General features: G+C 41.5%; 1 protein-coding gene and 1 long non-coding RNA gene across 4 annotated transcripts; one reads left to right on the top strand and one right to left on the bottom strand.

Moving 5' to 3' along the window:
- Nucleotides 1-24,482: 24,482 nt before the first annotated feature.
- On the bottom strand, nucleotides 24,483-115,010 carry KLF7 (KLF transcription factor 7). Of its 3 annotated transcripts, none has more exons than XM_059168255.1 (4): nucleotides 114,432-115,010; nucleotides 71,399-71,827; nucleotides 37,946-38,069; nucleotides 24,483-30,809 (listed from the first exon to the last, which is right to left on the bottom strand). In XM_059168255.1, exons 1-4 carry the CDS (start codon nucleotides 114,531-114,533, stop codon nucleotides 30,772-30,774), a joined length of 693 nt encoding a protein of 230 aa, XP_059024238.1. In that variant the 5' UTR covers nucleotides 114,534-115,010; the 3' UTR covers nucleotides 24,483-30,771. The 3 variants fall into 3 exon arrangements, with proteins under 3 accessions (XP_059024238.1, XP_059024235.1, XP_059024236.1); XM_059168252.1 differs by having other exon boundaries at nucleotides 71,194-71,827; nucleotides 114,432-115,009; XM_059168253.1 differs by having other exon boundaries at nucleotides 71,197-71,827; nucleotides 114,432-115,007.
- LOC131827524 (uncharacterized) lies at nucleotides 73,617-80,023 on the top strand. Its single transcript, XR_009352044.1, has 2 exons — nucleotides 73,617-73,669; nucleotides 78,659-80,023. It is a non-coding gene; the product is annotated as an uncharacterized LOC131827524 (long non-coding RNA).
- Nucleotides 115,011-144,179: the final 29,169 nt, after the last annotated feature.

Here is a 144,179-nt window from a genome sequence, read left to right as displayed (position 1 = left end):
AAAGAGCCAAATTAGCCAAACATTTTACCTTTGGGACTGAATGATAAAAATCACAGCCCTGTTTCAGCTCTCTGAATCATTTCAATAGCACTGGAAGCATGTGGAGAAACGCCACAGGAGAGGGGCTAGGAGGAGAAGGGTTAAGGCTCTCACCCTGTATTAGAACTTGATTTATTGCAGGGATCAAGTTCGTGTTCCTCTCAGGGTCTGGTTTTGAGTAAAAGCAATGAAAACCTGCCAAGTCTGAAGTCCAAGATGGTCACGCAGCCTATGAACATGCTACATTGGCCTCTGGGAAATAGGCGCTGGTGGGAACCTGCAAGCCCACAAGCTTCTTGTGGAGTGGACAAAACATCTCTGGTCTTTCCGCCCAAGGGTATGTCAAGAAATAAGGGCGGTCAATTTTCTATGATTTGAGGCTGCTTACCCAGTTTGTGATTGGTAAAATTTTCATTTTCCTGTTCTCCCCGCCTAGCTACTTGCTTCAATACTCCTTCCAAAGAGGCAGGCAATGGGAAAAGACTGAGTACACTAGCAGATTGGTCAATGTGATTGCTTGCTTCTAAGCAACACGGGGATTGTTTCTTCAGCTGTCCTCCCCACCTTTCCTTCCTTCCTTCCTCCTTCCTTTCTTCCCCCTTTCTTCCTCTGAATGCACAAACATTTTTTGAATATCAAAAGATCAGGATAACCCTTCCATAAAATCTACTTTAGATCTCACTATCTAACAGACAGCAGATGTTTTTTAAATTTTTTTTTAATTTTATTTATTTGACAGACAGAGATCACAAGCAGGCAGAGAGACAGACAGAGAGAGGGAGGGAGAAGCAGGCTCCCCGCTGAGCAGAGAGCCCGATGCGGGGCTTGATCCCAGGACCCTGGGATCATGACCTGAGCTGAAGGCAGAGGGTTTAACCCACTGAGCCACCCAGGCGCCCCCAGACAGCAGATTGTTAATGTAACTGTGTGAAGGGGAGAAAAAGGATGATTCTTGCTTACCTTCTTGCCCAAATTGGTACATGGTACACGGTACATGGGTGTTAGTGCTTGAGTGGCTGCATACACACAACATCTTTTTACACCCCAAGCCAACAACTGCCACAATGATTTAACACTGCAGTCAGAAAAGCTATTGAGAATGCAGCTTTTATGAAAGGGGGACACTTTTATATAAATACAAAGATGATGTGAAATGAAAAATGCAAACAAATCCAGAGATACTTCCCATAAAAGATAAGTGTCTGCTATTTTCATTATTATTAAAAAGAAACAGACTCACAGCAGATGGAGTAAGCTGAAGGAACATGCATGTGGATTGAAAAACAAAGGAAAAGGGGAATAAATGATATCTTAACATTGGGATGTTCGCCTCAGCGGCAATTATCACTGGCATATTCTGCCCTGACAAAGGGAGACAGGAGTCGCATAAAAGGGCATTTTCATTTCTACTTCGTGGAGTTTGTGAATAACTGGCTTCCCAGGTGACAATTACTCTGCATCCCCAAACACTTCCCTACCCCCTTTGACCCCTCACAGCCCAAACACTTAAGACATAATGACCCAATGGGTCCTCCGGTGTTCTTCTTTCTTTGAATTGCAAGACTGGCCTTGATGGACCTTGAGTTTGAAGGATAAAAATAGGAAAAGAAGGGCTACCTCTAAGACAAAAATCTCCTTTTCAGCATCGGGTGGACCTCCAACATCAGCTGAAATGAAAACATATTCCCCTGCTCTATGAGCCTGCCAACAAAAGACCCAGACAAAGGGCCACGTGCTATCTTGAGCCACTTCAGACCCGCTGTGGAGTCCGATGGTCATCATTTCAATGTTCCTGAGGCGAGAAGGAGCTCTAGGAAAGTGCTGGTATGCTGGCTTCAGACTCTTCTTGGAAATACTGCCTCTACAGTGGCTTCACCTAAACATATCTCCCCAGAAGCGCCAGAAATTCCATGAAGATTGGCTTGTAGCCCTGGGGTAAACTGACGGGCAATATTTGCAACTTGGAGCATCCTAAGGAGATATGATTTCAGAGAGACTAGGCTAAACATTTCTCCTTCCCCCAAAGAACTCTTTCTCCCTTTTAGGATTCCAACACTGTAGGGGTAGTTGTCATTAGTGACAAACGCCCTAATGTGGATTATTTCAAATTACATTCCTAAAAGCACATTTTTGTGAAATAATATGCAAGGCTCACTTTTCAAAGATGCTAGCAATCTCTTGGGGGAAAGATTGGGGATGAATATAAAGGTTAGAAAAAGTATAGAACAGTGTATTCGTGCTAACTGAATTACATAAATATGAAATTTCACAATCAGGGTAGGGGTAAATCAGAAAATTTCAGAGAGGAGGTAGGACTCAAGCTGGAAGGCAGATAAAATAGAAGTGGAAAAATGCAGTAATCATCCTACTTTTCTCAGTGTTCACCATTTGGAGACTTTTCTTTGAGAGAATGGTATTGACTGAATTAAGACTTTGGAAAAATTAACATGAAATGTACTCTTTTGGCTCATGTTACTAGGGTCTGCCCTTAGGTTCTCACAAGTTGTCCTGCCCTCTATGCTGCCCTCCTCCTGTATATTCTATAAAGTGCAGCAGAGGAGGGATCTAAAACTCTAATTGGATCATAATGTGGCTTCATTAGCGAAAAACCTTCACGACTCTGTTGGTTTTAGGAGAAAATCCAAACCCGCACACACAGTTTACAAGGCCATGCTCACACCTCCATCCCTTAGTTCTCACCTTTCCAGCATTGAATTTTAGCCATGCTCTTTCTCTTCTCAGTTAAGAGCAATAACCCCTACTCCACCTTCCTCCCTACCCCCAGGAAACCTAGTTAACTCCTACACAATCTCTAGGCTTCAACCTAAAGATTATTTCTCTGGGAAACCCAATTTGACCCTTTCCCTTCCCTCCTCCCCCAACTTGGTCCCTTTTAACTGCACTACATGTCAGCACTTTTCTGAATCCTGTCTCCACACTGGTGACAAATTAGCCATCGTTTCTGTTCTTGGTGGAACATCCATTCTGGTGGGAGAAGACATGAAACCAAAAAATAAACCCCCAAATATACATGATCATTTCAGATGCTGTTAAGGACCGTGATGAAATAAAACAAGATGGTGGGCCAGAGACAAATATGAGCAATGGGGGGGGGGGCGGAGGGTCAGTGAGTAGGGCACAGTATGTCTTGCTTCAGTGGAGTGGTCAAGGGAGTTGGGGCCCCTCCAACTGTTTCCCTTGAACCTTGCACTTCCATATCACAGGTACTAATTGGCTAACATGTGAAGAGCCATTTATTCATCTATATTACTTACGAGATTGTAAATGTAGGGGCAAGGTCTATTCATTTCCTCATTCTCCCCTAATTACTTAACATGGTGTATAATAAATATTTGTTGAATACATGAGAGATTGGAAGGGGAAAGACTTGAGGTAAATCATTAGAGTCACCCAGTTAGTTTATAAGGGCCTGAGGTAAGATTATGGTTCTGAGGACAAAAAAGAGAGGCTGGATGTGTTCAGCAGCATTATAGAGGAAATATTAACAGGAGTTCAGGACTAACTGGACAAGGGAAGGCAGTCAGAAGAAGAAGACATAAGGGATACACCTCCTGCAAGGCTTTGGAATCAGGTTATAAGAAGAATAGGAGACAGCTAACTACTCACTAAAACCCATCTCCTTCTGGGCTCATGGCTAGATAAACCTACCCAGCCTCCTTGGCAACTAGGCCACGTGACCAAGTTCTAGCCAAGGGAATGTGAACAAAATGATGCATGCCACTTCCAGAGTTGGCCAATGTAGACTTCTCATCCAGATCTTTTCACTGGCCTTCCTCATCTTGCCATCTGTGTGTCAGCCCCTGAGAATTCCTTGGAAGCCATGCACTGAAGGTGGCAAAGCCTCTATCTGCTTGAGTCCTGAATGACTGAACAGAGCCCACTCTTCCTCCCTCTCTGCCCATCTTGGGGTGGGGGGGTGGGTATGTTTCTACCTTGATCTTGCTAGATCAAGAAATGGTCTTAGATTAAAAAAAAAAAATTAATAGAAATACGTAAGTTAGAAGAAAAAGATGGTTTGGGTTTGATGTGAAGAAAATGGATAGATTTGATTTTAGGAATGTGGAGTGTCAAGTTTCAGAAAAGTTTCAGTTGAAGATGTCTCAAATGATGCCAGAAAGAGATTTGACCTCAGGAGGATCCTTCAGGCTGCATAGCTGTGAGCTCACTGCCATCACTCTCTTATTCTTGTTTCTTTCGGAGGCTCTTATTTGTATATTTAGTCTTACCTCATCTGCTCTGTGTGTTTCTTAATCACTAAGTCATAAGATTGTGTCCAATGTCATGGGCTTGGACCCTCAATGGTCCTCGAGCATCCTAAACAGAGATGATAATTATGTGAAAGCCAATACACTGGCTGGAAGTGTAGGAAACAACTGTATATCACACTTGTAATATGATTAAGGCGACTATTCTGGAAAATAGTCTGCTTCTCTTGAATTGTAAACTCTCAGAGACCTGGATTCCTGGGATAGAAAAGAAAATCAGTCCTCTGCCCCTTGCATGGAGCCCGAAACATAGTAAGAGCTCAGCAGACGTTAGCTGTTCATCATTAACCACTCTCCTCTGGGGGGCGGGGTAAAATAGTCAGCCTAGAGCATTATGACCAACATTCTACCGAGGGGCCATTGATCATTACAGCTAAAGCCCAGGATTTTCATGGTAGGACTTTCACTGTTGGGGGAGGGAGGAAGTGGAGGCAGAACAACTGTGGGCCTGGGCTCCCTGCTAATGAAGAGGGTCAAATTTATACTTTAATCATTTCACCAAATGAGATGGTATCTTCAGTGGCAGAGTTCCTCCGACAGGACTGAAAGAAGCTATTCATCATACAACCTCAAACTTGTGTTCCATTTTTGGATCAGACTGCCTATGGTTCCCTAAGAATAACTATTTTTCATAAATCTTTAATTATCTTGTGAGATTAAATTGCAATGCAATCCTATATTAAGTGTTATTAGGTTAAATGTAAACACAAATTATGGGTTCAAAATATGCTATTTGAACAATTTTTAAGCTTCACTTGATTTTTCTATTACAGAGAAGCCCCCAAAAGTCAAATATGAGTCTGATAATTCCTAGCTAGAAATTCCCTTAGTGATTTTTAACCAGAGGAACATATCTAAATCACCAGCGGTATTTCTTGAAAAACAATGCCACCTCACTCCCCAAGAGTTTGCTTCAAGTGGTTTGGATATGTCCAGTCCTGCCTCTATTCCGAAACTCTCTGGTATTCTGACCTACAGTTCTGATTAAGATCCACTGATGGAGCCCAGTTGTCTCCCTTGACTCCCCGTCCAGGGCTCCTCCCACGGGTTCACAGCCTTCATGTCATTTACAAACATATGTCCTGACCTAGAGGTCCTGGGGCAGGTGTGTTTGCCCTCTTTCAATATTAGCAAGTGAGTCGTTTGTTTCTTGCAATTCTTATTAAATCAGCGCCCTGAAGCAGGACACGATGTGGTACCTCTTAAAAGCCATGGGTATCTGGCTTCAGAAACAATGAAAGAAAAGAGCTCCCCCTCCCCCTTTTACTCTCATGAAATTTGGTTTGGGAGACATATGTCCCTAAACTTGAATTACTGATTAACTAAGAAGCTTGCTTTATGAATGGGACTTTAGTCCCTATGCCACTGGGCATGGAAATGTGCATTTTCACTTTCCTAGCATAGCAGCTTGAGTCCCATGCTCTTAGGATCCTGGAACTCTGTATCTTGCCCTTGAGGCACCCCTCCTGAAGAGGGGCTGAATTCAAATGGTTTGGCTCCTCCCTTCAGGACACACAGATACTGGGACAGCTGGCCTCTGGTGCTCCAGGAAAAGACTGAGCATTTGTCGATGTGCCTTAGCCTCCTGGGGGACGGTAGGGGACACAGATGCTGCCTAGAAAAGGATTGACCATGTGTCATCTCTGTGCTTCCCGAGGGTCATGGCACATTAACATTGGTCTTAGTGTCTCGCAGAGGAACAGAGCATTCTGTCTCCAGATTTCATTCAAATTCTGGACTTCATATCTGCACATTTGACACTAAATCATATCCCATCTCATGAAATCGATTATCTTATCTTCTGTTGTTCTATAACTTTATATGAATGTATCTCATCTCCCCTATTAGACTGTAGGTTCTTTGGGCAGGAAACTGTAAGCTGTTCATCTTTGTGTCCCCACAGCCTAGGGCACAGTGTGGGTTCACTGATTTCAGATCAAATGAACAGAAGAGCTCAGGAAAGTAGCCTCAGTATAATTCCTAGTTCCCGGTATTATTAACATGAAGTCACATCCAAATTTGTGATCCTTAGGCCTTGTCCCTAATTGGCATAAGATGAAAAGTAATCAAGCTGATCACTGAAAATACCCCTGCTGTTAAGGGTGGCTCTCTGCAGCTAAGTAGATTGGGCCTTTGTCTGTTACTGGGAAATCATCTGTGGACATCACCATTTTGAGTTCCTGAAGTTTTTAAAATATTAGGCACACCAAGAAGAAAAATAAGAGTGACAGTGGGTGGCAAATGAGGTGCACAGTTTGGATTCTTCTTAGTTGAGGTCCAGGCGAGGTTTCGGTAGATGATATATCAATACTGAGGAAGTGAGCGCTTGGAGACACAATCGCTGAGAGTGTAAATCAGTATCACCTGGTGTAAACAGGATTCACACTCTTACTTAATCCACCAATCCTGCTTCCAGGAATTCACCTAGAGGAAGTAATATGACAAGTGGATAGAGATAGACATCAAGTTCACAGAAATTGGAAAATATTGGTAACAATACAAATGTCTACTCATGAAAGATTTGTTGAGTAATTTATGATATGGCTATAATAATGCAATATTCTGGAGCCATCAAAAGGTTAAAGTAATTTTTTAATACCCTCTTTCATCATTTATAAACTGCCCTTTTAATATTTAGCACGTCTGAAATTAGGGTATGTCTTAACGTCTACAGAGCCTGCCGATTATAATCTGCAGCTTTTTTTTTTTTTTTTTTTTTGCAGATATATAACCTTACAAGTGTCTTTCATTCGTGGAAGCATGACATATTGACATGGAAATATGGCCATGATACCTGAAATTTAAAAAGAATCCTACAGAACACTGCATAGAGAAGATCCTACCATGTTATATACATGTTGATTTCTGGAAACATGCATCAAATTCCTGATAATGATAATTGGATAGGGTTATAAGATTATCTGGATAGGTTTTAACTTTCTCTCTTTTTTTTTTTTTTTGGAAAAATTTACAATATTTCTGTGTTATTAGGAAAAAGTAAAGATATTTTCAAATGAAGCAGTTGCTTTGTTTTTTTTTCCTTTTAACACACTCTGAGGACATTACTCTAATTGAGACGCTCAGGACTTGTTCCCACAAAGGAGCCTGGTAGAGCAAATGTGGCCTTTCTCTCCAGCCTCAGTCAACAAGTTGGTCATGGCCACAAGTTCATGGTTCTTAGCTTTCGATGACACCATCCAGATAGCTTCCTGTGGAAACAACTCGCATGGATGAGCTCCTATTTGGCCAGATTCTGTTTAGCCGACTGGCTCGGAAACCACACTTTCTTATGATGAAGGAAGGGAAGAGACTGTCAGGGAACCTGCTTGGCAAGGAGAGGACAGAGAAGAAAAAAGTGAGGAGAGGAGCTGCCTGTCCTGATAATGGAAAATAAGGGACAAAGGAGAAAAAACAAACAAACCAAAAAAACAAAAAACAAAACAAGGCATTTAGAACCTGTCTTCCACTTGTCTTCTTCTTACCTGACAGCGATCTACACTTGCCAGAAGTGTGGCCATCAGCGTAATACCTCCACCAGGACTGCAGGATTGAACAGAAACTGCTCAAAAGGAGGACTCAGAACTCAAGAGGGATCACTGAAAATAATCAGGGCTTTTTCATTTTTTTAACATTTAATTGTATTACATTACTTAAACCACCACCGTAATTAGATGATAACCAGAATCATTTAAATTTATTTGATGTGTGATTTTTAAATTCTTCAGCATTGCGTTAAGTATGTTATTATCAGTGAAATTAGCATCCTCACCACTTTTGCTCTCAATAACTTTCAGCTGCTATTATCTGGAATTTTAGTAGCATCTCATCAGTAAAGGCTCATTGTGGCTGTCCCGTCTGTTCCATTAATAATTTCTTAATTAAACGAGATGACAGCTGTCCCTCCTTGTCCTCACTACCTTGTCACTCTCTTTCTTTCCAAAGAAATTTTTTTCCCCTGGTCTTTCTCATTTTTGCTCCTTATTTTTCTCCCCCCACAGACAGCTCCTGGTGTCGTTCACAAATGGATCTGGAATTTCTTCTCTGATCCTCACCCCGCCCACCCCCATCTGTTCCCTCTCTGTCTTCTTGATTTCAGTTCCATATTCATTTCTCTGCTTCAAAAGCTTTTCTCACTTCTTGCCATCCCCTATCTCTGGTCCTTTACTGTTGTCTTGGATTTCTTTTCTGCTGAGCTCTCATTTTTGCCGGAAACAATTCAATCATGATACCTTCCTTTCCTGTCCCTTCCTCTCCGTATTTCGCCTTATGTTCTAAATATCCAGTAACGGAAACACAGCCCTTACGCAAAGAGACAGACCTAGTGTCGGCTTCAACAAGGAACCCCCTGATGACCGCACGACTCTCAGCTTCACAAAAACAATCCCACTGCAGCCATCTGTGTGCTTTTTTCAATTCCAGAAAGTTTCTCCCTGGCGATTTTTTCTTAATGAAAAATGGGGAACACGAACTGTGGAATAAGTAGTCTAGTTAATATCAAAATATAACTTCTGGGAGAATGTGTTTCGAAAGTAGCTCATCTTCCAGAATTGTCTTTTCCTGGAGACTCTATTGTCGTCCGTTTGAAGTCTTCCCTCTTGTTGATAAATTAATCAACTATGAACTTTAAAAAAAATAGATTAAGGATTATCTTCAACTCAAGAATAAGAAAAGTGACTCAGGATTCAGCCCTTATTTTATTCAAATTGGCTTATCTATTTCCGAATTGTGTATGGAGAATCACAGAGAGAACTAAAACAGACCTCGCTTGATAGGTGAGGGCCCTGGGAAAGAAGAGCTTTTGGCTTTGTCCTGTTCAATACCCACTAGCACATATGGCTATTTAAATTTAAATTAACGCAAATTAAAAAAATTAAATGTGGCATTCCTTTATCATATCATTCCTTTATCATATTCCTTTATCACCACATTTCAAGGGCTCACGAGCTGCCGTGGCCGTGGGTCATCATACAGGACAGTACAGATCCTCATTTTCATGTCAACAGCAAGCTCTATTGACAGCACTGGTTTCGACTATATGAGGCAGAGGTTTAAGAGTCTGGGACTCAAGTCTTCTTTGAAGCTGAAGACCCCAGTGCTCTATAATAAAATTTATTTTGTAATGTTGCCTTATAGTGTAAGACCCGGGAGGTCATGTACAAAGGGAAAATGAATTAAATATAATTTCATATAGTTGATCGCTCATGAAGAGATGCTTTTCAGCTTACAAAGCATTTTCACATTTGAAACTCACAACAGTCCTGTAGGATAGAAAAGACAGGTGTTTACATCGTTGCTTCCCAAAAGGGGGAAACAGCTTTTCAGGGAAATGAGGACTTGTCCAAAGTCCACAAAGTCTCCTGCTCCAAACCCCTTGATCTTTTCATCCTGTTGCAGAGCACAAGGAGAATGGATGCTATTTAAAAAAAAAAAAAAAAAAAAAATCACGTGTAGTAAGAACATTCTAGAAGCCAGGTACTGTGCCAAGTGTTTATGTGCGTTATCTCATGTAAGCTCAGCCTGACCTTTAGTCACCCCCGCCCCCCGCCTTGAAAATCTACTACGTTTCCACACTTACAGGGTGGAAAGTGGCATGGCGATGGCCTAGACAGGAGAGAAGGACGGAGCTGAAGGTGGTTTTAGGGGAGGTAGAGAGAAAGCAAGATGCCTGCGGAATATTTTAGAGAGCAAGTTCACTGGATTCACTGATAGAGAGGGGAACAAAGCTGAGGAGCCAAGGCGTCAGGTTTTTCACAGGAGCAAGGAGATGGGTGCCGGTGCCCTTTACTGAGGCAGAGTGCTTGTGTAACAGTGTAAATCGGGTACGGGGACCCCTCTGTTTAAATTCCCCAGGGAGTCCCCACAGCCCTTAGAGCAAAGCCCCAGTCCCTGAGCGTGGCCCCCAGAGCAGTTCGTGTCCTCCGTTTCCAGCCTCTGTCCTGCCTCCCACCACCTTTGCTTCTTCAGCTCTGGCCCCACCCAGAGCCTCCTCTCTTTTCTTGGAGCTCTGCAATCCTATCCTCTCCCTCAGCTTGGCGCTGGCCTCCTCTGCTCTTCCTTAGCTCTACAGCATGTGAATGCTCACTCTACTCTCCCCAGGTCTTCGTTCAAATGTCACCTCCTTAGAGAAACCTCTTCTTACCACTCCGTCTAAAGTCATACGCAAGGCCGCTCGGAGTCCACATCACCCTCTACTTCCTTCATAGTGCTGCATCGCATTTTTAATTACTTCATTTACTTATTTCTTCTCATGGTAATTGCCTAGGAACCCTGTCACCCATGTTTTCTGAAATACCTTCCTGAACCTTGAGCAGTGCTGGGCTCCTGGTAGGTCCTCAATAAATTTGGAAGTAAGTTCCATTATTATTTCCATTTTACAGCTAAGGAGGTAGAAGCTTAGACAATAATTCCCTGATCGTTTCACATGTAGGAGGTGGTACAGCCTCAAACTGATCCAAATTACATCTGCCACTAAGGTTCTTAATTAGAGATTTATGTTGTGCCTTTGTTTTTTAAAGTCCCTGAGTTGGATGGTTTGTTTATTCACTCATCAAACATTTATTGAACATTTACACATTAAGTGCCAGGAGCAACAGGCCACTTTGAGCAAATACTGATTCTTCAAAAGTGTGTCTTCATGTTGCTTAAAATCAAGCAGGCAATTCTTTGGTGAAGTGAAAAATCATCACCAGTTCATTTTATGTTTTTTATTTGATTTTTTTACATCTACAGGTACTGATGATAACAAAAGAATCATAGGAATAAGTCCGTTCTTTTTTTTTTTTTTTAAGATTTTTATTTATTTGGCAGAATACAAGCAGAGAGAGGGGAAGGCAGAGGGAGAGGGAGAAGCAAACTCCCTGCTGAGCAAGGAGCCTGACTCGGGACTCAATCCCAGGACTCCGGGATCATGAGCTGAGCAGAAGGCAGATGGCCAACCGACTTGAGCCACCCAGCCGCCCCAGGAATAAGCTAGTTCTTGAGAGGTTATTTCTTTATCCCACTCCTCCAACCCTCCAGCTGAGAAGAAATCTTTTCTTTCAGATAATCTTCTGGAATGAAGGTTTCGCGAGATATTTTAATAACTGACCAAAACAAAATATACATTGCTTATTTGGTATTATTCAAGTGGCTCATCACAATAGACTGAATCATTAGTGACATGCATAAGATCCCTTATGCTGACACTCAAGGAAAGCCCAAAGAGGGGCAGAGGGAACCCTGCGTTGGGACCTAAAAACCAAAGTCTAGACATAGTTCTTCTCCTGAACTACACTTAGCTGAGTCACCGTCCTCTAATAATTTCTCTTCATCAATAAAAGGGAGTGGGAAATGTATGTCCTGTCTACATGATGTCAAAATTGTGTGAATCCAGTGAAAAAGTTTGTGTAAAGTGCTCTAATAAGGTGCACCTTGGTGGTGCAGTCTGGGAAGCGGCCAACTCTTGGCTTCAGCGCAATTTGTGATCTCAGGGTCATGTGATGGAGCCTCAAGTCAGGCTTGGCACTAAATGCGGAGTGGGCTTGGGACTCTCTCTCCCTCTCCAGCCCTCCCTCTCCCCACCACGTGCTCTCTCTCTTTCTCTCTCAAAGATAAATAAACATATCTTTTTAAAAAAATGTTCTAAGAAACCAAAAGTTCTTTACAATGTCCTTTCTCTCATTCCAGGATGTCTCCTGCTCCGTAGAGGATGGGGATGGTGAGTGGGTCATAGGTACAAGGGGACACAGAGTTCTGTTCCCCTCTACAGCCTCATCTTTCACTCTTCCATGTCTTGATTCTGCACCACTGAGCCTGTAGACATGCAGTTCCCTCTGCCTGGAGTGTCCTTTCCCTATTGATGATTTTTTTTTGGGGGGGGGGTCGTATTTCAAGGCTCGGCTAGAACCTTACTTTCCCTGTTCCTGATATCTTCTTAGGCAGAATCATTGCTCCTTCTGTATTTTTTAGAGTGATCTGATATATTTCTTTTATTGAACTCCTGAAATTATAGTGTCATTATCTGTTTATAGCAAATGACATTGGGAGTCTCATGAGAGTTAGGATTGTCCATCCTTCACAGGATTGTCTTCTCCACACCCTTCCTCTACTAATAGCTCATTTCTACCTTTGTCCACATGGTGATCATAGGACCCACCATGCTGATCCAGTGTAACATCACCCCTTGTCCCACTGGCTGGTTAGGAGCAAGTACTTGACCAAAGCCGAGTATCCCAACCCAAAGGGCAGAGTCATTTGGCCTAAGGTAAGCTTCTGGTCCAATTTGCAAACTGGACTGAGAAAAGGAGCCCAGTCTCTCTTGGTTTTAAAGCAATAAACTCCAGAGTTATTGGCAGCCATGTTATCTGACATGAGCACAAAAGAAGTGGAAGTGTTTAGAAAGAGAAGAATGAAATAAATGAGCTGAGAGGAATAGAGCTGAGATGGAGGGTCCTGAGCTCTGGAATCCCCCAATTCTAGTTTTTCTAGAAGTCATGTCCTGCATCTAGGGCTTCCACAAATGTATTCCAAGATCCCTATCGTGAATTGTACCCCTCATAATGAATTATTTATAATGAACTCCCCCTTGTGCATAGACCACTTCAAGTTGAATTTCTGTCACCGACAAAGATAAATAATTAAACATAAAAATACAATTCTAATTAATATATTTGCCTAGACATCTTCAAATCCTCAACATAGAACATAGTCCTTAGCTTATTGTAGTCATCAGATAAGATAATAAATTAATTAATCCTTATCCCAATCCCTGTGTCATATACTTTTCACAATACTAAATAAAAATCTTATAAATGACTGAACCAATAATGCAGTTGTGGTTTTACCTTTTAAATAAGGACTAGTTACTCTCATAAAAATATAACAAAATTGATTGTTTTGAACCAACTTCCACAATAGAATAACATCTATGAAATGAACTGAACCTCTGGGCATTGCATCACAGTAGGTAACACTGAGCTTCAGGAAGCTCTGATCGGCCCAGAATAGATGGGGAAGACAATTAAGAGTGATGTGATCACCTCAGCTCTACTGCTTAGCCCATTTGTGACTCTGGGCAAGTCACCCAACCTCCCTGGGTTTCAGTTTCCTCATTCAAAAGACAAAGAAAGGGTAGAGAGTTAGGCTTACACAATATCTATCTTCTTGAATGCACAAGTGTATTGTGAATATTAAATGAGATAATGTTAAAAGCTATGGACAAGCTATTAAAACAATAACCAAAAGAGGTATAACCTCTGTTATTATCCTATTATGTCACTAGTGAATACTTGGATAAGTCATGTTTCTTCATGTTGTACCTATGGAGAGCTGCCATTAAAGGTCTAAATAATCAAGTCAAACCAACCAGTCCTACAAGCCTATCACAGTTTCCTACTCTGAGCACTGCCACCTGTGATTGGCTGGTGAAAACCACTATAAAGTTCCTTTTAAAGAGAGGTGGGGCATGTGGAGAATATCTTAGCATATTTTTCTGTGACTCTCTTTGGTGCTTCTTGCCTTTTGAAAGTTTCCTTTCTTTTCCTCACCACTCACTGAGTGCTCCTTCCCAAGACAGAAGCCTTTTACAATAAAAATGGTAAGTTAGACTTGCTTGACATCTTATTTTGAAGGAAATCCAAATCATTTATCAAACAAATATTGTCCCCATTTAGGGGCTGAAGAAACTAGCCCTGTGTGATGAGACTCTTGGAAAGTCACTGCTGGTAAGTGACAAAACCACAGGGAAAGTGCCGAATCTTCTCTCATATCATCTGGGGCCCATTAACAAAGGCCCTGTTCTTTCTGTACAAAAATAACCAATGCAGGAACATCTCAAAATCCTTTCCTGCCATCATGATGGAAATGAGTGGGCACTTAATCACTGCCCCCCTCTGTGCCGAGTTTCCTGACCCTTCTTCCTCCTGGTACTCTCTAAGAATTGCAGGAAATTGGACCTCTCATATGGAAAAAATAACACTTAGCAAAGAAAATGGCAAACACTTACACCGGGGTAGAGTTTTCTGAGAACACGCTGATTGGCTTTTTGGGGCTGAAGTCTCTTGAGAAAGCAAAAGACTGAACTTGGAAAACACTCAACCCCCCTAGCTACTGCCACCCCCCAGACTCTCTGGCAATTTCAAAGTTAAGGAGAATGTGATCCAAGGCAAGGTGGGGGAGCCACAACACGTGGGTGGCTATGAGAGAGGAGAGAAAAGAGAGAGACTGCGTGCCGTGACTGGAGCTCCTCTCATGGTCTTTCTTCCCTGACCCCAAAGCAGAGGCTGCCAGTCCAAGATTTGGCGTGAGTGTAAGCAACGTGTCCAGTTTCTCAAAGACTATGATTAGATTCAGATCCAGGAAACTGTCCCCTGAAATGTTTAAGCTTACCATTAGTGATGATGAGAGCCAGCACTTAACGGAGCCTATGGCCTGTGCTAGAGATGTAGCATATATCAGTCGCATTGTTTCCATGTTTTTAATATGTAACATGTAGCATGCAGCAGGTACATGAGCATGTAACAGGTGCCAGTCCCATCATGTCCATGTAACAACTCACATCATTCTTAAAACCATCTTCCAGTTGTTAACAGAGGCTCAGACGGTCAACATGGGGGACCATCCGTAATTGATGTCTCATTCTGTTTCACAATGCTTTGATATTTATCTTTGGACATAAAGGCTTCCAATAGTCTTAGGACTTATTTCAAACCCAGAAAGGAAGCTCTGTTAGAAAGATCTGACACAGAAGGAGATGGAAAAGTGGACCAACTTCTCTATGCAGCCATGTCCGTGTTTTTCCGTAGTGCCTAAATGTTAGGCTTTCTAAGGGTTTCACGGAGAGAAGGAAGGCTGCATTCCCCATGTGGCAGAAAAGGAAGCCAGGCATCATTAGTGCTTGCAGAGCTGTCTCGCACAACATAGCATTAAACCTGAAAGGAAGGTTTGCCTCAGAAATCCAGCGATGTCGATGGTCATGGTTTTCCTTAGTGTGTTAAATTGAGTGTAGGGAGTGTAGGGATCATAGCTGTTGCCATCTGCAAACCCAGAGCCTTGTGCAGAGATTACCTAGCAATAAAGCATTCTCGATAAATTTTTGTTTAAGAAATGAAAAGAAAGAATGAAAAGAGGATCCATTCTCTGGGACCATTCTACATGGTTTTTCTATAATTTCTGTATCAAATGTTTCTTGAAATCATCACAGAATTGAAGAATAAGAAAGGACTTACTGATTCATCTAATCTAGTCTCTTTATTTTTTAGGAAAAGAAAAAGAGGTCCAGAAAGTCTAAATGATTTATTTGCCTCGGGTCGCACAGCCCACCAGAGGCCTAGTTAGAGAACTGGGAAAATGTTTTCTGACGCCTCCTCCACTCTTCTTTCTGTGTGCACGGCCTCACACATGAATAGGGAAACTCATCTTTGTCTTTAGTAGAATTTTGTGTTTTTCCCCACTGTTGCAGCTTTTCTCTTGGTTCTTCTGGTGCTTTGATTTTTTTTCCCTCTCTCTCTCTCTCTCTTCATTCCTCAATCTTCTTAAAGGAGATGTAGCAGAAATGTGAATGAGGAGGAATTGGAGCTTCTGGTAAAGTGAGTGGGTCAATGCAAGTTTGGGAGTATATTATAAATTAAAAACATAAAAAAACAGGACTATTTGCAAGGCTGGGTTGGATATTCTGAGACACTTGACAAATGAAGAGGTAGACCCTTGTGCAGTACCCTGAAGAAGTACACCAGACAGACATGCTAGTCTGTTCCTTCTTGCCTGTGGCCACTCACAGCTTTGGAAAGGTAGACACTATGTGCCTTGCCTCTTTGCCCCACTTCCCCTTGCAATAGCTCACAGCCAGTGATGAGCCCTAGACCTGAACTTGGCCATTTACATTTTTCCTCATGGGAAATTAGAATTGGGGCCCAGAGACCATCTGTTCCTGTGGGTAGCCAGGTGACAGGTCCTGTAGAGGCTGGGATGAAGGAACTTATTGGGGGCAGCTAGTGGGGAAGGAATGCAGGACCATATGCACTGGTTGAAGCAGCAAAGAAAACTCGTTCGCGGAAGGACGACAGAGCATAACAGAAATAAAATATGGAGGTGGGGATGGGAAGCCCGATGACTCTCAAATTCCCTCAGGGACAACTGACCCACAGTGAGTTGTCATGAAATTCCCCTGCAGCTTTTTATGAATCTTTTTATCTTGATACAATTGTAGTAAATTTTGTTCTTTGCAAAGAGGGGTTGACTTCTGAGCTAGAAGAACTGGGAGAGCAAAAGGGCAGGTGAACGAGTGCTGGACAGGGAAGAGCACTTTGAGAATGAGGGGAAGCAAAAGAGCCTCCAGAAACAGGGAAGGGGATCAGGGGGTCAGGGAAGACCAGTGCCTGGTACAGCCGAGGGGCGCTGGGTGAAGATGGCCGCCTTCCAGATCCCCCATTGACTCCGTGCCCAGCCTGCCTCATTTTCCATCCCCAAGAGCCAATCAGCTGCTCATCGCCGCTGCGCAGGGGGAGCATCAGAGGGATTTAATAATGGTTGGCAAATGTCAAATTACATTGAATCTAAACCAAATTCCAGACATTTAGGGCTGCATAGTCATTAACAACCAATTAGTGAACTCGCTTTTCAGTCAAAGCATTTTTTATACCCTTTCCTTTCCATGACAAGGAAACACATGCTTTGGCGGCTGAGCAATGCATCCCTCCTTGAGCTTACTCAGAGAGGGAACAATCTAGTCCCTGTTCTCTTGTGGTTTTCAGTTCCTCGCTTGTTCCCAAAAGCACTTTCAGGAGTGGAAGGAAACGTTACGTGGTGTTTGTGCATCCCATCCTGCAAAGATGAGGAATGAAGAGAAAGAGAAATGGGTCATTTTTCTCTCTTTCTTGGGAATCATGAAGTAATAAAAGGTAAAGAGGATGCGGAGAATCATCTAAAACCTTTTCTCTAGTTGGAAGCAAGGGATTCTGGATGCTGTACATTGAAGAATGATGCATACCAATTACACAGGGGGGCATTAGGTGAACTCATTTCACCTCTAATGGCCCATGTTCTGATGCAGCGGGATTACATTCCAGCAACAGAGTCATAAACATTTACCACAAAACCAGACGACGCTCTATTGATTGCTGAGTATCTGCTTCATCCTTCCCTTTCCAAATGAGCTCAGATTTATGGCAATTCCCTTCCTGTTCCCAGAGCCAACTACCTCATCTCTGGGGTGCTACGGGTCAGAGGAAGGAGATAAGCAGGAAGCTGTGTCCATATTTTCAAGGAGAGTTTTTGCAATCATTTTGAAAATTCCCTTTTCCTCCTAGTTTTCCCTGTTAGGTCTTCCACTGGCCTATTTTTAGAATAACTTTCTCAGAATATAGAAAAACCCATATTCTCCAACTGTGACATGAATTTCTTCTTCTAGTTCAGTTGATAAAACCTGGATGTAAAACTGGGCTTAGCTCAAGGGCTGTGAGACAGCAGAGTCCTCTGGGGTCCTCAAGCTTTTAATCCCAGATGACTTCTGTTTAAAAGATGAATGTCAATGGCATCAAGGGGCGGTATTAAAGGAGGTAAAGTTTTAAAAAACAAAAAGAGCTTGACACAGAGAGGGTGTTGGTGTCTCAGAAACCAAGGATGGGGGCCAGATTTTGATCTTATAACCTGAGGGGGTGAATCATTTGGGCCTGGTAATAGGCTGGCATTCCTATGCTTAGGTTAGGACTCTCCTAGAGATCATCTCAGCACAGGTCATGAGCTGTCAAGGCCAGATAAGAAGATCGAATCAAAACCAGCCAAGAGGAACCTGCCAATCCCCAAAGAGTTACAGCCAGAGTTGTTTTCTAAGAAAATTCCCAGAGAAAGTCTGTTTCAACACACATTCATGAGAGGGTCCCTGGGACTTTAGCTGATCAGCTACATTGTTAGAGGTCCCCCAGTAGTAACTGGTGGGAGGGCAATTTGCCTGTGTCAGACCCTAAACCAATGAGGTCTGATGAACATACTCTGAGCAAATCATAAGTACATATGAAAATCCATATTTTTGAAGAATTAAAACCAGAAAACACTTACATAAAATTATAAATGTTGCCTTGCTTTACATGTAAGTGTTCCACAGACTCTGAGGTATTCTGAAAAGGACCCTGAGAGAACATGTTAAAATGTGGATGTCTAGGTCCTACGCCCCCAAAAATCCAATTCAGGTTTGGGATGAGACTCAGAAAATTGCATTTTTGAAAAGAACCTTTGATAATTCTGAGGTGGGTGGCCATTGGTTCACACTCTGAAAAACACCACACACAGTTGGCTTCTGTATGCATTTAAACAGAAGTCAATTTCTCAATTTCTATTTGGAGGACAATGATGTTGCAAAAACCAACCACGCCCTCCATGATGTGATGGACAAGACTGTGAGCTAAGAGAGAATATTTACATTTGGTATTTTACAATCCCGACTCTGAGATTTGCTTTATTATTATATCATGATGGTTTACGTTTACGTGTCTTTGTAGAAATGTGCAAATGGGTATGCCTGTGGCGGACACGACTTGTACAGCACGCATATCCTGAGTGACTGACCCACTGCCTGGACATCACAGTGTTGAGCAAATGAAGACGTGTTGGAATCCTCCATGTCATCCTGCAGTTTTCTAACCATACCTAGAGAAACCAGGAGAACGATCCAAACCATTCTCTTAGTAGCACCATTTAAGTGATGCTGAAAAATATACACCCTTCAACTGGGACACAGTGATGCTATAAAGATAAAGAGGAAGCGGGGAGGAGGAACAAGGGGCACCTGGAAAGATGAGGCCAGGTCACTGGGACAACGCTGGAGAGGGAGAACGAATATAGGATTTTCTGAAGACACCAGGAGGGAGAGAGGACCGAGAAAGAAAAGAGAATAAATGGGAACAAAAATGAAAAAAAAAAAAAAAGAAAGAAAGAGAAGGTTGGGAACAGAAAGGTATTAAAAGTTCCCAGAGCCAAAGACAAGATTCAAATTATAGACAGTCATTAATATTGTCCTTTTTATGATATACATTAGGGTGTGATTAGTTATTTCTAAGCAGGGATGGAAAATGATTTTGTTAAAGATTTGACACGAGTGACTCCTTTAAGGTTTCGGGTGGCATATCTGTATCTTTGTTTCTGTGAGTTCTCCAGAGCATATAAATAAGATCAGGGTGTTTATTTCTTATAGCCTGGATCTTTTGACTGGCGATCCCATAATTCCAGGTCATGTACTTCTCAGAACCATCTGCAAACTTAACCCAAAGAAGAGAGTTGTGGAGCTGCAGAAAATACATCGGCTTGCTCGTCTTTCATATTCTTTACAGTCCATCAGTGATGATCCTTTAAACATTACCCCAGAGACTCAAGCACATTCCCATTTTTATGAAGGGAACTTGAATTTTCTACTCACAAGACCACCACCCAGGAAGCTGGTGCTTCAAGAGGAGAACCCAGCCCAGCAGCCGGGGGTCCATCATTGTCATTATTATCAAACCAGAGGCCACCCATTTGCTGGTAGCTGTTTCCTGTGATAAGCTCTACAGACCAGTTTCCTGTAAACTCTTATTTTGATCCTACAGCAGACTTTGCCGGCAACAAAATATTGCTTCAGTCCCTTTATGAGGTCATTTGACTGTCCTGTGGTGTTTTGTGGAGATGTCAAAGAGCTGCCCACCTGGCTGCTTACTGCGTTCTACCTCCAGTTCCCAGAGTTAGCTACCTGCTTCTACATTTTTTTCCTATCTGTAATCCCCCTACCTCTCATCTGCTTTGCACTTGAAGTTTTTTCTAGTAAAAGGAGAAAATAAACTCATGCACATTAAGGTACACACAATGGATAAGGCAAAAAGTGTTACTTCTTTCTGGCTTCTTGTAGTTTAAAAACAGGAAAGCTACAAGGCAAAAAATAAATATTTAGGAGTAGATTATCAAGTGTCTGGAAGATAGCTGGAAGAATAATTTGGGGACTGCAGTGTGTGTGTGTGTGTGTGTGTGTGTGTGTGTGTGTCTGTGCATGTGCGCATGCATGCGCACACATGTACCGATGGTGGCCTGGGGATTCCAAGAAACATACCATGAAGGTGAGCACATTTTTGAAATCATATTTTATAGCACAGACATTTGTTTCTAGGCACTGACTATTGATTGGGGGGACGGGGCACAAGGAATAGGTGATTTCCTTGATACAGTCAATGCCTAACGTCCTGGCCTCCATTCCCTGGATAATGGCATGAATTGGCCCTGAGCCCATCCACTGAGAGTGCTTTTCCCTGAGGGAAGATGGGTGTTCTGAGGATGGGAAAAACATGGCAGAGAATGCTTGCTCACTTCACTCACGGTCACATTATCTGCTTCCTCCTAAGAGACCTCTGGGTCCTTAAGTAACTTCCCAGTCATCAAATCAGTCTTTATTAAATTTTCACATGCACTTAGTTTTAGATTCAATTTGAAATGTGCTCCAAGGAGCATCATATGGACTAAATAATTAGCTAAAGAGAAATGGAACAGAATAGATTTTAGACTATGGCACAGAACAGTGTCTCTACTACCACCAGTAGTCATTGTCTTTTAATGTGACACAATGAGGAACATTTTTATCTTGAGTTATACATTTATTTTCATTTGTATTGAAAGCGAAAATAGTCGAATCAGTGCTTTCAGGTATATTTTTGCTTAGGAGAAACTAAAACAGTAAGTTTAAAGCAGTATTTAAGTTTTCAAACTTAAGTTTAAAAGTTTAAAACAGTATTTAAGGTTTCAAAGAGTAAGTTGATTTAAAATATATATATTAAGGAAGTAATAGTGCAAAGGCATCCCAAGAATCCTGAATGTCATACTCAAGTGACAAAAATTTAAGAAATTTTGAGAAATGCTGCCAATATTAGTAGAGCATTATTGCATATCAACAATCCTGGGTTGACCTTTGTTCTGCAAAGATGTGCTAGACAGCCTTGGGCAAGTTGCAACCTCTCTGAGCCACAGTTTACTCAAGTACAACAGTATTTTTGAAAGACATCTCTAACTTCCCTGCGAACTCTGTGCATGATGATTTATCCATATTAAGGGTTATGTTCTGTAAATAATGGTGAGGAAATGGGGAAATAAAGTCAATGTGGTCAATGGTGATGGCATGGCTAGACACAAATAAACATAAAGTTAGCTCCTGGGTTATCCAAAAGCAGTGAGTTATATAGTTGAGTCCACTGGACTGAGAGGGCACCTAGAAGCCAGCTTTGCCATTTACTCTGCTCCCTAAGCCTTCACAAAGTCATGTGCCCTCTTGAGCCCTGAGTTCTGTATTTGTGAGGACAAAGGGTCAGGTGGTGAATGATACCTATTCCATGACTATGCAGTCTTATTGGCCCAAATGCAGTGATTGTGAAGTGAAAATTCTATACAAACCTAAACCTTGTTCTACCTCCTTTCTGTAAATGTCGTAGTTGTCGATATTTCGTTATTTTAGAATAGTATGGTGGTATGTATAACTATATTGTGATCAGACAGGACTGTTTAAAAAGTAAAAGGTTAAGGGGCACCTGGGTGGTTCAGTCAGTTAATCATCCAACTCTTGATCTCAGCTCAGGTCTTGATCTCAGGGTTGTGAGTTCAAGACCTGCTTCAGGCTCCACGCTGGGCATGGAGCCTATATTAAAAAAAAAAAAAAAAAAGTAATAGGTTAAGTTCAAGACAGTCAATGCTGATCATTTATAATAGCTCAGATAAAATGTTTAATGTTGGAGAAGGAATCATGAATTGGCTCATCATGGAACCCCAGAAAACCATCACCTAGTAGTCACCTCGAAATTTTGCTTCTCCTCTTCTAACTCTAAAATCAGAGTGCAAGATAAGCTAGATATGCTCAATTATTTATCAACTTCACGGAGCTCTGCTTTTTCTGAGTTTCCTCTTCATTAGCTCTGAGTACCCTCAACTGGATATGCAACCTCAGACTACAACTGTCACAAGGTTTATGCACTTCACACCCCTAGGATAGCCAGTCTACACTTTCAGATGACAGCCTGAATTGGGATTCTAGTTATTTTTGCCCTTACTAAGTTACCAAGCTTGTTTCTCTGATCTGCTAGTTGACAAGGAGGTACATATTGCTAGAAGTTGACCCAAAGAGCACTTAACTTCTAATAGGGAGGGCACAGCAGAGAAGGTAGAGGCACTGAGTGTAAAGTGTGCAGTCATTTAGTGTGAGGTCAGTCATCCCAAAGCCTGGAGTCCTCCCTGAACTTATATCGCATTGCAGAAATGGATGCTCAAAGAGGTTGTAAAGTGGGTAGTGTATTTTTAGACATACTTTAAGCAAAAGTTAAGTCTCTAAATGTGGAAGCTTCAGTTGTCTAGAATAACCCCTTATGTAAAGCATCTCATTTCCTTATATGAAGTGACTGGACTTACTACCCTCCCCTCATTCCAGCACAGGGCTGGTTGTCCTCCACTTAAAATGTCCAATTTGCTATCCTCTTGTAAGTCAGCTCATTATTACAGAATAATAACCCTTGTTCTTTCTTTTAAGATTTATTTATTTATTTTAGAGAGAGAGGGAGAGAGAGAGTGCACAAGTGGGGGCAGGGGCAGAGGGAGAGGGAGAATCCTCAAGCAGACTCCCCCCCCCCCCCCCCCTGAGCATGGAGCCCAACATGGAGCTAGATCCCAGGGCCCTGCCTTCATGACCTGAGCTGAAATCAAGAGCCGGTCACTCATACCAATTGAGCCACCCAGGCGCCCCATAATGCTTGTTCTAATACTGCAAAGCTATCTTATCCTTCCTCCTGCAAAGAAATTTCTAGGCTAATGACCTTGGCTATGAGAATTAAGTTACTCATCTAGTTATGGAGTATCTGTATGACCAAGCACCAGGGGACTGGCCTGTGGACTCTGGGCCAGCACTCTTCTCCTGGATCCCCGAGTTTCTCTTCAGTCAACCTTAGGTTGCCCTGTTGCCCGGTTCACTTGTTGGCTCGGGAGATGTGGCAGCTGGTATTTACAATTTTCAAAAATTTCCTGGCCCCTGCAGCACCTACTGTTCCTTGTAGCTTAAGTTTTATTAGGGTGAGGACACAATCGCTCAGCACCCCTTCCACACCCACTGCAACCGGCCTTACACCTGCTTTCCTGTTCAGAGACTGGGACATCTCGGTGCCAAGGTAGTAAGTTCGGTCACTGCCACCAGAGGGTTTTTTGTGTGTGTGTGTGAAAATTTAAGGAAGAGTTTCTTGTCAGATTCATTTGATGAGGGAACTCAAGTTACTCACCATTGTATCAGTTTCCAAATCCGAAGCGTGAGAAGAAAAGCTTGAGGAGTGCGGTGTCCCCGGGAAGTGAAAGAGGTGTTTAGTGTTGTTTCCAGTTACCGACACCACTTCTCCTGGGGAATCGCCCTGCAAGGGATGCTGGGATAATAACATCAGTTAGGTTCTCGACCTTTCTCCTTACTTCGATGTTCTTGCCTGGAGGTTGTGCGTGGAAGAGAAGATTTTAGTGAGTGTCCTTCTCTGGGTCTGAGCACTTCCCCTAAGGCTTTCAACTGCCTCTTTTCCTGTTTGAGGCTGCTTATTTTTGCATCCACCTTTCTGCCCTCCATGGGGCTACTGAGGAAGTTCTCCACCTCTGGTCAGCCTTCTCTTCCTCACTTTGTTCCCAGCCATCTCCTGCACGCAGACTCCCTCCTCCCCTCACCTCACCTATGCCCCCCAGGCCTTGACCCTTCTTCCCTCCTCCACAGATGGCTTCCAGTTATCCTTTCTAAACATGCTCCTATTGAACACTGTCCCAGAACAAACTTGCCCCGTCTCTCACCAAATAAACTGCTTTCAATAAGCCTCTCCTAACCCATGAAACAAACAACATCCCATAATCCACCTCATTCTAAAATATTGCTTTCATAACCTGCAACCATTTGCTCCCCTCCCCTCAAAGAAATGAACTGTCTTCACAGTTCCATCTTATTTGGGCATTGAGCTACCTCAGTGAAACCATAAAACACACACACACATGACTGACAACCTCCGCAACCAAGAAAAATGACCCAATATAATCCGGTCTTCCCTTTCTCTCTCTGAGAATGAAAACTCTCATGGGGTATATAAGGACCCATTTGCGTCTCTTTGAGGATTTTCTTCTTCCCGACAAAATAAGCTATGGAGAAATACAGGAAGGCATTCCAAGGCCAAACACATTCTACTGTTTATTACACATATTACATTCTTAAATAAAAATGCGTCACATAACATTTTTTGCATAGATATCTTACAATATACCAATTTAAAAAAGAATTATGAAACAGACCAGTAACAAAAATAAATTTTTTCTTCATTAATAATTTTGTAACATTAACATACCACCATCATATAATACAAATAATAGTTTTAAATCTTAAGACTTTTGTACAGCAAAAAAACTTGACAAAGTAATATATTTATATATATATATAAAAAGCTTAAAAAAAATAAAATGTCAAAAAAAGGCGTAACCGAGGGCTATAAGACTGGGTACTTCTGTGATATATTATAAATACCAGAGAAGGCCTGAGAGAATGTGACCGGGGGAGGTGGGGGAGGGGAGGGGGCTGGGAGGGGGTCTCTCCGAACACACTTGTTAGACACATCTGGCAAAAAGAAAATGTATAGTGCAAAAACAAATTTCTTCAAGCAACTGTTAAGAGGATAACAGAGACTGGAAAGCAAAGTCGTGGAGACTAGGGAGTTGTGTGGTGGGAGTGGGGACAGGGTGATGAGAGAGAAGGGTTTTGGTGGGGGCGGGGCGGAGATTTATGGAAAGGAAGGGGAGGCTGCAAAAACATTAAACATTTATTTTTGCCTCTGTGTTAGCAAGGAGATCTTGGCCATAATAGGTGTATTTTTCCTCCCTGGAATGAAGCAGAAGTGAAAGATAAGGAAGTTAAACCAAGTCTGGGTTTAGATAGGAAATGCATGCTGGAAAAGAAAAATAAAACAAAAGGGTTGAGAACCAGCCAATGAGCCCCAAAGCCTTTCAGGACCTAGATTTGCAGAAATCATTCCGCCTCCAGTCCAAAGGCCTAGGATTCAAATGTCCCCACACCCCCCCTCCGCCCCTCCCCTCCATGTGGAACTCCCAGTGTGGTTTCAATATACTGGCATTATAAGCATCCATCCCCCCCAAAAGATATTAGGCACTGGTGGCTACTCCTCTTAAACGTCAGTAGCCTGTTTTCCTTCTGCGAAGGTACAATAGGTACATCTGCCCACGTCTCCAGGCGTGTGCACACATACCACCCTCATTATTCTGACGTGGGGTCCATTTTATGGCAGTAGACAGAAGCTGGAGTCAAAGCAATTTACGATTCCAAAGCTTACAGTGGAAAAAAATTGTATAAACAGTCCCCAACAAAGAACGTTATCACCCTTCCCTCACGACCGCTGAGAGGGAGCCCTGTTTGAAAAGAGTATCTGGTTTGGGATATGAGTGCAGTGACGGCCTAGGAGTTCGCTCTGCCATTTTGGATACCTGTTTCCCGAGGACTTACAAACGCAAATGCAAAACACCTGAAGAATACAGTACTCTATCGGAAGGGCGCGCAGAAGAAAGTGAATTGCAGCTTTACTTTCCCCCCTTTTCCGGGATCTATGAGGAACCAGCAGAGGGGACTGAAGAGTGTTAAAAACAAGAGAAAACCCTGAAGCCTCAGGCCATGGGTCACGGGATCTCACACTGACAAGCAGTTTTCGTTTCCTTGGACACATTTTGGTTGTTCCATGTCAAGTATTCCCAAAGATCCTCACTGAGGAAAGTAGGCCATCAAAGAGGCATTGATGTACCCTCAGGCCAGCCCCTCTGGTTTCCAAACTGAGATATCACCATGTTTACCGAAATGCAACCCAGACTCAGAATTCGAACTCCCTCCTCCTGCCCCTACCCCACGCTTGGCAGGTGGCCACTTCCGGAAGAGGCCAGGGAAAGCTTCCACAAGTACATTTCAAACAGGTTCTACTTCGCAAATTTTCACTTTGGCAAAGACCCGGGTGCAAAATTATGGCCAGAAATGCCGGCCCTCGTAAGATCTTTTTTTTTTTTTTTTTTAAAAGGAAAGAAACGATGAACCTGATTTTTGCAGTTAACTGTGTTGCACCTCTCCGACTTTCCCTACCTTCTTCCTTCTCCTAAAACCAACTCATGCAAAAGAGAAGACAAAAGCACTTTGCACCGAATTTTACATTTTACAAAGCGACTTCCACGGAGGAAACCATTTTGAACCAATGAAACTGATCACTAGATGTTGCCATCCTTGCCAGTGGAGTTCGTTTCCTTTGACTTCTTTGACTTTCTGATGACTTTGCCATTGAATTCAGGCATGGGGGCTACGGGCCCGGGCTGGAATGTTCTGAATGCACTCAGTGAGCTGCCCTGAAAGTCCCATCATTTCCCCCTTTGATGCAAATGCACATGGCTAATCTGGAAGCTTATCCCCAACTACAGTCCTTAAAAAATCTTCTCTGGCTTCTAGATTCAAAGAAGATTTTTTAAAAAATAGGAATCAGTTCTGCTAATCGTGCGTGAGGTTGACTATCTTTTTACCCTGTTATAATCAGGCGACCTAAGATGTATAAAGGGCACAAGGGGCACAGGAGGGGAGGAGAAGGGGGGACTTGAAGAGCTTTGCAAGGGAAAGCACGCAGAGAGAAGGAAATGGTCAGCATGAAGTTCATCTTGGGGTTTCCTATATTTTTATAAAATGCAGCTTTGTCACGGAATCTGAACATTTCTTTTTCTGGACACAGGACTCGTCACCACCAGGCTTTAATCTGGGCCAATTAACCATGAGTGGGGCAGGAGGCCAGTAGCTAGGAGAAGCATTATAATTTCATGTTTCCACGTCTTTGACTTACAGCCATGTGGCAGGAGAAAGAAGCACAACTTGAAATAAAGAAAATTGTCAATGGCTTAGAAACATGCTTTCTCTATACAGCAAACTCTGAACCCTGGATCAAATGTGCTTGAGAGAACCACCACACGAAACACCACGCCAGGTTTTTCCTTCCAAATTTGGGATCCCCAGGAATGTCAAGAGGTAACGATTTAAATGAGAAAGCAACGGTTTAGTGTGTTTTAAACGTCCAGTAAAGCACTGTTTTAAATAACCTGTCCTCCTGGGAGCCAAGTATCATCCGACGGTTATTTCTTGGAGAGCCTTTTCACTCTCGCAGGCTCTTGCCAACCACCTCTGCCATTTCAGAGATGATGGACATTTTATCGCAAATCCACTTCCAAAATGATTGGTGCTACCCTCGCTTTTATGGATAAGTAATCGTTCACAGGTGTCAATCAGGCTAGAGAAGAACAGTTTCAAAGCCATAAACTTAGCACCCACCAAATTGCAGGCCAATTCTCACAGTCCACAAGTGACTCTGAAGCAAGCAAGCCCCACCATCATGGTTCAGCGCGCCCCGCTCTGAGGAAGGTCAGGAGCACAGTACAAAGGACCTCACTGATACAAAAGAGAGAGGAATCACTGAACATTTCAGACACTGATGAGGACCAAAGGGCCTTTGTTCTGCCACATTCAAATGAGAACTTTTCAAGACCACAGATGACAACAGGGAGCAAACAAGCAATGATTACTCTTTTGCATTCTTTTTGTTGTTTTTTTTTTTAAACTTTCTTTTTAATAGAGCCTTGCATTGGTCAGTTCAAAAATTAAATTCAGTATTATAAACCCTTAATAATAGCATTTCGAGAGGCAAGAGCAGCTCCAGCTGGGGAGAGAACGTTTGTAAATCATGGCAGCCACGGCTAATGCCATCACTGGTACGTGCGCGCATTCATGCCGGAGGCTGCTACAGAAAGGGAAATCAACGAACCAACAAAATCTGGGGTGTCTAAAGTTTCATCTAGTGCACTGACTGGAGGTGCTACAGTTTAATACAGCTGAGGTTTAAGGTCCCTCACACATCCTCCATCCAGAAAGGATGTACCACACATTCAAATATAATCCCATGATACGCCCTGATGGACTGGCCACAAAACGCACTCAAACGCAGTAGAGAACTACGAGATTGTCAGCAAGCAGTGCTCCAGAAAATGTTTCTAAGTCATGTCTAGTTTTAAATCTTTGGAATAAAACTGATTTTTTTTTTTTTAAATACCCTCCAACTAACATATACAGAATTGCCTCCAGCAAATGGGCAGATTAATATGTGTGTGTGTTTTAGGGTGGTTTTTCTTTTTGTTTTGTTGTTGTTGTTGCTGTTGTTGGTTTTTGTTCTTGTTGTTGTTGTTGTTGCTGTTGTTGTTGCTGTTGTTTTGTTTTTTGGTCTACATTGCAAAAGGGGAAAAGAGAAAGAAAACTTTAAGGGCCGGACCTCAGAATGCCCAGGTGTCCCATCGGTAGCTACCGTGTTTGTGATCAGGAGGCTCCTTTACCCTTTGATGGGCACTTGTCAACATTTCAGGGAAATCAAAGGTTGCAGAGAGCTGAGAAACCAAATGCCAAGGATCTTGAAGGTTGCTGTCATACATGTATTTGTGTTTCTTATATTATTATTTCCTTTTAAAGACTTCAGTTTTGCATCCCAAATAGGTATGGGGTGGCATTTTAACAGTCAATGAGTCAAACAGTCAAAGGAGGGCAGAAGGGGAGCCAGCTGGTAGGAAGGAGCAGCAACCATGTGCGGACCAAATGCCATTTTTTGTTTTTTAGACGTGTCTTGAAGGGATGGTCCCAGAATATACAAAATATACAATCTGTCCTAATAACCACCCCGCTTGCTTGCATAGGCCATTTAATGGTCCTAAAGGCAGTCTTTGGAGTTGAGGCCAGTGCCAGCTAGCTAAGAATGCGGGTAGAGAAGACACCGATATTGGATGTGTGTGGGATGGAAAGTGAGGAATGTGAACCCCCTCGGAGTCAGCTTGCAGAGTAAATGGGAGGCCTCTGTTGATCCTGGGTGCTCTAGGTCACAGGTCATGATGGGTCTAGCCAAAAAGAATTAGAAACGTGTCTCTCCTTTCAGACCACGAGAGAAACTTCTCAACCCTTTCCTTAAATGTCCACCCTTCATTCCCACAATGGCATTTTGAATTGTGTGTTTTAACAAGTGGGGGCGCATGAGCTCAGTGGGCATGAGAGAGGAAGAAGACAGGATGATGTTTTCTGAAGCCACTAGACTCGGGAGGCATCCTCCATTTTCCCCACTCCTGGAAAGAGTGATATTTTTGGCTTTTTGTCAGGTCATAACCCAGAGTTAGGTTAAATATGCAGCTGCCCTTTGAGACTAGCGACATCTATGCTGAAACTGGTTATAGGGTAGCAATGACTCACAGCACGGGTTGATCACTATGCGCTGAGGTCATGATGCCTCAAGGGGGATGACAGAACTGTGATGTCCCATCTGATTGGCTGCTTCGAGAGCTGGACATCCAGGTGCCGAGAGAGTCCTGGAGAGGTTTAGTCCATGGAGAAAAGATAAAACATTTAAGCTTCCAAATAAGCTTTTCAAGTTTTCGTTAGCAAAAACAGAGAGATTAAAAAGAAAAAATCTAGCACTGGCAATAAGGTGAGGCTCAAGGGATATACTGTGATTTATCATCAAGGACTTTATTCTCTTGGCCACTTTGCAGTCATGCTAGAAGTTTCCAGAATCCCTAGTGCATATGGTGTGCAAGAGTCAAAAAGTAAGAAAAGAAAACTCCTCCCTTGAGAGTGAAGTCTAGAGAAATGCAGGCCAGAAAGGTGTAAGGTGTTATTCCAGAGTCTGCCGCCGCTAAGGCCGTTGGTATCGACTCGAAAGATCTCAATAGTACTAAGAAGAACCAAAACCGATCAACAGTTCTGTGAGGAAGTCGGACGCACGGAATAGTAGGACTTTTCACACACAAAGGACAAATAAACCAAGAGTTAATTTTGGCTACCAAACTGCAATTTGGTTTTCTAGGTCATTTTCCCCCAACTATTTAAAAAGAAACATTAGTGCTACACATATGCAACTTTACGACGTTGTATTCTCCTATCAAGTTGCACTGAGAAGCAAGTTAAATAAGCCCCTCTTACTGCTGTCCACCTGCAGAGACGTCACATCCATTTTCTTTGATTTCCATTGGCAACAGCGGGAAATAATTCCAATAGTGCTGAAGTAAGCAGCCAGTCTGCCTTGCTGAGTTCACCTGGTTTCCTCCTTCTTCGTCTTCTACCATCTGGCAAGGGCAAGGCATAAAGAATAGACGTATATATTTTAAATATAGCTGAGTGCATGACAGTGCGTGTGTGTGGGTCTATGTGAGTGCATGTGTGTGTGTGTGTGTGCGTGTCTGTGTGTGTGTGTCTGCGTGTGTGTGTGTGTGTACACAGAGGTTTATGAGTGAGAACTTTCTTCTGCGAGGCAATGGATCCCCGCCTGAAGTCCAGCCCCCGGCCTCACGGCATTTCCTTCAGACAACGGCCGACGCCATGGCAACTCTGGCCTTTAGGGGTTTTAGATATGTCTCTTCATATGGAGGGCAAGATGGTCAGACCTGGAAAAACACCTAGGAAATATAAACAACAACAAGGATATAAGAGGTGTCCAGGCAACAAACTCAACTTCCAGAACCCCTTAGAAAATGATTAACCCTACCTCAAAGAAAGGCAGTACATATGTACTGAGAAACTAGGCACTGTTTGGGGAAGGTGAGCTCAAGGTCAGACTGCGTGGATTCAAGCCCCAGCTCTTCCAATCCTTGTGTGACCCTGAGTATATTGACCTCTCTGTGCCTTCATTCCTCCTCAGTAAAATGGGGACAATCACTCACCTCATAGACTGGTTCTGAGGATTAAATGAGATGATCTACATAATGTGTTTAGAATATTGCCTGTCACATGGTAAATGTCAGTGAATGTTAACTATTATCATAGTGGTCATTACTAAAGAAGAACCTAATACTTGGGACGTGCTTCAGGAACACAGGACATGCCCGTATACCGGAAGAATGGTAGAAAATGATGAAATTGTTTCATCCAATGGTGCCTTCAGGTCTCTTTTATGCCAAGTCAAGAAAAAGAACGGAGAAGTGAGCTCAACTTTATTGAGAATAAGATAACATGCAGGCAAGCGCTAGGCATTTCCCCAACATGACCTAGTACCATTCTTGGCAACCTTCCATGCTGAGTGTTCACCCTTCACACTTGTGTGTACGCGTGGTAATGAAGCTGAGGCGAGGGTCACGTAGCTTGTTAGTGGAAGATTTGGGATTAAAACCCAGTCAGATATGCAAGCCCCTCTTTCGAATGCCCACCCTTTCAAACACCCAGTTTTCTTGATCCCTGGAGGCCAACACTGAGTGCCTTCCTCAGCCTCAGAGCAAAGGTAGTGGTTATCTTCACTCCTCCCCCTTTCCTTTGGCAGCAGAAACTTGATCTTCTCTTGGGTAGCTGTGCTTCTGTGCTCCCAGTTGTATGGGGCTGACCCTCCTCCTAAGGCTAAAGCTATGGCCATGGTGGTCATTAAGCGACAGTCATGTGAGCCATCAAGGTTCATGAGAGCCAGTCCTGGAACACTTGCTGAAACTATTCAAAAAGAGAAGCTCTTTTCCCACTGGGGCTGCTGTGCTATTAAGACTGAAGGCTAAAGCTGCTGGTGTCCATATGGCCATGTGGGAAAGAGCCTGCTTGAGAATGAAGTCAACAGAGAAAAATGGGCAGTAAGATAGAAAGAGAGAGAAAGAGGCTTGATGACAACATCTGAGACCCTAGATCCAGCCAAACCTAAAGACCAATCTAATTTTGGTCTCGTTAGTCAGTTGAGCTAATAAATACCCTTCAAAGCTAACACCAGCCTGAGTCAAGTTTCTGCATCTGTATAATTAATGGAGTGGGCATTTCCACATCCCTGCAGCTTACAGTCTAAGGCTCTGGCTACAATCACAGTAAAATCAGCACACGAGACAGCAATCATTCCTAACTCTGAGTGTGTGCTCTCCCTCTGGGTTCTTCTCTTGAAACTGGCCAACTATTACCTGTGAAGATATTCCCAGACTCTCCCAAGGCCCAAGACATGCTCACAGTCCAGTTTCTCGTTAGGATGTCAGCAAGCTGCCCTGTTCATGTTAGAAGATTTCCTGTTCCATGCAGGATTTCCCCATGTTTGTTCTCTTAAAACAAACAAAAAACCCACCCTATCTTGTGACCCCTACATTCTCCACCCACTCTGTGTTGATTTTTTAAATAGGCACATGTACAGGATAGAACCCCAAGGAAATGAACTAACAGAACCAAGGCAAAATGAGAAACACATAAGAATGGGAAGGTACAGTAGGAAATAATGTAATCTAATAATATTAAATAATTATAATTCTAATTATTACCCACTTATTTCAGGCCCTAATTTAATATAAGCAAGATATTTGGATAATCCCTTAGAATGCCATCAAAAGGGGATTTAATTTATCCTAAAACAGTGACAAATATTCTTTAACAATAAGTGCTTGATGTCACTAGTATGCAGAAGAGCAATACAGCCTTTAGGGAATTCAGCCATTAACTCCCCTGACCTCTCCGGTCCTGAGGGCACATCAGTATTGCCCACTGCCCGTTCTCTTTCTTCCCTCCCTCCCTCTCCGTCTCCTTGCTGCCCTCCCTTCTTCCTTCCTTCATCCAAACAGCCCAGAGAAAGATGATCTAAGTTGGGAAGTTCTTTTTGTAGGCATTTCCTTTTTAAAGTTAACATCCTTAACAAGAACTCTATAAAGATGCCATTCTTATCTCTTCTACCAGCTAAGATAGTCATTAAAAAGAGGCAGAGCCAAAATCTGAACTTAAGCACTGTGACCCCAGAGCCCATGTTCTAGCCACATGTACTCTATAGACTGAGAAGGGAGACTGAGCTGTCAATTTCAGGAGATTATCGCAAGCAGAATAATGGGTTCCCCCCAACTTAATGTCTACACCTAATCCCCGGAAACTGTACATATGTTAGGTTACATGGCAAAGGAGAATTAGGGCTGTGGATGAAATTAATTTGCTAATCAGGAGATTATTCCTGATTATCTGGGTTGGGTCAATGTCATTTAGAATATCTTTAAAAATGGAAGAGGGAATTCAAAGAGAACACAGAGAGCAGCATAGGAGGACTCAACAGCTTGGATGATGGAGGGATGGGGTGAGCAGGCAAGAGATATAGGCCACCTCCGGAAGCCTCCGGAAGCTGGAAAAGATGAGGAAATGGGTTTTCCCTAGAGCTTCTAGAAAAGAGAACACATCCCTGCCAATAACTTAACTGTAGTCCAGAGTGACCTTCTAACCTATAGGTTACCTATAAGAAGGTACTTAGAAGATAAATCATTTGTAAAGTTAAATAAAGATGATACTAAATTTGTGGTGATTTTTAATGGCAGCAACTAGAAAATGAATCCAGAAGTCAGTATGGTTGGGCCTGAGCTGTGAACACCTGTGAGAAAGTAACAAAGCAGGCGCCAGGAATCCTGCCTCTCTGAGGGAGGAAGAGAGGGATTGCAGATGGTAGTGGGGAAGGACAGGCTTTGGCCTGGGGTCCAAACCTCTTTCCTTTCCTTTCTATGTCCTGGAAACCTAAGGGAAATAGCACTCTTGATACAGAATTTCATCTGCAGACACCTTTCGGTGACCAATGCATTCCAGCCTTCTATTCTGCCTTTCCCAATTGCCCACCGTGTGCTGGGCATCTAGCAATATATGTACAAGCATCTATATTTATGCTTTGAGATCTTGCAGGAAAAAAGAAAAGTTAAAAACAACAACAACAAGTATTTAACATGGTATGAAATCTAATCGCATTCCTCCTGAATCGAACCAGCATTGTTATTTCTTCAAATTCTCATACATATATGGTGCTTAGAATTTCGACTAGGTCCCTCACCATGGGGGTTTTATTTAAATTCAATATACCAGCAAGATACGTAGCCATGATTAATTTATACTTATTAATTTACATGTACTGAGCTCCACATAGGAATAGTAAAGGTAACAGATAAACTCACATCTAGAAATGTGGAATCAAATGATTCTAAGGGTAATACAGCCCCAGAGAGTATTTATGACTATGTAGTAGTCAGATGACCTTAAATTAGAAGGTCCTTAATGATTGAAATTTGTTCATTACAGAGAACTAGGCAAACCACTATTGTCACTTCCCTTGACTTCTGAAAAAGGCACAATTAAGTCACGTGGGCATTAAGCCAACAGCAACCCTCCAGGGCACCACCTATAAGTGGGTTGACTCAAAGATCAAAATGTGTCCTCTCAGCAGCCCAACATCTTGAAGGTACTACCCTGATAAGCAGTCTCCCTAAATGGCAACTTCGCTGAGTTGGCAGAACAATGGCCCGTGTATCACCACCAGTAGAAACAGCCCTGTGGACCACCACCACCAACCCCATGCTGTATGGGCTGGGAAACAAGCCTCATCCTTCCAGCAGCTGGTCAGACCTTGGGCTATATGGTTGAATCTGATGGCGAGGAAGTGGCAGAGTCTCACTGTTTTCTCCCCCAACCAAAACCTGAAGCAAGAGATCACAAAACCCAATGTGCTCAGAGGCTGGGCCACAAAGTAAATGAGTACAGTGGGTCAAGGACTGTCAGAGTCTATCTTTTTTTTTTTTTTCCCCCTTTTTATTTATTTATTTATTTAACTAACATATAATGTATTATTAGCCCCAGGGGTACAGGTGTGTGAACTGCCAGGTTTACACTTCACAGCACTCACCATAGCACATACCTTCAGAAACGAAGAAATATTCCTCTTCTGTAAGAGGACACAACTGGGCAAGCGTGATGATACATGGCAATGGATGGTCTGGCTTCATATTAAGGAGACCACACGGAGTGGTGGGAACGGTGAAAAATTACTGATCACATGGCCATCACAAAGGGAGAGTGATTACTATTTAGCTTCAGAAAATTATGGCCACATGGGAATGTAAGCCCAGTATTACCAGATCTTCTGATTTTTTTTCAGACAAAGCCAGAGATACAGACATTTTTGTGGCATCTAGTAATTTTAAATATAAGTAAAGCAAACAAATAAAGAAAAACTCTTTTATTTTCTTTTTCAGTCTACACCATAGGCAAAATAAAAGTATAAATTGACTTGGTACATGCTTTAAAGATAGTAAGTCCCACTCCCAGCTTAGCCTCTAGAGTGGTCTGATTTCTCGAATTATAAGAAGAGGGAGGTTTCTTGGGCTTATACACACTGTATCACCTACAGGATTTAGAGTCCTGCTAAGGGCTACAGATGCCCTCTTTTCTGAAGGTAAAAGTCCTCTAAGGAATGCCAGCTCCCAGTCACGCCAGGCTTTCCTTTCATCTGCTTTGGGACCACTCCAATTCCCCACGCCACCTCCCGGACCTGCTCTATTCTTAGCACAGTCACTGCAGTTGAAACGTAAGGTGCTGCTGGTCGTGAGACACTAATGAAGATCCAACCCCTTTTTCTGACAGTGTTGAAAATGCACTTACTCTTGGCCAAAGCCCACAGGACTTTGACTCACATCCCCCCCCCCCAAATCACAATCTCCCCCAAATACCATGTCTTAGAATTTGTACCATTTGCTCAGCAAATTTCTAGCTCTGGGAACTATAGAATTTGGTGAAGAAAAATAAAGCAAAAGGCTAACCAAATTACCATCTCTGACAAGTCCTTCCCAGAAATACCCAGTTGGCTTGAAATAGGTCTCCATACAAATCATACAAATGGTCAGATTTAATCCTAGTACATCAACTGCTGGACAGTTGTAAACTCCTCAATAAGGCAGTTGATCTGCAGAGAGGAAGACGAACTCTGGCAATTTCCCAATAAGAATTCTTTGTCCATTTCTAAGGATGAATGTAGTCCATAACACACACTCTCCACACAATAGCCTTATCACCCTTCAGGGATGGGTGACTTTTGTGTATGCCTACTACTGCTATACTTCGCCAATTCACAGGGGATTCATCTTCATCCCAGTTGACATAATGCTCTTCTTCAAAGAACTGTGGGCAAAGAGTTACCCTCTATTCAGCTTCTTTATTAGTGGCTGGGGCTAAAGAGAAATGAACTTGAGGTGGCAACCGAGGAAAGATGTCAAATAAGGAGAAATATTACCCAGAAGCAAAACAGCCACTGATTCACATCAATTCAGGGGGCCTTACAGGTAGAAATTAAAAAACAAAAAAACAAAAAACAGGTTGTGATCTTGGGGAGCAGAGGAGAGAGCTCCAAGGGAATGAGAGACAATAGCTTCCTAACGTGGACTTCCTCAGCTCTGGGGCGGGAGGTTATCTCTGGACTCCAGGAGGCGTGGGAGCTTTATTTAGTTCTTAAAGAATGAAGATAAGAGGAAAATAGCCTCTTCAGGAAGCAGGAAAAAAAGGAGGAAAAACATGAATGTTCCTTCATAAGCATCTTAAAGGAGCACCAAGCCAACTGGCCACCCATGAGATCTGGCCACTATTGCTCTACACACACACACACACACACACACACACACGCATGCACCCAGGATAGAGGAAGGCCTAGTGCAGGGAGATTTGGCCACTATTGCTCTAAACACACACACACACACACACACACACACACACACACACACACCCAGGACAGAGGAAGGCCTAGTGCAGGGAGTGGCCGGCGCAGGGACTGGGAGGCAGGATGGGAAAGCCATCCCATTTCCTCCCACGGAGAGCCAGGCCTCTATGGACATCCTGCACACCCCTCCTGCCATCCTGCAAGCTGGGGAACCCTGAGGCTTTCAGGGCTTTTATCGTATTAGAAGCATTTTTCTCATCATAACTGAGACCTTTAGTATTGCATTAAAAAGATGGTTAATTTTCTTAAGCTTCCTTTTAAACACAGAAATAGGATTAGAAGGATAACATGCTCAGATGCAAGCCCATTATTTGATTATGTCTAAACCTAATCCTGCCTTCACCTTGGCCTGCAGAGTCTCCATTTTGGGGTTTATTGGTTGATAATGCCAGGGCTGTCAGATACTATTACTTGTGTAGTATCTGTTGCTACGTGCTCTTTCTTCCACTATCAAATGCTGAAGGTTGGAAATTGAATTATAGGATAAGTTCTCAAAGGCTCGCCATCTTTTAGACCTTTGTACTTACTTTCAAAGGAAAAAGAATGATTCAGGCCCCCAAAGAATGGGTACCCTCTCCAGTAAATTCATTTCTAATAACACTCTGGAGGAAAGCCTTATGAGTAACCTTCTTTCTGTTAAGCAGGCTTTCTACTCTTTCACGTTATTAAGAATCAGGAAAAATGGTATTGATGTTAATAAAAAGATCAGAAGAAACAGCTACAGGTGACCACTCTCTGTCCTATTACTTTTCCTATTGTAGTAAAATCATCTGTCACATCATCTCCTCGAGGGTAGAACTGTGTCTTATTGCCACTGAGTGGCTCACATGATTCCTGACCCAATGCCGGTGTTCAGTAAATACTTGTGTGCCTGATCCAACAATTCATATCATCTCTGGATTATATGCAAGAAGGCACCCTTACCTCATGGGTTTTCTCTGGAGAACGAAAAGGCATGCGCGGTCCTGAGTGTCTGAGGCAGAGGCTTGGGATAGGCCCGGGAGCTCACAGACAGCCCCCACCCCCCCCCAACCCACCTCACCTTCTCCCCTCCCCATCCCAGCAGCTTCTGTGTTTCTTTACCTGTCGCAGTGGTTGCATTTAAAGGGCTTTGCACCTGTGTGTTTCCTGTAGTGCCTCGTGAGCTCGTCACTTCGTGCAAAACGCCATTCACACCCTTCCCAGGAGCACTTATAAGGCTTCTCACCTGCAAGAAGAGACAGAACGACCATGATCAACAAAGGGAACAAAAGGGCCCCACGCCTGATCTGGTTCTGCCACCTATCCATCGTCTGGGAAAGAGGCGGTATAAATCATTCGTGAAAGACTACATTTCCCAGTACAGCCGGTCCCATTTTCTTTAGGCTCCTGGTATTCTGTTGTTGCTGTGACTGCTGTTGTTTTAACCTTCAGAAGTGGTTTCACAGGATCCTCTAACCTGGAGCTGTCACTTCGGTTCCCAGAGTCAGAGCATTTCCTTCAACGGGTGAGGGATCAATTTTTATTTATTTTCTATTCCCTGGAGCACTTTGACCCCCACTGTCCAAGCAGAAAGGAAATGTGCTATTTTCATCGGAACCACAAATGCTTCTAATTCTATTTTTCCCCAGAACCTACAGTAATTTACCATTTCAGCCTTTTTTAGCCTTCTCTCTCCTACCACAGACTGGAGCCAGGGAGCTGACAGCTCAGGTCTCCCAGAACCACTGTTCTTCCAGTAAATGCGAGTGGATGGACAGTCTGGAGAGAGGGCTACGACTCAGGAGTAAAACAAAAATCACCTGAGATTCCTGGCCTTTATGTAAAAAGCAGTCACAAAGTCCTATTTAAGAAGCCCCTAACTTAACGGCTGCAGACCAGTCATATTAGAGAGAGAGAAACAGAGGATTATAAAATATTTTTAAAGCCAACTTGTAAAGCAAGGTTTTAGCCACAGTGAAGCTGCTTGTAAGTACGAAATTCAAGCTCTTGTGCTCAAGTGACCTTTTTGCACAGTAAATCCAGACGGACGGGGATGTGAGAGAAAGTACACGATTTTTCCTTAGACCTTTTCCTTTGACCCATCAACGTCTGTCACCAAACATGGCAAATATTTACCATTCCAACTGTATGGTGGGCTGGTTCTGATTAAGAAGAAAAAGAATCCTAAAAACCCCACGAGATCGTGAGAGTTACTGAGCCTTCATAACTGAGAGGCAGGTTAGCGCAGTGGTCGTGAGCTCTGAAGACCTCCGTCTGGGACCCAGCTTTTTGGTGCTGCCCTTAACTGTCTAACCCCGGGCAAGTTAACAAACCTGTCTGTGTCTCTGTTCTTCTAGAGATAATACCAGTACATAACTCAAAGTGTTCGGAGAGCGTAACTTAATATCCACAGGTATTACATATCAATCAGAACGCTGGCTGGCTCACTTAAGATTCACATCCCTGGTAAATGCTATAAATTGCCAAACCCCAAATTCCAGGGCACACAGGTGTCCAAGTAGTGCTACGGCTGCCCCATTATTGCTCTATTTTTAATAGCCAGACCTTCATGAGGCAGGGCTTAAGGAGACACTGCACAGGTACTATACTTGACCCACTTTCTTCTTTCCACCTTTTTCCTTCCCTTTAAACCTGACTACAAAGTGCTCACAATTCTTTATTTGTATCACCTAGAATTGAACCAAACATGATTGAAAATTTTATTTCATTAAATCGATGCCCTAGTGAGCCACTGCTCTATAAGGCCCATAGAGAAGAGGAATGAGAAATACAGGTATTGCTTTTAAAAGGAACCAAGGGGACAGGAAGGAGGGCTAGAAGCACAGGAGGAAATCCATTCAGTTTTGGAAACCAGGAAAAAAAAAAAAAAAGAATCACTGAGCAGTGTTAAAAGTTCACCTTCTGGATCCTTAAAGCCAAAATTTTAGAAAATTACACGTGCTGAAGAGAAGTAGCAGAAGGGGGGTTGTCAAATCAACTTTGGAGTTAACACGCCTGGGATCGCAATTCATTAAGAGTTCATTACAGAATCGGCCTCAGTGTCCTTCTCTGTTAAATGGGGCTGAGCGTCTCGTGTTTGCTGTGAGGTTTAAATATGTTGTTATGTAGAGGACACATATCCTGAGCCAGATACAAGGTAAATATTCTATTAATTTCAAGTTCTCTTCTTCCCACGTATACCTATATTCTCAGAAGCTGTCTAAAGGTTGTCCCCCCAAACTTCTGGAGCTCAGGCTCCCGACAGCTGAGTCTGGAATCACTCTGGGCAACCTAAATATTAAAATAACAGTGTTCTTAAGTTTTAAGTATTTTCTCAGTATACTGATGGAGAATGTGCCAGAAAAACCCAGTGCTCTTTCAATCTGCTCTGAAGGAAGGGGTTGCAGAGACCCCAGTCGGAGAGACGTGTGCCCTCCCTGAGAGGTGTGTTGGCAACATTTACTTAAAGTGATTGATTGCCCAACAGGCTCCATTACTTCAAGGAAATCTGGCACAAACAAACAAACAAACAAAAAAGGAGAATGAGGCACTTTAGAAATTCACAATACCTTCCAACACCCTGAGGTTTTCAAAGGCAAGTCACACTGGAGGTTCCTGGAACCTGGGGGACCCAACACACCTCAAATGCAACAAGGCATCTGGAAAACCCACGACATTCTACAGCAACAAGCAGAGACATCTAGTCCCCAGAATCAATCCCACAATCGAACTAATCCGTCCATCACATGCAACCACATTTTGAAGGACAGAGGAAGGACAAAGAGAAAATGGAGGTTCAAGAGGATGTCTTCCGGTATTTTTGAAAAATTATTATTTCAAACTGTTTGGTTTTCCCCTTGGTGAATTTTAAAAAAAATAGTTTTGTTTTGTTTTGTTTTGACAATTAATATTAAGGATTTATTTGCTTCCCAGAAAATCATGTGGACTCACTTATGGAACAAACCAATTACCTATCCCGTGGCTATTTCAGTATCCCTTTTGCCAGGGTATAGACAGAGACTACAGATAGTTTGACTTGGCTTTGAGTTGTATCACCTAACATTGTTTCCTGCTAGCAGAAGCAGCTCCTTTGGTGCCCTGATAGTTTACCAAGATATATTATGGTGCTTCATCAAGCTCTTTTCCAGTGTCTGATTCATTTACCTATAAATTGCCATTTCTGCAAAAACTCACTAATATGACCTTAAAATAACCAGGAACGAACTTGACCACATGAAGGAGCAGTACCTGATGCAGGCAGAGTGCAGAAATCAGAGGAGCAAGAAAATATATAGAAAAATTGGGACGAAGACTTCATATTTAGGGCTCAGAAATGGTAGCGTTAGGTTGGCCTCATTTCCAGGTTCCATGTCTGCTTCTGTAAACCAGTGTCTACTTCAAAGGCAGCAGTGAAAATCCTCTGGCAGTAGTTTGCATGGCCAAGATCACGCCTCACTAGACACCAGCACCCACTGCTTGGGGGCAGAACCACCTATATCCACAGTTTTCCTCTGAACAGCCTACCTAAAGATTTCTGTGTATGTCATAAAGAGCTTGGGTTTCTCTCTTTATAGAAGAATAGCCTTCTTTCTAAAAGAAGGGAAGAAGGGACTAGAAAGGGGACAGAGGGAGGGAGGGAAAGAGGAAGAAAGGGAGGAGGGCAGTCGGTTGTAACTGGAGCAAACTTCATGCAAAATCAGCTTATTTCCTTCAGTCTGCCCTCTCTTCCACCCTGCTTCTCTCCTTGCTCCGCTCCAGGCACTATAACTGGGTAGAAAACAGAAAATGGCTTACCCTTGCCCAATGCTGTACTGTATGGCACCTGGGATAATGCCTGCCTTTCAGCTTATGGCAACTCAGTAATGATCAGAAATGTTTAGGAGAGATCTGTAGGAGACAGGCAGATGGGATAGAGGCTTAAGACATCAGGATGCAAGTCTGGAAGGCGGAGGAAGGCGGGCACGGCACAAACCGGATGGACGGGTAGCATGCTAGTGCCTGCATAGTTCACGGGGCCAGAAATGCAGACCCTGTCAGAAACCCCCTGAACTGCAAGGGGAATATCAAAATCACTTTTGCTATCTGGAAATTAACCCCAGGAGATGTGTGTCCCTCAGAGGTGATAGTAGGTCTAATCAGGTGTAAATACATTTATAGCCATCCGAGGGTTCTTAAGGAGAGCTAAGGATGCTTGAGAAACAGGACTTGACATTTAGCAAGGTTGAATCATGGCAAGAATTCATGCTCTCCCACAGAATGGCCTCTGAAATGGAATGCGGGCTAAACCAGAATGGCATTTTTTTTAGTTTCTTCCAGAGTAACTCTCTCTACATCACGATCATTAAATCTGATTGGCCAAAATGCACACAAATACCTTTGAACATGCACCTCCAATAAAAAAAGATTTATTCATGAATTGTATAAATGTACTGATGTCCTAATATGTTAGGATATTATAAAATATGCTCTCAATACAGAAATTAAGAGGAATGAGAGTAAATTAAATACAAATAGAAGGTTTACATTTTTTTTTTCCTACACTCAAAAAGACTGTGTTGTACACCCTACTTTAGAGACTGCTGCCCCATAGGATAAATAGAAACAGCTTGGCTCCAAGCCCACTGGTCTTGGTGCTTCCAGACTTGGTCCCCACTGTCCATTCTCCCTAAAGCAGTACGAGGAATCCTTTGAAAATATAATCTGTGCAGGTGGGTCCTTCATGGGGGACTTTAGTCTCTATACTTCCATATGATTGGTTTTTCTGACATCCCCTGGGTTCTATTTTGTGCATTTGAAATAATTCTACAAAGCGTTCCACAGACCTCACCATTCTGCCAGAGAAGTTCATGACCCAAACAAGGTTAGGAAGAAATTACAGTGTGAGTGTTGCCGTGGCTTCCTGTCATTCTCAGAATTCAAGTCAAAAGCCTATGCAGCCCTGCGGTATAGAGTCAATACGATCTGGCCCCTTTCTCATCTTATCTCCTACTCCTGTCTCAGGGCCTTTTCACTTACTAACCCCTCTGCCTGGAATCCTTGCTCCCTCACCTCGTTCAGGTCCCTGCTAGAGAGCCCTGCCCCCACCCATCCCCCATGGGGGGGGTGATTCTGTCACCTTCCCCACACCACTTTTTTTTTTTTTTTTTTTTTTTGACAGAGAGAGATCAGAAGTAGGTGGAGAGGCAGAGAGAGAGAGAGAGGAGGAAGAAGGCTCCCCACCAAACAGAGAGCCCGATGTGGGACTCGATCCCAGGACCCTGGGATCATGACCTGAGCCGAAGGCAGAGGCTTCAACCCACTGAGCCACCCAGGCGCCCCACCACTTAATCACTTTGAAATTAGACAGCATGTTGTTTGCATTATTGTCTGCTTCCCCCACCAGAACATAAGTTTTCTGCAGGCATCTGTTTTGTTCACTGTGATACCAGCACTAAAGCAGGGCCTGGCTCAGTCCTGTAGAATACAGTGAGTGAATAAAGCATCCTGGTTTGCAACAAAGAACCAAGTGACACAGAGGGCAGGGCAGCCTGTGTGATTTCAGCCCCTGGCTTTCTATGTATTGAAATGGCTTACAAGTAGAAAATGTTTATCTGCTGGCCAATCCTCTACTCCAGGGAATGAAGTATGGAACTACGATGGATTAAATATTTCTTCACCATCAAAGGGCACTTCAACTTCTTTTCGATCTGCCCAAGCCTAAAGAAAGGCATATCCTGAAAATCTTCCCGTAATATTCAGCTCACATCTGGGACCACAGTCTCCTGAGCAACATCCCCTCTGGGAAACCAAGTGCGTCATTTTATGGAACTCATTTGTAAAGGTTCTCGCTGAATATGTGTTTGGGAAAGCATGAGTGATACGTCAAATGTACCGCACCATAAATTTGGCTTTAAGATATAGATTGTGGAATAAAATATGAATGTGAAAAAATCGTGCATTCCAGGTCTAAAAGTCCTTTGAAAATAAACATCATTAATGCAAATCTTCTGCATTCATTTCCTGATCTGCCAATTTTCAAGTTTCTAATCCAATTCCTAGAGAGACTAATACCTTGACCTGTCCAGATTTCTGTTAAAATTAGTTTTATCTATTGCTTTTTACTTTTTAAAAAATGTTACTAGATTTCTGTTATCTGGGTATGTCAAGGACCTGGTCTCTTTTAGGATTGGGATTAGGAACCTGAAATTTGTCAGATCAGGAAATGAAAAAATAAAATGGAAAGAAGGAAGAATACTTCATAATGAGTTTGTGTTGCCTCTGAGTACATCTAGAGGAAATCAGCAAAGACCCAGCGATTGCTCTCACATCACACTCAGCAGCACTAGAGAATTTAAGCCACCTGGGGAATAAAGACACTGAGAGAAAATGTCACTAAGCTTTCTTAACGCTGGAAAAAGAGTAAGCAGTAAACATCACTCCACAGCTTGGCAATCCCTTCTCAGGGTATAGCAGTTGCAAGTAAAAAATACCCTAAATTATTAACTCTGCTTTGGAAAGCTGGCTCAGGGTTCCTCCCGGATTCCAGCTGAATCTTCACGATTTTCTTTTTTACACGGTATTTTAGATGAGGTGATTGTTGGAAAAGGAGACAAAGGCTTTCTATTCCAGAGCTTCAAGAGCATTTACAATAACTACATAAATCAAAATGTGTACTCATTTATTTACGTTCCATGTTGATTTTTTCATTCAATCATTACTCGCTCACCCAAAAGTTCCAAGGTGCTGGGACCCCTGAGTGGCTGAATTTGCATAAAGCAGCAGTCACTGCACTAAGCACACACTTCCTCTCTTTTCTTTTATTCATAAAACAACTAATAAAACAATAACCAGCCTAGATCAGGTTAAATCTTTACAGTCTGGGTCACCACCTTAAAGTGGTGGTTTAAAATGTATAACCCAAAAGTTAAACCATACCCTCAATAAGGGATAGTTCCTACTTCAGAATATGGAGAGGGGCAGGAAATAATTTTGACATAATCCCACAACTACTGACATCTGTGGTGTCTAGGACAGTAGCCACTTGCCACATGTGGCTATGACCACTTGAAATGTGGCTATGACCACTTGAAATGTGGCTAAGGTGACCAAAGAACTGAACTTCTAATTAATTTTAATTAAAATTAAAACTGAAGCATTATAAAGAACATTTTATACTCTTGTTTTGATAGGACTACATTTAACTTTAACCACTGAAAATTTAGCATATGGATTTAAATATGCTGTAAGTACATAAAACACACTGGATTTCAAAGACTTGGTTTCAGAAAAGAATGTGAGATAGATCTCATTATTTTTTTCATATTGGCTTTATGTTAAAATGATCATAGCCCAGATATATTGGTTTAGGTAAAATATTATTATTAAAATTAATTTTATCTATTCTTTTTCACTTTTTAAACAATGTGGCTACTAGAAAATTTTAAATTACATATACAACTTGCTTTCTATTTTAGACAGCACTGTTTTAAAATATATTTTCTATATGGAAATGCCACCATCACCTTGAGCATAAACTTTCTCCCCCGCCCAGCCCAAAAACTTGTTATCACCTTGCCTTCCAGATCCCCAAACTCTGATATGCAGCTCTCCAAAACACCTCATCTGGTTCCATGGCTGAGGAGGCAGAGTCAAATACATAGACTTCATCACTGATGACGAAAATACAGCCTCTTCAGTGTCAAGTTGGATTCAGTCTACACTAATTGTTGGCTCAAGTCCCTACCATGCGATAACACTGCTCAAGATTAAAGCTAAAAGCAAAGAGTCTCTGTAGTAGAGGAGTTCCCCGGTAGGGGATGCCAATGAGTGCATACCAACTACACAAGGCCCATGTGTTTAATAAAGGCACGTGCATGACATGTAGAGGAGGAATTCCCCAAGACTTTGTAGGAACACTAGGATTGCCAGCCCTATGCTTTGATGAAACTTGAATCGTTACTCTATTGGAGAAAAATGGACTCATTATCAAAAAAAGGAATCGTCATTGAAAGCTAGATTCTTCTAGTTCCGCCTTTGCTGCCCAATAGCAGTGTGGCCTTGCAAAGTCAGTAAACTTCTCCTTAGGCCTTACTGTTCTTAACTGTGTGCGGAAGGAATAGAAAAAAGTCTGTCCTACTTCCCTCCTCGTTATGATGATTCAATGGAATCTCGTAAATGGAAGTGACCAAACTCATGAAAGGTGCCATCATGATGACGGTGATATCAGAAGAGGGTATGCAGGCATGCAGAGGCCAGAGAAGGCTAACGGCACAGAGATCGTGCAGCAGGACAAGGGCACAAGGGCTTCTCCGCGAGACTTAAAGAGCCCAAGTGTCACTTCTCAAATCTACCTTACTTTGCGATGCACAGCCAGGAAATACACAAGATTAAACAAATCTTTGGGTGCCAGCTTCCATTTTTAATGAGTGTTCACTTCTACCAAAAGGTTTCTTTGGAAGTGAGGTGTTAGATTCTTGGTGAATTGGTTTGAAATGCTGGAGGAAGACTGGGTTGGTCATAAAAACCTGCAACTACCCCAGAAGCTGGAATTAAGTATAGCTGTTGGCAACTGGAGCTCTTTTCGTGTGCAACCACTGGTCCCAATGCATATTTCAGAAACCACAGCATGTTTCTACCAGGCCACGGGATCTCATACTATTCTCAAAGTCAAACTGAATCTTTATTTAATTAAAAATGTCAGTGTTCTAATATTTTTAGTGGGCTGGGTGAGGTATAACCCATACCATCCCCCCCAAAAAAACAAAACAAAATACCCCAAGTCTTAGGGGTATTTATTGTAATTCTCAAAAGACTGTAAACTCCCTTAAAAATGTAGACTTCAACACTCATACCTAAAGTGATATGTTCTCAAGCTGTGAAACAGGTAAGCATGACCACGTAGGGAAACTACCTACTGTTCTGGCACTGAGGTTAATTTATTTTTTTCTGTTTCTTTCTTTCTTTCTTTTTTTGCATTTTTTCTTATGCTGGTTTTATCCTTTTTGTCTTTACTGTTGCTATTCAAGATTAATATTTTTTTGAATTTTTAAAGAAAATTTTATTTATTTATTTATTTGGAGCAAGCACAAATGTGCATGCATGCATAACAGGGGAGGGACAGAGGGAGAGGGAAAGAGAGAATCGCAAGCAGGCTCCTCGCCCAGCACAGAGCCCAATGCGGGGCTTAATCCAATGACCCTGAGATCATGACCTGAACTGAAACCAAGAGCTGGACACTCAACTAACTGAGCTACCCAGGCGCCCCTCAAGATTAATGTTTCAAAATCATTTTTATCATCTTTTTCAGAGATCACTCCACAGAAGGTTTAATGTCAATTTGGAAACTTCAGTGTATTTTGGTGATGACCAAAGCTATGATAAAGTCAAATCTAGATATAAACTAAATTTGAAGAAAAAAGTTTTTAAAACTTTCATCTTTTTTCCTGTCAAGATGACAACGACGATACCATGTAAATTTGTTGCAAACAAATTTATAGGACACTTCTTTCACTTAGTAGTAAAGATATTATTCCCACAATTCAATTTGATGTATTTAGATAGGAACTTGATTATTTCAAAATATGAATTTTAAACTTATGGCCAATCTTTGGTCTTTTGCATTCAAATATAAAGACAGCCATACTGCAGAGGATGTATGCAGGCACAGGCTATGACTACCACAATGACCAACTATTAATCTTTGAATCACTTTTATAAATTAAATTTTAAGAATTAAGAGAAAGACATGTTACCTTATCTCCACACATGTTCCAAACTTAGTTAATATCAGAAGTTATCAACAAGTCACGCAGAAAGTGACATCTCTAATGCAGGCCAGCACCCCTCAGTGGTAAACCAACCCAGAACAAGAACCCTTTCCCAAAGATCCAATTCACTGCAGAGGTTGGCAACTCAGGTGTATGACTTTGAGTGTGTATCACAAGAAACAGATTCTTCTGCATGGTGGGTAGTAGTATAAGGAAAAGAACAAATGTGCAGCACACAGCTTTGAGGGAAGATGGGCTTACCTGCTACCTCCTAGAGAGGACTGGAGGGGGGCCTGAGGGCAGTGTGAGAGGACTGGTACCTGAGAGTCATGGAAACAGTGGGTGAATGGAGGGGAGGCTGAAACAAACCTCACCAGACCCAGGGTCCAGAACCCATGGGTGTCATCAGTTGAACATATCACAGTAGTAGATGATGCCTAATCTATTGTCCTAGGCATACTGAACTTTTCACTAACTAAAAATGAGAAAATATAAATCATTTACAATGAGGATGAAAGTTAACTTTTTGCTACATGTTTGATAAATGTGAAAAGAGATGCATCAGTGGTATAGAAAACCCATGGGAGTGGATAATCCAAAAACCATCACAGATATGATTTTGGAAGCTATCAAATGATTGGCTTCAGCATCCTGAATGTGTTCTGATTAGGCTAAAGCTAATATTAGTTGTTATTCCCTGATTATATAAATGCAGACGGTGGAGAAAAAGTGAACCAAGCACATGATTATTTTATAGGCAATTTGCCCTAAAATTAAAAAGCAAAAGAGAAGGAGGAGGAGGAGGAGGAGGAGGAAGAAGACGAAGAAGAAGAAGAAGAAGAAGAAGAAGAAGAAGAAGAAGAAGAAGAAGAAGAAGAAGAAGAAGAAGAAGAAGAAAGAAGAAGGGAAAAAAGAGAAAGAAAGAAAAAAGGAAAGAAAGAAAGAAAGGGAGGGAGGGAAAAAGTAACTTTATCAATCCCCAAGAAGCCCAAATTGGATAATTTACACAGAGATGATAAAGAGATGGGCTCTCCCCTGGACCAGCTACTATTCAAGTTGAGTAGATATGGATCTAATTCTCTAGAGATTTTCAGAGGCAAATATTAAATCAGCCAAGCTTTAAACATCAATTTGTCTGCATAACTCTCTTCCAAGATGATCAAACACTGTTTTTCAGAGACTGAATTTCCTCATTAGCTAAAGCAATCCAAATATGTACCTTACCCGATGATGAAGTCTAAGAAAAGGGTAACTCAGAAGGGAAACTTAGGTGTCACAAATAATAACCTAAGACAGTTGCTCTTCACATACCACTGCCTATGCACTTAAAAACAGATGTCCACAAAACCATCTCACTTATTTTTCTACCCTAATCTACCTTACATAAACCCCTCGCTCTCCAGCATCCTCACGGAGCCCCCATACCCTGTCCCACTTTCTCGAATGTCCTCTACTAGAATGTATCCATCTACCACATGTCACCCCAGCCTAGTGTTTCTCCTCCTTAGAAATCTACAGTCTTGTCAGAGTTTACAGTCTTTGGCGACTTATTTACTTATTTACTTTGTGAGATATTTAATTTCTTATGCCTTGAGCCCTTGCCCGGCTTGCCCCACCACAACACAAGAAGTGCTTTTAACACCAGGACGCTTAAAAGCACCAATTCAACAACTGTGATTAAGAACCCAGTGTGTGTCCAGGCACAGGGCTAGATGATTCTCATTTGCTTCTTTGTCATCAACCACAATGTCTAGCACAGGCTTAGGCACGTCATATGTATTCCACGTGACACTCACTAATTAGCAGATTGGTGATCAATCAAAAATTAACAGTACAGAAAGCTTTGTGACTACTTTGTCTTCCAGATTCAAAAGCCCTAGCATGCATTATCTCTGAAATACCTCATCTCTGTCCATGGGTGAGCAGGCAAAGTCAAAAGTCTAGACTTCTGGTCTCATTCACTCATGGTGAAAATACAGCCTCTTTAATGTGACAAGCAGAGTCAATCTACATTAATTATTAGTCTAATACGTACTGAGCAACAAGAGTGCCGGAGATAAAGGCTAAAAGCAAAGGATCTCTGCGTCAGAGCAGTTCCCAGGCAGGGAAGCCCCATGCGTGCATATAAACAGCATGAGGCCACAGCACGTGCAAAGACCCAGAGATGAGAGACAGTGGTTTGTTAGAGCTGAGGTAAAGGATGAGTGTATAAGGAGGTATTTCAAGAACGGCTGGAGAGGTTGTAAGAGCCATTACCCTATGGAGCCTCCATGACAAGTTATTCTCCCCAGGACACTGATTGCCTTGAGGTCAGAACCCATGCTTCTGCATATTTATATCCTCAGGGCCTAGTCCAGTGTGCGGTACTAGTACTTTAAAAAGCATATCCCCTGGGAAGTGATTCTAGACCAACTCTGATAGAGTTGGGTGCTGCTTCCTCTCTGTTCCTATAACTTCCTTTAGAAGAGTCTTATCATACTGCTTGAGTCACTTTTTACATGCTGTAGCCTCACAAAACCCAATGGTCCCTTCAGGAGCAGAAACCAGGTTTATTCACTCTAGTATTTCCAAGACTCAGGATGCTGAAGTCATGTCAAAGATCCCTGATGAACTTAACTAAATGAACACACACATACATGACGAGCTCTTCTCAAACCTTCTTTCAACACTGTAACCTAGATCCTCCTACATCCTCTTTTTGCTGCTCCAGAATATGCATAATTAGGGAGAAAACACAATGATTGAAGCCACCCATGGAATCTACATTAACACTCACACTCAGACACACACACACACACACACACACACACACACACACGACATCCCCCCCAAATCTGCAAACATTTCAGCACAAACATATTGACACCCACATATATAGAAACGCCCCTACACAATCTGTCAGCTGTATACCTCTAACCTTAAACAGCCTTAATTTTGTCTGTGCTAAACTCACAGCTACAGAATACTTTCTCCTTATTCTTCTACTTAATTTTCATCCTGGGACAAAAGTGTCAAGGCAATGTGACTTTTTACTTTGTTGAGGGAAAACATGCAAAGGATATTAAGATATGGTTATTTTGATCCTATAAGCTTGCTTTCCCAAGTTATTAATTCCCCATGCACTTCATATTATTCCAGTAATGCACTATTCTCATAAAATGCAAAATGTAAATTATGCTTCCATTCAGAACTTCTGGCATTCCACAGGAACCTGGTTTTCATGCAGTTATTTTGATTTTGCACTGTGCCACAAATGATACTAAAATTTTTCCTTTGCCATGTTATACATTTAGAATTTCAGAACTCAAGTGTTTCATGTTCAAATGTCTGCATTGCAGGCTAAAAAGAAATTATTCTTAAGATGAAGAGCATAGTGCAACTGCCAGTTGACTTTATATATGCATTTGCCCTTTTTCTGTAAGAGAACCCCCCAATTTTAGTTGGGCTCATTGCCACCCAAAATTAAGACTATTTCCCAGCTCCTTTGCAGTAGTGTGTTAACATATGACTAAGTTCTGGCTGACGAGATGTGAGTGGAAGTGACAAGTGCAATTTCAAGCTGTACTTTAAAAGATTGGGACATCCTCTCCCCTTCCCACTTTCAAAATAGCTGCATGAAAAGTAGGTTCCTGGAAAGTGGGCTTGGTGGCAGCCATCTTGAATTGTGTGGACACGGGCACTTCCTGAAGGACAGAGCCCCTAAGGACTGGGGACAAACAGGACAGAAGGAGTCTGAGCTTCTGACAACTTCCCAGAGCACTGCTGTCTGAGATTCTGGATTTTTACGTGAAACAGAAAAAAAAAATCTTATATATTTTTAAAGCCTCTGCGAGCTTGCATCTCTGTTACAAACAGCTTCATCTATGCTATTAATAATTCAAAGGGTAACAGAAACTGATGAATGAAAATGATACATGCCTAAATGGCCCACACTTACAGTATAAGCATTATTTCACATCTCAGTCACACTTTTTTTTTTTTTTTTTAAACCCAGGAAGGTTACCAGAGCTTCTGTAAATGGTGTCCTGTGTGTGCAAGTACAGTTTAGCTGAACATATACACAGGACTCACAATCAGGACAGCTGGGCTCTAATCCCAATTCTTTCTACTTACTTTGTGATTTTAGGAAAGTTACATACTCTCTGAGTCTCACCTTCCTTCCTGCAAAGTGGGCCTAACCCCCTCTTGGATGTTGGCCTTTCAGGACTATTGTGAAGTCTGAAGAAAAATGATTATCTGTGCAAGGGTTTTGTATAGTGTAAAGCACTTACAGGCAAGGTGGTTATTAAAATATTCCAAACAAAAATCCTCCCCTTTATGCAAGGTGGCTCATATCAACACCTAGTGGCTGGACATACTTTCCCCATGAATAAAGGGCCTGCAGTTACTGTTTTTAGCTAAATGGTTAAAGATCAGTGCTATGGTCTTAGGAGCAAACTGCCTTTCATTTAACTCAATACCCCCAGCCCCATGTCTTTGATTAGAAAGCCAAAGAGTTTAGACCAAACAGTACAAACCCAACACCGCATATAGAAAGGAAGCCCAAAGCCTGTGTACCAATAAAACATGGTGTATATCTCACCATGCCTCCTATACCAGGCACTGAAATATGTTTGGCTTTTCCTACTGGCAGACTCAAACCATGATGAGATGTCTATATTTTCCTTCCTCACAGATATATACATAGAGTACAAAACTAAGTGTGAGAGAAAGACAAAATATTATACACAAATGGGATAATAAATGTATCTTTTCAGAGAAAGCACTCTGAATGACCATCCTGAACCAAAGACTGTGCACCCAACCATCTATTCTCAATTAATGGTAGTGTTTTACAAATCCTGGGATAATATTTAGTGAGCTCTCCTTACGTCCTGGGCACTATAGGCACCCAAGGTCTTTATGTACATTCTTTCCTTTTAATCCTCTCAATAGCTCTGTGAGACACAAGCTAGTATCTTCCCCATTTTACAGAAGAGAAAACTGAGGGTCAGAGAAATAAAGCCACTCACCAAGTTCTCCAGCTCACAAGTGGTACAGTCAAGATTTAAACAGCTTTGCCTTCAGTCCACTACCTTATTCTGACTCTTACTGAAATGCCAACAATTAAAATAGAATAAATGTTTACATTCCCTTTGGAAATATTTTCTGATAAAGCAAATCTTTCAACTGGAAAGGATGTCAGAAATATTTAGATGTACCCCTACAGTAGCTGTTCCAACTTTTTGAAAGTGGATAAGTAAATAAGTAATCTATTGTGACAAGAAGCCAGGAGTGTGAACTACAACTCAGGCCCACTCCCCTAGGCCCATCCTCAGTTCACAGAACAGTGCCCCTTGCTACGGAACCTGGATGTGGGATACGCAGTCAATTTCCCTCAGAAAATACCACATACCAACTCTACCAGTGTTTTCTCCATTTAACTCCCCCTACTTTCTCAAAGAACATCTGTTTAGCCTGACATACCCCTAGATAAACCAAAAATGGAACCCCCGCCAGGCCAATAGTTAAGCAAGGGCTTCATTCTTAACCCATACCTAGGAGTGCCTGAGAGCCCTGCAGAGTAGAAGCATAAAATGAAGATGGCCCGTTGTTGGGATATTACCTCCAACCCCTTAGCAGAGGTGAGTTTGTCTGCCCCTGTGCCACATCCTCTCCCACGCCTAGCCCAGTTGCCTGGCACAGAGGATCTGCAGTGTGTGTCGTGCAGGGACAAAAGTCACACTAGGGCTGGAGAACCAAGCAGGGCCTCAAGATGTGCTTTAAGACCACAAGGCTTAAACATGTGCTCGGTCCAGGAGTGCCTGGGTAGCTCAGTCAGCTAAGCATCTGACCCTTAATTTCAGCTCAGGTCTTGATCTTAGGGTAGTGAGACTGAGCCCCATGTCGGGCTCTGTGCTGGGCATGGAGACTTCTTGGGATTCTCTCTGTCCCTCTCCCTCTGTACCTCCCCAACCTGCTCTTGAGCATGCTCTCTTTCTCTCTCCTTCTAAAAAAAAAAAAAAAAAAGATGTGCGTGGTCCAATCTGGTTGCCACCAGCTGGAGGTGGCTCTTGAGCCCTTGACACTTAACATATGAGCAAACTGAATTGACATGTACTTTAAATGTAAAATACACACTGAATTTCAAAGACTTAGTATGAAAAAAAAGAATGTAAAATTGGCCATTAACAATTGTTTATACTGACTGGGTATTGAAATGGTAAGGTTGGATATATTGAGTTAAAGTCTAGGATTAAAGTAATTAATTAGCACAGCTAGTTAATAAATTAATAATGAATAAACTAATGAAAATCTTAAAAGTTGCCAGAAAACTTATATGTAAGCATACACATGGCTTGCATTACATATTTCTATTGGACAGTGATCATGTAAGACACATTTAAGAATTTGGACTTTATCCTAAGAACAATGGTGGCCATTGTGAACCGTTAAGCTGAGGCATAATGCGATCGGACGTGACTTCTCAAAATATCACCCTGGCTACAAAATGGAGAATGGGTTGCAGAGGGAAATGAGTCAAGGAGGCTCTACACAGGCTGGGTGACATAAGATGGCGGCCAAACTTGATGGCGTTGTCTCTAGCAGCAGAGATGGAGAGAAGTGGACTAATAGAAAGTAGTGCCAACAAGACAAGGATATTGACTGCATAAGGGGGAAAGGAAAGGGTACAGATCAGGGATGTCCCCGGGTTTCTACGGTGAAGACTGGGTGGCCATTCAGCTTCCACACCCTAATAAGCACGCATTGGGTAACAGTGGCCCATCAAGTTACCCTGGGACGGCAGCAGGCTGTCTGCATGAAGCTCCCTTGCAAGGGGCAGGAGTCAGGGATGCTCTGGGGGGCTCTGGAACCAGCGCATGCTGCTCCAAAGTGCTTCCCTTCTGAAGAGCTCCCAGAACAAGTAACTCGAGATTTTGCCAAGACAACGCATACTTTGGAAAGCTGCTGGAAATGCTGAGGGCCCCTGCTGCTGAGACCAAGAAGTAAGCTAAAAGCCCAACAACTGGGACAGGCTACAGTGGAAGCAGGGTGGGGTCTTTGCTCCACAGGCCTCTTCCTGGCTTCCTTCCTAGGAAATTCCAGGAGACTGCAGCAGGGGAATGGGCTCTGGAGGCAGACCGGCTTCAGAAGTCAGGTCAGCGCCTGGCAAGCCGGGTACCCCTGGGCTCTTCCCGGTTGACATCTCCTCCTCCTTGGAAAAAGGTTGACATCTCCTTGGAAAAAGCCCCGCCTACCTTGGGAGGGTTCAGGACAAGGACACAGGTAGGGCACCAGCACCCTTGCCCCAAACCAGACCTGGGACCACGTGACCTTCCTCCTCGCTGGCTGCAGTACCCTCCCCCCCCGCCCACAGAAAGGGGTGACAGGTGCATCGGGACCTTCCAACCTTAAGCCAGCTCACCTCTCAGAGGCGAAAGCACAATAAAACTGCAGGAGAGCTGGGCAGGCTGGTTCACTGTTCATCGCACCAAGAACCAACCACCACGTCACACGGCGGGGACATAAGAGGCATGCTACTTTCAGGGCAAGCGTTATCATGAATAATTAAAGCAAAGCTCTGCTTATCAAACTAAATGAACAAAGGATGCCACTGACACATCAGCCACTTTTTGTTGTTGTTGTTTCAGGAGGCCCTTTATTCTCAGTTACTGCTGCTTCTAATTTGATCATCTTCAGAGGCCTCCCTATCAATTTGGGTAAATTAGCACGCTTCTCCTCCGTATGGAGCTGCGGCCGTAAATCACAAATATGAGCGTGTGTAAAGTTATACAGCATGGGCCCAGTGTAATAATAAACACATTTATATTTTATAACTGCTGTTTTCTTCACATTTGAGCTGTCTCACTGCCTGGGCCCCGGGGGCTCGCAAGCTCTCCCCCACATGCCCTGTGCACCACAGTCTTGCTTTGTGTGCAGGTTTCCTGCCCCCTCGGCTCAGCCCCCTCTCTACCAAATGCCAACCGGCTCTTCTTTGTGTCACAGCACTGGGTAAAGTGATCATACCCGCTCAGGGCACTCTGTGCGGCACAGCAGAGACACAAATGAGCAGGTGACCTTTCAAACCATGTCAAAATGGGCTCTTGACCCAGAGACCTCAAAACTTCAGTGGCCTCACGGTCTAAATCAGCCAGCTGAAAAGACCTATGTTTGCACAATGTGATTGTGTTTACACAAAGATTTAACGCCTCAATAGAGCAAAAGCTGTTCAGTTAATTTTAATTATTGCTTTATTCTTCCCACAACAGAGTAAAAAAAAAATTTTTTTTAAATGGTTAACAGTGAGCTGATGGTAACTGATCTCATAAGCTTTGTGCATATGGTCTTTCCAGCTGGAGCAATGCCAGTAGTGGGAAGAAAGTATGCAAGGTTTCCTTAGCCGAAAGGATACTTTCCAATACCTGCCTTTGCTTATTAAACACTCTTTGTGGAGAAGATGGACACCAAAGACGACGACAAAACAGGCTGGAGACCTGAGTGTGGTGAGAGGAAGGCACACAGAGGGGTTAAGGAAGCCTTCCGCATCAGCAGCAGCAAACTTCGCAACCAAAAGGCAACAATATCAAAGGGGGATGGCGGCCCTGCCCCCTCTAACGATTTAGGATGGTTATTTCTTTAGCAGGTAGAATAAATAAAAGAGAAAAGTAAATTTGAAAATACAAGGATATATAAGAACACAGGATCAGAGGGAAAAAATAAATATCTAAAGGCAAACAACCCTAAAAAAGTAGAGGCCACAGGGGTCATATGTGCCTTTCCTTCCACCTTCCAGGGATCTGTCTTTCAGTGTTAAAAAACCTTCTCTTTCTGCAGATCTCTGGAAGACAATGGAAGTGCCCGTTGCCTGGAGGTTCCTATAGATCCTTGTGACAATGTTAGAAAAATCGCTCTTCTCCCTCACTGTGTGCTTTTGTGAACACAGAGGACAGACTCTTACACACAGCAGCAGAATCTAAACCTGAGTTTAGGGTCTTTGACCATTAGGGGATTTATAATTCCTTTATGGAGCAAGTATTTTTCTCCATAATATATTTAATATCCTCCAAAAAGTGGGGCGAAAAAGGGATAAGACACGATTATCTTTAACCCTACATTTATCATACAAATAAAAGTAAAAGCACAAATTGTTTGTTCACACTCCACCCCCCAGCGAAGCTCTGAGATAGCCGAGACAGCAATGGGCAACTTGTACACCAAGATTCATCCATTCATAGCTTCTTCCACCTTCCTGAAGGCACCTTCATTTGGATTTTCCAGTATAGTAATAAACGAGGAGTTTTAAGGTACATTCTTTTAAGGGGTCAGGGTGAAGCTTCTGCTAATGACATCTTTCCACAAATTTTCTACAATATGCAAATACACTGGTATTAAGGTATTACTTCAAGAATCAATCCCTTGCATATGTTTGCATCTTTGAAATGAGCTTTCTTTCTTAAAATGGAAAAAAGAAAAAACCAACTAAGATCAAGGATTTCTAAGTTCAATCAAAATAGACAGGATATAGGAGTATACAATATTCCTATGCATTATATGATTCCCTTTTCTTAGCTCTTCTGAACTTGCTGTCATATTGGACAACTAAGAAAATAACTCATGTGTTACTTAGGATATGTGTGCAATAAGTAGAATGACAAATATTAGACCATTTATTTTGCTGAACTATAACAATATACCTAAATTCATTTATATCCTATTTTAACTCAGGCACACTTGCCAAAAAAAAAAAAAAAAAAAAAAAAAAAAAAAGGTTTCTAAAGGAAAAACACCGTAAGGTTGGCTCTACAGCGCAGCAGAGAAACCCGTGAAAGATCATCCTCTGAGCCTCCACTTCCTCGTCTATAAAATGGGGACAATGAGAATATTTACACCACAGGTGAGTGACGGTGAACTGACACGCGGTATGTGAAAGCACTTAGTAAACTATAAAGACTAATGCAAGTGATATTAGGGCCCATTTACTTGGGCAAAGCAATAACATGGAGGCAGCCACTCCCAGTCTGGTACCCAATTGCCTTCTCATTCCCAAGGCCAATCTGAGTGGGAATGCCTCAGCCTACCCTTTCTTTAGCCCATCTGCTCTGGGGAGTGGTCTCAGTAACAACTGCCTCTTCAGGTCATCAAGCTAAATACTCCTAATTCCCTACTGGGCCTAAAACTGAGGTCCCATAACAACTGTGATCCAAAACATGGCACTTACCATGACCCCAGGAGGCCAGCTCGCTAATCGCAATCCCTCCAAGAGGCAAGGGATAAGCTAATCTGTGTGAAAGACACAGATGTCACGTACTCCCTCCAGCCACATCCACATGTATGAGAGGAATAATGTCAGCAGTATTATCTCCAAACAGCAAGGACAATGCCGTACAATTATAATAGCATATTGTCCATTGTATGTGGGGGTGACACGTCTGACAATGTTATTTTCTATGCATGTGAATGTAGCTGAAAGGGTCAATGCATAATTCACATCTCCTGACAAAATGTAAGCATAAAGTATGTATCCATTAGATAATGCCATTTAAATCTCTTTAACTTCGATAGAACCTTTCTCCCTGAGAACTCAGAAGGCTTCTCAGTACTTTCTGTCTGGTTTTGGTGTAAACCGGAATCATGAACGGTAGGAAACCCAGGAGCCCATCTGAATGCAATGCCGTCTTCCTAATCAAAGTTCTCTTTTCTGACTGAAAACACTTATTTCTGCACTAACAGTCAACTTTCTTTCTGGTAACAAGGAAACAATCGTTGTTAATTCAGGGAGGTTGCTATACGTCCGAGGACAGGTAGAAGATGATTGTTAGCGCCCGGTCGGCTAAGCCCACTTGTCCAAAGCTGCCCTCCCACACACCGACCTGGCAGCTCATGTGACTCAAATCCCTGCCTCAGCAAAATCTCAAATTATTACAGGTCAGGAGCCTTCTGCAAAGTCGGGGGGGGGGGGATGTTTCTTGTGAAGAGTTCCAATCACAAATGTGAAATTTAGAAAGCTAAGCATCTAGCAGAGGTTGAGAGATGCCCCTCATGTCATAAGCGGGGAGGACTAGCACATCTAAGTCCTGACAAAAATAATACATTATACAATAGTTATACCTAGTCAACATTTAAAAGATCATAAAAGGGAACCAACACCTGGTGGGTGGTCTTAAAAGGATGAGGAAATATTTTGCACGTGGTTCAGAGGAACACAAAGACAAGCAAAGGACAGCGAAGGTGATGTGAAGCCAGGGTTTCCCAACCTTGGCACCACTGATGTTCAGGGTGTGATGATTCTTGGTGGGGGGTGTCCCATGCACTAGAGGAAATTCAGCAGCATCCCTGACTTCCATTTACCAGATGCCAAGAGAAGCAGCCCCTTCCAAGATGGGCAACCAAAACTATCTCCAGACATTGCCAAACATCCCCTGGGGGGAAAAATCAGCCCAAGTTGAGAATCACTGTATTAGGCAACTAATGATGTCACATTGGGGAGAATGGCTGGGCTAAAAGGGTTGCTCTCACATATAATGGCCTCTTGAGCCATTGAGAGGAGGCCTCAGGAACACCCCTCCACCACCACCACCCTTAAACAGTTGTGCGACTTTCATGTTCCTGCTGGACCCTCATTAGCCTCACAAGTTCCTGAAGGGTCAGGGAAGGCCCGCTGGAGTGGCTCAGCTCCTGGGGGGAGCAAGCAGCCATGTGAGATGTGAGTACAAGGTGTCCCTGAAGGGCTAAGGACAGACTCCAGCGCCGCCCCTCGAGCACAGGGTTGAATCTGCCCCACGGAAGGGGCACCTGCTTCTGATTCACACAAAGGCAGGATGTGGGTTAGCAACAGCCCTGCTGGGCAGACGGCAGCCATCAGGTTCCTCTCTTCCAGGTCTGTCAACTGATTTACCTCATATAAGAGGCAGCAGTATTACGTAGAGATGAGAATTAGGAAAGCATGCGACTGAACCCAGAACTGAAAGGTAGGTGGAATGCCTCCTCTCCTCAACCCCCAAAGCGTGCCTGCACTCCCACAATTACTTTCACCCAAAAAATAAAGATAGCTCACCCAGAAGAGCAGGATGACAGGAGGTTCAGAAGTGGGTACTGGAGTTCATTCATGGCTGGGGCTTTCCATGACTACTTCAGCCTTCGAAATCCCCTGTGTGTCAGGTCTTACCGGAGCCGGAGTGCGGATATGAAACCACATCCAACGGATGGGAGAAGAGTGGTGGAAAAGACACACACCCCGAGATCTTTGGACTTTTCACTCCAGATCCTGCTTCGGGGGACTAGGGACGATCATATACCCACATATGGGAAGTTACTCTGACAATCCACCCTCAACAAAAACTAAATGCTCGAACAACCAAAACCACCCCCTCCCAAAGTCAGAATATAAAACCCGTCAAGCGATGGAGGAATGTTCTGACACTTGATGGCTCCCATAGTCAAATGGCTAAGTCCTTCTTAGGACTTACTTAGTAAGGACTTAGGAAGCACTTCTGAGTGATTATTAACTGGTAGCAGAAGTAAAATTTTCCTGCTCTGTAGTTTTACTCTGATATAAGGTTTTCTTTGCAGTTGGAAAGCTACTAGTGGTTAGCTGGTTTAAGGTCTGTAGAACACTACAATAACTCTCTTCATCATCCTAGCCTAGTTTGAGGTCTCCTACCTATGTTAAGGATACTTAAGCAGAAATGATTCCACAGAGCCTAATCTGGTCTGATAGTGGCTGGGCTTGTTGCTCTGAATAGAAGTCCCCCTGCCTCACTTTCCACAGGGGATCGTAGACCTCATTAGTATGGAGAACCAGTACCAGCCATTAGCGTCAAATAAGAGTTGCCTTTGCTAACTATTTCTGAGCACAGTCACACAACGTGCTCAGAGTTTTCTCAATAAGATAGCTCTTCTGCAGGGCAATGAAGCTGCCTCTTCAAGGGGCCTCAATTTGCATACCCCTTCTGGACCATTTAAAGTGAATCCTTCATGAAGCATCGCTGCACTTCTGAAGAATTCTCCCCACTCTTCCAGTGAGAAATGGAAACCTCTACTTAAATAGGAGAAACGATAGATAGAAAGGAATTATACTTCTTTTTTTTAAGACCACAAGACTGATTTTAGGTTTATTTTGCACCACATTTTGTTCGTTTGCTATAAGGAAAGAAAATAAGGTGTGCAAAGCATGCATTACTTTTGGGTAAAGGCACATATCACCAAAAAGCATTTGAGACATTTACTGTGCACAACAGAGGAATGAAAGCCATAATGAAAAGTCATGGATCTAGAAGTCTCCTTTTACTCCTTCTTAATGAATAAAACAGTTGGGAAAACCTGATAATTGCTTTTAGTCCACTTTATTTCTTACTTTATACTCTGTATGATATCAAGAAGAATGGCTACAAAAGAATCTGGTCCATTTAAGTGATAAAGTGGCACTGCCTTTATGATGTTAAAGATGCTGCTTTGTTATTAAGTTAGTAATTTTAATATTTGTGCAAATACTATCAATGCCTGTGTCAAATATAAATGTGTAACAACTTGCTAGTTCAAAAGAAGCCTAAATCCATCATTTAAGTAGTCTTCAAATATCTTATTTCTTTTAAGTTACATTGAAAAGGTATGCAGAGAAAAGAAAAGACTCCAAGATTCGAACGTGTTTTCATAGCTAAAGATTTAGTTGAGAAAGCAGGATGAGGGGACGCAGGTGCCAGACATTGTGTAGAATTTGCACTTATGCTCCATTAATTGCCAGCATATCTTCCTTTTCCTTTTTCCTCCTCTCCCCCCTTTAAATCCCTTTGGAAAACAGCAGAGCAGCAGGCCCAGACTGGTACCCAGCAGCAACACCAGGAGCAGAAGTAGCCAATTAGCCTCCAGAATACAAAGAGGGGGGAAAAAATGATGCAGTTACCTAGCAACCAGAAAGAGCAGAAACAGCTGTGTAGCAGGCCCAGGCTGGTACCCAGGCAGAAACAGGATAGCCAATTAGCACACTGTATTTAATGCTGATGTGGTTTCCTAGTAACAGGCTGTACAAGTCTGTCTGTTGCGTTTTCTCCCTCCCTTCCTCACATTTTCCTCAATCATGCACAGTATTACTATTTGCCCTAATTACTGTTTCTCCACTGCTTCGAGCGGCCATTATTTTGTCCCCAGAGAAATTGGAAGAACTCAGAAAAAAAATCTTCCGTAATGACAGTATTTAGTTTCAAATTTAGATTAGCTGTAAGCCTTGAGACACTAAACAACAACAACAACAAAGAATGAAAAAAAAAATACCAGCAAATCGCCTTGTGCCTAAATTTGTAAGTAGCCTATGGGACCTTTTCTATATGCTAATATTTACATGTAGGTGAAGCAAAAAAAAAAAAAAAAAAAATTTAATAATGCATACTGTCATTTTGCCATACACTACATTTCCGAAGAGGCTGAATCCTCTGTGTGCTTGAGTTTATTCATATTGATTTTCTGACACTCTCTCCTGAACGCTAGGAACATAAAATGTCTTATTACCTACATCAGAGAAGGGAGATGTATCTTTTGTTGTTCTTTTAAAAATACCAATACTAGTTTCAACAAGTTCATGACCAATTGAGAATTCAGTACGAACAATCATTATTTCCTCTCTACAAGAGGACTTGAGTACAAGTAAACAGTGTGTTTGGCCCACAGTTAGGATATTCAAACGTGGCAAATTAATAATCCCAGTAATGAATTCCAGTAATGTTGCCTCCAGTGAGGTGACATTAAACCCCAAGAACATACAAAATGAAGATAGAAAACTTTTAGAAGCGACTATGCACCGCTGTTCTCAAGCATTCCTACCGCACCTTGCTGCTCTTAGAGCAGCAGACATACAGAATATGTACCAGTCAAGCTTTTCTGTGGGTTCTATTCATCAGGGCATAGATTATATAATTCTACTTTTTTTTTTTTTTTTTTAGGGCATCCATTAGACTCCTAGAACCTCTCTCACTTAACAGTGCCTTCAATTGTGAAACCATTTATAGTCCTTCTTACAAAGCATTCCCTCATACGAAAATAGCCAGGGATCCAGAGGAAGACATCATATACCATATCACACTTAACTGGGCAATAATCTACCCTGAAAGGAGAGGGCTTTCTCAGCTGAAGGGTTTCTGGCTTCCTTCCCTAAAACAAAAGGATCGATGGCTTCTACCAACTTTAGCTAACCTAGTGAAACAGTTGAAATTACCCTATCCCAACAAAGTTGGGATTTTACAAAACCATATCTCACTTGCCTGAAAACAATATACCTGACAGTTTTACTTTACTGAATTCCATAAATTAAATGTCAATTATAGTAATGAAAAGAGGATGCATTCTGAAGGCAGAAATAACAAAAGAAGCCTAACTCTTATGTTTTATGGTATCAGATGAATGGCTTACAAGATAAAATGAGTTTTAAATTATAAATGCACTTTATCTTACAAACAAAATAAAAGGGGTCTAGCCTGAATGCAGGTAACTTTTGAAGGGAAGAAAGGAAAAGATGCAAGGTAAAAAAAAAAACACCCCAAAACAAAAACCAGGGACCGGGAGGATTCTGCCAACTAGGCCTAGCTCAGGACAAAGCTGGGCCTACGCTCTCTAAAGAACTGGTAATGGGGTGTCCTGGTCTTCCATCCCTAAAAGCTTCTGGGGTCCAGTCCTGGATCAGTCCCTGACTCTCCTACCTCAATAAGCACAGATGGTGAAGGAGAAGGAAAGGTGAACAGAAATATGGGACAAACCATGAAAAGCTTATTCTCTCTGCAGACACTCTTAAATAATTTAAGTGGGTTGACCTCCATTATATAAGCCAGTCAGATTCTAACACTGGCAACCAAACATGGAGACACCACAGGAACGAGGAACAATTCTGTCACTGGTTGGCCAAATAACCAGCACAATAAAAGGTCACTAACTTTTCATTACTTTGAATGGTCTTGCTTCTATTCCCATTAAGCTTAATAATTGTCATGTCAATATATGACTTTTAAAAATGGTTGAAAAGACGTTTCTCTTAGAAAATGTAGAAAATCCAGTAGCAGAAGAGAGAAGGGGAGGGAATCAACCACCCCACCTTCCCTCGCTACTTCTTGGACATTCCTGAAATTCCACCAACAACCTCCCATAATCGAACATTAAAAAAAATAACAACAATAAGGAATTTCATTCCGACATAAAGACAGGTAATAAAGGAAGGCTTCATAGGCAGGAGGTGAGTCAGTGCAGGAAAGCATCAGGTGTAAGGTTCTTAGGTGGGGCCCGAAGAAGAAGGAACTGAGATTTGGGCAAACAGGTTTGCCCCAGGCTCTCCAGTTCACCTCCATCAGGGTGGGGATAAATAGAAATTGTCTGGTTGGAAGGAGCCGAGTTCTCACAATTTAATACCTGAGTCACCTGGCAGCTTTGAGTCCCACTACACATCATGCCCACAGTAGCCTGGATTCCCAAAGAGTTCCATTTGCTTATTGGAACTAGCCTCCTTACCTGCAATACCTGTATTCTCTTGATCCATTTTCGAGGTTTCAACTATAATTTCTACTAAAATCAAACTGGCTATTTTTCAAAAACAGACAGTCATTTTGCAAATATATTTTCATCTCTCCTTATATTTTATCTAAGCCTTTTTAAAGGATTATTCCAGTTTAAAAACTGTTTTTTTTTTCATTACACATGACCTTCTTAAACTCCTTTGTTGTCTGATTCAAACAGAATCTCATCATTGTTTTAATTTCAAGAGACATAAGTATTGTCTACCCCCAGCTAATTCTTATAATGTCACTTAGCCTGTACTCTTTTAAAAAGTCCACTTAATCTCCTCAAACCTCACAATATGTACAGGAGAACCGTGATCATCACCATCATTAACATTCTTATTATAATAGAAACAGCTTCTGTACATTATCTATTTATTAAAGAGAACAGTTTTGGTTTTAAGTTCACACTTGGCCTTCCCAATGTCACTCTTTGATTTGCACAGACTATTCACGACCTTCTTTTCGTCTTCGCCATCAAACATAGCTGGCCTAACCTTTAAATCTTAGAATTTATAAAATTCTATTACTTCCACTGCCTTTTCTGAAGGGAGACTCCTCTTTTCTCTTCCCTCATTCCTACTTCCCACCCCCAATCCACGCTCTCTTCTCTTTTGAGATCAGGTTCCAAATATAGTGACTTTATAAAACCATTTTCAGGTTTCTGCATCAGGAAGTAAGGTCCTCGGAGATGGGGGAAGGAACAGTGTGTAGTGTAATGGGTGTTCAAGAAATATTGTTTATGATGAAATACTTAGTAATTTCATGCTTTTTTCTTTTCCTTCCATTCTCATTTTAACATGTTTATTTACTATGACTACCAATTACCCATTAAAAGGACATCTGAAATAGGCATCCCGCAAAGCCTACATTTATTACCATATTATAATAATAAAATAAATGTTCTTGCTGTGTATATGCTGAGTTTACCCCATTCCATCCAATATAGGTTTACCGAAATTTATCTTCATAAATGTTAGGAGCTAGCATATCGCTAGATTATCATGTGGTGAAGCTCTAAGAATTTTTTGAATCATAAAATTCTCCTGTCAATTGTTTTCCCTCATCTCATTTACACCCGTTCTTTTCAAACTCTTTCTCTTAAGCTCTCCAATATGCTAAATCCAAACTATCACACCCTTCTGTTAAACTCTCTCCACCTTCTGAACTGAACAGTTAACCCTTATTCTAGTTTCCATCCCATAATAGGGCTTTAATGAGTTTCTGCCTCAACACATGGACAAACTTCATTAGCAGCCATGTGTCTCAGCATATTAAAGGCCTTTTAATGCCTTAAAATTGCCCTGTTTCAGTTGCTATTGTATAAATTCAAAGAATTATTATCTATGGGGCTGAGGAGGTTGAAAGTGTTCGACGGGCCCCCTACAGTTCCAGACTGAGGTATTTAATTTTATCCTGCTGGTATGCCTGACCTTGAATTAGGGCTTCTATTTATATAAATTAGTGTATTATCACATTGGCATCATTTGAAACGAAGAATAGTGTGAATAAACACCCTGTCCAAAAGGAGAAAAGCAACTTTTTCTAAATCGTCCCCACTGCTTCTGACCTCTGATAGGCACCCCTACTCTCTCTCTCATTGAGCGCTGCCTCCCTCTGCACTCTTTCTTGGAAGGGCTGTCCCTTTCCCAGGGACTGCTTACTCAGTGGCACAGCACCTGACATCTACGCTTACTTATTACCCATTTGGGGAATGACCGAGAGAACAAACAAAGTGAATAAGATGATGATCTATCGAATAGGATGCAAGCCCAAGGGACAGGAGGCCTGGGTCAAATTTTCATTCTGCCAAGGGCAGGTCAGAGAACCTGAGCTAAGGCATTTTGACACTGCTGGTTCTCAGTTTCCCCCATATGTGATAATGCTTGCCCTAATTTCAAAGGGATGGAGTATTAGCATTTGTCATTTTAATGAGTGAATTGGGACTGTTACAACAAAGTCTCTCTTTAATTCTAAGGTTAAAAAAAATGGTTTAATAGTAATGACCATAATAACAATAACTATAACCGTAACAATAATGGGCCTAGAAACGGAAGACCATCCCTTTGTAATTTCCTTGCTCTGGTTCTTAGTCACTTGATGAGGCAGTATGTTTAAGGACCCTCCCACCTTTATTCTGTTTAGAAGACACTCAAAGTGGTTTTCATTGCCAATTTGTATTTAAACTATGTTTCTCATTTCCTCCTAATAATGAGTTATTAAGAGAATAACTACTTGATTTCTTTTCCCCTTGCTCATTAGCATAGACATTAAGAGCTCAGACTTGAGGAATATTCTTTGGTTTGAATCCTGGGCCAGCCACCTAGGAGCTGTGTGACATTGGACAAGTTACTTGACCTCTCTGGGCCTTATTCCTTCACAACTATAAAATAAGAATAGTACTTACGTCATTAGATTAAAAAAGTTAGTATTTGTAAAAGACTTAGAACAATGCCTAGCATGTAACAACTGCTTCATCTTTGTTGAATAAATCAATTATATTCTAAACTTTAAAGAACTTTCATTATATGCATACAATAAATACTTCTGTTTGTCTTTTAAACATGACACTCATCTTTTTATTTATAATATTTTTAGCTACGTTTTTCATTTGAAAACAAACTATTTCCCTAAATCCGAGTTAAACTTAAAAATGGTAGCACCTTAAGACCTGCCCCACAGCAGCATAAACTGTTAAATTGCACCCTTGTGTTATCTTCCCACCTAAAAAGCTCCCCTTTACATTCATTGGTACAAAATCCAGAATGTCCTCATCCAAACCCACGGATTATGCTAACAGCTACCCTTGTCCATAAAAAGACTCCTCCAAGGAGAACATGTGAGAACATGGCCTTTTTTTCTCCCTCCTCTGTGACCAATGACCAATGATTTCATTGCTGGCCTTTGTCCTGACTTTATCAACACGACTCACGCTGAAAAGTATAAATATGGACATGGCTTTATATGAATTTCCATATTAGAAAAATCGGCTCAATTAACAAAAAGTGCCATTTTAATCGCAGGCTTTTTTTTTCTTCTTAGAAGTGATCAAGAAGAAATGTGGAAAACACTTCTTTTTCTAACATTTCAATAAATTGACTTTTGCTGAACATGAGCATATTAAAGTGATTTTTTAAAAATTAAAAGTGAAGATTTCCTTTGCATCAAAATATAAGGATTTTTTTAGCTGACTCAAAGAAGATGAATACACCTGTGATAATAATGATTGAATTATCCAGCAAGAAAAATATGTTACAGAAAGACCAGAAAACAGAGAGGGAAAGAAAGGTCTGTAATGGTTTGGCTGCTAAAGGACATTTTTACACACATGCCAGCACTAAGTGCTCTTCGCAATGAATAAACCATATGTCCATTTTTATATGCTTCCTTTCACTAAGATCCTGCGATTTCACAATATTCCCTTTGTCCCACTCCCTGCCTTGTCTTCCTCCTCCTTCAGCTCCCCCATCCCCAACTTCACCTCCTTGGGCAAACAGTATTTGTGCCCTAGCTACCAACTTGAACATCTGCTACCTTTAAAAAAAAAAAAAAATCACCTCATTGCCTCACATCCTCCAGGGCAAAAAGTTTGAAGGATTCAGCATCCTCAAAAGAACAGCCACAGAAGGGGGGAAAAAAAAAGGCATATATTTTCTAGCTCAGTAAATTCTATCTATATAAAGATTAAATGAATAACATTTTAAAAATTCTTCCATGCAAGCAAATTCCATGTTACCAAGAATGTATTGTCTTTCTTATGCATAGAGGAAGACCCACACATTTTATTTTATTTCACTTTTGCAACTGTGTCTCCTTTTCAACATATTACCATATAGAAGAGATACAGCATATATATGACTCTGGAGAAAAGAATGCCAATATTTTCCCTCTTTTTACCCGACGGTTTTCTCTTCTTAGTCCCCCCCCCCCCCCGCCCCAAACACTTCCCCAGCTAAAAGATAAAGAAATATTTCCTCTGAATTAAAGTGAGCCCGGTGTTAAAATAGCTTGTCCAGATCCAACCAGAGCCCATTTTTTAAAACTCCATTTCCGCATTTGGTGGGCAGCTCTGCCCCTCCACTCGCTTATATCAGCCTCTCCTCCTACCAGAATTCCCATCGCCATATACCTTTGCCCTCAAGCTTTTACTAGTCCATTGCCTTTATATGTTTGCACTTAATTTGATTCCATCCTTCATGCTTTTTTCATTATTCTTAGTTCATCCACACCACATAAATTATCACCTTTGTTTTCAGTTCCCCATGTGCCCCATTCACACCAATTCCAAATAAATACTTCTGATCCTCATCCATTTAATCCAAATTAATTCATATTCCCTCTGCCCATCCTCCATGCTCACCTCTAGCTCCCCTCCTGTTTCTCCTTCTTATAGCACCTACGTTTCCTTCCATACTGATCTCTGAGCAAGGTTTTACAGGCAAAATGCTTCTGGAGGATGCACGATGATTGCTTTCTGTATTGTTTTAGGAAAGCCAAGGTCTACAGCGCTGCCACCTTCAATGAGCCAATGTCTGCATGTCCATTTGCACTCTACAGCTGGTGTCCCTGAGCATCATAACCTCCACATAGAGAGAGGAAAAAGCTTGTCGCTTTTTGATGGTATTTAACTTTGGCTAACTGCCTTATTTCTCATTTATGTAGAGCTGTTTTTTCACACAATCGTCACTAATCAATATCAACAGCTATCGTAATAACTACAACCAACTCCACTACTATCTTCAATGAGCTCTTAAGATCTGCCAAGTATTTTACATATATTGATTCATTTAGTCTTCAAAACAATCTAGGATATAGATAAAATTATCCCTATATTTTACAAATGACTAAGCTGAGACTCAGGGAAGATAAATCTCTTAACCAGGTCACACAAAAAAGAGCCAGAACTCAGACCCAAATCCACCTACAACAAAGCCCCCACTCTTAACCACTCTGCAGCTCTGCCTTTCAATAAGGCAGGGTGCCTCCTTGAATATATTCCCCATGGGGAGGAGTCTTTCCACATCAGTCCACCATAGGGCAAGTGGTTGCAGGTGCTGGGGAACATAATGAGCTCCACCTTGATAATCACTCTGAGTAGACAATGCCCAAAAAACAAAGCACCAAATAAGGCATCCCTCCTAAGGAGGTCTCTTTCTGACACATCTGTTGGGAGAAGGAGATAGGAAAAAAGAAAAATGCTCCGGACTCCCCCTTGAAAAAAAGAATCTTGCTTCCCCAGAGCTGTCCAGCCTTCCTACTAGACAGGATGTAGCCTGACTTCCATGCCCCCAACAAAGCTCAACATTCTTGCCTCATTCCGCTTTCTCTGGTTTCCTGGGGAGACCGGGAAGTGAGTCACCATCAAAGCCTGGGCGCACTGCAATGTCTTGTCATGACTTTCCTCACTGACTTGAGAAAGAAAGAAATATAAATAAAAAAATGTCCTTCAGGACAAATGTCAGAAAGGAAAAAAAGCTGACTTGAGCAGGATGCGTTAGTCTGTCTGTGGAGTGGAGCAGTCAGACTCTTGGGAAACCCTAACTGGGACTCTGCACTTGAGCCACAGGGTTCAAAAGTCGTGTTAGGAGACCTTCCCATGAACCAAGCAAGGCCCAAACAGGAAGTTAAGTGCAGAACTGGAGTACCTGCCCGAGTCCTGTGTAGCAGGGAAGCAGTGTGTTCTCATCCTCCCATGGGTGGCACTGACTCTGAGGTTCGAAACAGTGATTTCTTCCAGACACATACTACACACCTGACTTTAGGAAAGTGCTTCTGTACTGCACAGAGATACTACATGCTCCCACAACCCAGAGCATTAGAGGTGAGAGGGACCTTAAGCTAGTCCGTTTGATAGATCTAGAAAATGAGGCCCAGTGAGATAAAGGGACACCCTCAAGGTCAGAGCTAGTTAGCGGCAGCGTTAGAATTAGAACCCAGGTTCTTCTGCTTTTCCAGGCAATGAACTTTGCACTGCACATCTCCTTGGTTGGCACAGACCGCAACTCACCACAGAGCACCAGGAAGACCAGCCTCGAGACCACAACTCCCACCAACCACTTCTCCGGGCTCAAACCCAATCACCCGTTTTTTCCCGACTGTCCTCTTACTCTGCTGCTCCTACTTTTGGAGCTCTTCCTTAACTCAGCTGTCCTGCGCAAGCAGTATGCGAAACCATACAGGCGACACAGCCAGGACCCATTTAAAACCCACCAATGGCAGTAATTGCTCCTAGGATGCTAACACCAAGAAGGAACACCGGCCCTAAGCTTGTATCTCAGAGCACAGAACAAAGACCAGTTCCAAGGAAAATGTCAACCTCGCTCTTTTCTCTATAAACCCCACTCTTCCAGATTACCCCATTGCTCCAACGATCAGTACGATCCCAGGGAATCACCGCCGAAGGCCTGAGGAAAATGTACAGTCCCCGTCGGTCCTCACTCTCCCTTACCACACACATAGCAGTGTAATCACTTTAGCAACTTCTCAGTAACAAGCTCATTAAAAAGCAATTCTGCCATCTCTCCATAAAGCACGCGCCAGAGAACAATGCAAGAGAGGAGATGCCAATTAATTATAGAATGATCACATCTAATGAACTCTGAAACCCTCCTGCTGTTGGTGACTTTGATGAAAAATCAGGGATGCTGGGAGAACAGTGAATGGGGACGCCCCAACTACCTTGTTTAACTGTGAGCTCTTTCAAATGTGCCTCCTCAGATTCCAGGGCTGCTCAAAACTGCAGAGCTACACTCCTAAAACAATGGAAAGTGTCAGGGAGGTGACAAGTGTGTGTGTACGGTGTATGGCTGTGAGTCACACTGCCAGAGCCCCATTCAGGCCTCTCTGCAACTGCGTGCTCCGACCCGGTGGCTGGTCTTGCCTCTGAAAGGATCACACAGCCAGCGAGCGACAAGCCCATGGCCTGTGCCAGGACATCTGCAGAGCTCAAGGTCACATGCGTCACTCTGCTGCCCCGCCCCAGCCCTCCCGCTTGGCTGCCACCTCCAAGTCAGCACAGTGCTACTCCTCGGGACACGGGACGCGGGAGCCCGTCCCACCGAGAGGCTAAGGGAGGAAGGAGAAGAAGAAACCACGTGCGGCCAACTTGTACCACTACCTGTGTGAGTCCTCTGGTGGGCCTTTAGGTGGGAGCTTTTTGTATAAACTTTCCGGCACCCGTTAAACTGACAGCGGTGAACCCTCTTCTTGTTTTCGGGGCATGCCTCGGCCCCCACCCCTCCTTGCTCACTGTCGCTCTGTCCGCTTTTAACTGTCCCAGCTGCCGCCACAGCCGCCGCTGCTGTTGCCACCCCTCCCACCTTGACCGAGCCGAGCGCAGCCTTCTTGGCCACCAGTTTCAACGTCACCGTGCCATCCACGGCTGAGAGAGTCTGTGAGGTTTTGACCAGATGGCGGCTGAGCTCAGGGGACGATGGGGGCGTTAATGAGGTCACTGCGTTGAGCTGGGCCTGGTTGACGGCTGTGTAGCTGTCGAGAGAAGAGCTGGTTGGCTGGAGGCTGAGGCAGGTCTCAGATAGCAACTTGTCCCGAGAGAGCAGAATGTCCACTGCCGAGCTCTTCTCACAGATGGTGGCTTCCACAGGGAGCAGCAGCGGGTCCAAGCGCCGGAAGCTTTCCTCTATGCACGGGGGTGGAGAAGCATGGAGGAAACAGTCCAAGTCCTCACCGAAGGTCTCCGAGATCCTCCTAGGCTCCGTCTGTAGGTAGCGTTCCAATTCAAGGCATGTCTGCAGAGGGCAAGGAGGGAGGGAAAGAAACAGCCATCAGAGGCAAAGAACACCACGAGGCCACATGTTGACAGGCAGAGCAGTAAGAGACAAAAGGAATGGTTTTGTGGCTGGAATCTGAAATTCTCCTGGTGAAAGGTCTGACCTTGTTATTTAGTCCCTGAATTCTTCCGAAGGGTTCATAAGGGTCACATCATTCAAGTTTAATGAAGGGGAACTGGAGGCCCAGAAGGGCTATCTCACACCATCAAGATCCCAGAGGACGTTCAATGATAAAATGGCCTCTTGCTCCACAACCCAAGTCAGCAGGTGAGATGCTCCAAGCATTGCTAGGAGTTCCATGTAACCAAGAATCACAGAGTCTTCTAACCAAAACAAGACTTCCCATAGTCCAACTTAATTTTTAAATAGACTTGAGCAAGTCTCAAAAATCAATTTTCTGACTTGCTCAAAAGGACAAACCATACCCGCCCCAGCTACGAGGTGACCTCAGTCACAGTCAGCCAAGAGCAAGCCCTGCCTTGGATTCCCTAACCAGCGGGAATGGATACTGTTCTAAAGAATGCCTCTCACAGCACCTCTGATATGCAAGACAAAACTCCCATTGTTTACAGCCAGTTATTCAAAATACAATTGCTACCTGGTTTGTGGCAAGGAGCAGATGTAAGTCCAGTTACAATGGTTTAGCATCTCTATGTGATAAAAATAAGTTCAAACACAGCTATCTGACTTGCTAAAGATAGGACCCAATATATTTCAACATAAAGCCTTCACCTGGTAAAGAAATAGAGAAAAAGAATTGAAAAGTTCAGCCATGGTAGTCTTTGTAACATGGTGGAAGTGCTCTTAAGGCAAAAGTGGGTATTTAAGTTTATACTTGAAAAGCTCTCCTCACTTAAGAATCCTGCTTTTCCAGAACCTTGTATAAAACCACGGTGCTAACTTGCACCATCAGCTCAATTTGCTCTGGCTTCTGGGCTTCAACAAAGAAACACTGATGGCAAATTTAGAAAGAGACTAGCTCCTTCTTTACTGCCTCCCTAGTAGAGCATCTTTGATTTCAACCAGTGCTTGGATCTTGGGCTTTTATTCTGTTAAGAATATATTTTAATGATATACCTAGTTGTGTTGGATCTGTTAAAGATTGTAGTTTGGGGACATTTCAAAAGGTTGTTTTTGTCTTCTCTTTCTTATCCCATTTATTCTCCCATAAATTTCTCCATTAGGAGATGCACTAGCAATGGGGCTTACAATTTCCCAGATATAGAATCATAGAACCATGGAGCTTCAGAGCTGTTTGTCTAGATTTTATGTAGATGGTGCTTCTCGAACATGTTCACATGTCAGCATTTTACCTGTTTTTCTCAGACTGCATGTGATAGCCATTCCATGCTCACTACTTTGATAAGATTCTAGCTGCCTACCTAGGGTTAGCATTTAACCTCGAGGCCAGAATCCATTGATGGTCACCGCCTTTGGTATCCTCTGCCAGCTTGCCCTTCCTGGCTACCAAACCCCACCTGTATCCTTATGACATCAAGGGCCCACCTCCTCCCATCCTGCTTGTCTCACTCCACTCCTGTTCTCTGAATAACTCAAACTCTACATGCCAAGTTCTTTCCTATTTGCCAAAGTATCCAACACCACCTTATATACTTTGACCTTCAAAATCTTTAAATTATTGCTTATATTCTTCCACTGGTTATATATTTGTCTTATGTCTTCTGCTTATTTTTTGTTGTTATTTTTTATTGAGGTATAATTGACCTATAAAATTATATTCATTTCCGGTGTACGACATAATGATTCCATATTTGTATACACTTCGAAAGGATCACCACAGTAAGTCTCGTTACCAGAAGACTGGTTTTTAATCAGCCTTATGATAAAACTCTGCATTAAGAATAAGAAAAACAGATTTTTAACTATGAATCAACTTTGGGTTACATCTTTGACATTTAATAGCATAAACCAATGAATGATTCTAATCTTCATTCAACACTCATGGCATATGTTTTTGTTCAACTACTGTGTCCACAGCAAAGTGAAAAGTTTTCTGTGTGTTGGAAGGAGACCATATTAATAGATCCATGTGATGTAAGTGCAGGATAAATAATTAGAAGCCTAAAATGACATGGATTTACAAAGCAAAGTGATACCAAATAAAATACTATAAAGTATGTTGATAAATTCTTAGGGGATGAGTGGGAAAGGAGGTCTACACTCTATAATATGAAGGCATTCATCAAGGAAAGCTCATTGGAAAAGTCAGTTTTGATTCTATTTTATGTATTGATTAAATAACAGCTCTGGCTGAGTAGCTTCCCACCACTTTATATACGAAACCAATACTACTGAATTCTTAGGTTTAGAAATTTACATTATCCTCAGTTGCCCCTTTCTGAATTCCATGGCTCAAAAATTTTCCCTTTCCTTTTTCCATCTCATTGCTAGAAATTGTCATTTACTTCTCTCCAATACTGAAACCCTCGGGCTTAGCTCCAGTCAATTCACTTCTGAATGACGAGATCTTACTCCTAAAACCTCCATTAAAGCTTCCTTTCCTTTTTAAAACCCTCACCTACCAAGCACAGTACCTGGCACCCAACAGATACATATATCTATCAAACAAAGATAAAATCAACTTTATATTATTCCTTTGATTACTTTAACTCCTCCATTCCATGAAAATCATCTCCTGACTCCCTAATCTGGATGATGCGGAGGCTAGCAATCTTAGAAATGACCACTAATAAATGTCTTCTGGAACACAACTGTAATCCTTCTTTAGCTTTGTCCAACCAGATTTTTGAGACATGGATATGTTTCAGGTAAAAATCAGCTGAATCCTGGGTTATAAGTTGTCCTTGAGGCAGTTCCCTGCCTCACACGCAAAGACTATTTCACAACCTAGTCACCACTGTCTTTCAATAGTTTTTGTATGTCATGTCTTCTTACATACTTTCTAGCTCAAAGATTTGAAAGCCACTGAGAAATTGTTGTGATGGTTAAGAAGCTTAGATCTCTTCATATTCAGAGTTCTGGGAAACAGATTCTAAACACATTTACATACTTTTCTGGTAAGGTTAAAAAATAATCTACCCAGTATGTCCTAGTTTAAATCCCAGGAGCACACAGGTCACAATAATGATCTAAAGATAGAGACAATCTACTAAAATGTGGAAAATGCTGGACCACATAAGAGCAGCTATCACTTGCAACCCTAATACAGAGCATTCTTATTCTATCTGAGAAAGAGAGGTATGAGTACCCATCAGAATGGACTGGATAGACCTATGAAATCATTTCGAAATGATTTTTGTCTTGAGAAATCCACTTCTTATAATATTCTACTTAGATGAGAAGATTTTGTGAACCAGAAACTCATCAGAAGTGGTGGAAATTAAAATGTCAAGAATGAAGAGAATTTTCATGTTAGATTATTTCTAAGCCAAAGAGAAAGTTTCCCCCAATGTTTTTCTTTAATGAATACAAAGGACTTCCTTAAGAAATGCCTATAATGTTTAATTAAAATCTGAGGTATTTACTTATAGATATTAATACATACATGCAGAGAGGTATATATAGAAATAAATGTGTCTATCTATCTATGAGTATATATACATATATTTCCTAGCTCTGTCTTTACAAAAAGTCTACAGGAGAGACACCCCAATAGCAGTAAGCACACCTAATATACAGATCTTGGTTTCTTATGTCATTATACAAAGGATAATGGTAATAAAAGGATAAAGGGAAACCAGGGCACCTTGGAGAAATAGTTGATTCGAAGTCTGGTTCAAAGAAAATATGAGTCTAGAATATCTTCTGGTACTAGAAGGTAAAAAGTGTTCATAAAGAGATAGAGCTATGTCAAAAAAAAAAAAAAAAAAAAACCTCAGAAGCCAATTTGAAGGAGCCCTTAATAACCAAATCTGGACAATATGAGCAACAGAAATGAATAGTGATGATGGGATTTTAATACATGGAATAAAGTTAATATCTATAAATCCATGGTGATATAAATAAATATTGAATCAATAAACAAATGGAGATGGTTAGCTTCTCCTTACAGTGAAATTATAATTAATAAATATAGAAGGGATAATGGAAATAGAAAATCACCATTAGGCAAACAAAAAATAACAATGACTACAGGCAAGAAACACCAATGGATGCTAAAATTAGTACAGGAGCATATAATGAAAAACAAGATATTTGACTAGTCTCAAACCATCCCTCTCAGCAAAATATTAGTTAACTACAAAGACAAAAATAATAATTTTACAGTGAAGAAGCCTAGCATGCACCACTTTAGATATATGATCAAAGTTAGTAGCACCCATAATAAGGTATACTGATATCATGTAACCTGGTATGAAGGCTGAAAAGGGGACAAAATTATTCTACACCATTCCTGTCCAAAATACATAACCTCAATGTAATCATGAGAAAACAGAACCATCCAAATGGAGGGCCATTGTACAAAATAACGGGCTATTATTCTTTAAAAATATCAAGATCATGGGGGCAACAGGGTGGCACAGTCAGTTAAACATCTGACTCTTGGTTTCAGCTCAGGTCATAACCTCAGGATCATGAGATCAAGCCCTACACTGGGCTCCGTGCTCAGTGTGGAGTCTGCCTGAGATTCTCTCTCCTTCTCCTTCTGTCCCTCCTACTTGTGTACTCACTCTCTCTCTCTCTCTCTCCCTAAAAATAAATAAATCTTTGAAAACAAATACCAAGATCATGTATAACAAAGGAGATTGTACAGAAGACATTAAAAAGCTTTCCCATATCAGAGGAGACTAAGGAGATATGATAACTAAATGCAACTGATTTTGAAGAGAAAAAAGACATTGATGGAAAAAATAATTTAATACAAATAAAGTGTACAGATTAATTAATAGTGTTGTGTCAATATTAATTTCCTGGTTCTGATCATTGTATTATGGTCACATAACATTAAGGGAAACTGGGCAAAGTGTATACAGGAACTCTATGTACAATTTTTGCAACTTTTTTGTAAGTCCAAATAATTTTGAGAGAGAGAGAGAGAAGAAAAAGAAGAAGAAACAACCATTAGCAAAATAGGAGTGTCTCCAGATTGTATATTTGCATGTAAAATTCAACTATTTGTTTATGTACGAGAACCAGAGATTTACTCTGTCCCAATGACACTCTAACCAGCAAACTCCAAGTCAGGAGTCCATGGATGTCAATTTAATTACATAAACTACGCCTTGCCAATACTTCTTCACCTTGGAGATACAAGGCTTCCCTCGACCTGACCTAACAATACAACTTAAGACTTGAGGGATCAGCCACTGGAGCAACCTCCATCCCCTCAAACATCCACTACAGTCAACAACAGAAAGGAAATGTGCCCAACTGCAAAGTGATTTTCTTACTATTTATAAGGTACATAAGAGCTTTGTGAAGACTCTCCAACATCTCAACTTTGAATGTGGCTTATTCTCCTAGTTACCTAAGAAGTTTTCACTTGAAATTGGTTTTGAAATTATCATCCTACAATCTTTTTTAATACTCTCTCTATTTTGTTCATATTACTTCTTGGAACATGCTTATTAAAAGTGACAATATGGGATGCCTGGGTGGCTCAGCTGGTTAAGCGTCTGCTTTTGGCTCAGGTCATGATCCCAGAGTCGGGGGATCGAGTCCCACGTTGGCCTCCATGCTCAGCAGAGAGCCTGCTTCTCCCTCCACTTGGACTCTCCCTGCTTGTGCTCTCTCTCTCCCTCTTTGACAAATTTATTTATTTTATTTATTTATAAAATCTTTTAAAAAATATTTAAAAACTCAAAAAAAAAGTGATAATCTAAGACCTAGTTAGAAAATTAAAAATACTCAATCCTCTTACTGCCATGCCTACTACTTCTGTGACAGGCTCCAAAGGCAGAAATTGACAGAGAACAGGATAACCCAAGTCTCGTAGCACAAATTAAGATCACCAAAATCCCCCACATTGTTGGCAAGAGGTAGTTACTTTCATGGGATCAAAAAATAACAAGAAATTTGGCCATATATGGGCATGATGATGCCAAGTTTACCAAATGGTTTTCATTAAACTTGTTCTTCTCTCTTCATAAATTAGATTAAATGTGCCATTCACGACTGCAAACATCTCTAGTCACTTTTGCCATTTCCCCCACAACTCTCTCCTAAAGGTTTCCTTTACCTATTTTTCTACTCTTTACTTTCCCTCACATTCATATGCTTCACACAATCTTTCAATTTCCCTCCCACTAATCATTGTTTCATTTAGAGTTCAACATAAAGTCTATTTGCTTTAGGAAGTCTAGGAAAAAAATGGAGTTAAGAAAATATGCTGACTGCCAAGTGTTGAAAGACACACCACCTCAATCCTGGACACAACTAAACAGTGTCTCCAAAACGAATCTATCAGTCCATAGATGGGTGGTATGCCTGGTTTATTAAGATTATAATCTCCTTGTGGTTTTAGTAGCATTTTCCTAATAACTAGTGATGTTGAGCATCTTTTCATGTACCTGTTCACCTACTCAAGTCCTTTGCTCATTTTTTAACTGGGTCATTTGTTTCCTTGCTATTGAGTTATGAGTTCTTTATGCATCTGGGGAATTAACTCCTTATCAGATACACCGTTGGCAACTACTCCCCCCCACCACCAGTTTTCTTTTCACTTTGTTGATGATTCTTTTGCTTTTTAGTTTGACGTAGTCCCACTTGTTTATTTTTTATTTTGTTGCTTCTGCTCTAGGTGTCATATCCCTAAAAATCATTACCAAGACCCAGGTCAAGGAGTTTAATTCCTATGTTTCCTTCTAGAATGGTCATCACCAAAAGACAAGAGATATCAAATGCTGGCATGGATGCAAAGAAAAGGGAACCCTTGTGCACTGCTGGTGGATTGTAAATTGGTGCAGCCACTATAAAAAACAGTACGGAGGAGCCTCAAAAAATTAAAAATAGAACTACCATATGATCCAGCAATTCCATTTCTGGGAATATATCCAAAGGAAACAAAAACACTAAGTCAAAAAGATATCTGCACCCCCATGTTCATAGCAGCATTATTTATAATAGCTGAGGCATGGAAACAATCTAAGTGTCCACTATTAGATGAATGGATAAAGTTGTAGAATGCATATACAATGGAATATTATTTAGCCATTAAAAAAAGACAAGGAAACCCTACCATTTGTGACAACATGGGTGGACCATAAAAGAATTATGCTTAGTGAAATAAGTCAGACAGAGGAAGCAATATGTTGTATGATCTCACTTACATGTGGAATATAAAAACAAACAAAAACAAAAAGAAACTCATAGAAAAAGTGATCAAACTTGTTACCAGAGGTGGCGGAGGGGTGGGAGGAGAGGATATTGGAAAAGGTGGTTTTAAGGTTTTAAGATACATAAGAACTAGAAATAAAATGTACAACATGATGACTACAGCTAACACTGCTGTGTGATAATAAGAAAAGTTGTTAAGAGAGTACATCCTAAAGATTCTCATCATAAGGACAATTTTTTCTTGTTTTTTTTTTTTCTTTCTTCTTATTTTATCTATATGAGAAGATGGATGTTGGGTGAACCTCTTGTGGTAATTGTTTCACAATATATGTAAGTCAAACCACCATGGTGTACACCCTAAATTTACATAGTGATATATACCAATTATTTCTCAATAAGAAGAAAAAAAATTTAACAAATTTTTAAAAATGACAATCTTCTTAAAAACGATGATCATACTCCTTATGCACATGGGTACTCAAACAATAAAAATAATCTTTTAGAACAAAATTTCTACCTCTGCTATCTCAGATGGCAAAGACGCTTCAGTGTTAAAAGTGGTGTAAAGTTGTAAGAGTTAGAACTTTCCAAAAGAATGAGCAATAGCCCCCATCCATAACCACCTCACAACTCCCATGCACAACCCTCACCATATCTACATCCATGTCCACATGGGCACACTCTAGTCCAGTCTCAATGTCATCCCTTTACAAACCAAGTGTTTAGAACATAAAAAGTTCTTGTTTTCATTTCTGTCTTTTAATCTGAACATAAGAAAAGTCATTTGTCCAATATTTTTGCCATCACTCATTACTGTGTCATGATGATTGATTACTTGGCATCTTTGGATCCATGAATACTCAAGTTGATGAATCAATAAAGAAAAAAGAAATTGCATTTTGTGAATGTTTTTTTTTCTGGAATAATATAGAGTCAATGAAATAAAAAGCCACCTACTACTACCTATGTTTATACTCAATTAGTCACCTGTGGTCCTTTTAACCAGCTACTTTTAATCCCTATCATTCTACCTATATTATTTACCTAAAATATCCAAGAGTTAAAATGGGAAAATATAAAGCAAATTGGGGAAAGAATATAAATACAAAAATAAGAAGAAATATAGTTTAACACAATAGAAACTTGCAAAGTCATGTCCTTTTGAGATCAGACCTGGACCTAATGATGATGATGATGATGATGACAAAGATGACAGTGATGACGGTGATTGCTTCTAGCAAGGAAGGGGTGAACTCTAGTTCCCAGAAAGAATGCAGACCAAGGTAATTGCACAAGCAGGTGACTGCACTTGGCTGCCTATGGGAGCCCCTTCCTGACATTTATTATGTGTGGTTTTATCACGTGCTATTAACCATGGTGCCACCATCCCGAGAGAGCATGAAGTACAGAAACAGGGAGATGAATCCCTTACTTTCCTCCTGGGATTGGCCCAATGCTTAATTACTTTTTTGTAGTTTGAAATCTTCGCACACATCCCAGAATGGAAATACAAAGTGACACAAAACAAGCTACTGGATAACAGGAAAATCTGAGCTTCCTTTTAAGTGATCTAAAATACGCCAATTTTTTTCTAACGCCTTATTAGATATCTGTATACTGCACACTTTTTAACAAAATCTTTATTCCTCTGACTCCGGAAACCAACTCTGTAGGATTGCAAAGACTGGTATTTATGAGAATTCTGTGATTTTTTTCCCCCTTTTAAAGATGATATGATGCAATGGCTCTGATACATTTCTAGTCTTTTAAAATTAGGTCAGAGTTGAAAGATGGGAAAGGAAGCAGACAGCATGGTCAGAGAGTTCTAGTGCCATTTTTCTCAGGAGTGAGAGAAGAGGTAAGCAGCAGCAAGGTTATGATTAATAAGTTCAGTTAAGTCCATGGGAGAACCGCAGACACCAAGTAGCTGAACTTTATTGCCCATCTTCCTGAGTTTCAACATTTCAAAGTGAGTTTGAGGAGGAGAATATAATACTAACTCATGGCAGAGTCTCTTTAGAGCCAGTGACAAGAATAAACTATGTAAGTGTCAAAAAATGAGTCCTTTTAAACAAATATTTACTTTTTCTTGACTTTCATTGCCAAGAAATATTAGAGTGGAAGGCTAGGACAGAATGATTTTGTCTAGAAAATACAGGTAAGTAATTATATAGGATAAGAAGTGAGAATCTATTTCTTCTTGCATGTTTCAGCTATTAGGCTAAAAAAATAAAAATACCCCAATCCCACATCAATAGCACACCCCAGAGGTGCAACAGCATTACGCATCACTGCCAGCACTGCCCAACTCCACAAAAATAACCCCAGGACTGTAACCCACGTCAGATCGTATGCCTTCCCTCTGTTTCTCACATCAAATGGTTGCTGGGGATGAAACCAAATTAAATATTTCCCTCTCGTCCTTTGTAAATTATGAGAGACAATGCTGTGAAAATTAATTGAATTCTAAACAAACATGAAAGTTAGGAAATTTCTCCCAAAACCTCTTCAGCATCTCTCCTCTCTGAACTATTTTTAACATTCAAAGAAAATATTTGTTTGTATATTTTTCTTTGGGGAGGCAAGGGGAGGAAGGAGAGAAGATGAAAGGCCTGGGAGTGGGCGCTGTCTTTGAAATAAGCGGCCTCAAATACCCCTTTCATCTTCCAAGGGCTCCTTACATACCGCGCATAAAAGAAATCCCCAAACCAACTCCAATCTAAATTAAATATTGAGGTGCATTCTACAATCACGGAGCCTCTGCAGAGCTGGGTCCCAGGTTTCAAGCTCCTTGAAGAAAGGCACTGGTGTCCCCCATACCTCCAACAACTTGAAAAAGCACTTCCTCCTTCAGAAAGCCTGTGATCCTCAAAATTAAGTGTCCATCAGGAACAGGATGGCCCGTGCCCTGAGATGGCTTCTTACCTCGGTTCAGGGTTGTTTCCCCAGATGCTACCTGTTACAGCATACCAATTCCGAGTCTGTCATATTAGCCTCTACCCACAACGGCTGCGCCTACCCTCCATCAGCCCTTTAGAAGGGTCCCTCACGATTACCAGGCCGCTGGACTAGAACTAAATTCCAACTTGGGAGCGCTCCTGTACAGCGGAATCACATGGGATGCTTGGGTCTGTTATCATACCAACCCTCTACTTGGTTTGACACACACTGAAGAAAACCCCACGTTACATTATAGCTTGAAAATTAGTTTCAAGAGATGCCCGTGCTTTGGTCATTATGCTTTCACGGAGGAAATGAAATTCACGCCTTAAGAGTCAATGAAAAGAAATCACCCTACACTGGAACAAAGCCCTAGATGCGGGCTTCCAATGAGGTCTGAGGAAGAAACAAATACAGAAGAGGCACTCCCAAAGGAAAACCCATCATCATACATGAGAGTGCCAACCAGTCCTTGCTCAGGAAGGGAGGCACGCTATCCCCACACCTCCTGAAAGCCCAAGGCCTTGGGAGAAGGCCTCCCCTCTGAGAAGTGATGGCTTCCCAAGAACAACAATGGCCCTGACAGTTTTTCAGCTCCACCATTAATTTTCCATAAAGAGCAGTTTTCTCGATGAGCGCTTGTGTCAGGCAGGGCCTGATGCTTCAGAAACCTGTAATTATTCTTGGCTCCCCACCCCCCACAGCCTCTGCACCTGTGTCAGTTCAAGGCACCAGCTGGTCATGTCTTGCCTCCTGCCTCTTAAGGGGGTGGGGTGGGGGTGGGGGGTACGAGAGCCTTCATTGAAAACCCAAACTCACATTACTTGTCTCTTCTTCCAAAATGCAAAAACAAAACAAAAAATTTAAACTCACCAGTCTCATCCCTTCCCCCAACGGGTCTTGCCAAAAGAAACAAATAAACATTAATTGGCTAGAGAGCCTTCATTCAAACCAGAATTACTGAAAAACACAGTTAACAGGGAAAGGTCTGACAAGGGGTTATTAATCCTGTTTTACAACCCACTCTTACTCAACCCCCGCCTGCTCCCGTTAACTTTGCACACACATGCACACACCCTCCCCAAACTCCAGGGGCCCCTTTGCACTGAGTGGCCAAGATGGGAACATGCCGAACCCATTACATCATCTCCCCTGCCTCTCCCAAATCACTTGCACAGGCTGACTCAGGCTACTGGGAAGTTTTTTTTTTTTTTAAAGCAAAACTCATTTCATTGACTTTCTTCTGGAATACTGCTATATCCTTCTCAGTTGGATTAATTAAATACACTTTTCCCCTAACCCCCCATACAAATACATACATGACTGCTTCTTTTACCCCAAAGCACAGCTGCACACATGTACAATGTACAGACACATGTGTGTGTGTGTGTCTCTCTCTCTCTCTCACACACACACACACTCCAAGTGTGAATTTCCCAAAACCAACAGGTTCAAATCCCTTGGGGATTCGCAATTCGGTGGCTGGTGATCATAGAGGATATTTTCAAATCCAAGAGAGTTTTCAGAAACTCCCACTGTGGAAAGGTAAAGCTGATGTGGGAGCACTCACTAGGAGGGATATTTGCTCTACTCCTCAGACTGTGTAAAACGGCAGCCCAAAATACAATGAAACCAAGCCCTAAACTGCTTTTCCTGCCATGGATGGTTGTACATTTACTTAATTTGAGGTACTTAGAATCAACTTCCCCAAATATTTAAGGCGACTGTGTATGTTCCATTGTGCTGCTGATTCCAGGTAAGGAAACAGAGCGCCCTGTGCGCAAGAAGGGATAGAAGACAAGGGGTTAGGAGTATTGGCCTTGGAGCCACACTGCCTGGATCCAAAATTAGGTGACACTATTTACCAGCTTGCAATGCTGTTGGGCAAGTTACTTAACCCCTCTGTGCCTCAGCTTCCTCACCTGTCATATAAGAGTGTGTGAGAGTCCAATCATTTGATACATGTCAAGTGCTTATAATAGCACCTAAAACCCATACTATGTCTCCTGTGGCTGTTACCTAGCTAGTGTTAATTCACTGCACTTCCAAGAAGACAGTAAATATAATCAAATGTAACAATGACACAGAAAGGGAAGATTAAAAAAAATACCAAATAATTATCAAAGTAAAATAAACCCATTGTATATAATAGGGGACTCTGGCTGGGTGACATATCTCACTGAGGGTTCAGTTTTCTCTTCTCCCAGGCAAATGGACTGGACTTCTAAGAACTTACTAGTCCAGAGTTCTACGTTGCTGTGAAATAACAATAGAAGGTAGAGACCAAAAGTGAGAATGGCTCATTTAGAACAGGCTCAAAGGAATGAACACAGGCTCGGCTGCCCAGTCGTGTGGTGAGAGGAAGGAGGTTGGAGACTCTAGAAGATGGTTCTTGGCCAGGACACAGTGGAACTAATTCTCTGGTTCCCCAAGGAGATCAGCCTCACCAGCATCTAAACATAAACTTCACTGGAATGGAGGTTCCTCGGACACCTGGAATACTACTGAATCATGGCCTGTCTCAAGGACTTATCGAATGAGTGAATGAATCAATGAATCAATGGAAAAACTCCTAAACAAGGTGGTCAAAAGTCAACAGTGGTCACAATCCTGGGCAGGCAAGAGTACCAGAGTATGATGAAAGCCAAAAATTCTTCCTTCTTAAAATAAAGGACATCAGAAACAAAGTATATGCATTTATTACCAACATTTCTTGCAGGATATAGCAGTATTTTAAGATCCAACTATAGGTGATATTTACTTGTCTCCTTGGTGTTTTCGTTTGAGTAAAGAAATCTTTAAATGTTTACTGTCTGGGATACATCCAGTATTCTCAACTTAGAGGCACATTTAAGTTCTTAAAATGCTATAGGGCAACCCTGGGAATATGTACCGGGGTAGAAAGTAAAAACCATTTCCTCACCTAAGAGAGTATCTCCCTCTCTTCTGCTATGTCCTTTTTTTCTCATCTGACCTCCAGAAACCACCAGGAAGAGAAGCGATGAAGACAAATAGATAAGATGCAATTTTCAACTCTCATTCTTTATGGATGAAAAGAACCTGACCTAGGAATCAGGCTTGATCTCCACTTTCCCCACACTGTCTCTACCCTCTCCACTAACTAAACTACTGAACCTGAACAGGGTGTTCACTTTCTTCTCTGCAAAATGAGTGAACCATACTCCCATAGACCACTTCTAGCTCAAACTACTTGCTGACACCCCTTCCGTAGCCTGCCATCACACATACTCCTTGCCGTGGCCCATTCCTCTCCATTCCCTTTAAGATTCTACAGGATCTGGCCCTGTTCTCCTCATCTCTGAGCCCTCTCTCACTCACACAAACAGACCAGGCTCATACCTTTCTCAGAGCCACAGTGCCACTGTTCCACAGGTCATTGCATACCTGCTTCCTTTTAAATCTGTTACGTTTGGGCTTAATTGCCACCTATTCAGCATCCTTCTTTGATCTGCCTAAAGTAGCCCAAACAGCCTCTTTGCTCTCCATCACTCTACCTTGTTTTATTTGCTTTTCACGAAGCCCTGGAAAGATCCAAATTATTTATTTGCATGTTTATTCTCTATCTTTCTCTACTGGGATGGAGGTACCAAGAGAGTAGAGAGTTAGTCTCATGTGTCAAGGAATCTAGTATAATACCTGGAAAAGACACCCAAAACATACTAGCCGAATGAATGAACAAGTGAACCAGCCAAGCCATTAATTGATCTTGGAATTCCAAGGAAGACTAGCTGGTCTATCCTAAATCTGTCCTACAATGTCTACTTTATTGGGACGAAGGCTTCATCATCATTTCTCCTCCTCAGCTCAACGTTCAGCACTGAGATGTCACTCCCTGATGCGCATTCATCAAAAGGGAGTAAAATGGAGCCTCTTCTCAAGACAAAGAGATCAATCTTGGGTCCTTAAATCTGCCCATTTCAAACAGATGCCAAAAGGACATTTCTTCCCAGCAGTCCAAGTTGCATCATATGCTCCAAGTGTCACTCTCGCTCAGATGAACAAAACCCACCCCTCGCCTGGCCTCTGCACCAGGTGCTTATTAACTGGTGCCTTGAGGGAATAGACTAAAGGTCGAGGCTCAATCCACTTTATATCATGTATTCCCATTTCTATCACCTGAAAAGGCCTCCCTAAGAAAGGCAACTCTGGCCACTGGTCTCCAAAGCACATTAGTGGTCACATCAGTTTGGTCCCCAACACTAGCATCCGTATTACCAGCAGTCCTTAAAAGAAGAGGTTCATTCAAATCTAGCAGTCATCAAGAACTTGTGTTTTCTGTCACCCTAAATAGTGTCACACACCACTTACATAGGTGAGGTCCCCAGAAATTCCCGTTTGGGCACATTCTGGTGACTTTCCCACAAATTCCTTAACACAGAAGAATTTCATTCCTCTCCATTCCCTTTAAGAATTTTACATAAAAAGATATCTCTACTGAGAGGTGCTATTTATTTCGGGATCATTATTTCACAGATACGGAGCCCTCAAACACTAAACCTGGAAGTGAGCCAAAATCCAATTAAGAGGGTATGGTGTTTGAACTAGGCAAGAACTAAGGGTGAGAATGTTGAATATAGCTGTACAGGGTTTGTGTGTGTGCATGCACACGTGTGTCACTGACAATGAAATGTAGATTCTTTTTCATGTATTTCCGAATGCCTTTCTCTAAACCTATCATTGTTCCCAGAGCCACAAAGCTGGTCCTTTTCTTGTTCATTATGTTAGGCAATAGGAATCTTTCACTGCTGGCTGGACAAAGGTGGGGGGAAATGAAGAGAATGTTTTCCATCATGGAAAGAAAAGTATAACTGTGCTTGGCCCATTTTGGAGCCGCATAACAATGTTGCAGGTTTCAAATGAACAATTCAACCCAACTTGACAGGGAAGAATCGAGTGCTGGGGCCTTGACATTTGGATTCCAGTAGCTCGGGCCCCTTGCTTAACCTCAGGTGGCTCAGCTGATATCGGGTGACACGCACTCTCAGGCACACCAGATCCTCACTGCAGAAGAGACACTAATTTGAATCATCACTGCCATCCCCTCTCCCCATTGTTCCTGTCTGAACCAATTTCCATACAGTTTCAAAGAAATCATCAGCCCATGCAAAGGGGAAATCCCAAAGGAACAAGAACTACATTAGCAGCATAAGGGGGGAAATCTAATTTCCAATCCAGTTGCTTTGTTGTTTCAACCTCTAAGGAAGGTTCCTACATATGCACAACATAAATTAAGTTTTAAAACACCACCGTGATTCAAAATTAACAAAAACTCTCATGGGGGAAAAGGTGGTTCTTGGTACAAATCTCCTTATACAATGAGGGTCAACTCTACCCAGAGCTTGTGGGTGGTCTGTGTCTTTGAGATCTCAATCATCTCAACCAACAAAATATTTTAGAACAGGATATATTCACTGAAACCAACAGACTTGATGGTAAATGAATTCTCAGTCAAAGCAGTACCCACATTAAGAATTCTCAAACTACCTTGTTGACAGAACTCACCAAGACGTATTCTAAACACTGAGATGGTCCAAATTAAGGATTCCTTTTTGGCATGACAGGCTATGCCAATACAATTTCCTAGTACCCTACTTGCTGGAATAAAATTCATGGCAAGACACCAGTGTGACTACATCATTAATTAACTTGAACCACATACCGGAACATTGCTGCTAATAAAACTCCCCTATAAAGAAAACATGTTTTCTCTACTGAGAATCCTGGAATGTGGGCCCCAGCAGAGACACTGCCTTAATTAAGAAGATACTTTGATGTTGCTTCTCTACCTGAAATTTGGTCATATTTGGCTGGATCTTCAATAACTTGAGTTCTTGAATGTGCTTTTTGGAAAAAGAAAATGAAAATGACATCCACACTATCAGGATGTACAAACAACTATGTGAATGAAAGGATCACTTTCAATAAAGTAGGGGTGCTTTATCTATGCAGTCCTTAAAAGCACAATCTGAGCTCTCAACCCACAATCCACTGAATCAGAGATCTATAGAAACCTTCCATTTTCTCTAGAAAACAGGCTGACAGAATCAGGAACAGAGTCATAACTATAGCAGCCAGATGAAACAGGAACTTTTCTAATCCAATCCACATGAAATGACATCTATTTTTTTATAGAGAATGCCTATATAACTTCTGAAAATGCTTATCAACATTGATCATGTAACCTTGGAGTCCCCAGGTGAGTCCCCTGGGTGAGACCACCCAGGCAGCACAGACTAAAATCCCTATCCTATTTATGGGGAGCCTAACCTAGTAAAGAAAACTGGGTTTTCCACAGTTCTGTAGCCATACTATCAATAAGGCCAGAAACAGAACCAGAAGTTTCTTGGTGACTTTCTGGCTTTTTCTGGTCCAACTCTAAACCCTCTACCAGGACCCAAAACATTCTAGAAATTCAATGAACCATCATCCCTCAGTAACCCTGAAGGAATAGGATCCTTGACCAAGGTTCAGATCTCCCCAAACTGGAGACACAACACTTTATCACAAGCTTCTCAACTACATATCTCTGTGTAATTTCTCCCCAGTAAGACTGGAAGAAGAGCCTTGGTTTTGACACCACCCTTTATTAAGAGATTCCCGAGGTTTCTCTGATGGCTCTATATCTTGCTTGGATTGTTACAAGTAAATAGGATTTCAATCATTCCAACCCATCCATATCAAGTGTCATTGTTGAGAAAGAAAGAAATGAAACTAGTATCATTTTTTTTGAGAATTGAGAGAACTTATCATAATTGTTTACTGAGGACCTAATTTTATTTGTTTATTCGATAATATCAAATAAATAAAAACTAGAAGTCATACATTTTTTAAAGGGGAATTCAAGCCTGTTATCCAACATTTAATAGAAAACATCCTAATTGTAATAAATATAAAAATACAAATTTAAGTAAACCAGATTCAATATTTGTCTCACCCAGTGTCCTTCGGTACAGTGGTTCTTGGACCATTTTTTAACACCATCATTATCAATCACTCTTCTCTTTTGTTCAAGAGTCAAACAGAAAACACAGCTTTAAAAAGGACATGAAAGGAATAGAAGCAGCAAGAAGAGGAGAAAAAATAGCAGCAGTGGAAAATAGATGAACAGCAAGCACCTCATTCCTATGTAAAAATCCTGGACGCCAATAGCTCTTATCAGGTTACACATCTCTAACCAAGGGAATCCATCAAACTTTGGACATATCAGCTCAAGGGCAAAACTGGCATTTGGCCCTGTTCCCTACATGAAACCTGAACATTAATTTTAAAGTGGGTTTTGTTTACAATCATCTGGTAGTGACAAACTAGAAAAGAAGATGGTCAGTGGGTGAAGAACATTACTGTGATTCAGAAATGTGTGCTGGTAGAAAACCATCTTTGTTTAAAAAAAATCAGGTTAATTTAATATTATATTGGGATCCCATACCTAATCAATCTGATTGGTTCCTTCAACTTTGGGATTTTTTAAAAAAATAAATACAGAAGGTCAAAGGCAGTGCACTGTCATGGAGAGAGTATAGACCAAAGTTGGGAAGACTTTAACCAGCTCGTCCTCTGTAATTACCTTTGGCCTTCCTCAAGTCAGCTCCTCTTTGGTCTTTGGCTTCTCATGATCAAATCTTGCTTGCCTAAGGGAAACAAGGCATGAGGAAGATGGGATATACTACTCTGATCCCTCTGTCTGTAGGGGTGCCATGTGTCCAACTATCTCAATTTCAGACTCTGGACTGCAGTTTCTGCCCTGTCTCTTAGAATAAAAGGTCCCATGATACAAGGCCACATGGTTGCCCTTGAGGTGCTGAAGTAGATACGTGTTGTTTCTACAGATGCTTTCCTCCAGAAGTTAACAATGCCCTTTCTGTTAAATCTAGGTCAAGATTCACAAACTCAAATACCTACAGGGACCTAGAGGATCACACCCCTTAGAAAATTGGCAAGGAATAGGACTATAGGGACGGGTAGGAACTATGGTGAACATTCCCCCCAGTTTTCCATCCAATCCCTTATTTAAGGAGAAACCCAGCTTTCAGCAGTCTTCTACTCAGCCACTCTTGCCTGGCACCACTCAGCCTAAATCTCTGCTCTTAACAAGAATCCTGTCACAAGAATGGAAATCTGCAGAGGCGGCACCATGAAATGTCATGCAGGAGACAGTAAGAACTATGACAAATCTCTAAGAGCCTGGAGGTCTGGCACCAAGTTGTAAACTTCCCTTGGGTTAACACACAGCGTTTGGCATAATCAGCTGCTTAATAAATACTTCTTAAATGACTGTTTTAAAATCTTAATTAAGAGCCACTATTACCTCTCACTGTGTGCTCTTCTCTGGAGTGACTTGATCAGACTGGTAGATTGTCCAACAGGATAATGACCAAGGAGAAAGAACTCTTCTAGGATAAGCAGGTTACACCCACTAGAACTTTGCTGGCCTTTCACGGAGAAGGTAGTATATCTTCTATTTCTTTTAAATAAATTTAACAGTTATTTACTGAGCTTGCCACTTTATACCAAATGCTTTGCTAGAGACTTCAGGGAATCCTGGAGTTCAATATCTGCTGGCAAAGGGCCCATGGTATAGTAGGAAAAGAGGGATAGAAATGCAAACAATTAAAGATAACAAGGTATATGAGCGTCTAATAAATAAACAAAGTGTTATGGCAATATAAGGAAGGAACAATTCACTCTCCTGGAGAGGTCAGTGAAGGCCATACGAAGAAATCACACTTGAGCTAGACCTTGCAAAATGAGTGAGCTTTTGTCAAGTAGAGAAAGGGAGCAATGGCATTCTAGAAAGCACATAGGACATGAGCAATAGTGCAGACACAGGAAAGCACCCCTGTGTATTTGGAAAAGGATGAGCAGTCTAGGGGTTCCGATGCATGGGGTACATGTGATAGGGCAGCAAGAAATGCATCTCCAGGGCCTAGAAAATGCCAAATATTTCTGGCTGATAATGCTCTGGCCTCAGGGCCTTCCCTCTCCCTTGTCACCCCTGTTGGCTCTGGCTTCAGCCTTTATACTTACAAATAGCAGCGGCTGTTTCTCTAGCTGCTCGGTAGTTCAGGGAAAGACTAAGAGCTCAAAAGACAGCAGTGAAGCCCAGTGGTCATATTAATGTTGCCCAGTAATATTCCTGAACCTAAATGATTGAAACGATCATCTAAGGCACTTTCCTTTTCAGATTTATACTCCTAATTTAAAGCACACATATAACACTCCTTAAAATGAGAAAAAAAGAAGACAGAAATAAATATTACACCCCCCCAATCTTAGTTTAAAAAAAAAAAGCTACTGAATCAAGCACAGATTTAATTCAGCCCTGAGTATCCTGGAGGCCAAGGCAAAAAGGTCCACAACATGTTAAGAAATTCTCATCATCAAGTAAAAGAAACATCAGTTCGTCGGAGATCACTTGATCTGTGCACACCAGGTTTAAAGCAACAGAAGAGGACAAGAAAATGTGAAAAATGAGGAAGAAAGAACAAAGGAATAAAGGGGATAATTTAAAAACATATCTCCTACCACCTTTTTTTTTTTTTAAAGACGTAAAATTCCCTCATTAAAAACCATCAAATGTTTTGGTGGTGAGGGGGACCAAAGGTTCAGTGCCTGGATATGCTTTTCTCCTTTGTAGTCTCTCTCTGTTGATGTTTTTCTGGCTTTCTAAGCAAAGAGGAAACCTCACCCATTCCTGTAGACATGCATTTATGACCACATTCTCCTGGCCAGTAACCCTCTGTGGCTCCTTGAGGCACTTCTCAAGGGTGGAGCATCAGCAACTGGATCTGTTTCTGAAGCTACTTCTCCTACCTCTCAGGTTGAACACTGGCGAGCTCCGTGAGGGCTTCAGGGCAGAGCTAACTCATTAAGTACAAAATGTGCAGGCACATTTGACCTTTGGAAATCCAGCCCTGGTTGGAAGCTTCCAGATTCAAAACAAAAGCTCCAGGGCTGGATAAAGAGTTGGAGGAAGCGCTCTGTGAGTGCTGGGCCCATCCCCCACATATCCCCCAGTGACTGAGAGGCTCATAAAATCAATAGAGCAGCATTATTAACTTTGCAATATCATAAGAGAAGGAAGGCTTCATTCTCTGCCCGGGTAGAGAGAGAAGACAGGGAGAAAAGGGCTGGCTTCAAGGAAAAGGATGCTTCATTAAAGTCTTAACTCTGGGGAGGCAGCTGCCATGTTAGTTCAACGGATGAATCTGGTGTTGACGGCCTCCCATAACAATGTTGCCCTTGGTCAGGAGTTAGAGTGAAAGAAAGTACAGCCGGACAAAGCAAGGTCTGCATGGCAAAGAGTTTCTGTGTGGTACCAACTTTTACAAGGTAATGCCAGGGGACTAACCAAAGATAACATTGTAAATACATCATTCAGATGTGACAGTCTTTCATCTGCCGTCCCAGATTTTAAAGCATCCCATTGTTGCTAATTTTTCACTCAGTTTTCCTGGGTTACCTACAAGTACCAAAATAAACATGTTAAGTGTTTCCACCAAAAGAAAATACAGAGCTATTGTTATACCTGAATGGAAATGAAAGCACCAACTCTATACTCGTGTCACCTCTAATTTGCTGAGGACTCCCACTCAGCTGGGAGACCACTGCCCACTCACAGGTCAAACGCCCCAGTTCCACTGCTTCCACCACTGAGTCAGTGTCACCAACAAACCCTGTGCACACCCAATGACCAGGGAGGGGTTCATTTCATCTTTCCCTTAATACCACATACACGTTAGTCTCTCCTTTATCCTGCCACCATCCCTCAACAGTGATAGTAACTAGCATTGCCAGGCTGCAAATTGGCAGACATTAAAGGTAAACTAAATTTGCAGTTATAGCTTCATTCCAAAGTCCTTCGTCCAATCATACAGATCAAGCAAATATCTTATCTTTGTAGAGTCATTATTGCCTTCAGCTTCTCCATCTAGATAGTAGGTTAAGTATCCCCTATTGCAAATCATACCTACATCAATTCAATCCACTGGCTGCTAAAGAAGTATCACACTTGTCAGAAAGCTTTTTCCTTTTAACCACATACCAAGCCAAAATCAGACAAATACAGCTTGATACATTTATTGATACTATTCACATCACTTAACAGGGACAATGACAACTTGCCAATCACTCCTGGGGAAGAACCTGAGGAAAGAAATGCTCATAATATATATATTTAAAAAAAAAAAAAAAAAACTGTCACCAACTGCTGACCATAAGCTACCTCTTGAGTTTATGAATACAGACTTTGTTACAAAGGATGTGCAAAAAGATATCATAAAGGCCTCCGCTGATACGCGTAGTCATAATCTCTTGCCTGCTGCTATTTGCTATGTAACATGGAAAGACTCTTAACTCTTCCTTTCCTTTACTTCCCTCATTTTCTTATCTGTGTAAAGAATAACATAAATGTATTAAAAAAGAAGGTTACAAACAAAACCTTTAACCAGTAATACACTTACTCAATGTCAACAATATCTCTAGAATATGGAATGTAAGGACTTCTTTACTTAGCAAGACTAAAACTCCAGCCACAGACATAGCAGGGAAGTTAGAAACCCAAGAGACTTGTAGTAAATGAAATAAAAGTATCTAAAGGTTCTAAGTTTTGTCAACCCCAAATGTCTGTTCCATTTTAGATTCCTTTTGAGTGGTAACTGTAAACTTCCAGGAAAACATTTTGAGAACATTTGGGGGAAGTATATAAAAGAGCTGTGAGATGAACAGGAAAATTCCTTGACTATTTCTGATGCGACTGAGAAAGTCACTAAAGAAATATTCTCTCTTGGCATCCTGTTCTTTTCCTTATATCCCGTCATGATATATACTTCTGGGTGTATTTATCTTCTGGGCCCACTGCTAGACTCTAAACTCCACAAGAGCAGGGACAATGTCTACCTGGGTCACTACTGTATCCTGAGCACCTAGTTCAGTGCTTAGCACATAGAAAGCCCTCAGAAAATAGGAAGGGAAAGAGAAAGAGAGGGAGGAATTGAATGTATGAATTAAAAAGAACCAGGAGAGTGATGCCATCAAGAAAGCGTCATGGGTTGTTCTTGACTTCACTCCTGTCATAAGAGGAGCAACTAACAACTACTGATAAACAAGACACCACTGAGAAACTCCTAAAGAAAGAGAACCCCCCCACCACCAAAAAAAATCACAAAAGAAAAATGAAGCGCCTCTACAAAATTAAGCACTCTCTACTTCGTTCCCAATAATCTCAAAGGTTTACTATGTCCCAGTATGATTATCCTAATATGTTCATCCCCCGTTAATGGATGACATACTCTGATCATCAAGGCCAGTTGACTTCAGGGACTAGGGCTGAGTTCTGTTCTGATGTGAAATAGCCAAGAAAAGGCAGGTGGACAGATGGACAGGTCAGGGACAAAGTAGTCCCCATAGCCAGAGCGTTTTAGAGACATGGGCTTCTTCTGTTCTATTCTCTCCACCTATACCACTCTTCCATTAAGACTTCTGCTCTGTATAGTCCTCAATTTCTTCCCATTTTCAGTTACAGGTGAGGTTGGTAGAATTCAAAACCCACTAGAACCAAATACACTTTGGGTCACTCCCCTTCCCTCACTACTCCCAGTCTCTCTCTGGCAGGGGCTTCCTACGTACCAGGGCCAAGGATAGGGGACCCTTGCTCCTTTTCCCTGAGTCAGACAAACCAATGTAAAACCATCTCTGAGACCTCCTGTCTTCTCTCCTGCACCCTGAGCCCTTCCCCTTGCTTTGTGAGGCTCCTTCCTCCCCTCCTCTAGAGGCATGCTGCTCCCTCTTCGTCAGACTTCATTTTGGGTAGGGGGAAGCCCTTCCCTTGCACTTTGTTTCCCTGAGGGCTCTCCTCCCCCAGAAATAACTGCTTTTCAGAATATTCTAGAAGCAAAGCTTCTCTTTCCTTTTACTTCCTTTATTCACTCCTGCTCAGGTAAGAAAGTAACTGGTGATTGAAAGGAAAGGTAAGGTAAGGAAAGGGGAAAGTAGGGGGAAAGGAAAGGAAAGGAGAAGAGAAGAGAAGAGAAGGAGGAGGAGGAGGGGGGAGGGGGAGGAGGAGGGGAGGGGGAGAAGGAGAAGGAGAAAGAGAAAGAAAGGAAAAACAGTGCAGTGCTCACTCACCTCTGTTCAACCTGACCCCTTCCTGGAGGGCTTGATTCTATCAGATGCCATGTGGGAAGCACCTTGGGAACAGGTAGGCCTGGGGAATCCTGGTGAACTGCTGTTTGGTGGACCACACACCTTCCTGGATGGGTCCGCCCCTAAGCTAGCAGGATGTGGGGACAGGGTAAATACTGGGAAGCCAGAATGAAATGGCCCTTCCCAACTGGGTCTGAATCCAATTTTATCAATGATAAACCTGATATTTAACCTCTCTTTCTCTATGGTTCTTGTATCTATTTTCTAAAATAGGTTAGGGAGGGGAGAAGCAGACTTCATTTACTGATTGCATGAAAGAACAGCAATTGTGCTATAATTATAGGTAATTTTTAACATTATCACTTGGCATCAGGGAAATACAAATCAAAACCACAATGAGATATCACCTCACACCAGTCAGAATGGCTAAAATCAACAAGTCAGGAAATGACAGATGCTGGCGAGGATGCGGAGAAAGGGGAACCCTCCTACACTGTTGGTGGGAATGCAAGCTGGTGCAGCCACTCTGGAAAACAGCATGGAGGTTCCTCAAAATGTTGAAAATAGAACTGCCCTATGACCCAGCAATTGCACTATTGGGTATTTACCCTAAAGATACAAATGTAGTGATCCAAAGGGACACATGCACCCGAATGTTTATAGCAGCAATGTCCACAATAGCCAAACTATGGAAAGAACCTAGATGTCCATCAACAGATGAATGGATCAAGAAGATGTGGTATATATACACAATGGAATACTATGCAGCCATCAAAAGAAATGAAATCTTGCCATTTGCAACAACATGGATGGAACTAGAGCGTATCATGCTTAGCGAAATAAGTCAAGCAGAGAAAGACAACTATCATATGATCTCCCTGATATGAGGAAGTGGTGATGCAACATGGAGGCTTAAGTGGGTAGAAGAATAAATGAAACAAGATGGGATTGGGAGGGAGACAAACCATAAGTGACTCTTAATCTCACAAAACAAACTGAGGGTTGCCGGGGGGAGGGGGTTGGGGAGAAGGGGGTGGGATTATGGACATTGGGGAGGGTATGTGATTTGGTGAGTGCTGTGAAGTGTGTAAACCTGGTGATTCACAGACCTGGGGATAAAAATATATGTATATAAAAAATATATGTTTATAAAAAATAAAAAAAAAAAAAAAAAAAAAAAAAGAAAACAAAAAACCATATAACAAGAAAAACATAAGAGGCCCATTATTCCATCACCTGGACTGCTCTTTAAAAAAAAAAAAAAGAAAGAAAGTAATGAACATACGCAAAAGCAAAGACATTTCAATGGAACAGAAAGGATATAAAACGTAAAAATGGGGGTACCTGGTGGCTCAGTCATTAAGCATCTGCCTTTGGCTCAGGTCATGATCCCAGAGTCCTGGGATCAATACTGCATCAGGATCCCTGCTCTGCAGGAACCCTGCCTCTCCCTCTCCCACTCCCCCTGCTTGTGTTTCCCCTCTCACTATGTCTCTCTGTCAAATAAATAAATAAAATCTTTTTTTAAAAAAAAAGTCCCTTTCTTCACGCCCCAGTACCCTCTCCCTCCTTCTCCCCCAAACTGGCAACAAGTACTTATGTATATTCTTCTATTTGAAATGCTAAGCATATCAGCATGTATAATAGACATTTTTATTCTCTTTTTTCCTCCTTTGCAGAAGATAATTGGCTTTTCATTTTAACAGCCAAGAGACCCCAGTTGCAATGAGGCTGGGGTGGGGGAGGCCTGGATTCCTTCTAGCTTGCCACTCTACACCCACTCATAGCTCCCTCCACACCCACCTTTTCTAGGTGATTCCTCCTCCCACACTCACCCCATTCCCTTAGAGCTAAGTGCCTCAGAAGAAACCAAGCCATCACTGGATAACTATCTAATCACCTGTCACCACTGGGAGAAGCTGGGTAGAAGGTGAATGGGAGTCTGAATTATTTTTGCAACTCACTGTTGAGTCTATAATCATTTCAAAATAAAAAGTGTTTTTAAAAGGGAAAATAAGTCAGTGCTTCATGGAGAAAGCCACAGCAGAGGAACCCTAAAGCAGGAGAGGAGGAGGAGGAGGAAACAACAATGACCAAGTTCTCTGATAACATAATGTGCTGAAGACCGATGTCAGCCCCTGGCCTCTGCTCCCTGCACAGTGTTCTCTGGCCAGGGCTGCAGATCAGCCAGCTCTTGAACTGTTTTAGGACTGGTTTGCTTTTCTTTAAAGAACAAAACAATGTTTTCCAATAAAGCTCTTTGTTATGAACTTGGAAATGTTACCACTAGATCTAAAACATTTTATGCTGTCTTTTTTTTTTTTTTTTAATAGTTGAGTGTGTTTCTATCCTCTTTAAAAAAATCAAAACTAAACCTTAAAAGTACATAAATATTTAATTTTGCAGAGAAAGGTATGGCTCTCCAGATGGGGAGTCGTCCAATTCGTGATCTCAAGCATTTTATGGCCACACTTCCCTGCAAATCACACTGACGGGCAAAAACCCAGCTGCATACTCAAGTGTTTTGTCACATTCCTGACCCCAGAATCAAATTTCTCACGTGGCAGGTTGAGCCAAAGGGATGTCCTGACAAGTCCCTAGAGAAGTGGGTTGACCCTCTTCATCTTCACTTTTCCTTGAAAGTCTGGAGCTAGAGCGACCTGGAAGCTATGAGCTTCAGGGACCTCAACCCACCCTACCTGCTGTCAGGGGATAGCTGTGTCTGAGATCTGACCCAACAGACAGAGCAAGAGAGGCCTATGCCAAGCTACCATATAGGCTGCTCCCCAGGGCCATCCCAGGTGCAAACTTCTACTTCTCATGGGGATAAAAACAACAGAGCCACTCCACCCCAGAAGAGATGGACTAAACTCTGGTGGCCCCTCACAGGCAGAGATCATTTCCACCAGTGCTTCAGGTGAGGCAGTATTGAGCAGACCTTTGACCTAACATTCTGGTCTCCTAAATCCTCATCAGTATGGTGCCTCTCTGAAGTGGTGCAGAGATCTCAGCATCCTTAGTGGAGTCAGTGTGGTCCTTATCGGAGAGATCAACCTATCTAAAGTTACCTCTTACTAGGGTTGCCCTAGGCTGGGATAAGAGTTCATGTTCCAGACAGCACGCATGGTGATCTGTCACTCCAGTACCTATGTGACATAAGCTGGGTTTCCTTGGAAGTCAAGCTAAGAAGTCATGGTAAGTCTTGGACTTCCTACTCAGGTAAGTCCCCATCTTCTTATCATCTAACAACATGTGACAGTACATTGTTAATGAGTCATTTTAGCCACACAGACTTCCACTTTCAGAAGCAAACTCTCCCCAGAATTCTCACTTCTACACAAACCCCAAACCAATCTTTATCCTTGGGTACTAATACACACACACACACACACACACACACACACACACACACAAACTGTTTCATGCATGGTAAAATGCTCTAATTTTTAAAAATGCACCTAAAAATTAAGCAAATTTGTTATATTTATCCAGAAGTTTTGGCATGCCATATATTATAAACCAAATTTACTTTTTCAAAGTTTATGTAAAAACTAGTGCACGTGTGTGTGTGCGCACATGCGCACACACACACGCACACACAGAAATGTCCCCACTTTTAGACAACCAGTAGGAAAAGTTTTTCCAAGTGCTGTATGTCACAAGTTATAGCCTTATTTGAACAAATAAAAAGCTACTCCTCAGAAAACTGAACAGAAATCATAGGGAGGAAGAAAGCCAACAAGAAGTGCTAGTTTAAAGGTTGAAACAAAAGCCTTTCCTACCACAGAATAGAAAACAATAACGTTGTATAGCATGTGACAGTTTACAAGTCACTTTCACATCCATATATCATTTGATTATGACAATCCTATTATTATAATCCCCATATTGCAGATGGGAAAATGCAGTTTAGCAATTTGCCTGGTCTATACTTCCAAAGTCAGGACAAAATTCCAGGTTTTCTGACTCCAAATCTCTTGAATTTTCTACCACACCAGTATTTCTCAAATTTAATTTTCATTCCACCTCTATGCATTTTTACCAAATCAATATTCCATCTGTACAATCATTTCCCTATCATTTTCTTTTTTAATTGCCTAAGATGTTATGTATTAAGGTTGCATATATCTTAAAATACTTTTCCTATAAATGTTTATTCATAAAAGATAACCATAAAATTAAAAACAACAAACCAAAATGGTATTATTAACTTATAGCTGGATGTTTGTCTGCCAGAAGCTCTGGTTCTGAGATCTGTTCTCTCTTTATGAGAAGAGGAAGATGAAAAAGGAAAAGAGGAAGAAGAAGAAGGAAGAGGAGGAGGAGGAGGGGAGAGAGAAAGTGAGAAAGCAAAAAAGCAAAAAGAGAAAATGGAGAAGGAGGAAGAGAAGAAAGAAAGATTATCAAGCCTTTGGTGCTATCACAAAGTTGAGTCTTTCTCCTTGAGTTAGTCACAAGGATTGGAAAAAAAAATCTGAAAAGGGAAAAAATACTGCTTCCCATGGTAATTTGCTGTTATTTAACACGGCGCTCTTGAAACTTAAGCAGTGCAACCCACCCTTGGAGAGGCATTGCCTTGAACCATGCTGCACCACACGCTGTGTTAACATGAGAATATATTTAAACTATTGAAAAGGGGCTCCCAATTCTTGAAGGTCCAATATTGGCTCAGACTGAAATAATGATCTCTAAGGCTCAGGGAGGTTACCTGTAAACTGAGGAGGGGGAAGAGAGATTGTAATGAGGTGTCTCATGCTCTTCAAATTCTAATATTCTTCATATTCTATATTCTAAATTCTAATTATCTAATGGGTGGCTCAGTTGGTTGGGCGACTGCCTTCGGCTCAGGTCATGATCCTGGACTTCCAGGATCGAGTCCGGCCTCGGGCTCCCAGCTCCTTGAGGAGTCTGCTTCTCCCTCTGACCTTCTCCTCTCTCATGCTCTCTCTCACTCATTCTCTCTCAAATAAATAAAATAAAATAAAATAAAATAAAATAAAATAAAATAAAAAATCTAGCCTCTACGAAGAGGGAGCACAAAGAGGAGATCATGGAAGTAAAAGCAGAAGGAAAAAGTAGGCAGACACATCTTAGGTAGGAAAACAAAGGTGTTTTTGTTTTTGTTTTTGTTTTTGTTTTGTTTTGTTTTGTTTGCATTCTGCTTCTCTTTCATAGGAAAACTGTGCAAGGACATTTTAAGTCCACATGCCTGTTTTTTGTTTGTTTTTTTTTCCCCCTTTTCTTTTCCTTCCTTCTTTGAAATATTTTTTTTTGGAAATATTTTAATGGTAAGCTAATTCACACAGTAAAATAGCTATTAGTTTAAAAAGTATTTAATATGTATAGTAACAGGATAATGATGCTGGGCCTTTACTTAGCACTCAAGTTTTTAAAAAGGAAAAAAAAAAAGGAAAAGGCATTGGGAGATTGGAGAAAGGAAGGAGGAACCCTCAGCATCAAGTATTTCAAAGAAATGGCTTTTTTAAACAGGAAAAGTACGACCCTGAAATTCACCATCTGGTCAACCTAAGTGATATCCTTAGTAATATAAGGGAGCCAATATAAAATAATAAATTTTTTTAAATACCTCTAATGTAGAACAGCATCCTGAAAGCATTAGAAAATGAAGGCCAAGTGCCTTGCTGGCAGTATTTGCGTGCCAAGGGTAGGAAGAAAGCAAATTACTTGATTCTCAGGAAAGTACTTTATTATAATGTCCTGGACTTCTTCACACAAAAAGCATCATTTCCTCCGTGAAACAAGTCATATAAAATCCACCTCAACAAAAAATAAGCAGTTAAAGCAATTAATGGGATTCTGTACAACATGCCTCTATGTCAGGCTGAGAAACCCGTTATGTGTTTCTCTTCCTCAAAAAGGACTTTTTCCCACCACTGACCAACTGGGTCTCCAGGAGTGACAAAAGAAACCCTGACAATAGCAGCCATTTGATGAGGGCTATCCGACCAAAAAATACTTTTTGTTTGGTATCGTCCCATTTTGCTCTCACTTAGACCAAGAAGGGGGATGGATGCAAGCTCAAGAAACTCAGTTTCCAAATTGGAAAATGTTGCAAATACCAATAAGGAAGGAACATGCTCTGGAGCAACTGCTCAGCCCAGGCAGGGAGAGGGGTAAACCAGATGGCCTTTTCCATCCCAGATTTCAAAGATCTACAACAGAACCTGGATGACTAGGAGAAATTCAGATGCAATTTGGAAGCTGCTCTATAAAATAGAATCCCAAACAAAGACATTCAGGAAGGCAGAGAAATCTAAGACACAATGAAAATGAATTCTGGGGGAGAGTATAAGGCAATCCCGCTTGAGACTGGGGTGGACAAATAAAGGTTGTTCCCAAATCATAGAATTTTGAGGGGGAGGAGGTGTCTCAGAGAGCTGCCAGACTAGGACTCACAAATCCAAACGTATGCTGTCCAGGCCAGAGATCAGAAATGAAGTTAGGTAGAAATAATGGAGATAAGGTTAACTGATGAGCACACAATCTGTCTAAAAACATTCAAATTAAAAAGAAAATTGAAATATGTATGCTGGCCAAATAAAACACGTCTTTAAGCCAGTTCAGCCTAGGAGCTTCCTGTTTGTGTCCCTGATAATCTAACTCTTCCTAGCTCTACCCTAAACTAAGTTCTAGCCAGAAGGAAAGAGATCACATCATTTGAAGATAAGCACAAAACAGTGGGTATATGTGGCAGAGCCAAAATGGTAGGATTATGTTCCACACTGAGATGATGTTAAATAGAAAAAAAATTAAATGATACTAAAGCAAAAATCCTCTGCATGTCTTTGGTTCAGGTATACTAAGTTCACGTGAGAACAAATTACCATCTAGTTAAACACAAAGCTACTGAACTCTGGGGAAGATATATGTAGAGAGAGGCTGTTCAAAACAAAACAAAAGAAAAACACCTAAGTAATCAGAAAGTCAGACAGTTAAATCTGTAGTTAAATTTGTCACAATGGCCCTGGATTAGATATGGCAAATGGAGTGGGGTACTTAGAACGCTTATGGCTTGTTTTTTAAAATACGTTTTTTAAAGTTACATGTTCAAGTTTCCTTCTAGATACTTCTCAATAGCAAGATAAGAAAAATCCTTTCCATTCCTGGTATTGGTTGATGTATAGTTTAAAAAAAAAAAAAAATCAGATGTAAAAAAAGAAAAAGAGTTTAGGATTTTTTTTTTTTTTAATGAAATTCCAGGAAAAAAGATCTCATTGATCTATTAAGTGGTGTGAAGACTTCCCAGGAAATCTTTGAAGTGGGGAGAAGGATGAGGACATTCTCCCTTGGGATAGCTGGAAGCAGGCTAGAGAAAGAACTGGAAATGTTCTTTCCAGGAGCCCCCCTCCTGCCTGCCACGGGGCCCGCCTTCCCCGGTTTCTACGTATCAAAGAAAACACAAATACACACACTCCTCAGAAAGAGGAAATGCAGTCTGTGCACCCGGCTGGCATCTCTGAAATAAATCTCTCCATAGGTACTGGGCTAAACCTTCAATATGAGGAAATAATCTTTGAGTTTTATGGCAGCATATGCATGATTCTTCCCCCTCCCCCATAAAACTCCCAACATGAACAACCACATCAAATTATTGCTTTTCAGAGGCCAATTCAAAAACGCCCTACTTTATCACAGAAAGAATATTCCTTGTGTATGTGAGTGCTTCCATTATGTCTTATTTGAAGGAGGAAAATGAAATAAAAATCCTATCTGAGATATTTATAGATCTCATAAAACCTGATTCACTCTCATAAGCTGCTGTAAGCTCAGTCATCAGGTAAGGCAGAAATGGCAGGTGTAGTAACCAGCACTGTATTATGTTATATATGCCTAATTCTGGCTCTTAAAAAAAATAACCCCACATGTTGGAAAAACTTAAGGGAAGTAAGTCGTAAGTAAGACTGGAGATTTAAAAAAAAAAAAAGGGGAATGGGTTTGGAAATGTGCATGAGCAGGCCAGCCAAATTTCAACATGTCACATAGGCCCAGTTTCAGGGGACAATGGGTATGCTGGTCTTTCCCCAGTTCTAAGTACGAGTGACTTCATAAGAGTTTCCCTGTGGGATGGATAAAGGAATACCGTGCACAATGCCCAGACCTCTCTCTTGCCCTGCTTTCCATCATTCACCTTCTCTTAGACACTCCAGGATCACTGGTGTCATAGATCAGTGATACCATTTAGAAAAAGAGCCCGTGCCACTTTGCACTGCTATTGAGGAGAGGAAAGATAGTTGAAAATGGAGAAGAAATGAGCGGTTGTTAAGTGGATGCTAATGCCAGACATTGGGCCAGAGAGTCAACATGCCTACCCTTATGGAAGCAGTATTAACTCCATTCCACAGATGACAGAATGAGGCTCAGAGATACTGTTTCAAGGTTGCAGCTCTGCCTTACTCCAAAACCTCCATGTAATTTGACTATCACCAAACACTGTGACCTGAAGGAGATATAGCATAGTCCACTCCTTTTACAGATGAAAAAACCAAGCCCCAGGAATAAGACAGACCAGAGAATTATTCAAATCCCTACAGGTCCGTCAGTTGCCAGGCCATGACCTTAAAGCTTCTGTCCTGGTGTCTCCTATCTCAACAAGCATCAGTATAAATGTTAAAAATTCAGAGTATTGAGCACACTGCCTGGTTGGATCCTCACTTCCAAGTTGTGTGACCTCAGGCGAGTCATTTAATACCTCCAACCTCAAAGTCACCATCTGTAAAATGGAGAGATGCAGAATCTGTATCTCACAGAGTTGGGAGGATTAAATAAAATGCTGCATATGATGAGTTCACATGAGATCATTTTCAGGGAATAGTTGATATATATTAGATATTATAATAATATCTAATGCCTAATATCATACTAATGCTCATTATGACGACAGGAAGAGTCACCAAGAGGAAAGCGGGAAGAGGAAAGTACATTCCATGGACACTGGTTTTGCAGTTGCTTTGCAACTGCGAAAAAGACAACTTGCTTAATCTTCCTCTGCTTCAATTTTCTCACCCCCGAATGGGAAATTCTGTAATATCTCCCTGCTCCTTAGTTACAGAAAGAATGTGCTCATGACAAGAGACCATGAGCAACACACTCGGAGCCCTTCTGACTGAACCCTTAATACAGATGCTTGTTAGACTCTCCAAGTAAATAGCAAAATCCCCATCGCGGAGGAAATGATCTTTTGGTCTCTACGAAAAACAAAAACAAACGAACAAACAAACAGAAACCCAGGAACCCTGATGTAGAGAGGCAAATGCACAGGAAAGGGCTGAATCATCTCAGAACAGCAACTCGGTTTGCCGTTGAGCAGCATGCCCGGTGGCTCACAGGAGAACCAGCCCCAAGTAGGGCCTCCTTGCAGCAGCCTGCTCCTCCCACCATAGGCAGGAACTGGGGTCTATGAACAGGGTCTATAGTGGCCATCTGTACAAACACCGAAAGCTCAAAAGGTGTGGGTAGGGGGAATCTATTTCCACTCCTTTGTACGTTGACAAATTTGCCGCCTCTCCAAAAATAAGAGCCAGCGCTCTGACCACTCCATTGAATTCCAGCGAACCGCTCCGGAAGGTGAGCCTGTGAGCAGGGTCAGGAGCAGGTAGGCACTCCCTTGCACAGCAACTGCTCCACAGCTAATTGCCGTTTTCACAGCTGGGTTGAGCTTTCCAAAAGGCTTCCTTCAACCCTAAGCTCTGAGCTCCTCTCATGATGTTCTTTCTTGCCAACCATACCCCCATCAAAGACAATTTATAGATAAAAGGATGTAGCTATGGTACATACATTTTTGCAAACATCACAGTGTGAAACAGAGGCATTTCTAAGGCTTCTTTGTGAAGATCACCACATGCCATGGTCATTACCACAAGAGCTAAGCCTTCCACGGACAAGGAGGCAGCCTCCTTGCCTGAATGTCCTCAGTGGCAATTCTTCCACAGTTTATTTTTGCTCCTCTTACTAGAAACATGGGTCCTTTGAAATCCTTTAGAAACAGAGTCTACTTCCAAACAGTGAGGTCAGTAAGAAATATGGAGAGCTGCTACCTGATGCCTACCTGGCAGAACCCACAGAAGTCCATGCATGCACCCATCCCTTTAAAACCACAGAGCAGGCTGAGGTAAGTGGAAACTCATGGTCGAGGGCCTGCCGAGAATGAATTATTTGAAGCACGGCATGGCTGTAGCTGAATGCCCAACACCACAAAGGTACCAGAAACGGAATGTGACCAGGTTAAGCAAACCTCTACTGGGTCACAGGAATGTGAGCCAAATGGGACTGCATTTGACACTTTAAGGCAAGGGAAAGCAAAACAAGGAGGATGAAACAACGCTTGGGCCATCACTATTAACCACTGCGCTGGACGAAGTACATCCACCAGCACTGTCCTGCTTTATTCTAAACCTCCATTATTACACTTGGACTCCAAGTTACACTAGAAAGCAGGAATTTCCATATAAGCAGCAGGCACCTGCAACTCTGACATATCTGACATTAATTCTCCATAGCTTAATGGCCCAAAGCCTTGGTGGCATATTGGAATAACCTGGAAGCTTTAAAAAAAAACACTGATGCCTGGATTCTACCTAAAGGGATACTGACTTGATTGGTCTGGGGTGCAGCCATGCTTGAAAACCATTGCTGCAGACGTACTCCAATTTTAACACACCATCATATCATAATCCCTACATATCAACTGAATGCCTACTGTGTATAAGGCTCTCTATGAACCTAAAGGGTTGTACATTAAAAGCTGATTATCAAAATTATAAGCAAGGCATTAACTCTGCTCTACATCAGACAACCTAACTGGAAAAACAAGTGAACAGGAAAAAAAGACAAGAGAAGGAAGGAAGGAGGAAGGAAATAGATGGAGGGAAGAAGGAAGGAAGAAATAAAGAAAGGGAGAAAGAAAAAAAGAGGGAAGGAGGGCAATAAGGAAAAAGTCTACTACGAAACAAAACTAAAAGGCATCATGAAAAATTAAAGAGTTTACACAAGAGTGTAGAAATAGTAATAGTTACTATCGGCCAAGGGAAGGGAAAGGAGTTTCCTGGAAGATGTGGCAACCATCTGAAAGTTAAAGGATGCGTAGAATTTGGACAAACAGAATCAGAGGGGAAAAGGCAAAAAGAAATAAAAAGCTGAAGGAAATGACAGAAATAAAGACCAGGGCAGGAAAAAGTACAGTGATCCAGTTTGGATGGCACTTACTGCACATAAAAGAGGGAAACGTGATGATTACCCAGGCCAAGCTGAACATCCTAGAACATCCTGACTCTTAGAAGTTTGGCCTCATTCTATGTGCAACAGGGAGACATCAAGAGCTTGAAAACATGGTGATGAGGTAGAAATCCAGTCAGGGGTGGTCAGGGCTACCCTGCAGAATGGGAGAAGGAGCAGGAAGGTGAAGGCCACGGTGAGGTAGTGCAGTGGGCTTCTCATCTGACTGGATGCAAGGGAAGAGCGTAGCCAAAGATGACTAGAGCTTCAAACATAGATCACAAGAAGAAAGATCATCTCAATAAAATAGACTAGGCAGCCAGGAAAGGAGGAAAGATGTTGCTGAGTTCAAGCTTTGTGACACAGTCAGCTGAGGTGATTATGTGACAACCCCGAAAGCCTTTAATATCCATACCATGTTTGCAATCCATCCCCACATTGGGGACCTGAAAGTCAGGAAAATATCTGCATTTGGAGATTCAGGATACAGCTCTGAAGAAATGAAGAAGTCTCCATTTGGAGAGGAAACTGCAGTTTCTAAGATTGTAGAGCTGAAACGGATGAGCGAGATGAGTTCCCACAGAGAGTAAGTCCCCAAGATTGGGTAGACAAGGTCAAAAAATCACCAGGCAAAAGGGGTGAAGAGCACCTTATGTTTCCCTTCCTTCAGAGGTATACTGTGGACTTAGGCCCACTTCATCTACTAGCCCCAAAGGGACATTTTGAAAAGTGCGCAGAAGCTGACTTTCTTCCCAACTGCTTATCTCAATATGTCGCATTTTGGGGGGTTCAAATTTGTAAAATATTACAACCTCAACGCCCATCCAGCCTACTCTAGTAATTTTTAAAAACTTCAAAAAAATTTTTTCCTGAATTGGCACATGACTGCTGTTACCATTTTGTGCGGTCTCTTTGTTGGCAAGCTGTCAGAGAAAAAGCCATTTCACATTGGATGCTTTTTCATTAAAACCCCAGTTCTACTGTCCATCCCAAAGCCCTACCATAACATCCTGTACACTCTTTACTCCCACTCTACCTGTTATCACTGAAGTGACAGACTTTTTTTTAAAGCAAAACTAGAGTTGTAATTGGGGGCTTTTTTTTTTTTTTCCAGGACAGTGTACATTTTCCAGATTACCACACATTATTATAAAAGTGGAAAAGGGATTCAGTCAGACTCATAAGCCTTCACCAGGATACTCAGTAGCTTGGTTTAAGTCCCAGACAATTCCAGGATCCCATGTACCCGTGTTCTAAGTAACAAAGGGGGATTTTCTTGTTCCCTTTAAGGGGAGGGAGGGAGAGAGAGAGGAGGTAAAAATGAGAAGTGACTCCAAGTACACCCAGACAGTGTAACCAAAAGCAAGCAAACTGATGTGGGCATCCGAAAAGGGTCCTGAGTCCTGGAAGAGCCATCAGTGTTAACAACAGCTATGACCTTGGAGGGTTCAATGTTTCACCTGCTTTAACAACCACTTGGTCCAACACTAGCATCTTAGAACTGAAGAAACCCAGACCCCTTTCATGATTTGAAATTCCAAGATTCTATGTTCCTAGGTTTATACAAGGCCTGGGGCCTGACTTTCAATATGACCCTCAGGAAATGTCAATAAACCCATATTCAGAAATAGATATCACATGTGGCTCTACATTCATTATTTTAATTACATCTAATCATTTCCGAATGACATGGATGCTGTTTCCTGGCCATTACAGACATGTGTATTCACACTGTATATTCATCTGCCCTAAAAAACGCCGCCAGCCCCAACGTGCCATTAGCTAAAAGAGCAACAGGACTTAGTAAATCTCAAGCATGTTTTATAAACAAGGTTGTGGCAAAAGTGGGTAAATACAGACGAGCACAGGTTAGTGTTCAAAAACTCACAGGACTTAAAATTTCCTTTTTTGGCAATTACGTTCTGATTCTGTATCACTTATTTTTGAACATTCTTACTCTCCCCTATTGGAGTCAAGCTTATAGGCCAGACTCTATACGTGCATTGTCACCCAAAGAGTATTTTGGTAATAATCACAATTAAGGAATGAAGGATTTACTGTGAGATATTTTCTATATTTTACCATAAACAAAGGAAATCTCACAAGGTGTGACTGACTGCACCCACCAGCTCAACCAGGAATGGTATCACTATGAAATCAGAAGTCCCCCACACCTCAAGCAGGCTGACACCAGGCCCATATTCCAAGGCTGCAGCTGACCCTTGGCTGTAATACCAATCGACCACATGTGTGGTGGATAGGGCTACTAGAAGTTGCTCTAATGGAGGCAGAAATGACCACAATAACAGGACACTTAGCAAGTCCTCTGTCACACCAAAATGCCAAGTGAGGAAAACAAAAAGGACTCAAGGCAGTAGAACTCATTCTCCAAATCAGCAGCTGCAGATAAAGGCAACCCAAGATCATGACCATTTTTAGGTAAAAGCATGTGCTGGTAATGGCAAGACTTCATTTATTTTGGGAACTCTTAAACTAAATTGAAAAAGGGTGGTTTCTCAAGTGGATGTTCTAGGGTGAGCACACAACAGAACGGGGTCGCGGAGCGCCTTGGGCCGGCCTGCCCAGGTTACATGTGACATTAATGATGAGACACTGTACTGTTCCACTGGCTAAAACCATTAGTAGTTGTAAAGCGTCCTAATCACTGTACTTGTGAAGATCCAGGAGTCTGGGTTAAAAGGCTTCTACTTGTTTACGCTAAGTAAGCATTCAGATGATTCAGGAAAACAAAGGGACTTGTTCCGTATAGAGACTAACTCTCCACCCCTCCCTTCTGGCACCACTCAGGTTAAATTGTGGAGCTGTCCTAAACTTTCAGCAAATCCCGATTCCAATACACATGCTCACGGATATACTGAGTGCACCAGAATCACAAAGGCGTTCTCTGCATTGGCCAGTGACAGGGTCCAGCATAGGCGAAGAAAAGAAAAGAAAACCCTTGCACACTACTACAAACTGCAGAGACCCTTGCACACTACTACAAACTGCAGAGATAGGGGGCATCAGCTATTCCAACAACATGAGCCAGTGGGGGCAGGCCAGAGTAAACGGTACTCTTCTTCGCGCAATGGGCACGGAGTGATTCAAGAAGACTGCAATGCCTTCTTGTACTCAGAAAGTTAAAATCAGGAATCCTCTGAAGGGACAAGAATCTGAAGATTTATAAGAGGGGCTACTAAAAGCCCCATTAGGACCCTCTCTAAACTCTTCCCATTTAAGCGGAGAGGCAAATAGCCCCCACTGGCATTTATATTTAGAATGGGCTGGAAGAGAGGAAGAGCCCACATCTGAAGGTCTCTGACATACCCATGACATAAATCATTTCAGGGTAAGGCTGTCACCGTGCATCTTCTGCTCTGCCCTTTAAATGGATTGGACCCCAACATCACATTCTCCTCGGGGTAGGGAGTGGGGGGTGGGAGTTTCATGGAGAACAAAGAAGTCACCACTTCCTTTATCCTCCCACGAAAGACAGATGTAGTAAAAATATCTGCAGTGTAACATCCACTCACTTTAAAATACTGAACTGCAAACAGGTAGACCGAATGATAATGTTTGTGAGCCCCTAAATCTACACAAAGATGTATCTACTAAAAAGAACATGGAAACCAGTCTATTAAAGAAAGGCTAAGTGTGTGATTGATTGCACTTACATGTGCTCTCATTTGTAAAGCTACATTTAGTGGTTGCAACCTTATATAGAAAATCTGAACAACGGGACAGTTTTCATATTTTTTTTTTTTCATCACTGTTTCAAATTTAAAAAAAAGATTTATGGTAACTGAAGAGCACACAAATAACATACAAAAAGAAAAAAAAAAAAAAGCCAGCTATTTTATCCTTTCAGTGTGGTTAGCAAGGCTCCTTTGTGTCTACAAATTTCCCTGGGTGGTGCTGTTGCCAAGAAATTCTAATTCATGACAAGGTTTTCTGCAAATTGGGGACAGAGGCAAACCTGCAGATGCAGAGACCCTATAGTTGGCTTTGTCTTTCTGGCTGAGACAGCACCTGGCTGCTCAGGCCTGTAGAAGTCAGTGCAAAGGCAAGATCACCATAAAGAGGAAGAAGCAATGTAGCTCACAGAACAAACCCCATCCCTTGTATCATGAGGCTGTTCTTGGAAGGCAACCATTTTTGTAGGTTGTCCCCTAGAGATGCCTCATATCAAAGGCCCTTGTAAAAAGCGTTCCACAGTGCCTGAAACCAAGATGAAATTGCAGTGTTATGGGGACACTTTAATTCGTACAGTAGCCAAGTATGCCATTAGTTTAAAACAATGGGGGAATGGGGGAGGAGGGAGGAATGTTCTATGATTTATTTATTTGTTTCCAGTAGCAGTGGAAAATTTTTCTCTGAGCAAAAAGGAGGCCTGAAACTGACCCCATCTGCCAATTATGAATCAGCATTAACAACAAGCATAATTCCATAAGAGTTTTCAAGTAAACATACCATGCTCCTCAATGGCATGGAGCAAAGCTAAGTGCAAATAGGACTCAGAACTTCATTACTTGACCTGCACTCGTGAAAGAGCAGACTAGGTATACAAAATCTATCCAAATTCTACAAGTCTTTGTAGCTTCTTGGGAAAAAATAACCAAGAGTATCATACCAAATCCTTTTTATTTTCCAAGTCAGCAGTAAGTCCAGAAAAATCACGACTTCTACAGGCAACAAAACTCATGAATCATCAAGTGGCACCCTATAAGCTATTCCGGCTTCTGTCCTACCTTTGACTTTTTCCTACTTTTGCTCAGATGGCTCTTGGAAAATTTCCTGCAAGTTTCCAAAGAACCGAAGGCTGGTAGCCTTAAGAGTTGTGCGTCAGCTGAATTCCATAAAATAACAGACCACATAAGCACAGTGTAATTTACAGTTATATGACAGGCAGAGATGATGTTACTTGGGCCGAGTGCTTAAGTATGCAGTCAGAGCCCAGGAATGGAGAGCTGTTAATGCAGGATGTGCATCTGGATTTTAAAATTACACCGGCAATGATTTTCAGAGTTGGAGCTGTAGGTTGCTAAAGACATCACTGCTTGAAAGCCCAATGTCAAAATGACAACCCCCGTGACAGGAGGACCATCCCAAGCTCACTGACTGTTAAGCAGGACAATTATTCCAGGCCACAGTTTAAAATAAAATCCCTAAAGAGTCCATCCTTAATTTTCAAATGCCCAGATGTTCTTGGGTTTATTATCCAAGCCACTCTTTCTCTACAAACCAAATCAGATTATTGGAATCTCTGTATTTCGCTCATCTCCTCAAGGCCAGGTACACTGTTCACTTTCAGAGAACATCTAATAATTGCTCCTCATCTGACCTCTAAAATCTGATTACCCCAGAGCATCAGGAAACTTCCTCCTGCCTGGGGGTTCTTTGTAGCAATCTTCTTAAGCCATTTTGAGCAAAGGAGTCTCAAAATTTCACCATGTGATGGTTGACTTGGCCCCGACAGTTGCATATAACCATCCCCCCTCCTTACACAGAAGCAGCAAGAGGGACAGGCCGGCAGGGGCGGGGGCAGGAGAGGGAGGAAGGAAGAGATGGAGGTTGGAGGTTTTGTCATCAGCATGAACTTAGAGTCACAGTCACCTTTCAAGAGAGCAGTTGTGACTACAGGGACCAGAGCAGAGAGCTCCTTAGAGCGATATCTTCTTTAGCAGAGCTTCCCCACAAGTTATATTTCAGTGTGGCCTATGAGCCTGCCTCTCAAATAGCTTGGCAAAGGGTTTTAAGGTAAGAGTAGTTGCTGGTTGGGGAGGGTTAAGTCAAGAAGGAGGGAGGTGTGTGTATTGGGGGTTGAGTGGGGGGATGAGATTCCTTGGCCTGCAGATAGAAACTGAGCTAGAGGTTCCTTGAAAACAGAGGCAAGTAGAAAGGGTTATGGAGAGGAGGGGGAAGGAAAGCACAGAAGAAGGCTTCCGAGGAAACAAGAGATCTAATGCATCCCCTAATTATCCAACCAGTGATGTTTCTTTACAGATCCAGACTCTCTCCTGGATGGTCTAACCAGATCTAGAAAAGCAGGTTTCCTCTGGAGAGGCCTGCCCCCAAAGCAGGCTTTACTACTGTGAAAACTTGAACCAAAACAAAGTTGTGTGATTCATCAGGAGGGAACGCTGTAACAAATAAAGCCAACTTTTTTTTCCCTCCAACACTGCTTAACAGTTAGTCACAAACAAGGGCTGCCTTGGGCAGGCTGACTAAATCAACAGATTCCCTACCCTAACCTGTCTAGACAGTTGTTAATATGCAACCGGTTTGACACCAGTGGGCTGACAACGTGAAAGGAAAGCTATTTCAGAAAATGAAACTCTGGCCACATTTTGGCTTCCTGAGCATGTGAAATAAAAGGAGGACAAGATCAGACCCTTCCTGAGATAGTCTCATTAGGGATGAGGGAAAAGATGCACTGAAGGAACGCCTTGCGCTATGAATGCGTGAACTATGTGTGCACTCAGAGACAAAGTCGAGGGTCTCTGCCGGCATCCTTGGACAGCAATGGATTGTGGCCACACAGACAGCAGAGGCCAGCACCTGGAGGAAAACTCACCGCCTCTAATAAGGGCAGGAGAGCAACTAGTAACAAAGGTACAGTCAGAGGATCGGCTTTGCCTCTCCGCTCCCTATACGCAAACCCAAACCTCACTCGCTAAAGCAGCAACTGTTACATCCCCGCCTCAAGCTGGCAAATCCCGCTTCGGATCCTGGCAGAGGAAATTCAGCCGTTCATTAGCCTTAACAAGCTGCTGTCACTGGGTGAAGTTACATGAACAGCCACACACCAAGCCTCTCGCAGTCCTCCCCAAGGGCAGGCTGGTTTCTTCAAGACGGACTGTGCGAGTTCACACTTCCAATGTGCAAATCCAGATTGTCTTCTTGGACGTTCCATGGTGCACACTGGAGTATTTTTAAAGAATACCCATGCCCCCCCCGCCCCCCACCCACCATCTTTCCTGCAGAGTGTCCCTTCAGCACTTCCTAATCCTTGCTGAGAAAACGACTGTTTCCGCAGCCGATCTAGCACTTTCCACTGACCAGCACTTTCTTTATTCCACTTCACAAAGCCCAGGGAACTTGTCACCAGACCCACTTTGCCCTCAGTGGGATGCCTAGCCAACTTGGCATCAGTGCCCTTCAGCATCTTAGGAGTTTCTTAACTAGTCCTCTAAGACAAAGTCAGAGGCGTGGAAGCACACACCACCCTTTGTCAGAGGCTGTGCCTTCTAACCAGGGAGGGACACCCCCCCCCAAACAAAAAAGAGAAAACAAGGATACATATGGAGGCGCTGCACTGGGGAAATCTACAGTGCATGGTCAGCATTAGAGAGATACATCTTCCCATCATCCTCCTAGATATCCTTGAGTATCTTTTGTCACTGGGCTCCTCTCCCTTCTGCCCACCTTCTCATCTCAAAATCAGTTTCTATCTTTTATTGACACTCGCTCATTACTGGGAAAACACTCCGCTAGGCTCCTACCTCCTGACCCCCATCTGACGGTCGTCAGCACCAGTTGAAAGAACTGAACCTGACTTAAGGTACCAAGCAGGTAGAGCTCCAGCATGTAGGGACGCAGTATCCTGTCATCCATGGCCCATAAAGCCCCAGACCAGCTTCCCACCCGGTTCCTCCGAACCCCAGAAGTTACGCAGGTCTGTGCTGGGGACAGTGAGCCCGACAACGTGTGCGCAAGGATGTGTGTTGGTGACTGAAACGCAGGCAGCTCAGACCGGCTGCTCAGCTCAGCACACTAAGAGGTTAGAGGGTGGGTGGAGAGGTAAGCGCAGAGGACTGTTTCCGAAAACATTTCAGACAACAAACAGCCAAAAAAGGGGGTAAAAAATAAAACAAACAAACAAAAAAAAAATTCAACCCCAAGCCCACACCAACGCAGCCCCTGCGTCTCCGCCGCCACCACACGATTTACACAAGTAATTTAAATCATTCACCTGCTGCCAGGTCTCCTCCAGGGATGGCAAAGCTGAGAAGTAGCCGGTGTCGTGGACAAGTTGTAGCTCCTGGAATATACTATAACTAGCCAACACGTCCATGCTGCTGCTGCCGGGCAAAACGGGAGGAGAAACCCTCCCCCGAACACAGTTGGGTCTGTTTGTTTGTCAGTCTGTCTGGCTCACCCCCCAAGAAGGCAGACATCCAGTGGCCCTTTTGTTTTGTTTTGTTTCAGTCAACTAAAAAGGAAAAAAAAAAAAATCAATGCAGGAGAGAGGAAGAGAGGAGGTGAGAGAGGAGAGAGTGAGTGGGGTGGATGGAGAGAGGCATCCAGCATGTACAAGTGCAGACGGCTGCCAGGAAAAGGGGACTTCTCCACGGGAGTAACAATTCCCTTCCAGGGCTCTAATCACTCCAGCTCGTGGATCAGGAAGGGGGATGCAAACTCACTGACACGAAGCTGCCATCTATTTCTGCAGCGCTGTTCGCTCCTAATGCAATCTTTGCTCTTTATTTTGGGAGGTTGCATTTTTTTTTTTTTCTCGCGATCGCTTCTCTCCCCCCCTTCCCTTCCCTCCCCACCCCCCACCCCATCCTTGCTAGTTTGTAGTCTCTCCCCCCCCCTCCTTTTCTCCTCCTCCTGCTCTTCCCCCTCCCCAAACTACCCCCCCCTCCGCCCGGCGCTCCGCGCAGCCGTGGGATCTCGGAGGAGGGCGTCCATTAGGCCGCGTGTGACCATGTAAGGTAAACAGGGGGCTCATGAAGTCACTGAGGACCAATGGGGAGCGCGGATCGGGGTCCGGGGCGGGGCTTGGCTCGGGCGGCGAGCGCCGATTGGCAGACTGCGGATCTCCCTGCTGCCTTACAAGGCGGTGCGAGGCGAGCTATTTTTAGAGGGCTATATAAGGGGGCTGAGGCGGCTGCGCGGCGGCCGGGGAGCGCGAGCGCGAGGGACGGGGAGGGCCGCGGCGACACTCACGCCGGCTCCCGGGACGCCGAGGCGGCCGGGCTGGGGCCATGCGGCGGCCTCCGACCCTCGCTCCGGTGCCTGGCGGAGCCCTGGGCGCCCGGAGCCTGCGCCTCTCGGAGGGGTGGGGTCGCGTGTCGCCGTCCTGGCGGTGACGCGGCCGGTCAGGAGGTGAAAGTCCAGAATGCGGGGTTAGGATGCCTCCTGGAGGAGGAGCGGGGCGGGAGCCCGGCGGAGCCGCCGTCGGGGGTGGGGGAGGAGGCCCTGACACTTCCTACTCTGCCTCCCTCCTGGGCCCGGGGGCGGAGAGCCGCGAGGGAGTGGCGTGCAAAGGAGGGCCTCACTTAATAGAAAACAAACCGAGGGGGGAAGAAAAAGCAAAAGGCACCAAGAGCCCCCTCACAAATTGCCCACAACCTGCCCGGACGCTGGAAAAAGCGCCCGAGGAGGAAGTGGCACACAATGGAACCGAACAAAGGGGAACAGCGTCGAGCGAGCAACCTGCGCCCGCCCCCCGCGCGCAGCGCGCAGTCCCCGCCCCGCCCCGCCCCTCCCGCGCCACGGTGCGCGCCGCCGCCGCCCCCTGCCCGCCGGCACTGCGCTGGGACCCCGCGGGGGTTCCGCGCCGGGAGCCAGTCTCCCTTTTAGGGTTGATCGAAAGGGGACGTTTCGCTGGAGTGTGAGTCACAGAGAATGGAAGACGCCCGGGTAGACGCGGAGCGCTCGCAGGAGCCGGCCGCTTGGGGATGGGGGGATGGTGTTCAAACCTGAAGCTCCCCGAAGTGGCTTCGGGAGAAGTGTCTGCCGAGCTGCGGTGGTGACAGGCGAAACCGGATCGGACTCTGGAGCTGGCGGATAGAAATATATAGATGGAGATACTTTTATCTCTTACATGAAAACTTTGCACAACATACTTTTTTTTTTTTTTAAAGGGTCGACTAGTTGTTTGACCTTATGTGGTTAGTGTCATTCAGGTTTCCCCCAAAATGCTCTGTGAGCTGAGCTTACATTTTTGGAATGACTGCAGAATTCGGTACTTACTCAGATGAGAAACTTAATTCTGCACGTAAGGAAAGAAACACGTCCACTTTAATCGCCCTTCTCGGCTTTCCCTCCTTCTGAATATGTGGGACTCCATATCATAATATTTACGAAACTCTGCTTTATAGAATTAGCACAATTCGAAATTCAGTACTTGCCAGGGAAAATCAAACAGGAATTACTGGATTTGAGGAAAGTCTAGTTTATTTACTTTGTGATGTCTGGAATTCTGTTGGTCAGATCTACAGCATCTATTGTAGGAATTTAATCGGCATATTTGCTGGAGTTTATGTGCATGGGATGTGCAAAGATGTTAGCGCATTTAATATGATATATACGCATTTGTGGTGCTAGGGCATAAATGGCATAAAAAGGTTAAACGCCATACATGAATAGGGTGATATCATGCTAGCATACATATGTGTTAGCACCAGTATGAGAAGGCCTCTCTTTGAAAGGCCAGATGGGCCCTTCCCAGAAGTAGAAAACCACTTAGAGCCATCACATCCCAATTAATGCATTAACTTGATCCTTATGGTCACTGGTGCTGCTTGCTAGCCATGTGACTTTGAGCTTACCGGCTCTAATTACCCATCTCAGAAATCTAGAGGGTGGTATCTGCCTTGCCTGGTTGTTAGGAAGAATCAAAGTAACATTTGTAACTCACCTAGCATTGTATATGGGGCTTTTGGGTAGATTCTAAATGTTAGCTATCATTATCTCCTGGTTTTAGCTAAATAAACTAAATAATATATCTGAACTAATCAGACCCATGCGGGGACATACCAGAGTCTTAGAGAAAGAGGAGAGGTAGAAGCCCCTTGCCAGTTGTTATAAGTATTACAAATGTAATGTTCCTGTTGTGTGGGGGGATGGGGAAGAGGCCACTGAAAAATGCTGGGGTAGAAAACAAGTTCTTCAGTGAATAGGGGAAGGAAAGGAACTTAGACATAGGGAACTCAAGAGGCAGAAGGCAAGGCAAAACCAAAGCATGTAATTTGATGTTTGAACTCAAGTGAACTTAATTTCTGTTTTTCGTATTACACCATTACCATTTTTAACAAAATATGATATTCTTCTTAACTTTTAAGTTTGAAGATTTTACAGATAATAGTTAGCTAAACACTTCCAGTGTGCCAGGCTGTTTAAAAAACATAAACGTTTTTTACATGCAATGTCTCATTTCATCCTCAGGACAACGTGAGGTAGATACTTTTTTTTTTTAATCTCCAGCTTTATGAATGAGAATACCCAGGCTTAGAAATATCAAGTTGGTCAAGGTCACACAGCTAGGAAGCGACTGAGCAGGGATTCAAATCCAGAAGCATCTAACTTTCAAGGCTGTACTTTATGGGGATCTCTGGGTGGGGAAAGCCTTTAAGTGTCTTGTTTCAAGTCAAGATTTGTTTATTAAAATGCTTGGGCATAGAGAAGGGGGGCTTCCTTTGAGGTTTTTTTCTCCATGTAAATATCAGTCATCCAGTAGACAGAAGAACTCAACCAAAATCTTAAAAATTCTGAAGACCTCATTATGACTTTTTTCAAAGCTTTATAGAATATTTTAGAATGCATTCTAAGAGATTTATGCAATGAGGCACTCCTAAAGTCACATTTTTAATATCAGTCATATTTATCTACTTTTATGGCCTTGAGACCCTAGGTTCACATTGTAAAACACATACAAAGAATCTGAATGTATAAAATAATCAACAAATTAAGATCACAAGGGAACTTTGGCAGTCAAACAAACCAGTAATGAACAGCATGTCTATAAGTACCACATACTGAATGCTTTCTCTGTACCTGGCATATTATACATGTTCTTCTCATCTGGTGTTCACCACAATCTTGTGATGGAGTGGTCATTGCTTGATTTTCACAGATGAACATATCAAAGTTCAGAGAGGGCACACAATTTGCCCATTACTGTAAGTCTGTTAAGTGACAGAAGAAGATTCAAAAAAAGGTCTGAATCCAAGATGACTCCAAAGTCTGTGTCCTCTGCATATGTTATCTTACAAGACACTAATACTACTTTTAATAATATCACCTTCTGGAAGTTATCCCATAGGAAACAGCTAAGAGTAAATAATATTAACCTGTCTCCCCCAGCAAAACTAAGAAATGGAACTATTTTATGAACAACACAGTAAAAATGTAGTATGTAAATAAACACAACCAAGATATCAGACTATTTCTACTAGAAAAGTCTGATTCATTAGTACAGGAAGTCCTTATTAGCATTGTGTGATTAGCATTGGTAAAGCCTCTTTAAAATAATTCTATTTAAAACAGGGACTAAATTTCAGAGAAATTGGTGAAAAGTGGACTTTATTTGAAAATAAAACTCAGTGTTATTAAAATATATTTAACCTATCTTCTATGGAACAAAATTTATGTTGTAAGTACAACTATGTGCTAATTATGGAATGAGTAAACAATAAATCAAGAAGATTATTGCTGGCTTAATTTTTTTCTAACAGATATGAATCACCTTACAACATGCTTTATTTCATATTTGACTTTTAGGCCATAATAAAAAAGAGGGTTGTTTTGTGAAAATGTTTGAGGGCTTCATCCGTTTTCCCAGGGATCTCACTTAATTTTTTGATATTCGCAATATTCTCTTCATTTCTTCGGAAACATCAATATAGTCATCATCCCTGTTGACTTTACCTTCACTTGTTTGTTTTACTCCCTAGAACCTTGTTTGCCAGTTCCTTTACCAACCTCACTTCCATTGATACCATGAAACCTTACACCTTTTGCAAGATTTGCAATTTCACTTCACAATAGAACTGAATATTTGCATTGAGTCATAAATGGTTACCACAATGGGGAGTGAAGGAGGGGAGTCTAATGTTTAAAAGATTTTTGGACAGGGAACTAATTTATAGTTCGCCATATCATTAATAAATATTTTGATCTACTTATGACTTTTGCTTCCCTTTACAATCTCACTACAGTGAAAGAAAGTGTGAACTTAGGGAGCCTGACTGTCAAAGAGGTGGAGGTTAGTAAACAAGACTGAGAGAAACAGTTTGAGTCTGGAAGAAAAAGTATGTGCATATGTGCCATACAATAAATGATGTACATATGTACATATAACCAGAGAGTTGTTTCATGCTTGAAAAAAAAGATGGCATCTTCTTCAGGCCTTTCATATCTTAGATAAAATATTCCTCAAGGATAGATATCTCCTTTTGTTTTTATTCTGTACTCACTTTCTGCTCATAATTTGGTTTCCCCACTTGTTCTGCCTGCAGGGAAAGAATGTACTGGCTACAACCAGAGGAGCCTGGTGCTCGTTGTGACAGTTTCAGTTGTTTTGTCAATACAAAGACATTTTAGTTATAATTGTATTTTTTGTGAGTGTAGTTAGCATGGGTCTGGCTCCCTGGATGTGTTCAATATTGAGACTCTGACATGTTGAGGTTTCTGGACATGATGGGCAGAAAGAAAGAGAGAGGGAAGAAGGAAAGAAGGCAAGAAAGGAAGAAGGGAGGGGGAGAAATGGAGAGTGGGAGGAAAATCTTGGTCTTAATGAATTAACCAAAATTTCTTGGCAGATAGTTTATTGTTGTTACTGTGGCTATTGGATTTTCAGAATTCTTTAGGTATATTATAGCTTAATTTAAAAAAATTTTAATGGAATATTAAAGTCAACCTTGAATGTTGAATTATTCATCATATTGGATCACACTAATGGGGTAAAGAGAGGACCTAAGGTGCACTGCTGGTGATGGCATGTTGCTCTGATTCAAGTTGTCTGTTGCTTAGCAAAAATTGACTCACTATAGTGATAAAGGTAAGGAAAGCAGAAATTTCTTTAAAAGTTTATTGTCAGAAATGCTCTGCCCAGAGCTTAGACCTGGACAGTTAATGTCATTATGACCTGTGGTGCATAATTCCTATGGAGAGCAATATCTGTAGTCACTTTTCCAGCTTGAGCCACCAGGACTTAGAAGTGTCAGTATCCTCTAATGAAAGACAAAATCATCATCTAAATTCAATGAGTTATTCAATATATATTATGTAAAACATTCATATTATCCAAAACATTCGGTCATTTAACATGCTGCAGAATGCATACATTGAAAGCAGAGGTATAAGCAAAGACACATTACCAACATTAGTGGTATTATATCTCAGAAGTTTGAAAAAGCATTGGAAATATCTAGTCCAACTTTCACAGACCACTACTTCCTTCTGCAACATTCCTTCCAGGAGATGCCCAGTTGCTCCAAAGATGGGGAAATCCCAGCAGGCACTGGGATAAACCACTATGACTAACCCTAGCTCATTTTCTTCCTCTAAGAATAGCCTCACAAGCTACTCAGGGGGCTCTGGACAAAGATTTAGGGAAAAAGGCCAGTAGAAGATGAGAAAAGATTTTTAAATAATAAAAAGAATTCCTTTGGCTATGTAATGATAGAAATGCCAAGACAGTTGTGAAGCTAGTGAGAAATTAAGTTGCTAATGTTTTCGGGATTAGTAATAACCCTTTGCAGCATGTGAGGCACAGTTTGTACAATTGTGTGATATTTCATCCTGGGTATTTTTTTGTTGTTGAGACATGTTGAATACAACCCAGCATTGCTATTAATATGTTATATATCACTGTCAATATTTTATCAGAGTATTATCATTTTTCTTTTGAACATGCCATTTCCAAAGGTTTGGTACACACTTAATGGGATTTAACAGCAAGTATCTCAGATTTTGTAATAGAAATCAATGGGGGAATAGGATTGATTTGATAGAAAGTCTCTGTGCCGCAAACTTTGCTGACAGTGGCCATTCCTTTAAGTGAGAGATACCTATTCCACAAGTGCCCAATGATGAGTTTTTATGTGTATGATAGATCTGGGTAGTTGGAAAGATTAATAATGTCAGCAGCAGTTTTTTGCTGACTGGTTGCTGATTTGAATTTCCCTGAATTTTCTTTACCAGAAGGATGCTCATTTGAATGGTTAGAACAGTCCGCTGAGTCACAGTGTTTAATATTGGTTACTGCTCTTTCCAGGAGTTAGCAAGGCGAATGCCCTGGCCTTCCACTTAGGTGATCTAAATGGGGGGTTGGGAGGTTTGCTTCAATGTCCACCATAGCTTCACGTCCCTCTGTCAGCTCTCAGCTCTCCCTACTGCTCTGCAATGCTCACAGACCGTCCTAAGCAAATGTGGTCATGTTTTACAGAGAGTCACTTCATCTTGGCCTCTCAAGCAGGCTGGGTCTTTGCTTTGCTTCAGTGGTTGATCATTACTTGAGAAGGTAGGGCAGTCCTACTGATGAAGACCAAAAGGCAGCATAACTCCAAGAGGTTCTCTCCCTCCACCCTGTGTGTCCAAATGTGAAATTCTACCCAGCTCTCTTTGTGCCACACATTAATCTGTCCATGGTCTTTCTGTAATACCGATTCTTGAGTGTTGAGGTTTGTCTGTGTTAAATTGATGCCGAGTGTAAATGTCCTTTCCACATGTTCATGAGCATTGATCTCTTTAGAAATGAGACATTTCTTTTCTTTTCTTTTCTTTTAAGATTTTATTTATTTATTTAACAGAGAGAGAGAGAGAGAGAGAGAGAGAGAGAGAGATCACAAGTAGGCAGAGAGGCAGGCGGGGCGGGGGGGGAAGCAGGCTCCCTGCTTTGCAGAAAGTCCAATTCGGGCTCAATCCCAGGACCCTGATATCATGACCTGAGTCGAAGGCAGAGGCTTAACCCACTAAGCCACCCAGGTGCCCCGAGAAGAAACATTTCTAGGGAACATTTGTTTGCTCACCCTACAGAGAATCTAATATCTGTTATAGTACACATAAACTTTTTAAAACCCAACTTAAAAGAGATCACACAAAATGTTGTTAATAAAATTTTAAAATAATATTCCTCTTTCTCTAGTACTGTTTGGACACTGTGTTGTTTGTGCTGGCTTCTGTTAAGTTAGCCTAAATAGGAGGAAATGGCTTTACCTCAAATGATGTCAAATGTGGTTAAAAGAAAATAGAAGATCTAAGGCACTTAGCAAAAATGGTTGTAATTAAAATTACCAACATCTGCATAAAGTACATGAGACACACTGTCAAAGAACCCACCTCACAGAGTGATTTGGAGAATATATATATATATATATATATATATATATATATATATATATATTTAAGATTTTATTTATTTATTTGAGAGAGAGAGAGAGCACACGAGGGGTGGGGAAGGAGCAGAGGGAGAGGAACAAGCAAACTCCATGCTGAGCCCAGAGCCCAACACAGAGCTCAGTCCCATAACTCTGAGACCATGACCTGAGCCAAAACCAAGAGTTGGATGCTCAACCAACTGAACCACTGGGGTGCCCCAGAGATGATATATTTTTTTAAAATAAGGTGTGTCCCAGTCTATCAGGAAACAGTGGCTATTACATTTGTTACATTTTAAGAGAGATTGTAATCTTGAATATTAGAACATTTCACAAAGTCGTGTAATAACAGACTTTTCTGGTAACTAGTAACAAGTTCAGCAAAAGGAAAGCTAGAGAACAAGAATTTGTTAAATTTAAGTTTTTTTCACGCAGACCTGGAATAAAGAATGTCCTGATGCTAAATGGCCTTTAAAGATCACTTAGACAGAATATAAAGAGATCTATGTTAGCAGACTTGAAAATAAGTATTTGACAACCCTGAATTTCCTCTTTGTTTTGTCTTTACCATAGCAACCTTCTGACCTATAATTTGGTCTTCTGAGTGGACTTACTTATATGATATTGCCTTTTGTAAACTTGTAGTGTCTATTTTTATTTACATACATATTTTATTATTTTTCTATTTTCAGAGAGGAATTATGAATAAAGACAATAAAACATTGAAATGATAATACAAAAAACCGTTAGCATTAACTAAAAGACAGGAGTCGAGTACTAAAGGGAGAGGGAAGAAGAAAAGTAATAAGGATCCATTACCATTTCAGCTGTGTCTCCTATTAAAACTGTCCAAGCTATGTTGTTACTTATAAATTATTTCCTTGTAAATTTGCCTAATGTGAACCCATACCCCTAGAGCACAGAGTCTCACCTCTATGAAGTTAATTATTTGGTATAAGTTGGCAAAACTGAGCTTCATATTTTTCAATTCTGTTGACTCCACTAAGATGACCAAGTAGTCTTATTTAAAGACATATAATTTCATTTACTCAACAGTTATTGAGCACCTGTTCTGTCAAACACTAGACTGGTGGTTGGTCTATAATGAGGACTGAGATATGATTCTTACCTTTCCAGAACTGATGTGTTAAACAAAGAAAGATACAAATAAAAACTAATATGGATAATATGGCAGACTAGATAATTGGGACAGACTTTCTCTATGTAAAAATAACCAAAATTCTAGGACATAAGCATTGATGAGCTGACAAGATAATAAGGAATAATTGAGCTAAAATCTAAATGAAAGTGAGATTCAACATAGTTTCTGGCATAGAACACTCTTAAACTCAATATTACCAGCCCTGGCTGTATATTAAATAGAGCTTAAAAAATACCAGTGAGTGATGTGGCTTCTAGCAAACTTGTACTAGCTAGTGTTGGTTGAGCACCAATCCCCATCCTCAACTTCTAAAAGCAACTGGGAAATCTAGAAAAAATTTAAAAATTACATGGTGATGGTACTGTAGAAGTAACAATGGAGCATGAACTCACCAAGCCCAGATCCTAAAAAGAAAAGATGCCAAAGAGATAAGCCCCCAAATCAGCATGGTTTTATGCCATTGCAGTAATTACCTAAGAGAAAGTTGAGCTATGAAGCTGAGCAGAAAATATAGTGAAAAGGAAGGTAAGCAAAGGTTTTACGAAATCCAAAAGTCTGGGGGTATAAGTATTAGAGTTTAGCCAAGAGGTTGAAGAAATGTGAGGGGCAGAAAAAGACTATCCCTTACCAGGAATGAAGTCTGACTTTGAGCTATAACAATACCTGATTGGAGCAAAGTAATCCCCTTTCATCAAGCTGCCTTCAGAAGAAGAAAATAAATCCTCTCTGTAAAAAAATAATCCAGAACTGGAACTCACTCTACAATTTTTTATACTCAACGTCCAATACTCTTTAAAAACATAAAAAGGTAAAAATTCTCCAAACCAAGATTTTAAAAATTTAATAAAAACAGGCCCATAGGAAATCTAAATATTGTTATTATTAGACTTGCCCTTTGAAACAACTGTCATTAACATAAATAAGAAATTGAAAGATAAGAAGGGGGATTTTAGCCTAGAATTGGAGACTATAACAAAAAATGAATTTCTGGAACTAAAAATCACAATTGGAAATAAAAATTTAATGGAAGGGTTTGAGGTGTTTCAACTTAACTGGATCACATTGTGCCCAGGTATTTCTGAATGTGTCTGTGAAGGTGATTCAGGATGAGTTCAGCATTTGAATCAGTGGACCTGGTAAGCAGTTTGCCCGTCCCGTGTGGATTGGGCACTATCCAATCCCTTGAAGGTCTGAGAACAAAAAGATAGAAAAAGAAAGAATTTGGCCTTTTCTGCCTGACTGCTTGAGCTGGGACATTGATCCAGCTTGGAATCTACATCATTGGTTTCCCTGGATCTCGGGCCTTTGGACTTGAACTGAATTACACTACCGGCTTTCCTGGGTCTCCAGCTTGGAGATGGCAAATTGTGGGACTTTTCAGCCTTCATAATTGTGTGAACCAATTCTTTATAATAAATTTCTTCAAATAAAGCTCCTATTGATATCTATACATCTAGATACATACCGATGTATGTATCTAGATGTATAGATATATAGATACAAACTATTGGTGCTGTTTCTCTAGAGAGCCCTGACTAATACAGAGTTTAACAATATATTAAACACAGGTGAGATAATTGGAAGTTGGTAAGCAAGAAATATTCAGGTAAAAGGATAGGGATGCAAAAGGTGATGAAAAGGGAAAAAAGTGCAAAAGGTAAATGGGGCAAGGTGAAACATTCTCCCATCTATATCACTGGATTCCATAAAAATGGATAGAAAGACTGGGAGACAAGCAACATGTGAGGGCTTAAAGACTGAGAATTTTCCAATATTGAACAAAAAACATCTAAATCCATGGATATCCATCCCCAAGTTGGATAATACAACTAAACTATTGCTAAGCGATTCATGGGGAAATTTCTATCAAAGAGAAAATCTGAAAAGCATTTACATAAGAGACACTTCATTTTCAAGAGTACAAAGATAGGACTTCATTCTTCACTCACAACAGAAGCATTGGAAGAAAAGACAATGGAATGGCATATTCAAAGTCCTACAAGAAAATAGCTGTCAATTTAGATTTCTATACCCACTAAAAATGGAAAACATCCTCCAAAAATTGCTGGGGGCAGATCTTCTCTAAAGTAATACTAAGGACAGTTCTTCATCACAAGGATAAGGTACCAGATGAAGATATGATGAATGGTTGTGGGGGAGAGAGGGAGGAATGTAAATGCTTGTTTAAAACAATAGTAATTAGGTCTATGAGGTTTTAAATTACATGAAATTAAAATAGCACAAAAGTAGAGGAGTAAATGAAGTTAAAATAGTCTAATACCCTTGCATCATCCCAGTCATCTCAGGGCATAGAAAAAGTACTAATGTGTATTAGACTTCAACAAATCAAAGAGAAATGCTATAATTTCTAAGGTAACCTAAAAAAAATTTTAAGAATTTTACATAACAAGCTAATAAAAGGGAAGAAATAAAATGATTAATTCAGGAAAGGAGACCAAAAGAAATAAGGTAAGTAGTAAAAATAGAAAATAAAAAGGAAGATGGTATATTTAAATCCCAAAATTTCAGTTATTTCAATCATTGCAAATAGATTAAAATATCCAATTAAAAGACAGTGTCTAACTAAGTAAAAAATAAAACTCAAGTATAATGAAATTTCCATTTTTGTAGTTTGAAATGGTCTAATATTGACAGTTCTAAGTACTTCTATCAGAAATGGATGCTATTTATAAAAGATATTTGTTAAACATGAGGGGAAAGGTTGAGAATGAAAGGAAGAAAAATGATAGACCATGCAAATTTAACTAAAACAAGGTTGTCTTAGCTCTAAGAATATTCAGCAAATCAGATTTTAGGTTAGTAAACAAAGTAGACATAGAAAGTAACCTTATAATACAATAGTCCACTTAAAGATACAGCATTTCTAGATCTATTGATACAGACTCAAAATGATTAAGTAAACTGGAAAAAGTAGAGAAAAAATAGAAAAATCTACAGTCACACTGATAGAGTTTAATTTTTTTTTTGATAACTGATAGAACAAACAGACAAAAATCAGTAAAGATACAAATACTTGAGCATAAAGATGTCTCTCTACCTAATTACCAAATAGAACCTGGCACTTAAAGCTCATAGAAAAAACACTTTCAACTGCATGCAGAAAAGTTACCAAAATAGACCATATATTGTGCCATATACAAGTCTCAGCAAATTTCAAAGAGTGAAAACTATACAGAATAGATGATCTCACCACAATGATATTTAAGCCAGAAATAAATAATAAAAAGATAACTGTAGAGTCCTCATGTATTTGGAAATTAGGAAATACACTACTAAATAACCTATGAGTTAAAGACAATATCACAGAAAAAAAAATTTTTTGAACTACTTAAACATGATATATAGACAGATATGCAAGCAAGGATAGTAAAATGCTAGTGATAGAATATGGATGGTGAGTGTATGGTTATTCACTGGGAAATTTTGTTGCTTTCAGTTCAAATTTCCTTTGTGTCAAAAATCTTTTTAGGTTCTTGATTTTGTAGTATAACGCTTAGAATTACATGTCACCTACAAATTGGATAGGCCTAATAATAGCAGCTAACTATATAAAGACTCCTAGGTACCAAGCACTGTTCTGAGTGTTTACATGTGTTACATCATGCTCACAACAACCCTCTGAGTCAGGTACTAATCATACACCCATTATGCATATTTAAAAGCTGAGGCACAGGGAAGTGAAGCTGTGGGCCACATAGTTTCTATGTATGAGCTGAATCCACAGCCTGCATGCTTAGTCTCTACCCTATGCTTTGCCCCCTCAGATCTCTGAGGGCAACTTATACAGACAAGACTAAAATGCTGAACCCTTTTAAAGACTATCCTCCAAACTGCTGGGGGGAACTATAAAGCCAATGGACCATTTATCACGTTCTATAGCTTGTCATCTTGTGTATGAGGGCACAATGAAGGATTTCACTGGCTACTTTGTTTAGATATACCATGTCCACAACCCTGATGCCTGACTAGGTCATCCTCTCAAATAGGGATATTGTGCTATTTGGGCCTGACTCCATTTGGGGCATAGGTGCTAGTTTCTGAAGATAATGGCTTCCTTTTTGGGGACTATGGAAGCCATAAGTTTAATAACTGATTCCAAAATTTTGCCAAGAAATGATGTCTAGAATCAAAATATAATCTGGGGTCATTGGGTGGCACAGTTGATAAAACGTCTGATTCTTGCCAGAGTGGCGAGATTGAGCTCCAAGTTGGGCTCCACACTGAGCATGGACTTGACTTGAAATTCTTCCTCCTTCTCCCTCTGGCTGGATGCTCTCCCAGATGCTCTCTCTAAAAGAAATAATAACTCATTTTAAAAAAGAAGAAGAAAAATATAATCTGACCCAGGAGGGGACTTTGGTGGGTCTCTAAATAGACTGTTATAAGAATACCCATGTTACTAAGAAAAAAGGATTCTTGGCCATGAGTCTACTTCCTGGGTACCCCTAACACTGTTTTATAGCTTTAGTTAATTCTTAGATCATAGCTCACTCAGTTCTAATGTCTTCTAGGTAAGTCTACACTCTGCCTGTAATTGTCCCTGGTTATATGTCTTTCCTTCCAACTTCTACACATCCTTTTAGAAGCTGAGCTTATTGAAGATATCTCCAAGATAGGGCAGAATCTTTAGGTATTTTTACATAATCTCATCAGTAGAGTCACTCATTGATATATTGTCAGAATTTCAGTTTTGAAAGTGTCCTATTCCTCTTGGGTTCAGCTTCTCTTTCAATAATAGAGACCTTGCTACTAACAGTATGTTCCTGGGGCACCTGGGTGACTCAGTCAGTTAAGTGTCTGACTCTTGATTTCCACTCAGGTCATAATCTCAGGGTCATGAGTTGGAACCCTGAATTGGACTCAACACTGGGCTCTGCACTCAGCATGGATTCTTCTTGTCTTTCTCCCTGTGCTCCTCCCCCTGCTCTCACTCTTAATCTCTCTCTCAAATAAATAAATAAATAAATAAATAAATAAAATCCTTTAAAAAAATAATAAGATGGATTATGATCCTTGGACCAGCAGCATTGACATAGCTGACATTTGTTAGAATTGCACATTGGCAAACCACACCCCAGACCTACCGAATTGCAATATACATTTTAACAAAATGCCCATGTTATCTGTGTACACACAAAGTTTGAGAAGTGTTGTTATAGGTCAAGGACTTATGCCCTCTCTTTTTCTGAACTTGTGGTAAATGACTTCCTAAAGCACCCATTTCCCTAGGGCCACACCCACCAACCTGCCTCCTATTTATTCTGAGATCATGGGTTTTTCTCCTGTAGTGGCACTTCCACTTTATCAGTTGGTGTCTTCTTGCCAGTAAGATTTAGATTCAGAGGAACAACTGTTCCCCTTTCATTTCCCCAAACTTCTAAGAGAAGTCTATTTTGTTCCAACTCTCCTTTATTTCCAAGATGAGGAAGCTGAAATGTCTCCTCTTTAATCATCTTTTCACATATGAATAGACAATCATACATTCAAGTACATTTTCATCTCTGATATTGTACTTGGTCCTCACAGCAGTCCTATGATGTAGCTAGTCTTAAAATGTTCAGAGCGCTGCTAATTATTCCCATTTGTCAGATAAGAAGGCTGAGGCTTAGAGGTTAAAGCAGTTCTTCTGAAACCATATAGCAAGTAGGGGCAACATCAGTGCAAATATCCAGACCCCTTGCTTCCTTGTCACTGCACAACTGTATCTCCAAAGTATTGCTTCAAACATCCGAGCAGTGTTGAAGGCAGAGTTACCCACCCTAGCACCACTTACCAAGCACAAACACTCTCTCCCCTGTGGAAAATGCTTTCAGTTTTCCAGCCAACTGCTTTTTAAATTTGCTACCAGAAACTTAATGCCTCCATTAGAGTATGTTCAGCTACCTGCATATTTACTTCTTGTAGTTAGGGGATGTTCAAGGGCACTATTCTGGCAAGTGAGGTGTAAATGGTAGTTTCGTGGGCTGTATGAGTTTGCCAGGGCTATCATAACAACGTGCCATTGACAACGGCTTAAAAAACCAGAAATGTCTCACAGCTCAGGAGGCTAGAAGTCTGAAATCAAGGTGTGTGCAAGGTCTGTTCCCTCCAAGTGCTATGAAGGAAAAATCTACTCCCAATATCTCGACTTGCAGATGAGTGCCCCGCTCACAAGGTGTTCCCCCTGTCTGCACATTTCTGTGTCCAAATGTGTCCAGTATGACACAAGTCATACTGGGTTAGGACCCACACGAGTGATGAAATTTTAACTTGATTACCTCTGTAAATATCCTATCTCCAAATAAATCACTTTCTGAGGTCCTGGGGATTAATACTCCAACATATTCTTGGAGGGATGGGGAGACACAATTCAACCCATAACATGAGAGGAGTACGGATTTGGGGGTGTGCTTTTGCTTTCCTCACAAAAGAGGATAGCCCTGGTGTGATGTCCTCCCACTGTCCTTCCTTTGTGTTTTATGTTCTGCCTCCATAGCTGGAACCGCTTGGCTTTATTGGGATTAGGAAGGAAAGACCAAAAGGGTTAAGGAGTTGAGCCAGCATGAAGAAATGCCTGACTCTTCATATCTGTTACATGAGGAAAATTACTGCTTTTGCCAAAGTCCTCGCAATGAGGTTTCCCATGACTTATAGCCAAACACATTCCTAATATATTTTGCCATTCTCAAATAACTGGCTTTATAGCAGTTTATCAAATGATACAGTAATCCAGAGTAAAAGAGCTAGTTATGGTCAGGCTATGTTTACAAATGACTTAGATTGAGAAAGAGGTTGAAGAAACCGGATAATGAAAGTATCATACCTTGACAGACATTTTGAAAACAATGTTTATGAAAAATATGTACCTTGGAGGCTGTCCACCCATGGCCTTCAAACTCACCTTTGTTGCTAGTTCTTGAAGGTGACTGATATCTTCCATCCCCCAGTGTTGTTCTCGACAAGCCAATAAAAAAAGATCCTGCCTGTTATTCTTAGCATTTATACCAAGGCTCTGGTGTGAGAGGATGAGGTCATGACTTGTTACCCTCAACAGTGGACATTTTAGTAAGTCGCTCCAAGTACTTCTTTGACGACTGCCCATGAGATCATCTCTGCAGTTACAATTTACAGTCTTAAATGAACTTCTGTTCCCTTTCACATGCTGTGCCCTGTCATGATCTCTTTTGGGATTCTTTGCAGAGCTAAAGGAGTCTGACAACTAGTGGTGGTCATGACTCCAGATATTGTAAGGAGGAAGTGCTGGGGAGAAACAAGTCCATTGCCAATGAGACAGGCAGGATGTCCTCTGTACAGGACAGGGGCTCCAACAGATAAGGCAGGAGAGGCATCTCACAAGCAAAATTTAAGGAGGCGCTCACTTTCAACACTGCATGGAACATAGCCAGCACTTCTTAATGTTCACCCTGGGCATTTTCTTCTGCCTTCAAGTAAGAATGATCTCCAAGGGACACTCTTATGTTTTATTACTTTCAGTGAAATCACTGCACTCCTAAAAACACATTCGCAGAAAAAAAGAGAATCTTTCTTCCTCATATCCAGACATTTAACTTTTTTAAAAAAGATTTTATTTTATTATTTTTTATTTATTTCTTTTCAGTGTAACAGAATTCATTGTTTATGCACCACATCCAGCACTCCATGCAATACTTACCCTCCTTAATACCCAGCACCTGGCTCCCCCAACCTCCCACCACCCCCGCCCTTTCAAAACCCTCAGATTGTTTTTCAGAGTCCACAGTCTCTCATGATTCATCTCCCCTTCGAATTTCCCTCAACTCCCTTCTCCTCTCCATCTCCCCATGTCCTCCATGCTATTTGTTATGCTCCACAAATAAGTGAAACCATATGATAATTGACTCTCTCTGCTTGACTTATTTGACTCAGCATAATCTCTTCCAGTCCCGCCATGTTGCTACAAAAGTTGGGTATTCATCCTTTCTGATGGAGGCATAATACTCGGTAGTGTATATGGACCACATCTTCTTTATCCATTCGTCCGTTGAAGGGCATCTTGGTTCTTTCCATAGTTTGGCAACCATGGCCATTGCTGCTATAAACATTGGGGTACAGATGGCTCTTCTTTTCACTATATCTGTATCTTTGGGGTAAATACCCAGACATTTAACTTTTTACAGTGGTAATTCAAATGAACGAGTACCTATGCACTGAAACTCAAAAGATATTGTATTTATACTATCTGTAACACTAAGAAATTCTGCAATGTAGGCACCGTCTGGATCCCACTTTGTAGCTGAGACCGAGAGAGATTCAGTGGCTGGCCCCTTGGCCCCACAGAAGACAGGGCCACGCTAACATGTGTCTACCTTTTCCATTCCCATCCCCTCTGCCTGCATCCTGCCCTCCCTTGAGGCTGGGAAATCCCTGCTTTCTCAGCATTTCTTGTTTTAATTCCCTCAATCCCCACAAATTCTACCTCTTCATCTCTCGGTCAGATTTCTCTTACTTAACTAAAAGATATCATTATTGCTTTGCTTTTGCGGTTTCTTGATCTTTTCCAGCTTAAAAAAAAAAAATTCATTGAGTTTGAGAGTAGATCAGTATGTCAAGTTTTCTCAAAACATTCTTTAAAGCCATTTTCTGACTTAAATGTCTAGAGGGCAGAGCTAAATGGGGCCACCAGGTAAGAAAGCAGGACGGCTCCACACACTTTAGAGGGGAGGAGGAGGGAGAAAATGGAAAGGAAAAATCTTATTAGGTTTTGTAGGTCAGGGAAATCCTTTCTAGCCTGGATTTTTAAACCTTCTGAATTTTAATTGAAAGTATTTCTCCAGGGTATTTACTTTAACATGACTGTGCACTCTCAAAAAAATATTCCCTATTCATATTAGAAAAATATTACAAATTCCAGGAAGAGAAGATTGCATTAGAAGGAAGAATACAATGATGAGCCCTTTCTGCTTCGGACAGTAACCGTGAAATTGCTGGCAACCATAAAAGCTGCCAGACTTCTATTGAGCATGTCTGCTGGGAAAATCCCAAAGCTCATGGGTATGATACATGACTGCATACTCCCACCTAGAAATTACCATTAATTCTTACAAGAAGTAGACAGTACTCCTTTCAAGATTTATGACCATCCACACCAGAAAATGCCCCCAAATTAGAAAGTAAAAAATTGATTTTAACATATCTGGGGGCTATTGTAGAAAGGTATGAAAATTAATGAACAAAACTTGGAGTCATACTGATTTTCAGTTTTGGCCTCAAATGCGAAATATTGTTTATTCTTTGTACAGTTCACACACACACACACACACACACATACACACACTCCCCATCTCTCTCCCTCTCTCTTTCAAAGATAGAAATTCTCAATTGTTTTCTTATAACAAATGGAAAATCAAGTGATAGGCAAATGTCACTACTCATCTTCTCTTAATTCAAGTATATCTCTTTATTCAAACCAGAAATTACTCTATTCTCTTTTTTTCTTCAAATAGACATATTACAACAACTGTCATTGTTAGTAGAAATTCAGTTTATAATAATAGGCTTGTTTAAATAGAGCTTTTTGTATTTCTGGCTCAATATATTTTTTAGTATTATATCTTCTCATCTTCATCATGTTCCTATAAAGGAGGTTACTTATAATTTCTGATTTATAGATCTAAAAATTATGGCACTGAAAAGCAAGATGACAAAATGCAAGGTCAAACGGTCATGAAAAATTGGTCCTTTAACTCACTTCCTCGATTCAAATTACTTAGCTCTCTTTAAAGATAGAAAATGGAGTATAGTAATATAGAAAAAAGAATTTTCAATTGAAAGAGGGTTTCAGCATAAGAATACATTTCCAAACTAGCGATCTTCCTTTCCAAATGCCTTTAAATATAGTACACAGGACTGCGTATTTAGATGGTTTCAAAGCTGACCCACCTGATTCAGGGAATTTACCGGACAACCTTTTAAGGACTCTGAGTAGAATTCTTATGATGCTATGACTAAGTGATCATGCCTTGACTGCTTCATGTACCTCTTACTCACATTTTCCCAGCACTTTGCTTAGGAGGAATCACGCTGGCCCCTCCTTGGAAGCATACTTTCCCACAGTACTTCAGAGTTTTTGTCGCAGTTCCCCCTGCCGCTGCAATGTCCCCACTTGACACTGTGCTGTCTGCTGTGGGGTTAGAGGCAAATTCCCCTTCCCCAGGACTCCAAGCTGGAAGTGGTCTCCATGCTAATGAAGGACGCACGATATGACTGTTTCTTGGCCATCCATTCCAACTTACTGCCCTAGGTAGAGGGGCCCCCTCTCTCCAGTTTGTGGCTTGATTCATTGGAGCCAACTCCCTCCCCACCTCCAACTTTGGTTCTGTTCTGCAAGTCTCAGGGATCTTTGTAGTCACAGGAGGCTCAGAGATAATATATGGGCATGGCCATGACCTCCACTGTCAGCATTTAGAATATGGGATGACTCAGCCCAGCCATGAAATGAGAAGGTGGAGGGGACTGCAGACTTGAAGGCAGACATCCACTATGCACAATGTGAGAGACAGCTAACGACTCACCTTAGCCATAGCCCGGTACAAGTGGCACAAATCAATCTAACACTTGGGCTCGCTGGGTTCCAGTTTTACTTAGGCACATTCTTTGCTTCAATTTTCACACTTAGACCTAACAGCTTTTTTTCCCAGTAATGACCCAGTGCATTGGGAATGTATTCCCTGCTTTTACCTACAATACAACTATTGAACAGTTATTGGTTTCTGGTCTAGCATCCTGAGTTGCCTGCTTTGGTAACCCTACTCTGGTTTTCCTCTGAGCTTTAGAGTGGGGTCGATCCCTTTTCAGCTCTAGGCATGAAGCGTGTGCACTAAGCCTGGCCCATTATTTCCCTGGATTATGAGGATGATTCAGGGTAAACACAAATCCAAGTGAATCTCAGGACTTTACCAGATGTGACCTGAAGAGACTTGTTCTAGCTCTATCCCTCTGAGGTGTTGGGAGCCTAAGCCACCAAGCCACACCATATAGAGCCTAAGAAAGAGCCAGCCCAAAGGAAGAAATAAAGTAGAGCCCCAAAACTGGATGCTAGTGGTTTGGTTGAGGATGGAATCTCACTGATGTGAAGCTGTACCTATGCCTACATGTCTAGTAACCAAATCCCTTTTTAGCTTAAACCTGTTTGAGTTGAGTCTTCTGTCACAATTTCAATAAGAAATGCACTAACTGGCATATTATCTCATTTTTTTCTCACTGCTTATATTTGCATAAACACTGGCTGAGCTAATATATAATATTGCTTTAAACAGCAAATGAGCTAATGCATATAAAGGAAACTTCAAGAGTATAAACAAATATGAAAACATAAAAGATTATTGTTGATCTACCATAAAGGTAGCCTCCTCTGGCCATTTTTTCTCTTCAATCACAATGTTTAAAATCTGATTTTTATGAAGAAATTGTACAAACTGATGGATGAAAAAAGTCCTAACTCATTAAATGTTATTTGACTGAATTTTTCTTCCATTCCTTTTGGAACTGAGCTCAGCAAAACATAAAACCAAGTGAACAAACCCCTCATCCTAAACTCCTCTCACTCTCTTACTCTCCACCTTGTGCACCAAGTCTATCAAATGCTTCCTTAATGTCTATGTAGTCCACTCAGCTCTTGCCACATCTGTTCCCACTACCTTAAACCAGATCCTCATTATTCCTGCATGATTTGTTGAAATTGGATTGTGGTGTACACGTCCGAGGAAGAAAACACAGGAAGAGTTTTAGGTTTTGTTGTAATATTGGTTATACATTTGCTGCATGACAGCCAAAACAACAGTACACATTTATTATTTCACACTATTTCTGTGGTGCAATGTTCAAGAGCGACTGAGCTAGATGGTTCTGATTCAGGGTCTCTCATGAGGTGTCTGTGAAGATGCTGACTGGGGCTGCAGTTGTCCAAAAGCATGACTAGGGCTGGAGAATTGCTTCCAGTTTGACTTACTCAGAGACCTAGTAAGTTAGTGTTGATTGTTGGTAGGAGGCATCTTCTATGCCACACGGTCCTCTTCATAGGGTTGTTGAGTGTCCTCATGACATAGCAGCAGGCTTCCCCTAGAGCAAATGACTGGAGAGAGCAATAAAGAAGCCACAGTTTTATAAGCAAGCCTTGAAATGCACACTTCATCATTTCCACAATGCCGACTTGGTTACACAGGTTAGCCCTATCTCATATGGGAAGGGATAAAACAGGGCATAAAAACCAAGAGGCAGGGTTCATGGTGGGGGGGCGGTCATCCTGCCAGCTGGCTATCACAACAGGGGATGGTGAAGGCTTCTGTCTGGGATGTTCAGGTGTGAACATGAAGTATTTATATAGTATCAAGGTGACTGGAGGTAGACAGCAGAGAGTTGCATTTGTGAATTGTGATGCAGAAAAGAGATATGCCCTGGGTGTCATCAGCACATAGATGGCAGCTGAACATATGAGAGTGAATAAGAGCACAAAGATGGAGTGAGAAAAACACAAAAAAACAAAACCACCAATATCTGAGGATGGACAGAGAATGAAGAGTTTGCACAGAAGACTAAGAAAAAAACTAGAAAAGTAGAAAAGCCACGATAGAGTAATATTGTCAAAACCAAGTGAGTTTCAAGGAAGGAATATCTCTAACTTCCCAGTGAAAACCAGAATTCCAGGATCCCACTGAAAGTGGGTTTGCTGAGGGACTGATACACTTGAAATAGACTGGGGAAAATCTACAAGTCTTTAGAAGTTGATACTAATAGATTTGTTAAGTTTCTCATTGTCTGAATTGTTTTGTGTGATTTTTGGTGGAGGTGGTTAATTTTGTTCATTTTGCTTTACAAGTTGAGTATTTTAGTTTTCTATACATTCTGTCTATGTGGTTTTGTATATTCTTTCCTGATGATTAAAAGAATATTCATCCTTATCTGGTGTATCAGACTTGGTTATAACCTCTTATATTCTCCTATCTCTTGAGGCAGTAATCATCCCATTCTCTATGATTTTGAGGACTCCAGAATCTCTAGACAACCTCTCTGGTCTACGACATCATGAGATACCATAGTTTGCAAAAATTCTGTCAGGCTTATGGTTTTGGGTTGGTTGGTTGGTTGGTGCTTTGCTCATCTATAATATCAGAATAAAGCTTTCAGAAACATACCTTTAATAGAAATATGAACTAATTATGAATATATTAGATGTTTCATTTGCTTATTTTGCCTTTGAAAGCCTTCAGGTTAGATCTGTGTGGCTTAGAGGTTTGTTTTGCTTAGGACTATTTTAGTCAATCTATGATCTATTTATCCTGCACCTGACCAAATATATTTGCTCTGACCCATTTCATAAATAGCTGTTTGCTGTTTACTTTCCACGGAGAAAAGTGCTTGGTCAGCTAAGGGAAATACTGCAAATGTTAGCAAGAGAATCTTGTGTGGCAGCTAAGCAATCAACTGCATTTTGACCCTCTTCTCTATATTCTGAAAAATTCAAGTTCAAGTCCTTCAAGTGAAATTGAATCAAGGGAAAATAAACCAAATTTATGTTGATTTATAAATCATATTCTTTCCGTGAAAATGAAACCTACAAATAAGATTAAAACTTGTACTCCTGAATACCTTATAAAAGTAATTGGCAGTACTAATATCCCCAATTTTCTTTTCTCACCATCTCTCATTACAGAAAAAGCACAGGGAACATTTCATTCATATCTGGAATGAAGCCACTTCTGGCATGGGAAGCAACAAAATTTATTTAACAACTACACAATAAAACATTCCAGAATAATGAATAAAGACAATCCAAACCAAAAGCAGCTACTGTCCAGTGTGCATTTACCTGTAACTTACCAGGAATGCTGGAATGTTGACATGACTGGCCAGCCATCACCTTAGAGAATGTCACTATTTGTGGGTTGAAGTTCATATGTTGAAGTCTCAATTCAACCACTGTCTCAGAATGACTATATTTAGAGAGATGGCCTTTCATGAGATAAAATGAGAGAGAAAGTCAGTAAGGTGGACCCTACCCCCCTATGACTGGTATGTCCTTATATCTGTCCTTATCAGAAGACACAGATAGATTAGAACACAGATACACGCAGTGTAAAGATAATGCACAGACACAGGAAGATGGTAGCCATCTACAAATTTAGGAGAGAGGCCTTGGAAGAAAGTGATCCTACCGACACCCCGATCTCAGGCCTTTAGCCTCCAGAACCCTGAGGATATAAATTTCTGATGTTTAAGCCACCCAGTCTGTGGTGCTTTGTATGGCAGTCCTGGAAGACTGGTCCACCCACAGGGTTAGGTACAAATGGCACTGCAGCCTGGATTTACAGGGGATTGCATCTCCGAATCCCAGAAATACCAGCTACATTAGGCAGTGAGGCTCTCTCTGCTCCTGACCCCTTCAGCTCAACACCCTCCACTCCAGAGTCTCAGGTCCATTCCCTCTTGGATCTGGCTTTTTTTTTTTTTTTTTAGCCACATACAGCATACTACAATCTAAACTAGCCCAAATAATAAGCAGCTAGAGAGCTATGTTTCTTTCAGCATGTGCCCACACACATGCAAACACAGTTTCCATGTTAATAACTAATAAATATTCCAGTAAGTGTTCTAATGGCCAACAAGAGGCAGATTCTTAGCAGCCAAGGTACTCTTTCTAATGAGCTACAGGGGAGAAATTCCAAGTCTACTTACTTTACTCCCCTTCAGTGGTATATTAAGACAGGGATTTAATATGAATCTGTCAGGTATAGTCAAAAGCTTCTTCCAGACATTTTTCTTTTTTTGGTTTCTTAATTTAATTCAGAATATATATTTGGGAGAATGCCCACAAACATGAATTAAACATAGGAAGTGGAGACCATTAACATACGAACTAAAATAAGTGCTATAAAGCAATTTTTTAATCTGAATTAAATTACCCCAGTTAGTGCAGAATGTTTATGGAATTTTTGCTCGTTAGGGCAACAGAGTTCTCTCTGGACCTCCCAACTTCTCTGGAAGGGAGTGGCAGAAAGAACAGGGAGAGGAGTTGCAGTCTACAAATGGAGAGACAGAGGCTGGCTCCACTTTCATTTAAGGCAGGGTCTCAGAGTCATTACCCGGTGCTCCTAAGAAAATTGTAAGCATGCACCCCCAAAGTACATCTTTTTATTCATTTCTTTGTAAGTGATAAACTTGTACTACTGCAGTCATACATTAGATACACTGTAAAGCATACACCAAAAATAGAGATTCACAAAGGACGAGTTTAAAATTCGTTCTCTTGTCGTGGATCAGCCTGTCTTCTCTCTTGTTTTGGGAAACACTGGATTATTGACCGATGTGGGAGCAGGGGCCAGATCCCTGGGCTCCCTCCCATACATCTCTCTGCTCATCCCTCCTCTCTCCAGTTTAAAAAGTATGTACTTTCATACGTGAGAAGAGGTGCATACCGTGCACTACATATTCAGGGCCACAGCATCATCTTTCTAGAAACTCCCTGCAGATTAGCCATTAAACACAAACATATGGGCTTTTTTCTTTTCTTTTGACTAGGCAATATCTATCCCCATGGAACCATTGGTCCAAATACTCAAGTTTAACTGGAATTATGCTCTAAGGTAGAGACATATGTTGCACTTAACTATAACGGTAGAAAAAAATGATAAAAAGTTATGGGAATGAGCTCAGCATTAAATGTTTTGGTCTCTGTACCTCCTTATAAGTGAACCTAAACGTGTGGGACAAACTAGGGTAAAAGTCATCTTCCCACAGCAGATGGGGAGCAAGCATTTATTTTAAGCTCACTAATTCCTTATGTTTCATTTTAGTTTACATTTGTTTGTAGTAAATTTGAATTAAATTAAAATCAATTCTAAGTGTTTAAAATCATAAGTATAATACGACCTGGTAGTATAAAAACATTTCTATTTACCTATTCTCTCAAAGTAACTTAACCTGAGCAATCAGTGATTATGATTTCTGGGCTGTAGGATTTAGTTTGGCTTTTCTTTGCTGTTTTTTGTTTTGTTTTGTTTCTGCCTTCACTCTTCTGCATCACTTAAAATATCTTTGTGCTGCATACAAACTATAAAGTAATTTTCTTTTAAAAGAGATAACTCAGATTCACCTCTAAGTGAAAGAATGAATAAATCTGAAAAATTGGTTGTGTCCAAAGCTGAAAGGAGACTTTGCAGAGGACATTACAGCAGAAGATACGGTACTTTGAGAGTTAACTGCATATAACATCCCTTTGGAAATAAAAACATCAGAACCTTCTCCCACCCCTGCGGCGGAGACAGGCTGCTCTTTTCTGCATTCTCTTGCACTGTTATATGACACAACAGTAGCCTCCTCTCCAAGAAAACTGGCTAGAGTTGTTAGATACTCCCTCAGCCCTAAACCCCATCTTTTTTTTTCTTTATATTCAGCTGAATGATTCATGAAAGCCCCAAATTGGAGAAACCTAGAATTTCAAAGACGGATGATGTTTCAGAGATCACCTGATAATGTAATTCCTGCACTTTCCTGTTGAAGAAGTCACAGCCTAGAGAGATGTGGCATCTTGCTCAAGGTCACCAATACGCTAGAGGCAGACCCTGGACTGTAACCACATCCTGGTTCTCAGCTCAGCAGCAACTCTGGTGACTCTAGACTTGGCACATTTCTGGTTCTCCTTTCCTTTATCCTGGCTTATTACTTCCACTCATGGCTTTATTATTGTTGCAATATTGTTGTAAGTAGTCTTAAACCATCTGTAGGGATAGATGGGGGACTAAATATTTATACTATAAACGTCAGAACAGCTCTTGTAACCTCTGATTCAAGTGCTCTTTCTGAAGAAGGTGGCGTGTCAGAAGCTGGAGGCTCACTGCAACTTCACGGTCATTGACAATATCTGCCGTGTCCCCAGGGACATGAAGAATGGCAGTAGTGAGGCAGCATGCTGTGCACACGTACAGGCTTCCTTTCTAATTGGAAGTTCCTTGAAGATGAATTTTTAAAATGTTTTTGTAGGTAAGAATAGAGGCAATCCCTGTATTTATTCAGTAACTTATTTAATAATCATGAATAAAATTACCAAAAGTGGGAGTAGAAGTTCTTCTTAGGAACCATGATGATTTGGAGCTTCAAAAAATGAAAAATAAGCCCCTATTTGGGGGAAGGGGAATTTGTGTAAAGTAGTTTTGTACTGACTTAAAAATTCAGAGATTAAAAAAATCAGAGATAAAAGCTAAAAAAAGAAACATTTGTAAAGATGGTCTGAGACAGCAACAGCAACAGATATACTAGGTGATGCACAGGAGGTAAGAGAGATTCTTTTCCGGGACATAAGCCCGATCTTCTATTTTTGACATCATTTCACTTTTCCATGAAAATACACTGTGATATCAGAAAGACAGGGAGGTAGAAAATCACAAGGTCTTTGACTGATTCGAGAATCAACTACTAAAGTCCAAAAAATTCTTTTTCTATATAACACTTGAGTGGTGGAAGGACAGGGAAAGAAATACATTGACTATTTCTGACCCTGAAAAATCAATTAATTAGCAATAACACCAAAAGGAGCAATAAGTTGAGCTTCCAGGTCTGGTAGGATATGAAATTAACAGTGACTTGTAAAAGTTCAGTTATAGATCGCTTAATTATCTCACACTAGATGACTGCTCATGATTGGTGTCAATAATCTTTTAACCAAATAAAATCACAAGGAGAAGAAAACCTATTACATTTATATTTTAATACATTTCTATTTCTATGATCTCTCTATTCCCACTCTTTGTTTAAAAATCTCTAGCTAACATTAGGGAAGGTGTGTGCTATGGTGAGTGCTGTGAAGTGTGTAAATCTGGCAATTCACAGACCTGTACTCCTGGGGCTAATAATACATTATATGTTAATTAAACATTTTTAAAAATTTCTTTAAAAAGGCTCTAAGGTTGTGGATTGTATGTCATCTGTAGACCATTCACATCCTAAAAGGGAATGGTGGCCATCTTTTGAACAATGTGCCTTTAACTTGTTGGTCTTAAATCAGGGCTATCAATCATTGTTGGAACAGGACAGGGTAAATTTGAGGCAGTGAACACACATCCATTAAATGCAAGTCAAAGAACATGAGATGTTTGAAGTAAAACTTATACATAATACAAACGCTTCCATGGTCAAACTCAGGAACAAAGCTCTTAATTATACACTCACTTCTTTGGAGTGTACATGGAGGAGTGATTACATACCATGGGAATCAGATGTAAAGAAATCCCAAATTCCAAAGTAAAACATTCTAAATGTAAGAATTATATTGAGGAGTAGCCTGATACCAGTTTTATTTTCTAGATCAATATAAAGAAGTATTCATCATCTTGTTTGAAATAATAAAGACCTAATATGTAAATATGTATTGATTTCATATCAATAATAAGATCAACAGTAAAAATAATAGATAGTTGTCACACAAAAATTAAAGGTTTTACATTTTGTTTATGTTTATAATAATAATAATAGGACCTCAAGGTGTAGCAATGAAAAATTATCTTATTTTAAAGCAATTATGTGGGAGGCAGCTAATAAAATTACATTGACATTATATACACTTGTCTTTCCACAAGAACCACAGCAATCAAATCGAATTAAATTTAGAAGAATGCACTAAAATACTCACTATTCAAAGGTGATCAACAGATCTTCCTTAAGCATCTAGCTGTGATAATTAGGAGGGTAATGTTTGATTTGCCCATAAAACTCATTATTTCTTATTCTATTTCTGGGATTCATTTATCTCACTTACCTGTGACCTGTTTAATATGGATCTGGGTCACTTTTAAATTGAAGAATATGCATTTTAGGGTAATGAGAAGTCCACAAAAGGACTGTGGATATAAATAAAATACAGGCATTCCCTAAACTACAAATATCCAACATGAATACACATGTATAGGAGCAGAGCCCTGACGAATGAAAAATAAAACCAGTCTTGCCAACCCCAAGGCCTACAGGATCATGCAGGTAGCATCAATGAATACAACCACTCTCGAAATGGAGTCAGCCACTACCCAGGCCACCACATTATTGCCACATGGTAATAAGGAGCAGCAAATCCACAATTTTTTTATTAAAAACCTCCGAACATTTAAATCTTGAACACACCAATTCAAAATTCTTTAAAAAATACTGTGTAAGTCCCACAGAAGACTTCTATAAGTTATGATGAACCTTCTTCAACAGAAAGCTCGGGATATTCAAGAGGAATAATTCTCCAGATCATCTTTATTCAGAATGTGAAATCTAGTCTGTTTTGCTTCTAAACATGTTTCCAGAATGTAAAAGAGCTAATCTATGATTGGAAAATAAGGGAACTGTGTTAACATAAATGACACGTTGGTTCACACAGAGTTTTCTGCCAACACATTAATTCTTTGTGTCATGTAGCAATGGCAGCTGGATCCAAAGCACATTAGCCTAGCTCAATGCAGCAAGTCACAGAGGAATGCCTCACGGTTGTGTTCACCCCGTTCTGTCTGAGAAGTGATGGTTTACACAGTTTTCCCCAATTTTTTTGGATGTTGGCATTTTTTCCATCCTTTAACAACCCTTTTATCAAGCTACCTGCATTTTCAAGTCTTATAGATAATACCATAGGATTTATTTATTAAGAAATTAGCATGGGGCGCCTGGATGGCTCAGTGGGTTAAGCCTCTTCCTTCGGCTCAGGTCATGATCTCAGGGTCCTCGGATCGAGTCCTGCATCGGGCTCTCTGCTTGGCAGGGAGCCTGCTTCTTCCTCTCTCTCTGCCTGCCTCTTTGCCTGCTTGTGATTTCTCTATGTCAAATAAATAAAATCTTAAAAAAAAAAAAAAGAAATTTGCATGGCTTTGATTTAAACAAAACAGAATTTAATTGAAATGATTTTTTTTATTGGTATTCTGTTTACAATGTCTCACTGTTAGTTGGTCCTCAATATTATTTTTCCCAAAAGTGCTGCTATTTTTGGTGTAGCCTTTTGCAGAACACAAGGGGTGTTTTTTGTTTGTTTTTTTTTAGGAATACACATATCATGTTATAGCAGAAGTGCTACCACGTGTTGAAATATAAATGCAGGACTTCAGGTTAGATCTGTTCACCAATTAATCAGTATCATTAAACCAGTCCTTCAATATGTGATTCACTTTTGGCTAAGCCCTCCGGACTTGGTTCATGCTGCTATAACAATCATGGCAGATCTGGTATCTGGTAAGAATTTGATTCCTGGTTTGTAGACAACTGCCTTCTTATTTTATCCTCACATGGCAGAGGGAGAGAAGGGGAAAGATGGAGAGAGAAAGAGAATAAGAGAGAGAGAGAGGCAGAAAGACATGGAGGAGAGGCGATCTGGACTCTTCTCCTTTTTATAAGGGCACTAATCCCCCTGTGGGAGCTCTAGCCCCATGACCTTATCCATACCTAATTACCTCCC

This window comes from Mustela lutreola, chromosome 3, assembly GCF_030435805.1.
Source record: "Mustela lutreola isolate mMusLut2 chromosome 3, mMusLut2.pri, whole genome shotgun sequence".
Lineage (NCBI taxonomy): Eukaryota > Metazoa > Chordata > Mammalia > Carnivora > Mustelidae > Mustela > Mustela lutreola.
This window is presented reverse-complemented; position numbering and strand designations above follow the sequence as displayed.

What these genes read in the sequence shown, in the direction of transcription:
- KLF7 (XM_059168252.1), bottom strand. Translation starts at nt 114,533, where the DNA reads ATGGACGTGTTGGCTAGTTATAGTATATTCCAGGAGCTACAACTTGTC. An exon ending in TGGAGGAGACCTGGCAGCAG is followed by an intron (nt 71,828 to 114,431) that starts GTGAATGATTTA and finishes TGCCCTCTGCAG; the next exon opens with ACATGCCTTGAATTGGAACG. An exon ending in AAATGCAACCACTGCGACAG is followed by an intron (nt 30,810 to 37,945) that starts GTAAAGAAACAC and finishes TATATTTCCTAG; the next exon opens with GTGTTTTTCCAGGTCTGACC.